Source organism: Amphiura filiformis, unplaced genomic scaffold, assembly GCF_039555335.1.
Source record: "Amphiura filiformis unplaced genomic scaffold, Afil_fr2py scaffold_183, whole genome shotgun sequence".
Classification (NCBI taxonomy): Eukaryota; Metazoa; Echinodermata; class Ophiuroidea; order Amphilepidida; family Amphiuridae; genus Amphiura; species Amphiura filiformis.
In genome coordinates this window covers 1-127146 of record NW_027305647.1, presented here as the reverse complement: position 1 = coordinate 127146, position 127146 = coordinate 1, and the positions used below count along the sequence as shown (strand labels likewise).

At 37.3% G+C, this 127146-nt stretch overlaps 9 protein-coding genes across 10 annotated transcripts; 5 read left to right on the top strand and 4 right to left on the bottom strand.

Annotated features, from left to right (window-relative positions):
- The first annotated feature begins 5344 nt into the window (after positions 1-5344).
- LOC140145250 (epoxide hydrolase 1-like) lies at positions 5345-9471 on the top strand. Its single transcript, XM_072167018.1, is given in 5 exon segments — positions 5345-5487; positions 6395-6497; positions 6499-6510; positions 7481-7671; positions 8250-9471. Coding segments are annotated over 5 exon segments (657 nt in total). The 3' UTR covers positions 8458-9471.
- Positions 9472-10961: 1490 nt separating this feature from the next.
- On the top strand, positions 10962-17696 carry LOC140145246 (uncharacterized). Its single transcript, XM_072167014.1, has 3 exons — positions 10962-11060; positions 12319-12451; positions 14003-17696. The coding sequence occupies exons 2-3, from the start codon at positions 12321-12323 to the stop codon at positions 15240-15242; spliced, it is 1371 nt and encodes a 456-aa protein (XP_072023115.1). The 5' UTR covers positions 10962-11060; positions 12319-12320; the 3' UTR covers positions 15243-17696.
- Positions 17697-17751: 55 nt separating this feature from the next.
- LOC140145249 (pyruvate dehydrogenase E1 component subunit alpha, mitochondrial-like) lies at positions 17752-40173 on the bottom strand. The gene is made up of 9 exons (XM_072167017.1): positions 40102-40173; positions 34257-34325; positions 32579-32752; positions 30389-30515; positions 27218-27315; positions 25119-25370; positions 24277-24348; positions 19224-19403; positions 17752-17913 (listed from the first exon to the last, which is right to left on the bottom strand). The coding sequence occupies exons 1-9, from the start codon at positions 40171-40173 to the stop codon at positions 17752-17754; spliced, it is 1206 nt and encodes a 401-aa protein (XP_072023118.1).
- A 4820-nt stretch (positions 40174-44993) lies between these two features.
- LOC140145248 (uncharacterized) lies at positions 44994-48688 on the bottom strand. Its single transcript, XM_072167016.1, has 6 exons — positions 48617-48688; positions 48067-48334; positions 47518-47732; positions 46813-46972; positions 46242-46348; positions 44994-45389 (listed from the first exon to the last, which is right to left on the bottom strand). Exons 1-6 carry the CDS (start codon positions 48686-48688, stop codon positions 45285-45287), a joined length of 927 nt encoding a protein of 308 aa, XP_072023117.1. The 3' UTR covers positions 44994-45284.
- A 12708-nt stretch (positions 48689-61396) lies between these two features.
- On the top strand, positions 61397-64802 carry LOC140145244 (uncharacterized). Its single transcript, XM_072167012.1, has 2 exons — positions 61397-61938; positions 62181-64802. The coding sequence occupies exons 1-2, from the start codon at positions 61450-61452 to the stop codon at positions 62442-62444; spliced, it is 753 nt and encodes a 250-aa protein (XP_072023113.1). The 5' UTR covers positions 61397-61449; the 3' UTR covers positions 62445-64802.
- A 12968-nt stretch (positions 64803-77770) lies between these two features.
- LOC140145245 (epoxide hydrolase 1-like) lies at positions 77771-89592 on the bottom strand (the record flags this gene model as incomplete). The annotated part of the gene is made up of 8 exons (XM_072167013.1): positions 77771-78424; positions 78958-79186; positions 80172-80371; positions 83188-83317; positions 84196-84310; positions 86649-86817; positions 87674-87849; positions 89479-89592. Coding segments are annotated over 8 exons (1347 nt in total), but the record flags the coding sequence as incomplete, so codon positions are not given.
- Positions 89593-93186: 3594 nt separating this feature from the next.
- On the bottom strand, positions 93187-105332 carry LOC140145251 (epoxide hydrolase 1-like). 2 transcript variants are annotated; one of them, XM_072167019.1, is made up of 9 exons: positions 105141-105332; positions 102650-102815; positions 101640-101815; positions 101059-101227; positions 99690-99804; positions 99300-99429; positions 97959-98155; positions 95892-96120; positions 93187-95221 (listed from the first exon to the last, which is right to left on the bottom strand). In XM_072167019.1, exons 1-9 carry the CDS (start codon positions 105152-105154, stop codon positions 95008-95010), a joined length of 1410 nt encoding a protein of 469 aa, XP_072023120.1. In that variant the 5' UTR covers positions 105155-105332; the 3' UTR covers positions 93187-95007. The 2 variants fall into 2 exon arrangements, with proteins under 2 accessions (XP_072023120.1, XP_072023121.1); XM_072167020.1 differs by lacking the exon at positions 105141-105332 and adding an exon at positions 103793-104082.
- On the top strand, positions 104135-110421 carry LOC140145252 (uncharacterized). The gene is made up of 3 exons (XM_072167021.1): positions 104135-104316; positions 106072-106198; positions 107833-110421. Exons 2-3 carry the CDS (start codon positions 106074-106076, stop codon positions 109094-109096), a joined length of 1389 nt encoding a protein of 462 aa, XP_072023122.1. The 5' UTR covers positions 104135-104316; positions 106072-106073; the 3' UTR covers positions 109097-110421.
- A 7895-nt stretch (positions 110422-118316) lies between these two features.
- LOC140145247 (uncharacterized) lies at positions 118317-124814 on the top strand. Its single transcript, XM_072167015.1, has 3 exons — positions 118317-118481; positions 122727-122868; positions 123884-124814. The coding sequence occupies exons 2-3, from the start codon at positions 122729-122731 to the stop codon at positions 124674-124676; spliced, it is 933 nt and encodes a 310-aa protein (XP_072023116.1). The 5' UTR covers positions 118317-118481; positions 122727-122728; the 3' UTR covers positions 124677-124814.
- The last annotated feature ends 2332 nt before the right edge of the window (positions 124815-127146 follow it).

The following is a 127146-nucleotide window of genomic DNA, read 5'->3' as shown; positions in this document are numbered from 1 at the left end:
AAATAGTCCAGGCAAAATAATAGTTGACCTCAAACAAATTGCAACAGAATTTTTTTTACCACAATGCATTTCTATAATGTCCCTAGAATGACATACTAAAAGTCCCTAAATATCCAAGTGGTGGAAATATGCATAATTTGCATAAATCCAAAATGGCCGCCAATTCACAGATTTTTCACTTTATTTTGAATTTACCACTCATCTTTTACAACTTTTAAGGTACTTAGATACCTAAAATGCTTATTCCAGAATGGATAATCAATACATGTTTCACAAGTTTGCCAAATGTCTCAATATGGGTGCCATAATTTGCATAAATCCAAAATGGCCGCCAATTTTGGGATATTTTATAATGATTCGGTCATCATTCCCAGTCTACACAACGTTTTTGGTAATTTAAATGTCTATAATGCACACTTTAGGATCGGTAATATCTATGTATGTTTCGCAAGTGTGCAACATGCCTTGATATATGTGCCCTGATTTGCATAAATCCAAAATGGCCGCCAATTTTGGGACATTTTATATTGATTTGGTCATCATTCCCAGTCTACACTACACAACGTTTGTGGTAATTTAAATACCTAAAATGCACATTTAGGATTGGTAATTTCTATGTATGATTCGCAAATGTGCAACGTGTCTTAATATATGTGCCCTAATTTGCATAAATCCAAAATGGCCGCCAATTTTGGGACATTTTTAGTCACACTACAATGTTTGTGGTAATTTAAATACCTAAAATGCACATTAGGATGGTAATTTCTATGTATGTTTCACAAGTGTGCAACGTGCTTTTATATGTAAGCCCTAATTTGCATAAATCCATAATTTTGGAACTCATTTTGTGTGTGTGTGTCTAAAATGCATGTTTCAGGATGGGTAATCTTAAGATATGTATCCCAAATGTTTCATATGCCATAATCTGTGTGCCTAATTACAAAGAGTGGCCAGTTACGGACTTTTCGTATTGATTATAAAAAGTATAATACAAAATATCACACAGAACCCTCAGCTTTCATCCAGATTGGAGTACAGTTTGCTTGCAATCCTCAATATTACAATCTTGTAATTATAAGCACTTATGTGGCAAAGTCATCTTCAGTAGCATCAATTTCAATGTATGGTGGTGGTGAGTTAGTACAAAAAAGTGCCACGGCACTCAGTGCAGACTGCTGAACAAGGGAGGCCATACTTTTGGCATGTTCAGTTTTTGTTTGCGCAATCTTTCTTACAGCCACATCTGATGACCTTAGATTGTGGTGTTGGTGGTTACTCGGTATGTAATGCAATATTTTTGCAATCAACAAGTTGCTAACCCCAATCTTCTGGAAGTTAATTGTTTGCCAAACCCTTCCACTCGAGTATTTGATAGTAGACACGTGGGAACTTCTTGAAATAGTCTATGCCAGGAACACCGTGGGTCACATGATGAGCGGTAAAGCAATCTGAGTGGCGAGTGGTCATCTTCTTGATGAATGCTGCACTGAATACCGTGCTGATAGCCGATTTGGTCAACTTTAATCTGCCAACCAATGAAAAACAGCCTCTTGAAGAACTCCCAACCTATGAAGAACATCCTCCTGAAGAACTGTCAGCCAATGCAGAACAGCCTCCGGAAGAACAACCAACCTATGAAGAACAGCCTCAAGTCAAGTCAAGTCAAGTTAAACTTTATTAATCCATTTCTGGAAATTAATACATGCACATGAGATCATAATAAAAATACATTAGAGAACAAGCATAATACAAAAACGACGGGCACGGTATTTGGAGTTATGATACAAAATAGCTTGAGGGACAAATGAGTTCAGGTATCTGTCTGTATTTGCACGCGGCAGTTGCATACGACCAGTTTTTGAGTTATGATGATATGACAAGCGATGGTGGAGTGGATGTTGGGGATCCTCCATCACATCGGTGAGCTTCTTCAACAAAAGATCAGTGTACATTGTCTGGAAATCCTGTCGTGGTAAGCCTATGATTCTACTAGCTTCTTTAATTACCCTTTCCACCCTCTGTCTGTCCCCTATGGTAATGTTCCTGAAGCAGTCCCAACCAATAAAGAATACAGATCATTGATCCGAGATCAAGGAGAAGCAAAATAACTGTATAGGCCTAATAGTCTTAATGTCTGGCACCGCATTGGTAGATGTGCTCATTAGATGTCATTGACCGGATTTTTAGTCATATGGAGGCCAAGAAACAACAGTCAATGTTAAAACCTACAAGATGCTCTTCACTCTGGTTACAGTACAATGACATGGTAGACATTTTACTCGTCAATTGGGGAACTGGAAACTACATCTTCAGGCTACCCATGATATGCTGCCCTATTTAATTTTGCTGCGTCTGGACACATACTTTATGCCAATTCTGCTTATATATTTGCAAATGATGCAAAATATTGCAAGATGTCGACAGAAGACTCCAAGATGGGAACTATATAGTGAGAAGAAGTGGTTGTTACTGGGCAGGGTTGTCCACAGATCTCATCATTGAGCAGGTCCTAAGACAAGTGGAGGGCTGAGCAGAGGAAATGGAAGAGCAAGACAGAGTAGGGATCTAAATGACACAATAGAGTTACAGGGCTACCTCAAAGAGCGGTATCCATGAAATCCATACCTTGCACAACATTGCTAATGGACTGACAGCAGACAGAACTGTTAATGGGGACCAAGGAACATAATTATTTTCGATCTATCATCAGTCTTCAGCTAGGAATTGTGCAGTTATCCCTGTTTGATTCATCAAGCTTCCTCCTGGAAGCGACTAAAGCAGCCCCAGCAGATGTCCTAATGAAGGTGTCAAAGCGTAATCAATCAGAGCCTGGTGAAAATGTGCACTACATTTTGGATGGTGGTGCACTAATGCACCGTCTTCCGTGGCCCCGTAGAACGACTTACATCAACATTTGCCAGCTCTATGTTGATTATAATGTTATTGGAAATCCAACCACAGTTTTTGATGGGTATAATGAAGATGGTCCCACAACCAAGGATGCCACAAATCTTAGATGAACAAGACCTTGTCACTGGATTTACTTAACAGGTGACATGGTTATCAATTCCAAGAATGAGGAACTCCTTGCATCGAAGTTAACAAGTAATATTTCATCCATAGGGGCGTAGCAAGAGCACCAGGGGCCCATGGACAAGGAGCAGTACAGGCCCTTTTAACCAGGGTAGATTTACCTAATGGGGCCCTAGGCCAGGCCAAATCTGGAGGCCCCGAACTTACGTGTCGAGGAAGGCATGTGCACTCAAGTCAGTGGCCAAGTTTTGGTTTACGTAAAATATAGAAGGGGCTAACATATTTTGTTCCGATGTTACTAGGACATTTTGTGCGCAAAGCACGCGAAAAAATTCTATTTCAGACTATTTTAGCCCCAGATCAATATGAATTTCGCAATCTGAATAAAAGAAAGATGCATAGCAATTTTGGGGCCCTGGACCAGGCCCATCTGGCCCAATGGTAAATCCGACCCTGCTCTCCATTATCAGCCCTTAATAATGCAAAACTGAACATGCCGAAAGTATGGCCACCCTTGTTCAACAGCATGTACTCTGTGGCGTGGAACTTGCTGTACCATACCAGCTTGCCACAACCAGACATTGAAATTGATGCTACTGAAGATGACTTTACCACATAAGTATTTATTCCAAGATTGTCATATTGAGGATTACAACAAAACTTTAAGCCAATCTGGATGATAGCGGGGATGATAGTCCGTGGTTTTGTGTGATATTTTGAATATACTTTTTATAATCAGGGTATTGTCAGTATGATACAATGTAAGTCCGTATGTGACCACCATTTGTAATAAAGGTACACATATTATGGTGTATGAAATGGCCATTATGGATTTATTCAAATTAGGGGACACATATTAAGGCACGTTGCACACTTACGACACATACATAGAAATTACCGATCCTAAAATTTAGGTATTTAAATTACCACAAGCGTTTTGTAAACTGGGAATGATGACCAAATCAATATAAAATGTCCCAAAATTGGCGGCCATTTTGGATTTATGCAAATTAAGGCACCCATATTAAGACGTTTGGTAAACTTGTGAAACATATATTGATTATCCATTCTGGAATAAGCATTTTAGGCATCAAAAATACCTGAAAAGTTATATAAAATGGGTGTTAAATTCAAAATAATGCGAAAAACCTGTGAATTGGCGGCCATTTTGGATTTATGCAAATTAAGGCACCCATATTGAGACGTTTGGCAAACTTGTGAAACATGTATTGATTAGCCATTCTGGAATAAGCATTTTAGGCATCAAAAATACCTGAAAAGTTATATAAAATGGGTGTTAAATTCAAAATAAGGTGAAAAACCTGTGAATTGGCGGCCATTTTGGATTTATGCAAATTAGGCATATTTCCACCACTTAGATATTTAGGGACTTTTAGTATGTCATTCTAGGGACATTATAGAAATGCATTGTGGTGAAAAAAATTCTGTTGCAATTTGTTTGACCTTTACCTAAAAAATCAATTAGTTTCAAATCAAAAAGTGTATGTAGGTGGGATAAAAAGCCGACGATCAATCGAAAATTTTGACCTTTTGTATTGAAGATATGCATTTTTTCCCCAAAACACCAAAAAAATTAGGTCTTTTGAGGACTCACGTCCATGATAGGAAATGGCAAAAGCTGTATACTGCTCGTAAGCAGGCCTGCTTGTCACATTGTGACGTAGGTCAGTGCCTTGTTTAGGTCAGGACAGGCCTCTCTCTATACATGCCTACCCGTTTCCAGAAACCGGATAGTGTATCCAACCGCCGTTCAATTTCAGTGTATGGCGGCACTATGTGCATTCTGACGTTGATGAACGATTCTCTGCCCTTCCATGACGATGTCATCGTAACTATTACTTACTTTTTTTAGATTTCATTTCTGATTGTTTACATTTGGGCCCACATGAGTCAAACAGAAACTTTCCTCCAATTGTGATGAAAATGGTCTCAAATTGATTTGTCTTGATACAGCTATACGAATTCTCCGGACGAATTCTCGCTAATAACTTCAGACTGACTCGTAAGTCGTAGATAGATGAGACTATATACTTTTTGAATCCTTAAGACCAGAGGAGTATTTTAGGGTTTAATTAATTTATATAAAACTAAATCAGCACAATCTTGAATTTTGACCACTGTGTAAACTTTGACTCTGGATATGCCCTAGAGCACCTGCTAGATTCTTATTCTTTACACCTCAGACATCAACATAAAAGTAAAAACAAATGTTTGTCATACCCACATTTACACTCAAAATCAATAATCTTCCTGACTAATCCATATTTCTTTTGTTTGTTTTTATGTCAAAATGTCATTTTTAGGAATGAATGCTCACGTCGTCGCCCGTATCTTCGGCAAATTGATGTCACGATTAGGGCATGACATATATTGTGTCCAAGGGGGCGACTGGTGTTCAACCATTACGACATTTATGGGATTGCTACTACCTGAGTAAGTGTAGTTCTGGTCTTGTTATTTTATAGTATTGATCCAAGGGAATTTAAATCTTAGAATAAAATGTAAACAAAATGTAGTGGAAAATCGTTCGCAATTAAACAATTTGTCACCACAATGCACCTCGGAAAAACGTATGAGGGAGGGGGTGGTCTTCGAAAAAAATTTGTTTAAAAATTTAATATCGCTGAAAAGATATTACAAAACCATGGTACATCCCCGTACCCTTCAATCAGGGAGAAACCCGCCGTGATTATGGTGCCACACAGTACGACTGAATAAGTCAGACATTGTGTTTCCTCTCACTCTTGATAAGGCCTACAAAATTGGCGTAACATTAAAAAATATAGGGTAGGTAGGTCGGGATTCTTTTTTACTTCTAAAGCTGTAAATCGCCTTGGAATATTTTCTTCCTTTTTAAAACTTAACTAATTAGTTATTATTTTTTTTTTGCCAAAAATATAAAACTTCAAGGTCGAGCTTAATTTAAGGGTCGGTCGGGTTACGCCAATCAAACAATTTTTTGTTTGAGGAATCGGAACCACCATAAGTCAGGGATTATTCAAATTGGTTTGGGTGGTGAATAGTGCCGATGAAAATCTAAAAGTGTACCCATCTCTATATCAATGTTTCACGTTAATATCGACCCGGCATCTAAATTTAACACAAATTGCTTTTTACTTTAATCAAAGTCTAGGTAAACTTTAAAAAACTTACCTAGAGTAAGGCAAAATTGGACTAATTTTTTAGAACGTTTTGAAAAAATAAATGACCCTTCCATATACTAAATTTAGCCTGGAAAAAAGAATTAATTGCTTAACCGAAAGGCGGGTCGGAAAATCAATGCTTGCAACACATTCCCACATGGCTATTTGTACTAAATCACAATGGTTTGTATTTGCAGACACGTCAAAGGATTACATATTAACATGGTCGTCGACGTAAACCCACCAATACAACTAATAATAGGGAGTTACTTCCCGTCACTGTTTCTACCAGCCAATCACAGATCATCACAGGGTTTGGCCCGTGATACCTAAGTTATTGGAGGTGCTAATGGAGAATGGATATCTCCATATACAAGCTACCAAACCAGATACGATATGTAACTAATGCTGGTTTCATACTTTCTGCCGCTTGCCGCTGAGCGTCATGACGCTTTATCATGCCGCTTGTACTTTTCTTCAAGCGGAGTGGCACACCGCTGAGCGGTAGCGGCATGACTCTGAAAGCCACTCTTGCCGCTCAGCATCGCTCCAAAATCGTATTTTGTTCTCAAACTTCAGAGCGGCACCGCTCCGAGTTGACTTGAATTCAACTCCCAGCGGTGCTGCCGCTGCGGCAAAGCGGTAGAGTGATCGATATATCGGCTTGCCGCTGGTCACCGCTACCGTTTCTGGTGCGACTGCGCAGTGAAGTAAAACCATCTTCAGAGCGTCAGGAAAGTATGAAACCAGCATTATAACATGTTGGTCATGTTGGTATAATTAGTGTTTTTTAATTTCAAAATGGAATTAACCATAACTGTCTCGAAAGTATTTGGTATGAAAGGAAATGAGTTGGTAATTAACTTATTTTGAAACTGCCGTTATCAAAAATATAAAGGCATTAATATCTCAAAATATCAAGAGCCACCTCAAGAGCCTCTGAACTAATACTAGGCTTTTTTGTACTTATTTTAATGCATTTGTCATGCTGATTCCAAATATGGAAAAAAACTTGTCGTCTGCAGTCGACACCCGCGTATAGAGAGAGAGAGAGAGAGAGAGAGAGAGAGAGAGAGAGAGAGAGAGAGAGAGAGAGAGAGAGAGAGAGAGAGAGAGAGAGAGAGAGAGAGAGGTGAGAGAGAGAGAGAGAGAGAGAGAGAGAGAGAGAGAGAGAGAGAGAGAGAGAGAGAGAGAGAGAGAGTGAGTGAGTTAAAACAGCTTTGCAACGTAAACGAGTGGATAACGTCGACTTTAAATTGTTTTTGTTTCTGTTTAAAATCCAGGTATCAGTATATAATTTAGAGAAATTTTCGAATGTAACTCGTCTTGACTCAGAAGATGGCGGATTAAATGATGAATGGCTGCTGGATGATCTACTGAATAACGTAATGGTGTACTGGATAAATGGAAATATGGCATCAGCGATGAGGTTTTATAAGGAAAATATGCCGCTGTCTGTTGACGATATTAACAAGTAAGATAATATTATAGTAATGTCAAACTATGTTAATATTTTAAAACCAATTAGAAACCTGAATAACAATATGATACACATTAACCCATGATGGGGAACTCAAATTTTATTTTGGAGGTATGTGCTTCAGATCTTCAGTTATGTACATTATATTTATTAATTGCAATTTATAAATTCGTGAGAGAGACCACTGGAAGCTGCCATTATCATGATTATGACTCGACACCAGTATTTTGTTTGGTGCCCCAACACAGTGGGTAGTCTTCCTGTACTTTTCAATGGCAAGACAGCTGCTGACCTCAGTAAGTGAATGCGCATCTCTATACTTTTGATCATTGGATGTTGTTGTGTAATCCTTGCGCCCATGTCATCATGGTGAATGTATTAAAAAACTCATGTGAACTTCCTTCCAACATTGTCATCAATTTGCCTGCTCCGGATGAGTTTGAGTCCGACAATCTGTTACTTAATATAAATTGCTGAATGACATGATCATAATGATGGATGCGATGGATTATTGTTTTATAGCGTGATAACGACACTGCGTCTTAACTGACACAAATATCCTGTCATTTCAGATGCCAAATTAAAGTGCCGTCTGGGATTGCTGACTTTCCCGGTGAGATGTTGAACCAGCCTGAGACGTGGGCCCGGTACAAGTACATCAACTTACTCCAGTACAACAGCATGCCACGAGGAGGACATTTTGCGGCTCTAGAGGAACCTCAACTATTGACTGAAGACATAAGAATATTTATTAGAAAAGTAGAGACACTTTATAAATAACAATACACATTTGACCTAGTTGTGGTCTAATATCACTAGTACAGCCGTGCTGTGATTCCTTAATGCTCTTTGATCCCAAATATGTGGCAGCAATGATTGTAACCAGACAGAACAAACAGATTTTGCAGAAAGAACAAACGCAAGCGTTCATTTTACGTGTATTGTAGTGGTGTGCTCTCGTCATCCGGGCTTCATGCAATTCGCAAATTGTTATTTGTTTCTTTAAAAAAAGTAGACGTAGCTAATTTGCTACATTTCCGAGCTAATATGTGTCTGGGATATGTTTTTTTCATGCCATATTGACATGTATAGGCAACCGATTTAAAGAATTTCGGAAGCACACCAACAAAACTGTTATTTTTATCATAAGAAATTTGCAGTATTTTGAAGGTTTTCTGTCAGACATCGAAGGTGCCTCCTATTTTAAAATGACCTTTGATCCCAATTCTAGGCACACACTATAGACATCGGGTAAAGACAATATACATTACGTGAAGATTGTCTTAAAATAAAAGTCGAAGCAGAAAGGCATGTGAAAAAAATCACAGGTCATTATACCCGTCATCCTAATTTTTCACATGTTTTAATCAGTCAATAGTTTTTATAGTCGTCAGCCCAATAGCACTTTAGCCCTAATGTCCAATTGACTGGTTAAAACAATAGAAAGATTAGAATGACAAATATGACCCGGGATGTTCACAGGTCTTTCTGTTCCGATTTTAAGGCACTGTCCACGTAATGTAACGATCACTTTGAAGTGAATACACATTTTTTGGCCTAATGACGTTTGAGTGACCTTTGACCTCAAGTTGGTCATGTGACAGTTGTGGTCATGGAGTATGATACCTGTGACCGACCAATTTATGACAGAATCGAGAAAAGTAAGCAGGAGTTAGCGCCAAAATGCGTGTATGTTGAAAGCAGTGACGTAGCCAGTTATTCGGAACGGAACGTGGAGAGGGGGGGGGGGGGACACACTTGTTATTTTACTGACTGAAATATTTTTCCGTACGAAAGTTGTAAACTGTTGACCCCAATGTTTTTTAATTTAAAAACATTTTTAACGCACGTTCATACTATCTACTTATGTAGCAATAAACCAACAGGTTAGAATTACATAGGGAGTAACATATATTTTTTTCTTCACATGATTTTATTGTGATTAAGTTTAAGCGAAATAAAATCCTTTGAAGAATTTATAGCTATATTGCCTCACTTGTGTACAATTAAGAATTTGGGATAATTGATATTTTGAAGCTGGTTACAACGTTTATTACTATGTTTAAAATGCACTTTAATGTTTATATAACGTCAAATGGGCAAATCTACCCCTTTTTGTAAAAGTGGTGCAAAATGGCCAAATTTGGCGTAGAACCCGAATCCATCGAAAAATTTGATCTCCGATGACACTTACTGATAAAAAAGTCGAAATGGCTGCCAAAATATAATAATTTTGCCTGTTAATGGCAATTTTAATAGATATAGGCTTCCAATGTGTCTTTTATTATGTTTTGGGTGTCAAAGCTCATTCGGTGTACATGAGTGGTGGGAAATCGACAATGGCTCATGAAAATCGTCAAATTCGTGTTGGTAAGTGTTATTTGCATCTATTCACCAATGTCTCCATCCAATGTTTTGTGTCTGTTGTTGGTTGGCCGTGATAAATCTACAGATACGCCATCTTCATTGGCTACTTATCCGTAAATATGTTGAATTCAAACTTTTGGTCATCACATACAAGCGCGTCAAATGGCACCCCCCGAATACCTGCTTCAACTCATTTTCTTCCGATTTTCTTTCACAAACCAAAGTACGTCACTCGTTCATCATTTGACACAGCACTTGTATTTTATTCCCAATCCACTGTTATTATTATCATCATCACAATATGTAATCTTGAGACATGGAAGACTTGACCCTACATGTAGCCTCCCACTAAGGAGGTCTAGATTTAAAACGGAGTCATGCACCCATTCAAATAATACATGTATAAACCCCATTTGAAATTCACATTCGCTGGAAAGATTAAGTTCATGTCTCCAACTGCAATAACCCATTGTTGGTAATTGCAATGTGTAGCTGCCTGCACAGGCTGTGCTGTATGTGTATTCCATAATGGGCTGTTCCAGTTGAAATCCACACTACCCCTGTGGAAAATTTTGGAAATATCTTCCACAGGAGGAATACGTTTTTAATGTAATTGGTCAGGGTTAATCATTTTGAAACCCATACTCCCCAACTGCAGAGAGTATTTCAAATGGAAGTTACCCAATTTGTCTATTCTAATCAAAACTAATACTCCCTCTGTGGACTTCCAGTAAAATCTTCCACACGGGTAGTGTGGATTTTAAATGGAATAGCCAAATATACCTAAACTTATTGGTTAATAGCCTTGAACTTTAACCCAAATTGATATGCTAAGGCTGTGCTGATTTTATTATTACGCAACCAAGTGTGTCGTTTGAGTGAAGCAATACACTTCACCCGGCACTGAATGAACAAATGCCACAAGTACATGTAACTATTTGTATATTAATTGTGTCGCCATTTTCTTATTGAAATAGTTTACGTTTTAGGTATACTTTAGCATCTATTTCTATCCAGTAAGTATTGAAATTTGATTCGCATATTGTCATCTTGCTGAACATTAATGATAAATACAGTATAAAACTTCAATAAATTTAATAAATTGCACGTACCTTGTTTAAAATTGATCAACTCCATAAACTTCATTAAAATTTATCAGCCTATTTATAGATATAGAGTATATATCCCTTGTCAAGCGATATTGTCAAGCGATACATGGGGCAGCTTTACAATATTGGTGTCTAAAAAGCCGCGGGAAATATACGTTTACAATGTGCACAATTTCTTCATATCATTAGATTTGCAAATCCCCAGTTTGGTAAATGGCAAGAAGATGGAGAGGGGTGGTTGTTGGAACATCCAAAAGGATATAATAAACATTATTTGTTAACACACTGAGGGAGGAAACATTTGCGGGTAAGACTTTCGGAGAAATTAATGAAAATATCAGTGAAATTTGAATCCAGGTTAACATAGGTTTAACATAACAGTTATTTTCAATCCTTATTCTGCTACACGTTCCGAAATCGAATCGGTTCTGGCCGTTCTCGTCAAATAATCCCCTTTGTGCCCCTGTTTCCCTTCCAACAAAGACAGGTTTCGTCTTAATCACAGCACAGGGCTTTAATTGTTGCACCTCTCGGAATGACCTATATGCTAACCTTTTTTTTTAAACAAAAACTATAATATGTTAAAAACGTTTATTCCTGGTTCTCCTGCATTATTTATACTGAAGAAATCGTGAAAATGGCGCAAATATGCATTGAATTTCATATTGTTAACATGCTATTGCAGTTCGTTGTCGTTATCATATTTTCATACACTCCTAGAAAGTGAGAACCAATCAGAGCAAGAGTTAGTAAAATACTAGGCGTGCATAAATGTTGTACAATTGCACGGGCGCGCACTCCGCGTAGTACGCGCAGTGCTTTCGGACGCGTTCATTTTTCTTGCTGGTTGATGCATTTATGTTTACTTGCATTTTCCAACATATTTAGAGACAATTTTGTTATACAGATAGCAAAAATCACGGGATTTTTTTGTCGTGTATGAAATAGGTTAATAAATGCCTATCCCTTATTGCTCAAGAAATTGTACAAAATAATGCACTTGTACTGAGATGTTGATGCGTCTAGTGCACTCCCCCTACGGGGCTCGTGCATTAGACGCATCAACATCTCAGTACGCGTGCGTTATTTTGTACAATTTTACTCCCAACAAGTGATACGCGTTTATAAACCTATAGGCTAAATAAATGACATCTCCTTTTTTCAGGAATGGGCAGTACCATATTGAAAAACATATTGCCAGTGGAGAAGGACGGTGGCCCTATTCATATGCTAAATATTGACACATTGTTGGTTATATTTAACTACTTATCACTATACGACAAATTAATGGCAATGAGGTAAGAATTAGTCATTAAAATTATTTCAACAGTAAGAAACTATACAAATTTGTAAAATAAATTGTCAAGATCTCAATATTCTCGATAAGGCTCTTTGACAATGGTGCGAGAGGTTCGAACCCATTAGTACGCTTTCGTTGAATCAAGAGCTTTAGGTAAACCTGTATTATCCGTCAATTTCTCCGAATTTTCTGAACAAAACTCATTAAAATTCTAATAAAAAATAAGATAATGGTGTCAAATGTGTATTTTGTCAATAAATTACTGTTATACCACGGTTTACCATCTCCCTCTGTCAGTAAAAATCGCCTATTTGCCCCCTCTTTCCTCGATCTTTACAATAAACAGAGGGCAGTTTATTATACTTAAATAATTAAATAAATACTGCCCTCTGTTGGCGACAATTTTACCCTGAGACATTAATAATGATGGGACGTCACTCTTCGATGCCAAATTGCGAACAAAAATTACTACCGAAGTAAGAGTTACAGTGCATGCGCAGTAGCTCAATCGCTATTTGAATATTGTATTATAATTAATCAGATGTAATTATTAGTATTTGGTTCTACAAATTGGAGAAAAATTAACGGACAATACAGGTTTTCCTATTGCTCATGGTTGAATGATTGAGTTAGCTTGAAATTCCCTTACTGTTAATTCGTCGGCTGTATTCCATAGTGGCGCATAGTGATTTTTGGTCATTTTTGTGAAAATTGGCACATATGTTTTTAATGATGTTCTCTTTCATTTTTCTAAGTCTCATCAGTCATAATTAGCTAATTAATTAGTAATTAATTAATTAAATGTGGCGTATAGTTACAAAGTGACATTTTTGTATTCCATAGTGGCGTATCGACCATACGCCACTTTTTATACACATTTTATAATTATGAAATATCGGCAAAATGAAAAACATCGTATGTCATAGTGGCGTACGCGTATCGGACCTATACGCCACTATGGAATACGAACGACGAAAAGTAACGCCATAGGGATTACACGGCGACCGAGGTGGCGTACGGTTAACGTATGGTTAGGGTATTGCGTTTTGTTCGTTTTCCATAGTGACGTATAGTTTTATTGTCAATTTGCCAGCAATAGTATGTATTTATTTCTTTTGAAAAATATATAACAATAAAATCTATTTAGTTTACTACAGAAATTTCACATCATTTACAAAATATAATGAATGTCTGATTTACACAACTCGATTTTAAATTGGCATTTCTTCAAACCCGATTTTCTCGAAAAGTTGTTTATTCGCGGCGCCCCACTATACGCCACTATGGAATACGGACGACGAATTGTCGTTGTTACCCGTATGAAACTCGGGGAAAGGATACTGGCGGCGAAGGTCAATTGTGGAATGTCTAGGGTGTGCGCTTCTAATGGTTTATATAATGTTGTATTGGTGCGCTGTACAGTTTGAGACTTGTGGATCAACATCTATGCGTTGTGCCCTAGCGTAGCGCACTATAAATCATATCGTGCTTTTAAAAAAAGTATAGTAATGTATGGACATGTATTCTTTTTGTGATTATGCTGTTATAGGGTAAACAAGAAATGGCACCATTTAATTCAAAACCATGCCTGGACTGTAATCGACTTCAGAGACAAAGGTCCGATCAGAGAGGTTCAAAATTCCGAAAGACAATATAGGCGGTTTGTATCAAAAAGTGACCCCGCCATTTTTGAGTACAGAGAGTGTGACAATGAATGGCAATTTCCAACGAACCAAGTATTGACATTCCTGGATCGTTATGCCGGTAAAAGTTTGAAAGCTATTTATCTAACTGTATACCTCAGTGATGAGATCGCGACTCTTCTACGCGTTAACTGTCCTAATATAAAGACATTGGGAATAATACATTCCGACAGAATACTGTATTTACCGAAACTGCAACGATTGGACCTGATTACAGACTCGGAGTTTTATGGCCATCCTTCTGATCAAATATTACCATGGTTAGAAAAGTGCTCTGGTTTGCAAAAAGTATCTCTTCGTGGTTTTACCCAAATATCTGTTGCAGTGATGAAGAAATTGTCAGAAATGACAAGTTTGCGTCAGCTAGAATTAATATCATGTTCGTTCCTAAAAAGCCAGACTGAGACTGCTGAAAAGATATTGTTCTCAACAATAGCGTCTTTGACATCAATATCATGCTTCAGTCTTATCGGTAGATGCCCATATTCAAGGTGTCTTCCAATTGGTCATATCAATATTGATTATTGTTTTCAATATATCGCTCAATGGACACATCTAAAAATATTGACATTGAAATCGGTGGTGTACACAGAGGAAGCATTTGAGACAATGATACCCGGACTACTAAATCTAGAAACACTTGCATTAACAGGACAATCCGTGACGTCATCAGTAGTGACCCTTATTGGGATTCATCTAAAGAAACTGAAATCATTGATATTGACATCATGTACATTTTGTTACGAGAGAGATCGCCAGCTGCGGGTGTGCTCACTGCCACGGTATTCATGTGAAAGTTTACAATCACTGTCTAACCATCCCATGCTTATAAACCTTGAGCTCCATCAATCATATAATGAAAAATATTGGGTTGAGAAAGTATATGACTTGCTAGCTACACTTCCTAGAATCAGAAATGTAAAAATGTCAGTAGTTGATATAAGCTTTTATTTCAGTCAAAAAGTGTACCCAGTCATAAAATCAGCAGAAATTGAAGTAACCGAAATAAACTTTCCGTTTATTTCTTCATCGGTTGCAGAAAACGAAACGAAACTGAGAAGAACACATGACGTTCAGATCTTATGAATATCTTATGAAGATACATGAAAAGAAAAAGAACAAAGTACATCAACTTGATGTGGGGACACTAGTCAAATACAGACTAGATAGTTCGCAGCAGGGGGACAAAAACAGCAAATTAATATAGGCATTAGAAGTAATAGGTAACCAGTCCAAATTAAATTCAGAATTGAACTTGAACTTGAAACTTTTAGGTTTTTGGATCAAACTTTCGTCAACAAGGTGTTTGACTTCAAGATTTGTGAACTTAGATTTGAATGTTGGTGTTTAACCCGGGGGGGGGGGGGGCACTCACTAAAAATGGGTGACGGGGATGTGCGGCCACATTGACCTCCATTTTTCAACTACCTCTCACCCAATGACCCCCTTTTTGTTTTACTGAACTCCTCTCACCCAATAACCATCTTGTTTGTTTTCCTGTAACCAAAAGACCCCCTTTTTTCATAAAATTTTGGAAAAAATGACCCTGTTTTTTGTGTCAACTTTTCATATTTTGATCCAAAAAATTTCCCAGTCTCACTGAATGACCCCCTTTTTTGGTAAGATTTTTCCCAATCTCACGGAAAGACACCTTTTTGGGGGCCTTTTCACTGAAAGACCCCCTCTTTCAGTGTCTAGGCTCTCACTGAAAGACCCTTAGTTTCGAACTGATGTTCTCACATCCCCGTCACTTCCAAAGTCGAGCCCCCACGGGTGTTTAACTTAGCTAAGGAGACCCAATACAGCTTATTTAATCAGAAACAATGTAAATTGTTGAAGTGGTGTATCATCTATAATCATGATAATTTGCATTGTACAAACATGACGTTGAAATAACATTTGCCTCCTGATTCAAGTTTCACAACTAATCTTATTGTTTGTAAATATTGCAGCAAATTGACATCTTAGTTTTATCTTTATCCATGTACAATTCTGTTTAAAAAAATCTGGCGGTCTTTTTTTCGCAATTTAACATTTGCCTAAGAAATTGAATGCATGCTGTACTGGACCGAGATGAGACTGATATGCACTATATATCTGAGATCAGAAAAGATAAACCAAAAATTTTATTTTTATTTTTATTTCTTTTCACTTACTTAATATAAATAATCAATTATAATATACTATTTTCTATCACTTCAAATGACCTATTGTATAAACTACCTGCAAGAGCCCACTGGTTCAATACTACACAGTAATTGTTTTAGGTTATTTCTTTCATGTAATCTTACACGAAATTAGGATTAGATTAGGGTTAGGATTAGGCTTAGGGTTGGGTTAGCTTACACCAAACAATTACATGAAGGATGGACTCACCTATTTATGGCATTGATTAGTTGTAAAAAGATACAAAAGTTAACCAAGTGATTTACTACAAGTTCACACTATTTACCATAATCTTTGCTTCCCGACCACCAAATTGATTGAAACAAAGTGACTCACCCATTTATGGCATTGATTAGTTGTAAAAAGATACACAAGTTACCCAAGTGATTTACTACAAGTTCACACTATTTACTATAATTTTTGCTTCCCGACCACCAAATTGATTGAAACAAAGTTTATTTAGTAGCATATGATTATGAATCAAGGTTAAAAATAGGTGGGCTACGGGCCTTGTTTCAGGTAAATGAACAACAATAAAATCACAACTTTGTCCTAAACTATAGCCGGTCACCGTATTCTATAGATCATTTAAGACACCCACGAAAACCCGGATGAAAAAAAAAATCCAAACCTAACGCTAAACATGGCGCCTCCGCCTAATGGCGAGGTCAGAATTTGTTGAGCCATTATTGTTGAAAGTAGACTGAATGGTGCCATTTGATATTAGACCAATTTGGTTTAAATTCTGACTGTTACTAAAACAAACGTGAGTTCTGTTCAGACCACAGAATTAGAGGAGAACCGGGACTCCCTATACCGCCACGTACAATCGCGCCGTCAGATATGGGGAGAAAATTGGGGGTATTCGGGTCCTTGCCGATGGTGCGCGGAGCCGGAGACGAACGAAAACAATTCTGCGTATCAACTGAAGCGTCTTGGTACTAGCGTGCAGGTCGCATCAAGTACGTCTTTCAAATACGCCCTTCATCCATGTTGCGCCTTGCATGTCAATGAATGCCTCGAGTGCGGGCTCAAGTGCATTCCGAGAGAAACCGAATACCCCCAATTTTTGCTCCATGCCTGCATCAATATGGTGATCAAGTCCCGATTCTCTTTCTTTAATTCTGTGGTTCAGACTAAAGTGAATCCTGGTCCAGACTAGATTCAGGGGAACCAGGACTTACTTTTATTCCAAACTGAGTCCTGTTAGAAAACCTCTTATTTTCACTAATGATACGAATTTACCTTACGGGTGAGTAAAAAACAGAACTAACAAGTGACAAAACTGGTAAATATTTTGTTTTCAGAATAATATTTTAGCCTGTACGGCCTTTGTGTTCACAAAATTTGAAATTAGAACTACGTAAATGATACACGGGGACAGTGATATTATAATAAAATATAATCTAATAATACAATAATCTATTTATCATTCATATGTGTAGTTTGTGAACACGTCACAGCCTCTGACAGTCATATTTTGTGCATTGTCGTAGATATTTGTGTACATTTCGTTCAATTCTGGCTCGGCATCGTGAGTTGCCCTGTATACACTCTTTGCAACATCGTCATCAATATTGTCGTCTATGATCTGGAGTTATATAGATGAAGAAAAAGCCAAATAAACAGTGGCGACGATCACATTTTGTGCTAGTTTTACTGGGACATGTTCGCGCAAAAATGTTTTCAATTTCAGAATATTTAGCTAGCTTCGACTACATTTATAAATACGTTATAAATACGCATGTGACCCATTGGCACGACATACCAAGACCAGCAAGCGTGACCAAATCCTCAAGCCATTGAAAAGGACAGGACATTTTTGGATTGATATCATCAAATTGTAAAAGTAACAATAAGTGAATAGCATAATTATTCCACATGGTGGTTCGGAATTTTCAATATGTTATCAAAAACAACATTTTGAAAGCATGTTTACTCCATTTACATTCCAAAGAACAGGAACCCCGTCGATATGTATACAAGCTTTTATGGCAGCGCGGATGTGGTCACGTGCGTATTTATAAATACACATTTATAAATATAGTCGAAGCATACTGCTATTTGACCCCAAAATCATACCACTAATCTCCAAGCGCTCTTTAAGAAAAGTAGTTGTTCATTGGATTAACAACCGTATGACAAAACAGGCGAACAAAGTAACTATTTGCCCATTGCAATTGAAAGAGAATTGCCCATTGCGAATTGAAATAAATCTTGTTTGTGGACAATATAAGTGTGCTTTTTCATTTCATGACATAACTTAAAAAATATTTTAAGGACCATTGGGGGTTTTGACCTTTAAAACCTAAAAAAAAGTGTGCGTGAATAGGCCGTTTTCAACAGATTTACAACTTTCCTCTTGCTATAAACATTGAATTGCGTCATCTGTTGACGTTATATAAAAAATGTGTTTTCAGCGGGAACTCTTCCGATTGGATGAAAGGGACATTCGGGGTTTTGACAAAAATAATCACAGATGCCGTATTTGTAAACACAGCCTGTGTAGGGACAAGGAATTGCTGGCCTAACTTTGGTTGGACATATTGTGTGCTAAGGTAAGTGCGCGCGTTTGCACTTTTACCATATTTATCGGGTTAAAAAAAGAAGACGCACACGGCAATCATTTTATTTTATTTTCTATTAGGATTTGAGAGACACATCCCCCGTCCAGTTAGAATGTTTATTATCTTTATTTGGTGTGTGGGGTGTGTGTGGGTGTGGGGGTGTGAGGGTGTGTGTGTGTGTGGGGAGGGGGGTGTATGTAGATAAGTATTGGAGTGGGGTGGCTCATTGCTTTTTAAAAGATACTCTTGTGTTGTATTATGTGTTATGTTGTTTATAATATGTATGTTAACACCTTAGGTGTATAATTATCATCAAGAGACCATAGAGTAATACCTGAAGATCTTCTGATGAAGAAAGTTCCGTGGTTAAAAGTTGATGCCTCAGAAGTGTTAGCGGGTCCCGTTCATATTCTGGAGATTTCTTTTTGTCCTCTTTATGGTCTCCAATTATTTTGTCCTTAACGATTAGATGTCCATGAAAGTAAGATGTGTCTAGTTCTATAATCAAAGGACCCTAGAAAATAATAGTAATAATAATAACACTAAAATGATAATAATAATTACATAATAATAATAATAATAATAATAATAATAATAATAATAATAATAATAATAATAATAATAATTAAAAAGAATGATAATAATGATTATAAATAATAATAATAATAATAATAATAATAATACTAATAATAATAATAATAATAATGATAATTAAAAAGAATGATAATAATGATTATAAATAATAATGATAATAATAAGAAGAATAAGCTATAAATAACACAGTTTTACGAATTTGTACCGCTAAAATATTTACGTTCTGCGTGAGTTATTTCGGGAAAAGGGTTTATGCAATGCGGAGAAAAAGTGGGGTTAGAAGCCTAAGCCTAATTAATCATAACTCTGGCCCTAACTCTAAGGCTAAGCCTAATTCTAACCCTATCGCTAACTCTGTGGCTGGTTCTTTAGCAGAGTGAGGCATGAACAACCTCTACCTCCCACAGATCATTTTGCTCTGTTATAGTTCTCATTTTTTCTCGACGCCCATTTGTCAGTTGTGACGTGTTCACAAATGATAAATAGATCTCCTGGTCTAATTATTGATCACCTTTCTCTATACCTCAACTAGGCGTAGCAAACCAATTAAAATTAATGGATAAAGCATATGAAAGTACCAAGGTTAAAGCCCCTGAGCTTTCATCATCCAGGCCATTCCGCCTGAGTCAGTATTTCATCCTCTCCTGGTGCTTTTCCCGAATATGTCGCATCTGCCTCGAACCCCATGAAGAGAGCAGCAGTTGAGGGGTCACCAGGAGGCAGACAATATGAAAAAAAAGTTAAATGTAAGCGCACCGTCTTGGTAAACTGAATTTAAGAACGCTCAACTGACCTCAAAGTATTGGTGGACGCGCAAATTTTAGCCTCCAAACTCAACATTGATATTATATGTATCCAGGAACGTCATTTCATCCATGACTCTATGTACGACATTAACAAAATATCGGATAACCATGCTCTTATGACATCCACAGGCACACAAACATTACATTCCCTGAGTCACTAATGTGATATTTAATCCGCACCAAATAGTCGTGCGATAGAGTTTATTCATGCTCATTCACTTGTGTACAAACGGCGTTGAGAACATGAAATAGGGACAGGTTTTGGCATAACAAAGAGTAAGCCCAGAAATCTCAGTGTAAAAGCTCCAGAGCGTAAACTGTCTCATTTGCATAACAGCTTCAGTAGGTGAAGTGGTCAATTTGAAAAACAAGCATGCATCAAAGTGTATGTCATCCATTGTTAATTAACAGGAGAAGGCAGGGGCTGTCTTTGTGATTTAACTGCTGCATATGACACCGCATGGCACAGAGGACTCACTGCAAATGGATCTGTACTGGCTCCTTTGCTATTCAACATCTACATTCATGACCTGCCTGAGACAACATCAAAGAAGTACGGCTACGCAGACGACATAACTATCCTAGCAACGTACAGGAAATGGTCAAACAGCGAGATGGTCCTCAGCAATGACATGGATACCCTATCAACATACCTGAGGAACTGGCGTCTGAAGCTCAGTGAAGGGAAAACAGTTTCAGCAGCTTTCCACCTGAACAACAAGGAAGCTAAGCGGGAGCTAAACATTATGGCCAATAAGAGTCGACTTGCTTTCCAAGCTACCCCTACCTACCTTGGAGTGAAACTTGACAGATCGCCTACCTACCGACAACACATGGCAGGCCTCCGCGACAAAGTCACAGCACGGAGCTCTTATTCTACGTCTCGCAGGAACAGACTGTGGAGCTAGCGTTTCCACTCTACGCACTGCAACCCTGGCTTTGGTTTACGCCCCTGCCGAATACTGTGCACCTGTATGGAGTAAGAGCGCCCACGCACAGCTAGTGGACACAAGCTTGAATAACTCTCTCCGCACCATAAGCGGTTGCCTTCGCCCGACCCCAGCAGCAGACACTAGTGGAAGTTTTGGATGAGAAAACGGACATTTTGATGAGAAACGGCCAAAATGGCTAGAATTTAATTTTCTCATTCTTTTGGATGAGAAAATAATAATGTTTATTTTGAGCTCAGCGGGGATTCGCAATTCTCACCAGACAATAATGATTGACGCACACACGAGGAAGTTTCTCATCCAAAAGAATGAGAAAATTTAAATTCTAGCCATTTTGGCCGTTTCTCATCAAAATGTCCGTTTTCTCATCCAAAACTTCCACTAGTGTAGGTGTTCGTGATCACAGTCTTTATTTAACACGCCACGCCGGTAGATGTCGTTGTTAAGCAGTGTTTGATTTGTTGGTGGTGGTGGGAGGAGGGGGTAAAGACAGTCGATAACCGACAATCAATGATTAATTAGTTGTCAATATTCAATTAGATTCTAAAACCTAACATGCAAATGATGATCACAGACTCTCATGTTCAATCGCAATCGCTAAGGATGATGGGGGGGGGGGGGTAATATGTGTGTAGTTGAGGGTGGTGGAGGAAAATCGATAATCGATTATCGAAATCGATAATCGATTATCGATTATCGATAATCAATCAATCATTTATCAATATTCAATGTTTAAAATGTATAGACCTAAGCAATCGACAAAACTAGATATCTGCAGTAATTTGAAAATATGCTATCTCTAAAGTGCTAATAAAACCAACATTTTTGATCATTTCTATGCATATCATATCTCATGCAACCTGAATGAACCAAATTTGTCTCCACTTGGGATTTCAACAGCTTGAAATTCAAATTTTTCGTAAAATACGGTTCAAATATTTTGTTCTGAATTGGAAAATCTCTCTTGGTATATAATGGCAATAAGAGGGATTTTTATCGTTAATTTCAAACTTTGTTATCTTAATCATCATGGCCGTGGACACATGATGCTCTATTTTGAAAGCCACCCGAGTTTCCATTTTGACAAACGAATCAAAACAAAAATATCTTTAACATTGTCGTCAATACAAGAAAAATCACAAAAGTGCCTTTTTCTCAAGAAAAAATTTAGCACCCGAAAATAAATTTTCTTAAAAATTGTTTTTTAAATTCTTTATATATGCTTAATAACTTAATAAAAAAAAAACCTTTACTAGAATATCGTACAGTAACACGTGCTAGTATGATAACCTCATTGTTGGGGATTTGTGACCATGGTCGTCAGACAAATCAAATTAAGACAAAACACGAGAAAAAAGATAGCCAGCAGTACATAGAGTATCATGATGCCTACACTAGTGGAAGTTTTGGATGAGAAAACGGACATTTTGATGAGAAACGGCCAAAATGGCTAGAATTTAATTTTCTCATTCTTTTGGATGAGAAAATAATAATGTTTATTTTGAGCTCAGCGGGGATTCGCAATTCTCACCAGACAATAATGATTGACGCACACACGAGGAAGTTTCTCATCCAAAAGAATGAGAAAATTTAAATTCTAGCCATTTTGGCCGTTTCTCATCAAAATGTCCGTTTTCTCATCCAAAACTTCCACTAGTGAGAACAGCTGCCAGTACTAGCAGGTATTCCACCGGCCGATCTGAGGAGGAAGTCGCAGACCATGGCCCTAACCCGGCGCGCTTTGAATCCAGGCCACCTTCTCCATGAAGTGGTCAACAGAGACATTCAGCAACCTCGTCTGAAGTCGCGGCACCCATTTACATCGGAGGCACTTGCTTTGATCCAAGGAGACATCGGCGCACTGGACTGGCAATGAATGGCAGCAGAGATGGCAGGTGTCATCTTTGCCCCTGAAGAGTTATATCCCAGACACGTCGACATCCAGCCCTGGCTCGGATTTGCCACGCCATGCATGGGTGAAACTCAACCGCCTGCGAACAGGAGTAGGTCGCTTTAGGGCCAGTATGCATAGATGGGGCCTCACCCAAAGCCCACTTTGTGAGTGCGGGATGGAAGAGCAGACGACATACTACATCATAAAAGCTTGTTACCTTCATCGACCCCCCAAATGGAGCCAAGGGACTTCCTGAAGTTGATGTTCCCGCACGAGACTGGCTGCTCAACAGCAAACTTGAGATCTGAATCTCCCTCGTTAGCAGCATACGAAAGAAGAAGTTGATTAAAATAAGCCCTAGGATCCTAGTGGCAAACTTTATTGGAAACCCAGCAACAAAAGTAGTTACCATTTACAGTCCTACCAATTGCTCAGATGAAAACGCAGTGATGTCCTTCTACAAGGATTTCTCAGATACCCTAGATGATATGCTTCTGCACAATGTAGTCTTGGTCTGCGGAGATTTCAACTCTAACTCTAGATGATATAAATTTTCTTTCCACGAACAGACAAACCTCAATGGATCACACCTCTGAAACTTAATGAACTTCCTCAACATGCTAGAAGGCTTTCTGAAGTGTTGCACGCTACCAAGTTGAACCTGAAGACCTGAGCGCAAGAAGACCGTAAGTTCACTTGGCCCCTCAACATGTATACACTTAAGTTACGTGTAGTTTCTTAGGGTTTTATAATGTTTAATACATGTTCCAGGGTGAAAACATCATGAAAGGTTGTGCAGCAATAACCCTAATCGTAATCCTAACCTTAACCCTAATATCCCTATTAAACCTGAACCCTAATCCTAACCCTATTAAAACCTAACCATATCCATAATCCTTACCCTATTAAACGCTAACCCTAACCCTTATCCTAACTTAACCATAATCCTAACCCAAACCATAACCATAATTTCGTGTAAAATTACATGAAGGAATCAAACTTGCCAACCATCAACTCTACGAATTTTTGAACCGCAAAAAGGGTAATCTAGTACTATTAATAAATAATAATAAAATACCGCTTTAAAAGGTTTTCTTACTAGAGTGCCGACAAGTCTGACCTGACTTGCAACCTAAATTATACCTTTCCCGATCTGATGTAGTCTGCGGCCCAATAGGTTGCCGTCTGTACTGCTAGGACGTCTATACCATCAACCTATTTCAAGTGAAAATCACAATGTTACATGCATTACATGGACAGCACGTGACCTCGTCGTCATCATGATGATCATTATTATCACACTTAGCACACAGATCCTGCTTAGCAGCAGAGGCAGAAGCAACATCATCATTATCATAATTATCGTCATCATCATCATTACCATCGTAATCATCATCGTCATTATCAAAATCATCATCATCGTCATCATCATCATCGTCATCATCAACATCATCATCATAATCATTGTCATTATCATAATCATATTTATCATCAGCAGTAGCAGAATCTTCATCATCATGATCATCTTGCTTATCATTCAACTTCAATATTACTCTTTCATACACTATATCAAAGCAGCCAAATCAGAAAAGCGGTTAGAAAAGTACGTGGAGTGCATTGATTGTGTATAATATGCACTCCATGTACTGCGCGCAGTGCTCTCGCACACGTTCGCGTCGCGTAGGATTGATTAATTTTTCGGGCGGATTTATGCATTTATATTTGGTTGTATCTTCCAACATTTTCAGTGATAATTTTGTTATAAAAGCAGCAAAAATCACGTATTGTTTTCTTCTTGTGTATGAAATAGGTTATTGAACGGATATTACTTTTTGCTCGAGAAAGAAGATAAAAAATAATGCCCTTGCGCTGATGTTAAAGTGTCTAATGCACTCCCCCGTCGGGACTCATGTATTAATAACGTGCAATATTTGTCTAATTTTTCTCCAAACAAGTAATACGCGTTCATTAACGTTACGTCTTACCCATATTCCAGGAATGTAATGTCCTCTTGTATACATATCATCGGAGCTTGTCAATCTTGAAGTATCCCCCTCCTGCCGGGATCTTTTATTGTTTTCACATACAAACAAAACAGGTAGATTCCAAAGTTTGGCGAGATTGAAAGCTTCAAATACTTGGCCTTGATTCGCAGCACCATCGCCATATACAGTGACACAGATTGCATCTGGTTTAGCAAACCTTCGTGCTAGTGCTATCCCTACTCCCACTGGAACCTTGAAGTACATGTGATATTCATTACAATGGCGACGAAAAAACCCCACCCTTTTCTACGGGCGGACGGACTTTTCAAGTAGGGTCTATCGGTCAGGCGGTTTTTTCTTCTTCTGAAGGCTAACATTTCATCAAAATCTCGCAAACATATTTTCTAAAAATGTTCAGTCTAATTTTGGCCGCAAAACGGCTTTTTTTATCTAATTTTAAATATAAAATTTAAAACAAAACAATTCTCTAAAATTCTGTGTCGGTCGGGCTCGTAGAACAGGTTGTTTTTTCGTCTATTCGTTGTATCTCTAAAAATATTTCAATAATCACATTTTGGCCGCAGCATAACAATATACAGTAAGCCAAAGAATTAAGGTACCAGTTATGTTTACCCCCTGTATATCCTAAACAAAGACAGCTATGTCATAATTGGAACCAGCAGCCAAAAGCTGCATCTTTTAGCTCGAATGTAAGACCTCATTTTGTTGAAATTCTTCTAGAAATAAAAACACGACGATCCAAAAAACCAAAGAAAGATGCCAATTTAATAGTTGCAGTCAAAACAAAACGTTTTCGACATCATTCGCAAAAGGTTATAAAATGTTGTCAGAAAACGTTTAAATTTCGGGTTATATAAATGGTATATTATAGCATTGTCGATCCCATGCCATGAAGAGATTTGTCTCAAATAAGAAACAAAAGCAAGAAACAAAAGCAAGAGGAACATAAAACCCAATATGTGGCATACGATCCAAAGTTGACAATAGATGAAGAAGAAGGGTGAAATAAGGCTCAGAAGGGGACTGCGCTGGTACTCTACCAATGAATTACTTCTGTAGCCAGAGGTTTCCAGTGGTATAAAAATCTCTACTTTGTTTTTGAAAATTGGTGGGATGAGACTGAGGATAAGGATCACGAAATGCCCCTTTAATGTAACCTTATTACCCATCTGAGTCATGACAACCAGTGTATGTAGTCATCTTAGTGAGAGATTTATAAGAGAAAAATAAGAACTTTCTTTACGACAGAGGTAGCGTAAAGCTGAACTTATATTCGATCGCTTTTGCAGAAAAGCGATTCTCACGCATGTTCAGTGTTTACTTCCGTTTTCAGAGCGTCAAGCCAATCAATCGATACAAATTGCTGGCACAAAAACGACGTCGCTTTTGCAAGTTGAAGAAATCCCAATTTCCGAGCGATGACGCTGACACGGGAATACATCCAATCATACCAACTAGGGCTGGCTTTACCATTGGCCAAACGGGCCCGGGCCCAGGACCCCCAAATTACCATGTGCATGTTCCTTTTTAGCTCGAAAACACCATGTATTGGAATAAAAAATGATAATTCACCTTAAGGGATCTGGAATGAGCGTTTTGATTTTTATTCGCGCTCTATACGCAAATGTCCTGGTAAAATCAGAATTATAATGCCTCGGTTGCAAATTCAAAACTTGAGTGCACATGCCTTCTTCACTATGAGTTTGGAGCCTCCAAATTTTGGCCTCGCCCAGGACCCCAAACATGCCAAAAGGTAAACCCGACCCTGTTTCCAACCAACTGGATCTATAATTTTTTACTAATTACCTTTCTCGATTATTAACTTTCGGTGATGAATTAATTCAAGGCAATAGTTACTAACAGCATTGGATGTTTAAAAAATGTATTTTCTGGCATTAAGAATATTTCAATCGTCGTCTGCAATCGCTATCGCCGTGATAAGTATAAATGTAAAAGCGACGAGCGATGCATCGCAAAATTCGGCGATTGTCCATAGCTTTCAAAAGCGGTGCATCGCAATCGCTCGGCGATCGAGTATTAATTCAACTTAATGATTACCATGTACCAAGACCCTTTACCTGAGCTCCAACTATTGCAAATCCGCCATAATAATGGGATGACTTGTTGTATATATGCATCGAACCTCCTTTGCCTTTCGACCCCCCGGTCTGTCGACCTGTAACAGTTTTAGATTCATACAGGATGTAAAAGAATATGTAATAGTTTACAAGGCTAATCATTGCACATTATTTTATTTTGAGATTTATTGAAGTGCTGATGCAACCGTCGGTTGCAGGAATTGATCAGTCAATTTGAAAAAAGTGCTTACGTTGGTTTCATACTTTCCTGCCACTTGCCGCTTTGCCGCTCTAACGACGATTTTGCTTCACTGCGCAGTCGCTCCAGAAACGCTAACGCCGGTGACCAGCAGCAAGCTGATATATTGATCACTCCACTGCTTTACACATACATAACTTGAACTTAAAAACTCAACTCCTCTAGGCGTACTTGCAGAGCAAAGATCTATGAATTCAGGTTTATTCCAGATAGTGACAGCAGGATTTTGTCGGGTTGTGCTGTTGGCGATGACTGGCATTATAATTATACGTACGCGATGTTTAAAATACAGTACATGGAGGCGGGACGGTCACACACATCAAAGGACCGTGCCGTAGCACGACCAACGGAGTGATACGTATTGGCGGTATCGGCTCTGGTAGTAAATCTTCTTTGTTTTACTAACTGTAGTTTTGTCATTTTGAATAAAGCGCAAGAACCGTCGTTTAATTATTACGATTATAATAATAATTATACGTACGCGACGTTTAAAATACAGTACATGGAGGCGGGACGGTCACACACATCAAAGGACCGTGCCGTAGCACGACCAACAGAGTGATGCGTATTGGCGGCATCGGCGCTGGTAGTAAATCTTCTTTGTTTTACTGACTGTAGTTTTGTCATTTTGAATAAAGGGCAAGAACCGTCGTTTAATTATTACGATTATAATAATAACTAGTGGCAAATGGTGGTCATAGACCACAAACCTAGCTGGGCGTGTTGGTGTTGTGGAGGTATCTGCCCCTACAAAATGTTCCAAAATGTTCCCTGGTCATGAGGTTTGTTGTCACCGTGTTTCAGTGTCGTACTCCTTACATATGTCCAGAAAATGCAATTTCAAGATTTGACCCCAGATGACCTTTGACCTGACCCCTGCAATATGTTGCAAAAATGTTCGCCTGGTCATCAAGTTTGTTGTCAACGAGTTTGAGCCCGTATCCCTTACAGATGTCCAGAAAATACGTTTCTAAGATTTGACCTCTGCATGACCTTTGACCTGACCCCTGCAAAATGCTCCCCTGGTCGTGAAATTTGTTGTCACTGATTTTGAGCCCCATACCCCTTACAGATATCCAGAAAATGAAATTATAAGATTTGACCCCAGATAACCTTTGACCTGACCCCTGCAAAGTGTTCCAAAATGTTTCCCACATCACTAAGTTTGTTGTCACCAAGTTTAAACTCTGTACTCCTTACAGATGTCCAGGAAATGCATTTCTAAAATTTGACCTCTGCATGACCTTTGACCTGACCCCTGCAAACTGTTCCCCTGGTCATGAGATTTGTTGTCACTGAGTTTAAGCCCCATACCCCTTACAGATGTCCAGATAATGCAATTGTAAGATTTTACCCCTTAATGACCTTTGACCCCAATTCTGTGTGCAAGTGATGGGCACTGGATAAAGCCGATGCACATGTGTAAGTGACATCATTGTGCTATGTAATATGTGGCAGAAGAAGCATTTTGAAGGTATACCAAAAATGCCCCTTTAATGACCTTTGATCCCAACTCTGTTTGCACCCTATAGGCACTGGATAAAGCCGATACATATGTGCAAGTTACGTAATTGTAGGGTGTAACATGTAGGTGGAGAAGCATTTTGAAGTTTGTTGCCAGAAAGAAGAAAGAAAGAACCAGATGACCTTTGACATGACCCTTGCACAGTGTTCCAAAATGTTCCCCAGGTCAGTAAGTTTGTTGTTGTGGAGTTTGAGCCCCGTACCCCTAACAGATGTCCAGAAAATGCATTTAGAAAATTTGACCTCTACATGACCTTTGACCTGACCCCTGCAAAATGTTCCCCTGGTCATGAGATTTGTTGTCACTGAGTTTGAGCCCCATACCCCTTGCAGATATCCAGAAAATGAAGATTTGACCCCAGATAACCGTTGACCTGACCCCTGCAAAGTGTTTCAACATGTTCCCCTGATCATTAAGTTTGTTGTCACCAAGTTTGAGCCCCGTACCCCTTACAGATGTCCAGGAAATGCGTTTCTAAAATTTGACCTCTGCATGACCTTTGACCTGACCCCCGCAAAATGTTCCCCTGGTCATGAGATTTATTGTATCGAGTTTGAGCCCCATACTCCTTACAGATGTCCAGATAATGCAATTGTAAGATTTTACCCCTTAATGACCTTTGACCCCAATTCTGTGTGCAAGGTATGGGCACTGGGTAAAGCCGATGTACATGTGTAAGTGACGTCATTGTGCTATGTAATATGTGGCAGAAGAAGCATTTTGAAGATATTTGGTTATATACCGAAAATGCCCCTTTAATGACCTTTGATCCCAATTTTGTTTGCACCATATGGGCACTGGATATAGGCGGTACATATGTGCAAGTTACGTAATTGTAGGGTGTAACATGTAGGAGGAGAAGCAATTTGAAGTTATTGCCAGAAAGAAGAAGAAGAAGCAGAAAGATCCGATAGCAAAACAGTACCTAGCTCGGGGGGTTGAAAACCCCCCAGCTAGGTAATTATTACGAACACGTACGCGATGTTTAAAATACAGTACATGGAGGGTGGCACAGTCACACACATCGAAGGACCGTGCCGTAGGACGACCAACGGAGTGATACGCATTGGCGGCATCGGCGCTGGTAGTAAATCTTCTTTGCTTTACCTCAGTTGTTTGGCTCAAAATTGAAAGGGTACATATCTGTCAGTAAAAGCTAACATTTGATCGAAAAGAAATACTGATTGATTTTTTTTATGGAAATGCTACAATATGGCTTTAAGACTAAATAATTGCAAAGATTACTCTATAAGGCTGATGTAGCCTGAGTCGTTAATCACTGACTAATGCTTGATTTGAAGAAGGGGAAAATGTTTATAGAGTCCTCAAAAAGGTGAGTTTTTTTAATGACCCAGAAAAACACACATCAATTTTTTTTATAGCACACCTAAAAGCTCTGCAAGTATACGATGTACTGATACTCCTTTCAAATAAGCGTAACCATGCAACCGGTAGGATGTTATTACGGCATCATATGGTCTGATAGCCTTCATTATGCCCACTGCACAAGCCTCCTGTAAGAAAAAAAAAAATTAACAAAAAGACACGTGATTTAGAGAGATTGCGATGTTCCATAAATAATGCGAAGACTGTGCGTTAAAACGGCGTTTAAAACGTGGGCACATATTGCTAGTCTCGCTTCCAAACTGGATTTTGCTCCTTCGCCAACAAGAAGAACAAGCCGTCTGGAACAAAGACTAACATCTGATCTGGTCTCTAGAGGGCGAAGCGCCTGAAATCTAATGGTCACCAAGAGTCATGTCTTCTTCAGTACAGCATGTTTGGTTAACATGCTGCTAAAAAATAATTGTATATCAGTGCTTCCCAAATATTATGGTTGCCAAAAAACAAATAGTTTGGTAGATTAAGGAGCACTATCATGACTTTACTTTCAAAATGAGACTTTTTCGTGGCGAAAATTAAGCGCATTGCATGAGCAGTCGTGACGCCGCACAGTGCCATCGCCCCGATATCTTCATGGTAGAAATCGCCATGGTAGGTTGAATCCACAGCCACCCATGCCCATTTTATTCGGACCTTATGAGATGCATAATTAGCGAAGTGACCTGACAAAGGCTACTGACAATAGACGGGGTAATTGATTTCTCGCTGTGTGAGTAAGCTTCTATACGACATTGCGGTCAATGGTTACTATACTGTCTCCACTTGAGTGAGTGCCGCTATAGCCTGCTGCGCGCTGTAGTCCATACAGGACCAACGCAATATAAAATTAGAGTTTTGGTCAAATTTTGAGTTCAAAGCGCACGGCCAATTTTCAAAGCGCACGCTAACGACTATCATATCTGTTCAACACGTATTTTAAGTGTATGAGACCACATCTGGTTTCTTGAGAAAAATTCATTTACGGGAGATATTCATCATTTTCTAACCCAGTATCCGAAGATTTTCGTCTGATATCAAAATCGTGCATAGCAATATTCACGTGTATCGATCCCGTGTATTCATTTTAATGTCTCTGCTGCACCAAATAATTATTAGCCAGGCGATGTCGGTGTGCGCCGTACAATGTCAATTTCAACGTATCAGAAAGGCAAATCGCAATATATTTTTTATACGGCCAATCTCACACGCATTTCAATGGACAATCTGTACTTATGAATGAAGTCAATTTTTTACAACTCTCTGTTGCTTTATTATAATGATTTCTTACAAACAAAAATGATCATATTATAGTTGGACTTTCCTTCGTATGTTCGTTATCCTTGACCGTCTTTTATATATCGTCAAATGGACAAATTTTGTGCCTTTTCAACGTTGTTTCAACGTTCATTTCGTACGTGAAAAATCTTTTAAAAATGACTTAAAATACCTCGATTCGATACAGGAAGTGATTTTGAATAGACAGAGGTGCGAACGACCACGATGTAGTGGTCCAGAATCGCCGCAAAGTATGCCAACATTATAAACGGACAATCAAATCGGATACAAACACTCTCGAATGACAATTGTAGGGGGTTCCGAGGCTGCAGAATTCAATGGTGCATTTGTAAATGTATGACGTCATCAAAAGGCTGAACGGCGATTGGTCGATTATTTTTACAAAAGTATTTCAAATGACATATATGTTAAATTTTAATTGAAAGAGCAAACTAGGTGTTCCAAGGGATGCGAAATTCAATGATGATATTTTGGAAAGCGTATGATGTCATTAATATGCTTAGTCAGCGATAATTTACAATTCTGGCATTTTTGAAGAGAAAAAAATGTCCATGAAGTATCGACGGTTGATCGGATAAATTTGGATGTGCTCACTTACCTGCAGTAGCGTAGCCAGCGGGGAGAGGGAGGGGGCAAGGGGAAAATGAAAGAAAGAAGTGTCCTCCAACAAAAAAAATGAAAGAGAAAATCAGGAGGGCAAAGGAAAAGAAAAGGGCAATGAGCCCTTTTCTGCAAAAAATTCAGCCCGATCATGGGCCAAATTAGTGTAAAATACACATTTTTGTAAAGAGAAAGCCCTTTAAATCATGATAATTGGCGAAAATAGTGTAAAATAACAAAATTTGTCAGCGCGACGCGCGCACATCGTCCCAAAAAAGCTGGCTACACCCCTGCTTACCTGTCCTGTATAAAGATGAGTAACAAAGTGTTGTTGATGACTCTTACTCATTCCGAAGGCAGCAGTCTCCATTGCTCGTATCGTCTTCATTTCACGGTATAAATTTTCGCCTTCGGATTTTGAGACATTCACGGTGGTAGAAGGCCCAGAGTCCAGTTTATAAAGCTTGAAATTCTGTTGAGAAGTTAATGCCAGTTTAGGTTATTTATTTGGTGTCATATATACTTTCAACTGTTGGCCTATATTCGTTATTCACTATGATGTTCTAAGTCATTTCTGTTTTCTTGGTTTTTCCTATAAAAAACCTTTGTTGACCAAAAACGTATCCACTATCAAATGTTAAACACAATCTTAACTGGGCCTTACATATGAATAAATGAAATTTTAGTGTATTTGGCAAATTATACGCGACTTGTAACTTACAAGTGCCGGATTCACTTGCTACTTAAGCCATAATGTATAAGATAATTGGTTAATTTTTTTTCAAACCTGATTTTTTGGCATTTGTAATGTTCACACATGTCTCAACGTTGTATTTACATGGAACCAGCCAAATTTGTTGTGTTTTTAAGTCAACAAAGCAAAGTACAACATTAGGCTTTATGTTCTCCCATAGAACTGTGGCCAAAATAACCAGTGGCGTTTCTTTCAGTTTACTTTGTTATTTGAGCTTAAAATGGACAGAAACCTTTCACGACAGTTATTACTATATATATATATAATATTCAGCAAATTACTTCAGCCTGACCATCTGCTCTGTCAGATTATCGCGTAAAAAGAACTAGGTCACGCGATACTACGCAGCTCAACCCAGTGCACCGACAAGAGGGGGTTAAAGGGGCGCGTTACCCCCGTGCCCGGGGTCCTAGTTGGCCCGTAAAAACTAAAGAAAGCATACCTTAATGAGCACATAAAAGCAAATGAAGGAGACCTATGGGTGCCTGTAAAAATGGCCCCCGTGCGTTCATTTTACCCCCGGGCCCGTAATACCTCTCGGCGGCACTGGCTCGACCTGCGAATGAGGTGCCGATCTGATGATGATGTGATTCAATTAGCCAATAAGAACCCCACTTTCGTATACGCCATAAACTGCGCCACGGCCGACTACTGATTGGAAGTACTGTGCTGAAAACTATAGTATTATCTCAGCATTTTGAGTACAGAATAACAAATTTATGGCTTTAATACAATAAATAGGCCTAATCATTAGCTCAAGGTCGGCTTGTACTAAACAATAAGGCACCGTATAGGCGTACTTCGCCGGGGCCTCATCGACGTCTTCTGCAGCGGAAGACGATGCGGAAAGTTTAGCCGTAGTGGACGCTGTGGAAAATACGCCCGCAGGACGTCGTATAGTATAGAATGTCTCGCAGCTCATTTGCTGTAAGATGTAATGTATATAGGCACAGGCCTTTATAGGTACATATTCTTGGGAGCGGAAGACACTAAACAGGTGTTTTAAGACCTTTGACATTCTTTTGTGGAGAGTGACATGGTCTTTCAATTCGCGACGATTATCCTTTTACAGACTTGACTATATGCTTTAGTGGTCATGAAAGAATTCAAAAGATAACCTCTGCCCCAATAATCCCAATCTTTGAATAACTGACTATCATTGAAGACTGAGTTCCGCAGTCTAGCCTAGGCATATGTAAATGTTATCATGTACAATACTTACTGTAGTTTTTAATGTTGCTGTGTTCTCGGCAGTCTGGGGCTTGACTCCGGATTTTAACTCAGCATACCCCTACACTCACACATAAAATAGAACAAATAAAACAAGTATGCATCAAAAAATTATGCATCCTTCATCAATTTATTTATTTAATCATCTTTATTAACCAAAAGAAGAAGAACATATAACCCAAAGATCAACTGAGATCCATGGCGATCTCAGGCAAGGGTAAACACAATTATTACAAGCAGCAAATAAACACATAATTAAATCAACAATGAGGACATACATCATGGCGGTGAGAAAACAGTTATATGACTTCTTGGACATTCCACTTTGGCTCATGTCTCGAGTTGAAGATTGAGTAAGATGACATGAGAACATACTTGGTAATTTGGTGTTTCAATAACTTGAACTTTTTTGGGGTGTTAAGTTGTTTTGACAAACGAGTCAGTCTATTTTTGTTGTCGGTGTCAATCAAGCCTCTAGAGCCGACTTCGATGGCAATTAAAGATCATACCCGGCGTCGGTAATGTCGGAAACAAGGGAAGCGTACCGATCATGTTTGATAGAGTTGGCTTTACCAATGTTCGGCTCAAATGGCACCGACAGTTCAAACAGAATGACTCGCTTCTCTGTAGGTCAAAATAAAACAATGCCGGGGTTTTTGGGATGTGGCAATTATGTTGGCATAGACTAAAGTGTGGCAATCTAGTCTATGGGGTTAATGTACATAGACCGCTCGATCACTTGTTCAAAAAAGTTTAAAAAAAGATAACTAAGTCGAAGCCAACCAATTTGCATGTACTATATGAACGATAATTGTACAAGGATTACTTGGCGACTTCAAAATTTGAAGAAAAAAATCGCCTTCGGCTTTAAAAACCGGTAAAACTTGAAAATTTATGAAAATTCAGCTCAAAATCCAAGATGGCGGCCGTAAAGTGAAAATTGTCAGAAGAAGAAAACTAAATCGAAGCCAAGCATGTCTCACATGATAAGTAATTGCATACAGATTAATTGGGGACTTTAAAAAATGAAGAAAAAATTGGTCTATGGTTTCAAAATGCACAAAATGGCAAAAATCCAAAATGGCGGATATACGAATAAATGATCAGGGCCAACACCAGATGCTGAATCGTTTAAAAACGCTTCAGCCTCTTTGAATGTGGATAGAAATATACGAATAACATTCTTATGTCTCCATAAGTATCGATCTAGCATATTTGGGCAAAAGTCTTTTGCCCCAGCGTTTTAAATTGGTAAGGGAAGGTAGGGTGTCTATGGAGGCGTTAATAGCGAATTTTAATTAGGCGTGTTTATAGTGAATATACCGAGTTTTGAGTATACCGTATGCGATAGTACCGAAACTCTTCCTATTTATAGTGAGACACAGTTACCGCACAAGTTATATACCAATTAACATTACCTTACATTTGCAATGACCCCGAGGTCACACGGGTAATGTGTATATATTGTGGCGCGAGCTATAAACAGCCCATTCAACAGTATGATCATGGCGGTAAACATGTAGCTTCTGTTTTGATAACTCCTGGGTGTGAAAGCGTTCCGAATGTCCTGCGCGCATTCTACGCATCATGAAGCTGCTGCTTCCAGTAATACAGTACGCAGTTTATCCTCGTGTGTTTATACAGTAGTGCAAAAATTTCACGCCAATATCCTTCGGTTGAGAAGGACATCGATGTGCGGTACATACAAATACGGCTAGTTTATAGTGAGCAAGTTTCCGGATAATTTCTGAGCGAATAGAAATTATACTGCAATGTTCCGCACATCTGCTTCCACTTTAATACGTAGTCCTGTCAGCAAGACTTCAGTCTTTATCATAAACATAATGACATCTACGGACCTGAAGTCTTGCAGCGGTACATAGGGATGCACTGTACGTTTAAGAAATCCAAACTTCAAGCATCAAGAAATATACCTTGTATTAGTCAGTTTTACCTCAGAGATGCTGTAGACCCTCTCTACACAGTGTAGAAACATAACAAGTAGAATGCTGCTCAACATGATAAATCCAAATCATGAAAATCAAGACATTTTGCAGAGCAATATTTTGACCACTTTTGCACTAAGTAAATTACTCCCATGAAGATTGCAGGTTTTACCAACTCAGGGAATTTTGAACCCACCCAAAAGATGAGATCAATGCAGATCAATTACCTCAACTTTGTGAGTATAGACTAGTACAGTGGGATTAAAATCATACACGCACGCCCAAACCCTGGTACAATGGGATTGAAATCATCAGTGCATGCCCAAACTGTCCTTGAGAGAGTTCCTCAGCTACATCCTTAGAGCCCAAAATGAGCCCACACATTGTGATGTTTCTTTTTTGTGGAATAGATATTATAGAGTGCACTGTAACTCTAGGTATGACGAGTTACAGTTACTGGAACTACTTTAATACGCTGATAGAGAGCTTGCGATTTCCAAACATACGTAACACAAGGCCGTGCATCTATTCAAAATCCCGTCACATGATAGTGATTTTGAATTGATGCACAGGCGTCATGATTCGTTCGTTGGGAAATCGCAAGCCGACAGCTTAGTGGGAGAAGATATGCGAAACATTGTGGTATAATTTCTATCCGGTCAGAAATCATACGGAAACTCACTATAAACACTACTCTCTTCAACAGGTACGATTCGCTAAACTTTTTGTTTTACGACACCTTTATGTGGTGACCTCAATAACATGAGCGAAGTAGTCATGGCATGTAGAAGGAGCATGGCTAGTGTGCAGGATTGTTGGGTGGGTGGAATGTGTATCACCTTTCCATACGTATAGACGAATCCAACGAGCCAAGTCATGGTCAGTATTTGGCCGGCCATTATAGGGTCCCCGCATGCACCAAACAGGTGTTGTGAGTGCCCAATTGGGTGGATTAAACCCGCTTAAAATTCGATGTTAGATTCTTTTGTGTTGTAAAATGTCATCATTCTTTCGTCTACGTGTAAAACTGATGATAGAATGCAGTTTAAAATACCCTTCAAGGCCGCATCATTTCACATTTTAGGTGAGATAGCTGGGTCCCCGTCGCGTCTATGGCTGCCATTGAGGTGTAGGAATGCGTGAAATTGGATTCGTCTATAAGCTGGTATACCGTAAAATTCCGTCTACAAGCATATATATGCCTCTAAACGAGTTTTTTTTGACACAAGAGACAAGAGGCAGACACTCTCAACAAAAACGTTATTTGGAGTTTGAACAACTGTATTACTGATAAAGGCGGCTGTACGAACATGTATATTTGTAAGACCAATATATTGCAATGTTTTTGAGAAGGGTATTGGCCTTTCATATCTTTCGTTAAAAAAAACCTCGTTTAGAGGCATATATGCTTCCAGACGGAATTCTACGGTATTTCGTATACCATATCGATATAGAAAATTAGTATTACGTTTAATGTATTACGTGCATAAACTTTAAGATTTACCTGACTTTGAAGTGCAGAGCTCCGAAATCTAGCTAATTGGTGGCGTGAAATTCTGCTGTGTGACCCTATCTGCGTATTAGGAATTATATTCAAATATTAGTGAATTATAGCAGACAGATGTGCAGCAAACCAGCATTTATCAGCATTTAAAACGGATGTTAATAAACGAAGATAAAAAAAATGTTTTTCACATGGGAGGACATGAATACAAACATAAAGGCGAACACTGCGAATTTTTTGACTTGTATTTCATACCTTACATCTGTTCAACATTTCCATCGCATTATTGATATCAATTCCTAATTACTATTATGACAGGTCCTTCCCTTCTCAAATTAGTAGACTCTCTGTAAAAAACAAATCACTGGTGCCTGAAGGGAAATACTAGTCTGCCATTACCGGCCTGAGAGGTCAGTGGAGGTCAGTGGTGTCAGCTCTTATAGCGGGCGTACTTTTAAGCTTATTACTCGCATTGAAAAGACAAAGTTCAACCGTTATGTTCAAGGGGTCGCATTATGTATTATTCATAACCGATCGATAACTGGCTTGATTTTCTAGCTAGCAAACCAGCGGGATTTTTCATTCGGTTTGCGCGCTTAGTAGAACAACCTTGAATTTAATGCCACCCTCTTGCTAATATGTTGTGCCACCGTGTACCACAGCTGCGCCGTGGGTACTGCACTGTTCTCGAGATTCTGAAGCTGATCTATTAAAGGCGTGTCGAAGTAGTCGTAGTCATTCAACTAAAAAAATTGAAATCAATTTTCAATGTCATGATTAGGAGATTAATGAAAAGTTACACATTGAAGATTTGAAAGGGTACGGAATGCAAAACATCAAAAATTGCTTAATATATTGTGGTTCTTGAGATATGTGTAGTTTTATGAAGATGTTTTGTGTTAGTGAAACTCTTTACATCATAACTCACAAAATTGGAACTGAGATATTTTAAATTCTTCGTCAAGTTCATTTCAAAATAAATTAAAAATTGTCGCCAGATGTCATTACTATTCACAGGATAACCCTTTATATAATTCAATTGAAGCTTGGTCGATCCACATTATTTATGGAATATTAATTAATTATTTTGTCAACTGTGCCGACATTCATCTCTGTATGTAGGCCTAATGAGTTGACCAAATGCAATTTTACCATTAATGCTGTGATGTGCTTTGAGTAATTTAATTTGATTATTTATCTTTGTTTACAATTAAAATCTATTCCATGAGACATTGCCTCAAATTGAGCAACAACCAATTGAATCATTTCTAGTTTTGGATAGTTGGGAATTCCCCTGAGATTGTAAAGTGAAAATGACATCACAACTGGAAAAAATCCACAGGAAGTGATGTAATGTGAAAGGTTAATGTTATAATTAAGAATTTCCCAGATTGTAGCATAGTGTGAAGGTAGTAATTGGCTATTAAGTGTTGGAGAAGATCTAGTTTACGTCACAGCGCGTACCTCTTCCAAGAAAGGAATATATATATATATATCCTTCTGTCGACTTGCTGAAGTCTGGTTTATGAAATAACACATCTGTCAATATAAGTGGAAACTGCAATGCAGTCCTGCTTCCTGAAAAAATTGTGTGAAAGGTGAAAATAGCACCATTTTGGAGATAGAGAACGTCGCATGGAGTTAAGTGTTTGGAGACTTGCGCAAGGAGTTAAGTGTGAGAAAGCAGCATCATTTCTGAGCAAGGATTTAAACGCAAATGATTTTACGCATAGGATTATAACTGCAAGTCTTCAGTGGACTTCGCTGAACAGTGATCTTCGCAGGACAAGTGAATCAGGATATACATCAAGAACATTGAGAACGACGAGAACTTTACCATCAACTACAAGATGCAGGCTGCCGGATAAGTAACTTTACTATATGAGTGTATCTGTATGATTGATTGTATGTTTTTATGCTGACTCACTAAAGTATTGTTAAACCATACGTTTCTTTTCATTAAAAGACTTAGATATTGTTAACTTAATTAATCAGTGTGTTTTGTTGTGCATTCTGAAGTGACTTTGGGAAAAGGTGTTTTGGCCTTTAGTCAATTTAAGCGACTCTAACAATGCTGTGCGTGCTAGCCATAAGCTTCAACATAAAATCCCAAGTTTTGAGATATTTCCTAAAAATATCAAGAGCTATCTCAAGAACCACTGAATCAATACTAGGCTTATTTGTGACAACTCATTTAATGCATTTTTATGCGGATTCCAAATGTATGGTCACTATAATTTACAATTCTGAAATTTTTGAATTGAAACTTGTTGTCTGCAGTCGATACCCACGTGGAGAGAATTTTAATCGATAATTTAGATAACCAGTGTCCATGAAGCATCAACGGTTGAATCCAAGATCGGATAACTTTGGATGTGCTCCCTTACCTGTCTTATATAAAGATGAGTAACAAAGTGTAGTTGACGATTCTTACTCATTCCGATGGCAGCCATCTCCATTGCTCGTATCATCTTCATTTCACGGTTTTAATTTTCGCCTTTGGATTTTGAGACATTCACGGTGGTAGAAGACCCGGAGTCCAGTTTATAAAGCTTGAAATCCTGTTGAGAAGTTAATTCCAGTTTAGTTTGCTTTATTTGGTGTCATAATACTTTAAACAGTATAGGCCTATATTCGTTATACAATATAATGTTTTATGTCATTTCTGTTTTCATGGTTTTTCTATGTTGACCAAAAAGGTATCCGCTATCAAATGTTAAACACATTCTAAACATGGGCCTTCCCAGCTAACCAAAAAACGTTTTCTGAACGTTGTGAGAACGTACCGTTGACGTTTTCTAGACGTTTTGATAAAACGTTTTTAAAACGTAATTTTGTGGAGGGTTTTGACGTTTTAAAACGTTATTAAAGACGTTCTAAAAACGTTTTCACAACGTAAAAGACGTTTTTAAGGCCTATCTTTCCGTTACCCAAGACGTATCCAGGACCTAGAGAAAACGTATTGGACGTTCTAGCACGCAACTAACGTACTAAGAACGTTGCAGAAACGTCCAAAACGTCCTGAAAACGTTATAGCAACGTAAAAAACGTATTGGAGGATGCATTACTCACCACCAGAAAACGTATGTTACGTTTCTACTACGTTTTAGAACGTTTTCTTGACGTTTTAGTGACGTTTAGAAAACGTGCTATGTTTTATTAGTTAAAAGTCCAAAACAAATATCAAATATTATCAAATTAGGCCAATACAAAATTCATGAAACAAATTAGTTTGGCAAATTAGTGATACTTACGACTTACACGACACATAATAAATCACACAAGACAATTAATGTTGATTTGATGTGTGATTCATTAAACTTTATTCCTGTGTATGAATATTATTCTTCATTCATTTTCGTTGAAAATACTGCTGAAACATAAATTAATTTTATACAAACATGCTATGCAAAATCACCCCATGGAACATGTGGAACTTGTGTTACCATGTATCGAGTCAACTATTGTCATGACCATTGATGACTGTTTATATACACTCTATTACTCGATTTATAATAATTATTGTTTAATACATATGCATGGATGGAATACTCATGAAACCCGATTATTGTACATTTATAGGATATTTTAAAACATGATTTATATACATGAAAACCCTCAAATATATATAAGTTACTATTTATAATTGAAGACAGAATAATATTCAAAAGACTAGTTTGCGTATAATGTCCTGTCAACCAGACCAAAAATGCCGTTCTGCGCAGGTCAGCAACCAATCACACCGCGCCTTTGCCCTGACGTCAGACGCAAACTAATGTTTTCAATTCGGTCTTCAGTTAAATTCGACAAACTTAATTGATTACTCTCACGTACAAAGCGCAGTTAACACTCCAAGAAATAAAGGTTCTAAAAAGATTCTAAAGTTGTCTTCTCAGGAGAACCCTTAGACGTTTTCTTAAGAACCAAATATGGTTCCAAGACCATCGAAAATGGCCCCAAGAGGTTCAAGATCTAAGAGGTCGGGTTCTCCTGAGATGACAATTATTTCTTAGTGAGTTGATGATGACTAGACTTGAAAGTGCTCGTAACTTTTGCCAACACTTTGCTAAAATTAAGTCATAATTATTGTTCATGGTTTACTTTAATTTTGTAGAATTTTGCCATAGGCCTACTGTGTTCGTAATGAGTTATAATGTCTAGCCGCTCTCTAATTTAATTAGCATTTATGCAAAGTAACGTGGTCCGGTTTGACACTATGACAAGAACGTATTTGCGCGATGTTGACAAGTCACAACTCACAACGAATATATGGCGACGGAATTAACAACACGTATTTTGATTGACCAAGTTTTAAGGCAGAATTCTGTGAAATAAAAGTACCATGAACATTTATGCATTTATTTTAGGCATAATATTGGCAAATGTACAGTTCATGAGCCTTTTCACGGCTCATTACCTAAATTGATTAAATGTAGGCCTATAAAGGTGATAAGTCTGCATTTCCCTTATGGAACCAGCCCTGTTCTCAAACCGCGACGCCTCTCGAACAGCGAGCGGAGCGAGCAGCGAGCGCAGTGGAAAATCATCATACAGGTATCAGAGTACAGAGTGCTAGGAACTACCGGTACCCAAAGCATTAACGAGCAAATTATTCCTATAAACGAAACTACTTTCGTTTTCGGCCATCATCTCCCTCCCTGCCAGAAACGTAAATCCACAAATGTTGAAAATTATCTTCTTAAAAGAAATATTTTTACAAACGTCATTGAGATTAGAAACCCACTCCCAAAAACGTCGATCTTTTTGGTTGTTCCTTTAAGGATGGGGTATGAACGTTTGGACAAAATTTATTGTGGGACATATGAGAGCACATCAGACATATCGAATTGCATTCTGAATACGAAGAATGTCCTTCTGATATCAAATAATTTTGATTTTTTTTAAAATTCGCAATGTAATACACATTTTATGTGAAATGATTAAAAATTGAAATTTTTGAAATTAACAGTACTTGCAGTTAACTTTATAAATTTTATGTTTTATACTTAAAGTGTATTTATTTAGGATAAAAAGCCGACGATCAATTTAGACAATTTTGACCTTTCGTATTGGAGATATGGATTTTTTCTCCCAAACACACAAAAAAATAGGTCTTTTTGGGAAAAATTCCATATCTTCAATATGGAAAGTCAAAATATTCAATTGATCGTCGGCTTTTCCTCCCAGCTACATACACTTTAAGAATATATCATTAGATTTATAACATTTACTTCGAGGACTGTTGATATCAAAATGTGAAAAATATCAAATTTTAATAATTTGTCATAAAATTTGTATTATACTGTTAATTTAAAAAATGAAAATTATTTGATATCAGAAAGACATTCTTCGTATTCAGAATGCAATTCGATATGTCTGATGTGCTCTCATTCCCAAAAAAATACTGTCGAAACGCTCATTCCAGATCCCTTAATGTCATTAAACACATCAAATAATTTGAATACGCACAGTCTAGTCTCAAAGATAAAATAAAGTTCAATTGAAGTGTTGTGTGAAAACTCCTCAAATTGAATTATTACCTCTTTACTAGTGTCCCCAAATACTACGTAAAAACCACTAATTTACATTGTTTACGCAACATACAAATAATATCATCACTTCCGTTGCTGATGGGCAGAGCGATTAACTGTAAACCGTTGACAAGAGCGTACTTGCGCGATGTTGACAAGGCGCAACTTGCGAGTATGGCGACAGAAATAACAACACATACGGCGCACAGTGTCTTCGACCCTATATCTTCATGGCAGGAATCGCCATGGTAGGTTAAATCCACAGCCACGATTAGCCATTTGGTTCAAACCTTTAAAGCTCTTTTAAACTAATAATTAGTCGAGGGACATAACTAAGGCTACTCACAATAGCCGGGTAATCGATCTTGGTTGTGCGTGATTAAGCTTGTATACCCCATTGAGGTCAATGGTCATCGACTTTATACTGCCTACAGTGAGTGCAGCTGTACTACGCTGCACGCTGTAGTCCATAACAGGACCAACGCAATATAAAATGGTCAAATTTTGAGTTCAAAGCGCACGGCCAATTGGCTTCAGAAGCGCATTCTAGCGACTATCATATCTGTTCAACACGTATTTCCAAGTTTATGAGACCAAATCTGGTTTCTTGAGAAAAAAAACATGACGGGAGATATTCATCATTTTCTAACCCGGTATCAGAAGATTTTCGTCTGATATCAAAATCGTGCATAGCAATTCACGTGTATCGATCCCGTGTATTCATTTTAGTGTCCCTTCTGCACCAAATAATTATTAGCCAGGCGGTGTCGGTGTGCGGCGTGTAAAACACACATAGTAGGCCTACGCTTCGGATCGGAGGCGCATTGTGAACATCGCGGAAGTATGCTCTCGTCAAAAGTTTTATACAGCAAATTAAAATCACGGTAGTTACTATAATCGATAAGTCGCTATAATCTGAGGCAGAATTTAAAGTCCGAGTACCGGTACGACATTTTCGGTCTGGTTGGCAGGATGTCAGACGCAAATTAGTCTTTTTAATTCGGGCTCAGAATATAGCATGCCCTCGAGCGTCAAGTCGCAAGCATATGGCCTTTAATGCAACTTTGACCAAAGGGCCGTTCATATTACGCCGCAATTGCGGTGCGGTGCCGCACTCCAGAATACTTACGATATTGCAATGAAGTTCAATATATTTTAACTTGGAAATGCGACGAGTAGCGTTGAGTTGAGGCAAAAAGTAATCGATATATCGGTACCGCATCGCACTGCATTGCGGCGTAGTTTGAACGGACGTCGACGCTGCAACAATAAGGCTTTTTGAAGTATGACGGGCACAAATGGAGATGGTGTACTTTTATTTGGGTGGCCTAATCTTGTGTATGCTTTCTTTCAGCATGTACAAAAGATTACCCAAATCAAAGTAGGCCTACTCCCTCTTTTGTGCCCGCCATACTTCAAAAAGGCTTAATAATCAGCGATTGTGGAAACGCACTCAGCGAATACTAGTGTGATTATACATGTACACTGGTGAAGTGACGTAGTTAATCGAATTAACTACCATAGCAATAGATGAATAAAATGTTGACTGTATCCCCCGTAGTAGGCCTACAACGTCCATGCGGTACCGATGCATTGAACCATATATGTCAAAGAAATGCTAATCACTTGCACCTGTAAGATTAGTCTGTTAAAAAGAGCGGTATTGTATTCAATCTATTATATGATTGAAGACAGGTGATGAGTGCAACCTGCTGTAGTGCAGAGCGATCTATTCACAAATTGTATTAATCTATTGCTATGGTAGTTAATCCGATTAGGACGTCACTTCGCCAGCGTATATCGGATAGGAAAAGTTAAAAGCTATAAGTACAGAAACAAAAACATCTTAACATGCTTAAGACATGAGAAATGTTTTAAAATAAAAGTCTGATATATAATCACAGTTATTTTAAACTTAAACCTTATATTTATGGAATATATATACTTCAATAGACAGTGAGCACCTTGTCCGACAATGTTGTATAAAACTAGCATGTTTACCAGTACAGTGTCTGTGGTCTTCAGTTTCAATGTGTCCCCTAGTCTTGTTCTTCCTCTTCCTGTTGGGGGACACGTTCATTTTCGCCGCGCTCATCATCCTCCAATTCCCCTACAGGTACCGCTACATCCACATTCCCAGCTTTCTATAGATGATAAAATGGAAAACAATCTATTTATAAGCATGATCATCATTTTGGGAAACATCATTTTAAAATTGAACTGAAACCCGATTCCCTTAAATATATCAGCTCACTAAAATAGCAGCCCTGACAAAATATATATAAATAGGCATAAGAAATTCTATGAATAAAAAATTCTATCAGGTTATGGTCACCCTTAGATATCCAGACAACTTATTTATATTATCAGTATCATTAATTCTGAGTAATTTTCAAGTTCTGTATAAACCATAACGAAAACATAATGCGTGTGTGTGGGGAGGGGGAAAAGTGCCCCTAAAAACCTAAGAGAAGTGAAAATAAACAAAAATGCCCCATAGAGAAAGAAACATCACGTAGGTATGTGAAATGTAAGGCCAAAAAGTATGTCTCAGATACATTTGGTAAAATAGCTTTGTGCTATGCTTTATTATTTTTTAAACATTATTTTAAGAAAATGAGCTGTGCGATATGCGATATTTTTTCATTTTACATTCAACGAACAATATTTATGCACTTTTTTATATTCAGATACAGAAACATATAGTAATACACTGCAAAAACAGTGTCTAGAGATTGAACACTTTTTTTGTCCTCAATTTGTAAATACCTTTAAAACCTAAACACCAATGTCAAATTTCAAAACATCATATGTTTAATATCTAAACACAAGACATATTTAATTCATAAACATGTTTAGCATTTAAACGTGTTTACAAATAGAGGACAAGGTGGTGTCTAGAATGAGTGCTTATATTATAACCCCTAGACATTGTTTTAGGCCTACATGAATTAAATAAATGAATTTGGCATTTCAGCAATGATATTTGAACTTACTTTATACTTTCTTCCACCTGGAAGATTTGGTGTTCTTTTCAGATAATCTCCAAGTCCCTTCTCTATCCCAACCTCCTTAGCTTGAGGATGATTCTTCATGCAAGCTTCTATAGAAAGGTGGAAATGATATGAGTTCAGTATTAAATTAAACTCCTTTATCAAAATAAACGGTCTGTATCTCAATATTAGGATTTCCCAAAAGCCTACATGTCGACGTGTTACCATACGTGCGGCCTGTGGTCTTAGGGAAATATTTTTTATTTGATAAGTTTATGAATAAAGTATACAATATAATCTAAAATAACAAAAAACTAATTGGAAACAGACGTCCGATTTAGGGGTCCGATTTAAATATCCATATTTTAATTTTACACCCACTATGATTGGTTCAGACAGCATGACAAATTATATGCATTCTGTTTTAGGCTTAGCCGATCTTAGCTCTATGGAAGCTTATGGATCTGTTTTCTCACCCAATGTTTGGAAACATACTGTGAAATAAAAGGGAAGGCCTACATGATTTGACATATTATGTTAATCATAGATTATATCTTGGGCTTATGAAACTTACTGACGATAACTTTGTAGAAAGGGCTATCTTTAATGCTCAGCTTGCCCTTTCTCCCTAATACACTGTAGGAGGACCACAAATTGTTCGTTCCCAGCTTCCTCATCACCCTCCTGATGGTTTCGTTGAGATCATGTCCTCCAACAAGACTGAGGTGTCGTATCTGGAATAAAGACATGTGAATCAAAGCTAAATATTTTTAATGCATTATCGCATGGAATTTGGAAGTCAATATCGTTTATGATGTTGCCGTTGTTGATGGTTCAGTATCTTGTGATACTTTGGCACACAACTGAATAAAGTTACTGTGATTTTCATTGCAAGTGCAATATGTCAAACATATTTTGAATTATGGCCTATTTATAAATGATCATGATTATAATTATTGTCTCATTTTGGAAATATAATGTAAAATTTATGTATGTAGCTCTATTTTGTGTTACTTGCAGCAATATTGGCCTGTTCATCCGCGACAAATGGCGGATACATGTTAGATTGTGCACTTTCATACTTCTAAAGCAATATTTAAGTACAGCAGGCTAACTTCCACTTGCAATTAATAATACTCTATATAAATATAGGAAAGATAATAAATTTACATTATATGGAAAATAGCATAACATTCATTTCCTGAATATTATACATATTTATAACGTGAAAAGTATTGGCCTGAACGACAACTATATACTTTTTTCACAACGAACTTACCATTTTCTTCCGGAATAGTTGTGTCTCAAGTCTTTCGGAAACATCCTTAAACTCCTCTACCGTTTGCAACGGTTTTTCAAGAGGATCTTCCTCTGCCTCGTGTGCCTCACCTCTCTCTGGCTGCCTGTTAATAAGGGTGCTCAACAATGTAAGTTGTTCGTCCTGTGCTTCCTCAAGTTTCTGTAGTTTCAGAAGCACACTGACTTGGAAACTAGCTGCAAAAATATAATGCAACAAAATATAACAATATTAACATAAAAATATTAACATTAAATTAATTAAAATTAATATATGCCCCTATATAGCTAGAATAGGAGGAAAACTACGAAGAGGAAGAATAATGAGAATTGTGTATATAACACTATATAATAATTATGTTCTGTTTTTTACAGAAGTATCGATCAAATCTACTTCGTGAGGCCTGTTATCATGCTATTATTTTCACTTTTAATGGCTAGCTCATTGAAGCAATATGAGTAGCTCAAAAAAGCAATGAGGGAGGGGTTATTTTGATGGAGAAAACTTAAAATAAATGTAAAATAGACTTACACTCTGAAGTAGTCACTCTCCGAAAACCTGGAGTGGTTGGTGTTGATCTCATAGTGCTTGTTGAAGCCAGCTGAGGATCGTGGTGACGAGGAGTTGTTGGCAGGTTGGAGGATTTGGAGACTGGTTTGGGGGATGGAGTTGGATCCCTGGATCGTGGTAGACCTACATGTACTTGAGGGGGTTTGGGTAGGCTCACTTTCTGCATGGACTGTTTTCTTGGACTACGACGTAGTTTTTGCTTGGTGGTATCTGGCTCAGGAGTCACTATCTATATATAAAAAACATGAACATATTTACAATGGTGATTATATCAGATACTCGGATATACCGTGCGGTTAGCTTTTCCTTCTTCAATGATCTGGAAATTGCAAACATGTTATAAGAAGCATTCACGTTACAAATATGTTATAATAAGAGTCTGGGCCCCGGCCTGGCCCATGCCATAATTTTCAAAGAAACAGCCCTAGCTGATCCTTTCCAAATATACAAATTTATGATTCGTTACTATTAGATTTGCTTTCAATGTCTTCACTATGATCAGTTTCCTCACCATCAGCGCCAGCATCACTGCCTGAATCAAGTTTGGCAGGACGGCGTTTTTTTCGTTGCATCGTGCCTTCATCGTCTGTTTCCAGATTTGAAGTTTCCTCCGCCTTCCTCGCACAATTCTTTTGCTTTCATATAATCTTCTGTGTATGAAAAAGATCATCACATACAAGACAGCATAGGACAATAGGACCACTCGTACTTTTTTCATATATGTATAATATTAAGGCCTAAAAGGCGTAAAAGTATTGAACAAATAATGTTGAGCAAAATATAGTGCAATTTGTTCTGATTTCAGGTTTCAGGTTAGATTTAAGACCTTTTTGAACTTCGGACTTACGATTAATTTGTCTACGGCAGAAAGACATGCTTGCTATATATAAGACGTCGGAAAATAATACCAATTTAATAATTTAATTTAATTTAATTTAATAATACAAGTGGTATATCATATTAAAAAGTAGAGATTCTTTCACGATCTATCGATGTTTAACTTACTGGTCAGTTTAATCACCCTGATCTTCCATCTGCCCCACCGCTCCTCATCAGGAATGTCGTGCTTTCTTGCCTTGTAAGCTGGGTTGTGGGTTGGCCAGTAGCAATAATTCTCCTGTATATAATAAAAATAATAAGAAAAAATTAGAGAAATTTGTACAAGGGTCTACGGCACTATATTTTATCTGTTTCCTTTCTCTTTGTCGTTATCAGCTCAACGATATTTGACCGGTTTGAAGAATCCGCATTGAAAATGTCGCTGAAATTATAAATCCGTATTATCGCAAATTATTGTTATAATTAACTTGCCTCTCCTTCTTCATGTCTTCCTCCTCCTTCAATCCACGATGAAGATATCACATCAACGGTAGATTCGTCCACGAAAATAACCACCGCGTACTCTCCCATCTGTAATAACAACAAAAGCATAATAAATGATTTCATAAACATACACCTAGAATATAGCCGTGTAGGCCTACATAACAAGATGGGCCAAGTGCGCGAAATATTACACATTTTTAGATTTAATCATGCTGATTTGATAAGTGAATCATGTTAACCTGGTTAAGAGGTTTCTTCGATATCGGTATTCCGTGGCCGGTTTCATCCAACAACAAAAAATAGATTTACTAATTATTATAGTGGTCATATTTAATTTATGGGCATGTGCGTGTAAAAAATCTCCAATAATTTCCAAAACATGGCAGTCATTCTCATAATAATAATATAAATTACATTAAGAGATCGGGACAACATTTGCACAGTATTTTTGTGGGACATCAAATTGCAATATGAATACGAGGAATGGCCTTCTATGATATCAAATAATTTTGATTTTGTTTTGTTGTTGTTGCAATTTCGATATAATACAAATTTTATGACAAATTATTAAAATTTAACAGTCCTCGAAGTAAGTTTTATAAATTTAATGATAATACTTGAAGTGTATGTAGCTGATGGGAGGAAAAGTCGTCCATCATTTGAAAAAAAGTCTTTTCTTTTGGAGGAAATAATCTGTCTTCAATACGAAATGTCAAAATTTGATGGACGGTTTTACCTCCCAGCTATATACTTTAAGCATTGGTAAGTAGGGCCTACATATCATTAGATTTACTTCGAGGACTGTTAAATATCAAAACACATCTTTTAATAAAATTATTTGATATAGGCTAGGGAAATTCCTCGTATTTAAAATCAGAATGCAATTTGGTGTATGATGTGCTCTCAGGTCCCACAAAACATGCAGAATGTTGCTTTTGAATACTTTAAAATTAAAACAAAACTTCATTTTTACCATAACTAAAGGCAATGTAGCAAAGTCATGAAGATAGACATGTGTCTGTCATCTGTGTCGAATTTCATCGCTTAAGAAGAACAACAACACATACAAAATCTAAATGTTTCCTATCTTCTCTTCAAGTGTCAAACCGCAAACGGATACGTTTTGCTCTTAGTTTTTTCAAGTTCCATACGTGGAACTTTCTCTGATGAATACTCATGGATTTCTATTTTAAGGGTGATACACCCTTCTCTCTCTCCCTGTGAGCCATCGGTATACACCTTGACGTCCTGCCATCCCCCTCTCTCCCACCTATTTTAATCTAATACTAATGGCCATTCGTTTTCCCAGTCGCCACCCAAACAGGGTGGTGGGGTTATGTATTTTTAAATTGTGATCATATTTGATAAAATGTCATATTTTGTTTTGGTCACATTTGAAAGCTAAAACACCACTAACAACCCTGTAAATATGAACAATATACTAGTAGCTTTTCAACTACTGGAGATGTGTGGTTGATCGAAAGTTGTGAGGGAAGGATAGGGAAGAGGAGCACATATAAAGTCTATGGGAACAGGGCGTTTCGCATGTGTAACTTGAATAAATTAATGACTACAGGGAGTACATGAACTTGATTTTGGTCTTAATTTACAGCTAAAAAATTCTACTAGTTGTTTTTAATCATTTTGAACTCATATGCATGCATACATAGGCCTACAGAATCGTCCTGGTCATCGACCTCTTTGATTTTTTTCAGACAGAAGCGCAATTCAGACGTCCCATTTTAATTCAGTGCTTTCAGGCAACACAAACCTAATTTTAAACTAAAAATAAAAACAGATGTGGTCCACTTCCAAGCAATCAATATACATCATTATTCATTTGCAATCATTTCATAAATATTGCAACATTCCATTGTTTAGGGCTAAAATTAGCGTACTTGAACTTCTCTGGGTAATATATGATTTATGAGGTCATACCATCTGTTGTCTTTAACCATGGACTTGGAGTTTGTGACTAACCCAGAACATAGGTCAAGACTGAGGTGGTACAGGTGAAGTTCTGGGTGCACAAAATACACCTCTGGGTGCAATTACCGGCAATACGATAATCATTTCAATGGATTTCCAGTAAACCCTTCTGGTTGACTTTAAAGCAATTATTCAAATTGTGAAGTTTTGGGCGCTAAATACTCCCTTAATCACATGTTGCTTACATATTGGGCAACAACGGCCACTCTTTTTGCACTTGTAATTATTAATGTTACTTCTCACGTGTTCTATTTTTATACTTGATGACTTCTCTTACTACTTTCAGGAATTTGTCTGTGTAAATATATATGATATAGCTGAGAATAATAATATTACTTGTAATTAAATCGTTTATACTAAGTTGTCCGACGATCTGATGATCGAGTGTCGATGAGTGTCATGCTAATCTAATACTCATCTAACACATTATGTCAGATAGATCAGACTTATGAAATAGGTATAATAATTTGACAAACATGACAAAACTCAAGTCAATAAACCACCTTGAATTTCAATCAAATAATTAATTGTAGGCACGGCCTTTCAATTCTGACAACATCGCCGATCTTTTTCAATTTTGAGGTTGCAATTATAAAGCGCTCAATCACGACGAATAGGCCAGCTATACGAATGCATCACGAACATACTTAGTATTTTATTTAGTAGTACGGAATACGGAATTAAACCATGAATATCATCAAATCTTACAACATACTTTTAAGTCAAGAATGGTAAATAATTAGAAACACAATATCCTATTAAAACATCTTATTAAGTTTAACTCCTCAGCATTTAAAGACTTTCCTCGAATTCAAATTACATCAACCGTCATTGTGGATGCCATATGTCATGTATGTAATTACTCATTGTACTTCACTGATTAAAAAAAAAAAAAACATACACGCTTTATCATGTTTAATGCAAATATAGTAACAATAAAATACAATCTTACCTTTGTTTGGTAGAACTGAACGAAACAGATGCAAATAATTCCTTTTGATGAGCAACTTGATGTATATATTCCTTAGAACAGCATGCCAGCATAAACGATCATGTACATGTGAAAACGTATAATTTTTCACATTCCAGGTTTGAATTTTGGGTTGCCAGACGATTCACAAAACCATAAAACTTTTATATAGGTCACACTTAAAGATCTCAAGCAAGTCAAACACCCGGGTCATACATCACAATCTCTAAGACACAGTTCCTCATTAACCAGCAGCTTATGCTAGGCTTAGGCTGACTTTAAAATGTTGGGTGCAAAAGCTTAACTCTACAAATTGAGATCAACGTCCGAGAAGTGATGTTGTCGAATGCATATAATTGAACCGTGCTGTGATGATGAGATTGTTATAATAAAAAGGACTGCGTGAAACACTTGCCAAATTAGGTGCATGTTTCCTGATTGATGCACATATATAAAGAATTAAACAGTTAAACTTGTATTCATCAACAATATACAGACATCATTGGCTTCACAATTGCTGGGATTTATGCGCGCACAGCAGGCGAACATTTTAGTTTCATATTTTGAAGTGAAAGTTGATACACATTTGGGTTCATTTCCCACGAAGTGCGCAAAATATGCAATTTTACACTATTTTATACCAAATCAATGCGTTTAGGGCAATCTATAAAGAACAAGGAATTTTTCTTTCACTTTTTTTCTTTTTGTTGTCGGGGGGGTGATTGTCATAAGAATTCAAGGAATTATTTAATCCCTGTTGATTTAATTAATATTAAGTCGGCTTTGTCATGTGTATCTTGTCTTTTTTTACTTTCTTCAATCCTTTCCGTCCTTTTCCTCAGTCTCCTGACATGATAGCCCCTCTTTTTCCTTTCTGTTAATTGCTGACGTACCAGATATCCGGGGTAAGACATACACAAATTGCTTTTACCTGGTGGAGCGCCAGAAAACTTTTCAATTCTAAACTATTTCATCCAAAAATCAAGGTATAATACCGAATAGGCCTTTTGCCTGTATTTTTAGAGTAAATATACTATAGACCATGCAGGAAGTGTTTGCCGAAAACGAGTACGTGTTAAAACATTTTGATAATATGAAATAATAATTAAACGCTTTAGAAAGACATTTAATTGAGGTTATACAAAACGTTCGGAAAACGTTCTGGAAATAACGTATTATGAACGTGGCAAAATAACGTAAAAAATCGAAATATTTTGTCACGTTTTAAAAACGTTTTCTGAACGTCATGGTAAAACGAACATTATTTTAACAAAGTCAAAACGTTTTTAAAACGTTTTTAAAACGTTTTGGAAGACGAAGACGTAAAAGACCAAACTAGAACTTAGAGAAAACGTTTTCTAAACGTTTTGTGTTTGCTGGGTTACATGCGAATAAATTAAATTTTAAGTGTATTTGGCACATTATATGCGACTTGTAATTCACAAGTGCCGGATTCAGGCATAATCATTAGCTCAAGCTCCATAATGAAACAAGAAGAGTTCCGCTGGTGGCCTACTGGTATTAATAAAGAAATAAATCTGCCCTTCCTTGACTCATGACAGTGAAACTTTCAATCATTTTGTATTGTGATATGCATTACTCCAGTGCTGCGCCAGGTCCTATGCACTAGCACTGTGTCAGGGGTCAGTCTTTACACTTTTCTGTTATGTATACATCAGATGATGTAAATGTGAAGGCTTACAGCTGCTTATCATATTTTCATACTGATTTTCATTCACCGTTAATACGAGGAACTTGGTATTTAACATTTATAAATGTTACTTTTACTAAGCTTCGGATAAATTTAAACCAAAGTAACATTTGTGATGACAGTCAATATTATACGCAGTATAATATAATGTAGACTAATTAGGGAGGTTGATTTTCAACTTTTTTTGATTTTGATATTTGATTTGAAACAAATGGAGATATCTGTGACTTGCCATAACATTAACTACCATGCAAAGAAAAAAATTCTACCATCAAGCACTTTTTGAGGAAATCCATTTTAATTTTCAAAAATAAGCCCGTCGAATTCGGCAGCTTTGCACCACATTTACTATGGGAAGTTTGTATGTGATATTAAGTTCCTACGTTTTTGCAACTTTTTTTGGTATCAATATTTTACATGTGAAAACTGTTTCATTCCATTGATGTGAAAAATAACCATTATGTATCAGATGCCAGAAAATCATTTTCAAATATTATTTAACCCCTTATCACACCTGGGATTGCTATATTTTTGTAGTCTTCAACCCCAAAATGTGCCACTTTCTTGCTCATTATGTTTAACTTAAAAAATGTTCCGATGTTATCCATACAAGATATAGGAGTCATTCTAATATCAACAATAACATATTATATAGTTCTCAATTTCAATGACCCCACCAATTTCAATGACCCCACATCATTTTAACTTCTGCTTAGATTCCAAGGTCATCATAATGTTGAGTGTAAGATCCCTTAGCCTAGGAAGGTCTCATCTGACGACTCATGGTTTTGGCTATAATGTGATTCTGCCTTGCTTTAAGACCATACACAGTGTGGGCAGCTTCAGATGTCAGCTTCACAGCTCTTTCAACAGGCAGGTCAGGCAGCTCTACCTTGGAACCTTTCAGCAATGCTTCTTGAAGCACCTGGTAAGGAATGTTTTGTCAGAGCTGGTTCACAGTAGTGGTGGGGTAAGGAATCCTGATGTTCAAATTTGCAGTATGATCTCCTGAGCATTTTGACACCATTTTCATCCAAATCGGCCAAAAAATGAGTTGGTGCTGGCCAAATCAAGTATTTGGACAGGGGGGGTCTGTGGGGGGGGTCTGAAAATCAATATTTTTGACAATAATCATTATTATATGCCTAATTATGTTAAAGTTGCTGCTGATTTGTATGTTTATAATTCCTATAATATAAGTACTTATAAATCAGCCCATAATCTCCCATAGTATAACACTGTGCAAGGTTGCCGAATTCGACAGGTTTATTTTCCAAAATATATTTGGATTTCCTCAAAAATTACAGTAATTTCCACAAAAATGACTTGTTGCAATGATGTTTCTACATGCATTCACAGATATCTCCACTTGTTTCAGACCCCAGTTCCAAAATCAACCTCCCTTAATGTAGACCTACTGTAAGAATCCAGGTGGATCTAGGGCAGGTACGTGGCTCTGGGTCAAAGTATTCTGAGCAAAGTCAGACTATAAATCATAGATAGTTTATAAATTCAGCCGAATCTCTGCGAGGCAAAGTTACAAAATTTGCATTGGAAAAAATGTTTGTTGTCTTTGGGTATTGAGAGTGTTGTAATACTGTCATTAGTTTTGGGTCACATCCATTATGATCCAATAACATTAACACAGAAAAGGGTCAATGAACTGAGAACTTGGCCATAGTGATCCCATACAGCAGGACCAATGAGATATCTTGTTACATACTAATTAATTAAAACTAATTAAATAAAATTTATTAATTCAATATTGATCTGAATATGCTTTTCAGGCTACCTGCTGGAAATCTTGTTTTATTATTTAATGAATTAATGGTCCAGCCGAATTTCATCAATGGTCCAGCCGAATATAAAATAGGGCATGTATGATGTTAATTGCGAACATGTTAAGTTTCTGCAACAGTGAGGGATGATTTTTTTATTTTGAAATATTTTATTCAATATTTTTGGCTAATATTATAAAACAGCACATTTATTTTGCTTGTTACATCCAAACTATATGAAAAGATTAACTTCGAAACAATGGAACATTTATACACGAAAATATTATTTAAAAAATGACGGCGTCTACAAGCAACAATGCTTGTTAAGTCATACTGTATTTAAAAAAAAAAAGGAAATACTTATTTACTTGGGAAGGAAAGATGGTATTCAAAAACTCAGTTTTCATTTTATCGATAAAACCAGTCGGAAATAAGAAGCAAAATTCATATTTTTAATGAAAATATAATGTGTAATGCTCGGCATAATGCTAAGAATGAAAAAGTAATTGCGCATACCTCACGGAGCTTCGCCTAATTTCGCGCATCAAAAACCGTTAGACCATCACCGTGACCACTTATGGACCTACATTACACTCTTTGCCGCTGCAAAGTTAAACCAGCCCTCTCTACGCTGCATATGGACCGTCCCACTCGATTTGTGAGAAGGTCGTGAACCCTTTTGGTGGACCAAAGTTACTGGCTAAAATGAGGCAAAATTGAAAAGGGCCTTCAAATTAAGCTCTGGAACTGGAAAAGTATCAATCACGTTGTGTTAAAGAGTGTGCCGACATTTTTCTTTGATGCCAATAACAACAAAAAACACACACCTAGCCCAAGTTAGTTGATTGCAGTTTCTTTTTCAACATGGATCCTTCTGGTTTGATCAAACCCTATTGTTTCTGGTTAATGTGCGTTATAACCTTAATGCGCTGTAACCCTAATGCCATCCTTGGTTAAATTGAGTGGTGTCCTATAATCGGCACACGTCTATTCACTGAAGGCAAGGCGCCATGGTCATTATGTCTAAGGTGGATTGAGGGGTACATTTATTTTATATTATACACTTACCTTTTAATCGACTGGTACAGGTTCGAACTTGAAATGCTTATGCCGGTACTTTTCCTGTTATTCAGAGAATAAGTGGTTTTAATACAGAAGTCAAATGATAATTACATATACGCACTGTTTCGAAATCCAAGCAAGATGTGATTTTAACGCCCTGTCATCGGCTTGCATGCAGCTGTCTTGCTATATCGTGGTGTATGCATTATGCTTTGCATGGTCACTGAACTGGTCAATTTGGGGCGATCTCCCATTTTGGACCTAGTTTTGATTTTTAAGTGCTCATCTGACCGTAACAATCAATTGCTTTTCATATTTGGTGGTTGGTGATCGGGTCATTTATTTTGCTTAGTTACTAGAGGTTAAAATATGACTGGATATGATTTTGTTGACGTGCAAATGAAAAAACAAAAAAAACAAAAAAAAACAAAACAAATGCACGCGCCCTTAACATTTTTCACCTGAAAAATGCACCTGAAAAGTGGAGGACTATAATATTCTGTCTAGAAGGACTTATTGTGATGGGAAAAATTAAAGGACAGGGGCATTGATTTTTATCATATGCACGTCAACAAAGTAATATAAGTCATTAACCTCGTTCATAAACATCGTAAAACCATCGTTGTTGTAAACGTATTTGTCATTAAGGTATTAAAAAATTACCCAAAACAAAAAGCAATGTTATACAAATATTGACTGCTATGAGGGACATGGTTAAAATTATAGCCCCAAGATGATTTCACCATGCTAAGGCCCGAGACACAGCCGAGCAGTCAATATTTGTTTTATATACCGAATGGATGTACGTTGCGATTCCACATGCGTAAACTCAAACTGGTCCATAGTTCAGCTCCAAGGATCCGTCCATAATTCATTTTGAGGCCATAGCTAATTCAATAACCACACTTTTAACCAATCAGACGGGGATCTCAATAATTATGAGGTATATAAAAGAATATATAAATTAGAAGCCCAGAAAGGACAAAAGTTTATGGATATTAATACCGCAGAGAAAGAGGGGGTAAAATACTTTGGAATAATCTAGCTTCCAACAGCAACACTACTTCGAAGATCTGCTGTGATTGATGGAGTATACCATTGTTAGTAATAGGATGGTTTCAAATCAGGCATTTAATGGGCTATTCCATTTAAAATCCACACTACCACTGTGGAAGATTTTGGAAATATCTTCCACAGGGGGAGTATGTTTTTCAAATGTAATTGGTCAGGGTTAATCATTAGTGTGGATTGTAAATGGAATAGGCCACTGTGATCTGTAAAATTGTCATCTGGTAGTATCTGTTCCGTGAAATTTGTCTTCCATGGCTGATCAATCTGTCATGAGAGTGTGATCTGTATAATTGTTCTCAATTTGATAGCATTGGCAAAATAGGCTACAGTGTTTTATTCTTGTTGTTGGTTTGACCCTAACCTTACTAAACATCAAAAAACCTCAATTCAGAAAGCGTAGGCACAAGCAGGTATCCCACGTGATACTATTGCGTCATCATGCGAACAGTCATATGGGGACGGAAAGCTTGGCCGGGCAAGCTACTCCCCCGTGGCAAGGTAGGCCAGTGCATGGGCGTGGCACCCGAACGGTCACATACGGGGGCCTGACTGGACCTCTAAACCATTTGAATTAAAAAAGGCGACATTTCAGGGAGATCCATTGTCTCCTGTAATCATTCTTATGTGTTTCAATCCTCTTCTCGAATATCTTGAGGGCATTCGTGGAAAAAGTGGGTTTAGTTTAGATGAAACCAAAATCATCACTACCCCTTATGCTGACGATTTTAATTTAATCACCAACAACAAGATTCAGCACCAAAAAATAATCAATGAACTCCATAGGAGAGCAATCAGCATGGGGCTTACTCTGAAACCCTCCAAATGCCGTTCTCTCTCTCTCTATGTGGTGGTAAACCAACTTTGGTTGATTTTTATATTTATCATTGTGCCTCATACAGTAGATCAAGATGCAAAGCTGATCAAGTAACAAACCTAGCTCTGGACCTTAAGCTCCAACGTGAATCTTCCTGGGTTCGTAAAACTTCCATCACTAAAGAATGCGAAAACATCCATTCCCTGGCTATCAGAAACCCCGAAAATACCATATGGGGTAAAATCAAACCACAGGTTAAACAAAATCTGAAGGTTGAAACTTGGAAATCTGTTGTTGAGCCCCTCTTGAGGCAGGGGGATATCCCTAAGTTGTTGGAAAATGTAAAACCGATTTAAACTGGAAATCTTTGATATATTCTTTACCCAAAGATGTGTTCAAATTCGCTATTAACGCCTCCATAGATACCCTTCCTTTACAAATTTAAAACACTGGGGCAAAAGACTTTTTGACACTTGTCCTCTTTTTAAGGGTAAAGGTACCTTACTGCACATACTCAATAATTGCCAAAATATGCTAGATCGATACTTATGGAGACATAATAATGTTATTCGTATATTTCTATCCACATACAAAGAGGCTGAATCGTTTAAGTATGGCATTCTACAAGTATAGTCCGACTCGAGTCTGTACTAAGGTCTTATTTTTGTTGGATCCTGATTCGACTCAGATTTGGCACCCAAGACTTAAATTCAAATCCAGATCCGAACTTGGCTCAGATAGATACACAGTCTCCCCCAATTGTTATAAATCATATGAATTTACAAATTAACAGTTATATCATAGATCTGATTTCAACTTACTTGATTGATTGATGAATTAAGGTGTTTTTTGTATACACCCATTTCTTCAAGTTGAGCCAATTTCAGATTAACTCATTATGTGGTCAGAAGGATGGCGGTTGTTTGTCTCCTTGAACCCTTCTGATCACCAGTCTCACACTTCCTAATTTCTCCTCAACATTTTCCCCTGTAAATGAAAAAAAAACACAACAATTACATGTATGTATGCCATTTATTCTTGGAAAGAAACAGACTTAAGAACACCTTAATTTTCCCCCTGTACACAAAAATGCATGTGTATATTACAGTACTAAACATCAAAAAGCCACACTTCACAAACCACATGGACCGGCAGGTATCCCATGTGATGCAATTGCAAACAGTCAAATGGTCACGGAAAGCTTTGCCGGCAAAGCTACACCCTCGTGGCAAGGTAGGCCTGTGCACGTGTCTGGCACCCGAGGGGTCGGTGGTTCGAAACCGCACCCGAGAAAAAAAGTTTTCTCTTCTTCTTCTTTCTTTCTTCCTTCCTTTTGCCTTCCCTGCACCCGAGAAAAAGTTAAGGTTAGACACTATTTTAAACTGTTGCGATTTGGTAGTTCACAAAATCTTGCGAATGGTAGTGAGCTTTGGCAAAAATTGCATTGATCATTTCATACCGAGTGTGTAGAAGAATTTAAATATCACATACAGGGTGTCCCAGAAAAAAAATACAGGGCGAATGAATTTGGACGTGTAGCCCCTTTTATTCTGCATCTTCTACGCTAATTGTACTGGAATCGGTTGACTGATTGCGAAGAAATGAGCGATTACATAAACGCATGCGTCAATTCACTTAATTCCAAGTTTTAAAGAAAGATCATTCAACACAATGCGCACTAGTGGTTAACTGTCACCATTTACTAATATCACTGTACTTGTTGATTCGTTAAAAAACATCTTCCGACCATAACAGAAAGAAGTACTTTCTAAGATTGTCTTTCTTATATTTTGCAGAATATGAACTTTTATTTTTGATTTATTAAAATGACATTAATTGAAATCGATATTAATTTTAAATGAAATTAATTAATACCCTTTTTAGTACTATACATTTAAATACACGACCCAAAATTTTCAACATTTCAAGATTACGTTTCTGGCAGGGAGGAGGGGGTCGGCCAAGAAACGAAACCAGTTACGTTTATAGGACGTCATCGATCTTTTGGTTTGTTCTCTAACATTAAGCAGCCCTTTTGGACTTCAGCCCTTTTGGACTTGTTTGATGGCATGTAAAACTGAGTCATTTTAAAGAAAAGTTGAACAATTATGGCGCTATTTATCTAAGATCCTGTTTGCATCTTTACCGGGGGTAGTCACTTGTAAAGTGGTATTAGAACATCAGCAAACAGACTAATAAATGACAAGGGAATTTTCAAAAAACTTTTTATCATGAAATGTAAAGTATAACTCATATTATTTGGCTAATTTAAATTTAAAATATACGTAAATAGCGCCCTCAGTCCTAAATTTATAGAATTAAAATTATCACAAAAACGCAGAAAAAGATGAATAATTTGATATAGAAACGAAAATCTATGCTAAAGATTGCTACAAAATATGTGTATATACAGTTTTTAGTGTGATAGCTGTTGGTATTATTCAGGTCTATAATAATGTTTTGTTAGAAAAATTAATAAATGATCACATCAAACAACCATGGGCCAAGTTTTATATATTCGGGCATTGATCATGATTCACTTGGTCCCTTCAATGAAAATATACCTCAGAACTTTCTGTTAATATTTGTCTCATATTCCTTCCCTAAATTATTGCTGTACTACAGTATGGCGGAATTCGAAGAAATAGCGGAAATTATTGAGGAAGCAGACGAAGGATTTGAAGATGCGGGCGAAGAAGTTGAAGACATGTCTGACGAAGAAAGACAAGAATTCAAAGAAGAGGTTACAGAGGCAAAAGAAAATGAGGAAGAATTATCTCGAGATGCAACTGAATTCAAAAAGTTTTCAAAAGTCAAGGCCATAAAGAAAGTTGCAGTTTTTGTTGGTAAGAATCTGCCAATTGGAGTCATATTTTGGGGCGTGAATTTAGCCTTGACAAAGCTGATTAAAATAGGAAGTGGAGACCAACAGCAATCCAACAAAAACAAGCTGGCTGTTATCAAGGCGATTATTGCGCTCATCAAAGCTGAAACAGTTGACAGTAAGAAACTCCTAGACTGGATGAAGCTGCACACAGATGACACTATCATTTTAGAGGGAATTGAAGTACCGCTAGAAGCAATCTTCCACAAATATCTGATACCAATTTCTGATGTAAGTTTAATTAGATAGGCGGCAATATCATCCAAACAGATAGTATGTACATTGTACTGAACTGAGATAAACATTATGCATCAGTTACTGAAATTCACATTCGTTAATATAAGATAGCTCGTTTACATTTCATAAATTATAGGCCTACTGCAATTTCTTTGTTATTGTAATTGCTAAAAGACAATTAATAGCTCTAAATCCTATTTTCTCTGAAATTTAAATTTTGTATTTATATATTGTAGGCTGTGGATCAAGCCTCCAGTGCAGCTAAACCATTGCAGAAAAAGATCGAGGGAAAAGTTTCCTGGGACGTCCCGAATGCCGACGATATCGCGCATTTGCTGAATGCTTCTGCAGCCTTCCTAACTGCATTTGACGACTTCCGAAAGTTTGCTATTTCACATTCTTCTGAATTTCCAATCCTGCAGAGCCTGCCGCTGACACAAGCAGACATTGATGATTTAAGCACCAAACTAGACACCGTCAAGAAAATGCCCTTTTATTAAGAGCAAGGGCATAGATAGTATAATTAAAGACAGAGATAAAAAGAATTTATCGCGTCTGACGTCATCTGTCAATCAAACTCGAACACGGTTTGTTTACAAGTGTCGTGATGATGACTTACTGAACGCGGCGGTATAACCTTATTGTTCATAAGAATGCACCATGTCAACAATGCCTAGAAAAGCTGCTTTTTGCCTTGTATAAGTACGTAATTTTTCGCCATTTGCTGCTATACCTTTTCTCCAAATAGCACGAGATAGATCGGTCTTCTTTTTACGCATGCACTATTAACCTGTGTTAACCAATCAAGGATCGTAATTGACAGTGACATCAGACGCGATAAATTCTTTTTATCTTTGTCTTTAATTATATATAGATTGCTGGTATGTTTAAAAAAAAATAGTGCATTTAACATTGCTTTCTGCTTATCAAAAATATGATTGATTAATTGTAGGTTACTATTGAATTTTATAAATTTACTATATCAATTAGGTAAATAGTTAATACCCAGTACGTAAGCTAGCTCAATAGATAAGGCGTTCGGCTATGATGCGAGAGGTCGTGGGTTCGAACCCTGGCTGCAGGCCCGTAAGCAGGGTGGGGGGGGGTCTAGGGGCGGACGAAAATCGGGAAGCCGATCCTGACTGCAAAGGTCATTGTAGAATGCCTAGGGTGTGCGCTCCTACGCTGCAATGTCCATGAGTTGTTGTTATTATGGTAACACATAGGGCCGCAGTGGCCAGAGACAACTTGTTAGGTGTGCTGAGGCTTGTGGATCAACGTCTCCACCTCCACCTGGGGCGTTGTTCTTGTGCGTATAGCGCACTATAAATCACTGCGCTTGTTTAGACCTATCCTGACGAGTGACGACTCGGGTATGTACTGCAAAGATACACGGCAAAGATTGATGTTGTTCTGCAGACACAATCACACATATGCAACGTAGCTCAAAGTTAACAACCATTAGGCGGAGGCGCCGTATTTAGCGTAACTTTGTATATTTAATTATTTTCTTTATTTTACCCGGATTACCCGGGTGAATAATTAAATGTCCAAAGCTAACGTTAAATAGGGCGCCTCCGCCTGATGCTAATTTATAATGTTGATAAAACACAAGCAGTGGTCATTGATACTATTAATCTAGATAAAGTTAGAAATATTATTTTTTATACTGTTATTGAGAATATTAATAACAGACTTGATATTTAGTATGGTCTATAAGGGGTCTGCTTAAACAGCACGGGCTAAATATCAATTGGGGCGTGTCGGAAGATGGTGTAAAATGCTTTTCATGAGTTTACATTATGGTGTTCATAATGTAGTGAATTTACCTAAAATGGATTTAGGGAGGCTGAATTTGAGCTTACAATTTCAAACTTTATGCAACATTGTTCTGTTATTATCAAATTTATTGGAGTTTGAGGTGATCCGAAACTTCGTCAGCAATTGGCATTCGTCACAGCTGAAATACACTTTCAATATACCAACAACTTTTAGAAAATGGGATGAGGTTTAAAATATGGCTCTTAAACGTGATACTTACTCAGAAAGTTTGAAGGCCCCACTGGGGTCAAATGTTATGAATTTACGGTAAAAAACATCTGCTCAGATTCCTGGTTGTCCAATGAAATCACGCTGTTTCTCTGTGTACAGTAAGTTTATAACATTTGGCCCCAGGGAGCCATTCAAACTTTCTGAGTGCGTACCACCTTTCAGAGACTTATTTTTAAAGCTCCCCGCTTTCAAAACTGGTAGATTACAAGTGCATTTCAGTTCTGACGAACACTTATTGGTATTAAAATTCAGTAAATATCACCTCAAACCTCAATAAATTTGATAATATCACAATAATCTTGCTAAAATTCGGAAAATTTACCCTCACAAAACTTAAATTCAGTCTCCTTAAAAACGTCATTTTAAGCTAATTCACTACATTATCAACGCCATAATGTTTACTCATGGAAAGCACATTTTCTATCAAACAATTATGTTACACCATCTCCCGACATACTCTAGTACCTTGAACAATGTTGGAGTTAAACTTAATTTTATATTACTTATATAAGAATTTGTCAATTGTATTATTATTCCTGCTATAAAACAATTTCTTCCTCATCACAAACTTCTTGTGTTATCATCGTGTAATAATCCAATTTGATTATGCTATCCAGCAAATACACAACGTTTTACCGAAAACGTTTAAATGTCGGGTTATAGAAACATGATAAACGGCATAAAACATTTAATAACATTAAAAAAACATGATGCAAAACATTCTGAACATAATGTTATTTAGGTGTTGACACAATTTTTTGTTAAAACATTTTGAATAAACGTTTTTATGTTTGCTTGGTAGTTCTCTATGGTACCATACTGCAGTTACTGTCCGTTTTCCTATACACAATACACAGTGCTCTCACCATTGACGCGTGACCCTACAAATGATGTATGTTGGGAGAATGGACACTTGCCTAGTTAACATCACTGTGTGAAAAATAACCAGCCAATATTTTATTTATTCTCCAAAACTTCTAGCAAATATATTTCTCTAACATGACCTAAAATTACAGCTAGGTTAGATGTTCAGAAATGGTCGTACTTTTGTAAAAATATGAGTGAGGGCAAGGCATAGCTAGCCAACTCCCCGTGTTATTTGAATGGAGATTTGACCGAAAATATTGGTATCGGACCGCTCACTTCTGAAGGATGCCACAAAAAAACCGGTAAAAGCTACATTTAAATTATTCTAAATAGGTTCTAGAAAATAAAGTTTTGTAACATGTCCTAAATTTTTAGCTAATTTAGGTGTTTGGAGAGGGTCGTACTTTTGTGTTTTAGGAAGGACATGTAAACGACAGATAACACCAAAAATATGAAGAAATTATTTCTAAACCGTGTTAAGTCAAAAATCATTATGTTGCTCATTTTCAAGAATGCTGGTTTACAAAAAGCACGACATTGTCTGATTTCGTGAACAAAGCCACACATAACATTGTTTCCTTTCGTTTCCTTTATAATCGGTTACCCAACTGAAGCTATGAATACCAGCTTTATTCAGCATCGAAGTGGTTACGTAATTCTCTTGGTTACCGGATCACGCTACTTTGGTATGCCTTCGAGTGCCATATACTTTATGTGGTGATCATTTCGATCGTGGTTCATTACTCTAGCGCGTGATCCCGTTGACATAGTAACATTACGTAACTTCGATACTGAATTGCGATATCGCACACCGTCGACGTCCTATACGATAAATATAAATTTAATACTCCGTTGGTGAGCGACGGGCGAGTGGTAGTGAGCGACAGGCGAGTGGTATTTCACTGAACGCAAGAAAAGGAGTTCTATCTGATTGGCTAGCAATCGATCGCTTAGGTCGCTCAGTAGTCAACTACAAACTCATGCATTCAATTCGATTGAAATCGATTATTCTATTATTGACGAAGATAAAGAGCGTGATAGTGTGTCAATAATGTACATTGTATTGCACCTGGCTTTACCAGCATTCCTTTATAAAATAATTTTCTCAAAGAGTTGAATATTATCAAAATTTTTACCCAGGATTTCAAATTTTTTACCCGCAAATTGCAGTTAAACATATCCACAGCAAAATACCGGTCCTCACTAATTAGTACATTTAATTTCCAGTTAGTACATTTAAACGAAACCTGTGATTTACGTGACAACAAATAAAATTTTCTTACAATAGAAATATCATATGGGATACTGATATGGTAGGCCGCAACCGCCACAACGTGGAGCTGCTACGCGTAGCTGACTTTTTGTTCCGTGGAGCCAAATTGACCAATCATGTTAGAGTTTTTTATTACTCGGAGGTAAAACTGACCAATCAAGTACGACTTACTCATTACGTGAAGCGAATTTAGTCATTAAGAATTTGCCAGACGAGCTTCACGTAGTTGCAAGATATCCTCGGTCACGATAGTTATGATTCAAAAAGTAATTTATGAAAAGTACGAACCGACTTATTATTAAGATGGACATGCACTCACAAGAAACTCATACAGTATTGTACACAACTATATAGCTAGGCAGAGTGGTGGTAAACCATGCACACAATTCAGGCTGATTTGTACATCTTGCGCGGCGTGGCCTGCGGAATTCGACCTTCAGCAAACCAGTTCGGATTTACTTTATATACTAGTAGTAGGCCATACATACTGTAGTTACGATACTGCCCGTTTTCCTATACACAATACTCAGTGCGCTCACCATTGACGCGTGACCTAGTGTATGTTAGAAGTATTATGCCATTGCCTATATGACGTCACTGTGTAAAAAATAACCAGTCAATATTTAAAGTATTCTCTGAAATTCTAGAAAATATAGTTTTGTAACATTTCCTAAATTTTTAGCTAATTTAGGTGTTTGGAAATATTGGTACTTTTGTGTTTTAGGAAGGATATGTAAACGACAGATAACACCAAAAATATGAACAAATTATTTCTAAACCGTGTTAAGTCTGCAAACCATTATGCTTCTCATTTTCAAGAACGCTGGTTAACAATAAGCAGACTATTGTCTCATTTCGTAAACAAAAGCCCAGACAGTATTGTTACCTTGCGTTTGCTTTATAATCATTCACCCAACTGAAACTATAATACCAGCTCATTGTTCATTGCACAGGTAAAACAGACACAAGTGCAGTGTGTATTTAACCAGAGAAGATCTGATGTAACATAGTTGAGCTGTTTTCATTGAGTGTTATCTTGGTTTAATAGCTTTTAATGGGGTTTAAGTCCTTCAAAGGTCGTGGTGAATTCTACTGTAGACATGACTGCATCATGATTATTTTAAAGTCAACAACATTCAACAATATGATCACCGTGATAGTATGACAGTATCAGTACCGTGGGTGTCAGTGATCCTGGCCTGACACAGTAGACAAACAAACAAACACGCCACACACATGGCACATGCATGCAAGGTAACATTGACTATACACTAATCAAACAATGGTATTGATCCTGTACAACTGTTTGTGGTTTATTTACATTCGATTCATTTAAAATCCACATAGTAAACATTAATTTTGGCAAGAGTTTTCTCTCTCTGGAACGATGATGCATCAACTGGCTCCGCGTAATGAAAAGATCTAACATGATTGGTCAATTTAGCTCCGCGAAGCGAAAAGTAAGCTACGCGTAGCAGCTCCACGTTGTGGCGGTTACGGCCAGCCATATACTGATCATGCGAAAATCGTAAAACATAGAATAGAAACAGTGTGGCCGGCTCTCAAAATCTCAAATTGTATGCATAGCCTGAGTCGCACGGCCTATCTCAAACAAAATAGCTCAAAATCACCATGCGTAGTTGTTGAAAAACGTGAGGATTTATCGTACTACCACGGCAATTTTTAACACGAAGATATAGGGATGTCGACGGTGTGTATCGCACATGAAAACAGTCACTTGTGCACAACCAGAGAAGATCCGATTTAATCAGTTGAGCTGTTTCAATGAGTGTTATCTTGGTTTAATAGCTTTTAATGGGGTTAAGTCCTGCAAAGGTCGAGATGAATTCTACTGTAGACATGACTGCATCATGCATCGTTTTTGTTGAATATCAGAAAAGGCTCCACGTTTTACATACAAATTTAGCTACAGCTATTCTCTCTGCATATATTTTAGAACACCAGTAATATATACGTTGATCTTACTTCAGTGGATCTTGCTTCAGTGGATCATAAATGACATGTTTATATTCATTTTAAAGAAATTTTGGTTCTACACATTTATCACGTTTTTTATACGTTTTGAATTTGTTCATAATAATCGTGCTCAGAAATCACTTTTCTAATACGTTGATTGTGCACGAATTCAACGCTAACGACAATAAGAAACTGGCTAGACGACCACAAGGACGACACGGTAAAACTGGAAGGTATCGACGTCCCAGTGGATTCAGGGGTTCTGTCCAAATTCATGACGCCACTCTCTGCTGTAAGTAACAGGGTTATAATTTAGTTCGATCCGTGAGTGAATAACACATATAAGCACTTGTTATAATGTATTAGGCGACTTTTAAGTCGACTGATAGCTTTCAAATTTTGTTCTTCTTCCGATTCTTTCGTCAAAATGGTAAATATGTTATTAGTAACAGACGCTTATGCCAATGTTGACCACACTTCACCAGCGGAAGTTTTTGACCAATTTATTTCTCAAATGGGACCCATGTTTGATCTTTTCCCTAAAAAACGGCTGATTGACAGTTTTGACCAATTTTTCCTCAAATCGGGACCCATGTTTAGGGGTTTTTCTTCTCAAATCGGGACCCATGTTTAGGGATTTCTTGCAAAAAAAGCGATCCATTAGAGCGGCACATCCCCGTATACTTTATATACGTGTGCACCCCTATTTTTGCATTAATAATAATAATAATAATGTATTTGTAATTTTTTTTATGTCACAGGGAGCGGGAGTGCTGCAGAAACTCGCCAACCAGGTTAGTCAACAAAACGATAAGAAACAAGCGATTACAGATGTGCAAATATCATCTCTCAGCCGAAGTCTTCTGAATGTTGCTAACACATTCGAGTCACTGGCAACATTCATGGCGGGAAAGGGTACAAAAGTGCCCGTCCTGTCATCATTCCCTATCAGCTTGGATGAGGTGCATGCCTGGAAGGCTGTTATTGGCTAAACAATATTAATTTTAATGCAAACAAGACCGCTAAACTTATTTAGAGCAAAACAAGTTGTTATTGTTTGTATATCCATCTCTAAGGCTAAGTTGATAGAAATTAATCTTATACATATACCGAACCGGAAACATACACTTTTTATCTTTTCAGTTTCCGTAAGTCTATTGTCCAGATACGAAAACGCAGGGGATTCAGTAAGTTTACTGTAATCTGACTTCATTGTTAACTTTGAAGTACCAATCAGGTTATTTCAATAGAGGGGATGCCTATGTCAATAAAAGCGGGAGAGACAAGGTTATGAAACGCCGGTGTTAAGACCGGTGTTTTTAATGGTCTAGCGCCCTCTCGTCTGACATTTTTAAATTGATCTACATTAATTTGACTAAATGCATGCCAATCCGAATGACAAAGTCCACGTTTTTCTATAAACACGTTGAAAATAAGCCCTTAAATCACAAAAGGTCCGATTATGAGCCTGTCGCACCCCAATGCACTTGTGCAGGGCTACAGTGTCGCCCTTCCCTCGTATCAATGTCCGTCTCCCTATTTTGCTTCCTCCTGCACCCCCCCCCCCATGATCAGTCTCCCCACTCCCTCTCCGGTCCCTACTCTTTCCTCTCGAGTTTTTCTCTTTCTAGACTTTCCGTCTCTCCCTCTCTCTCCTCTCTTTCTTCCTCACCCCCTCCCACTCTCACTTGTTCAGTCTGAAGTATCTCCCTCCCACCCCCTCCCTTGCAAAATTTATCAGTATGATCCATGACTGAAAATAAGCTCTGTAAAAATAAACATTTAAAATAAACCCGAGTCTTGCATATAGGCCCAACCAATTATCAGATTAGCTTGCTATTGGTACGAATGAATAGAATACATTATCTTTGCTCCAATGCAATTCTTTTGTATTGCATTTCAATATAAAACGTGATTACCAAATCACCACTTGTACGCACCTCATTGGGAGATATTTGACTATTTTAGACGCTCGTTACATCGCCAATATAAAAGACTTTTGCTTATAACTTGGCAACATGGTTAGTATATATTTCAATGCAAGACTATTTTTACGAGTTACTTACGTCTAGGCGTAAGTGCATATACACCAAACACAAGTCAATTGAAGCCGTACAATTTAGACTCTTCTTTTGTCTAGATTAGTACCCAACCGCACATCTCAAGGTTTTATGTCAAAAATCAATATAACTTACCAAAACGAAAACTGAAATTCACGAGCTTCAAATTTTCAGTAACTAACAAAAGGCTAGAATAAAAGATTGGTCAAACCTGGGAGACTACCACTTCAGAATAACAATGACTTACAAAAACGGATACGGATACGGAAACAGAAACTGAAAAGATAAAACGACGGCAAATGTGAGTCTCCGGCAATCACAACATTATGCCTTATGTTAGAAAAAAAATTATCAAGCACGAATCACATGGTTCTATTTAAATTATCTAAGTGCAATGGCGTAATGGTTATTTGTGCTCAATTGTCGTCAGCCTTCATTGTATTACTGGGACGTCATTGCACTCGACAATTCCGGCGCCCGGGAATTTTGAATATAGCGTGTTGAGAGACGGATGTTTTATTCGCTTTTATGGTCACTATAATTATGAGTTTGTTTAAATAAAATCACGTGATTCGTGCTTGATAATTATTTTTTTACATATAAGGCATAATGTGGTGATTGCCGGAGACACGTTTATAAAACTTGGGCTATTTTGTAAAATTTGTATAACATTGTCTTAGCTATTTCTACAGTATAGTCTGCAACAATTGAGTAAAGTTATCAATAACAATAAAATGTGTCTGTGGGTGCAAAGTGAGCGCAATAAAAATAGATACACAAATGCATTTTAAGTAAACGCGTGTAGGTAAATTATATATAAAAGTATATTTTTGTAGGAGACTCGAATCTACATTTCCTTGCATATATAGCATTTTCAAATCAAGTAAATAGTACCACGGACGCTGCTATGGGCGATGTGATGCACCTATTAATTGACTTGACATAAAATGAAAAACAAAAAGACTAGTTCGCGTCTGACGTCAGGGCAAACGCGCGGCGTGATTGGTTGCCGACCTGTGCAGTACGGCATTTTCTGCCTAGTTGTCAGAATTTCAGATTCGTACTAGTCTTTTTGTCTCTGTCTTTCATTATAGCACCACATATCCGGGAAGAAATAACTCGTTCTGTGAGTGCAAGACAGTCGTATGCACAATGGCAGCCTCGTGTCATATTTGAGATTGCATTTGCAAAGGAATCCAAAAACTTTTATCTCAAGAGGCATTGGATTTTGTGGTTATTCAACGGGCGATTAAAGTTGCTCATGGAAGTATTTCAAGTCCAACTACCCACAGACTTTACATCTTAATAGTACTTAAGATTTTAAATGACTAAGTATGTACGGACGAAAGTCCAAGTTATTTTAAAACTAGCACTTTTTGCATGTAGGTAAAATTATGTACGAAAAAAATATTACCTTTTGAAATTCCGCACCCCCGCAAAAAACAAAAACACAAACAAACACACCCCGCCACACCTCACAAAAAAAACAAAAAAAAAAAACAAACAAACAAAACAACAACAACAACAACACATACACACCCCTACACACAAAAGCTCACAAGGACTACGCCTTTGCATAAAACCCTGAAACCAGTATATTCATACACTATACAGAAAAATTATATTTAAAAAGACAATGCGGGCCTATTAAGAAAGATGTTGATGTAAACATGTAGATATTGAGTTTCGTTAAGAAAACTTCGGTGAAAGCCTTATGCAATTAATGTTGCGAATTTGGCTTTCTAATTGGTATAATTTGGTAATATTTTTTATTTTAGTATGTTCAGTTACTATTTTATAAAGATAAGCACGTTATGATATGCTTTTACTCTAATAACTGTATTTAAGACTAAAGATATTCCAAACACATTGAGGGTATTTTAAATGGTTAAATATGTACAACTATTGGGCTACAGGGAATCAAGATATATATATAGAAATATGGCAGACAGTTAACAATATGAGCACTTATGATTATTATGTATTTGCAGATTTCCTTTTACAAATTAAGCGTACTGCTAACCATCCAGCGCGTATTATTTTGCACAAAGTCATATGCACACGCTTAATCTCGCGCGCGTATACGCGAGGGCTAACCCTTGGGGGCTAACCCTTAAAAGATAACTATAGGGAAAATAACAAATTCTCGATCATGAGAGGATGTACCTTCTGCGTCAGCGTACTTTGCATAGAATAACACGATCGCGCGACCTGCATGACCGAACATTGACCTTGCCTAGCAACGACCGTGTGATTGGCCAATTCTCAAAAGCTGTGTTTGCGCCGTAAGCGCCGGTCTTTGCGTAGTACACTCGACGCAAATGACTGTGCGTACCCAAGTTGGCTCTCATGATCGAGAATTAAATATTTTGGCTATAGTATGGAAGATCACTGGTACAATACAAGTATAACTAGTGGCAAATGGTGGTCATAGACCACAAACCTAGCTGGGGCATCCCAGCTAACCAAATAACGTTCTCTGAACGTTCTGAGAACATATCGTTGACGTTTTCTAGACGTTTCGATAAAACGTTTTTAAAACGTAATTTTGTTGAAGGTTTTGACGTTCTAAAAACGTTATTAAGAGACGTTCTTAAAACGTTTTCACAACGTAAAAACGTTTTAAAAACCTTTCTTTCTGTCACTCAGGACGTATCCAGGACCTACAGAAAACGTATCGGACGTTGTAGTACGCAACGGACGTACTACAAACGTTGTAGAAACGTCCAAAACGTCCTGAAAACGTTATAGGAACGTAAAAACATATTGCATATTTTGTTTTTTATTGCAGGACGCTCTTGTCACCATCAGAAAACGTATGTTACGTTTCTACAACATTTTTAGAACATTTTAATGACGTATAGACAACTTTTACTAGTACACTTTACAAAAGTACCAAATATATTATACATAATACAAAAGATAGGTCCGGCTTCTGGAAAAAAAAACACGCGGTCCATGGCAGTTTTACAGTGACCAATTGACAAAAACTCCGGACGAAAACTCTGTAGTATAAACACGAGAACCATGTGTAGTGATACGTCTACCATGATGAAAGTAATAATGTTTCACACCAAGGTAATACGTATGACCTCAACAGTTCCATGTTCGACAGCAGCAGCAGCAGCTTCTGTATTTTGCCGGCAGGAATATCCGCATGATCCCGGGTAAAATATACACGATAAGCAGAAACACACCATTGTATGCCTATACCTGTTTGGGATAAGGGGTGGTGCAATAATTATGTGTACCCCCGGGGTGGTGAATTCTCAAAATGGTCTGCCAAAAATCGCTTGCCCCCCCCCCCTCCTTTGGCCGTGCCAAAAATCCTTTGCCCCCCCCTTTTGACGTGCCAAAAAACCTTTGCCCCCCTTTTGACGTACCAAAAATCATTGCCCCCTTACACATGCAAGATTTTGGGGAACCCGAATTTAAAACCTTAAATTGTCTTATCATATAATGCAAGCGCAGCGAGCATGACATTTTGCATATTTGAACGAGTTCCTAATGTTTTCCTACGCCTTTTTAGGGCGTAATATAAAATAGGTACCCATAAATATCTGTGTCAAAATTGCTTCCCCCCCTTTGACCTGCCAAAAATCGCTTGTCTCCCCTTTTGACTTGCCAAAAATGCTTGCCCCCCCGCCCCTATTGGCCTGCCAAAAATCTTTTGCCCCCTGTAATTCACCGCTCCGGGTATACACATAATTCAGTATTGCACCACCCCTAGTACCTTGAAATTACATGTAGGGCCTATCTACCTCCAATACATGTACCAACAAGACACTCGCATCACAAAGACTACATCACGCTTTCCGTTTTCACAGTGAAGTGGTTAGTCGGTAACACAAATCAAGGAAAAAACTTCACTATAGGCCTACCTGAAAATGTCACTCCTTGGAAAATGTTGATGTTATGATAATATAGCATATATAGAGGAATTATTCCCGGAGCCATATGTGTCACCGCGAGAGTCCGACATAATAGCACAGTTTATACGATACATACATGTAGGCCTACACGTTGTACTGTACACATTACTTTGCTTTGATAAGTAACGGTTAAGGTCAAGTTCAACCTGTGACATTCCATTCCAATGCGTGGGCGCTATTATAGTCTTGAGGTCAAGACACACAGTGAGAGTGTGCGTATATAGGCACATCATCGTTTTCCCGGGACCATTTTAAATCTTTGATCGAGGCTAACTTCCCTATCAGTATTTGAAATGTTTGGCATGTAGGCATAGAATTTTTATGCAAGAGTATATAAAATACATGACTAAAACAAAATCGCAATAATTATTATTTATATTGACTCCATAGGCCTATGCAAAATGCAAATAAACGCGGCATCTTCATGTACATGTTTATTTATGAATAAATTAAAATCAAGTTTCTACTTGTAGAAGTTAAAATTCTTCTTTAAGGCCTACATTCAATTGTAAATTTCCAATATTCTATTGATAAAACTTACGAAACGTTTAACAGACGTCGGCGCAAAATGTTTGGAGAACATTGCAGACGAATGTTTTATAAACGTCATGAAAGAACTTAACAATATATAACGTTCACAATACGTACTGTGAACGTCCTAATAATCTGAAATTAAAGCTTCAACATTATAACCAAATCACGATGTTTTAAAAACGTTTTAAAAACGTTTTGGGAAGACGAAGACGTAAAAGACCTAAGCAGAACCTATTAAAAACGTTTTGAAAACGTTTTGTGTTTGCTGGGATGTTGGTGTTTTGGAGGAATCTGACCTCTGCAAAATGTTCCAAAAATGTTCCCTTGGTCATGAGGTTTGTTGTCACCGAGTTTGAGTCCCACACTCCTTACAGATGCCCAGAAAATTAAATTCTACAATTTGACCCAGATAACCTTTGACCTGACCCCTGCACAGCGTTCCAAAGTGTTCCCATGGTCAGTAAGTTTGTTGTCAAAGAGTTTGAGCCCCGTACCCCTTACAGATGTCCAGTGCAGTTTGAAATTTTGACCTCTGCATGACCTTTGACCTGACCCCTGCAAACTGTTCCCCTGTTCATGAGATTTGTTCACTGAGTTTGAGCCCCATACCCCAATGAAATTATATGATTTGACTCCAGTTAACCTTTGACATGAGTTTGAGTCATGTACCACTTACAGATGTCCAGAAAATGTATTTATGAAATTTGACCTCTGCATAACTTTTGACCTGACCCCTGTAAAATGTTCCACTGGTCATGAGATGTGTTGTCACTGAGTTTGAGCCCCATACCCCTTACAGATGTCGAGATAAAGCAATTGTAAGATTTTACCCCCTTAATGACCTTTGACCCCAATTCTGTGTGCAAGGTATGGGCACTGGGTAAAGCCGATGCACATGTATAAGTGACGTCATTGTGCTATGTAATATGTGGCAGAAGAAGCATTTTGAAGGTATTTGGTTATATACCGGTAATTCTCTCTTAATGACCTTTGACCCCAATTCTGTTTAATAATAATAATAATAATAATAATGACGATTTAATATAGCGCCGGTATCCGCCTTTCGACGCTCAATGGCGCTCGACACACCAAGTTTGCACCCTATGGGCACTGGGTATAGCCGATACGTATGTGCAACTTATGTAATTGTAGGATGTTATATGTAGGAGAAGAAGAATTTTTAGTTGAAATCACTTTTTTGGCCTACTTGACCCCTCTGTGACCTTTGACAACTTAAGTGTCATGTGACATATATGGTCATGGTCTATGATGGTTGTGACCAAGTTAGGTCATTATTATGTTTTGATGGATCCAAGTTGTGATAATATTGGATCCAAAACATAATAATGATAAAATTGGATGTTTTACGCCCAATATTTATTGGTCTCGCTATGAGTTGTAAAATATTGAAAATTGCCAGAAAGAAAGAAGAAAGAACGGATAGCAAAACAGGACCTGGCTTGGGGGTTGTAACCCCCCCCCCCCAGCTAGGTAATTATGTAGTTATCACGGCAATTTTGTTAAATACAGCAATAAAGTTACCAAGCACACGGCACTGAGTGTCACTGTAATCGATAACAATTTCCTGATTTGTGTGTGAGGGGATGGGGTGTGTGGGGGTGTGTGTGTGGGGGGTTGTAGGGGTGTGCGTGGTTTGGTTAGTATTGTAGGTAGGCCTAAGGTTCACCAATTATTATAATTGAAGACCAAATTAAAAAGACTAGTTTGCGTATGACGTCCTGTCAACTCGACCAGAAATGCCGTACTACGCAGGTCAGCAACCAATCACGTCGCGCCTTTGTTCTGACGTCAGACGCAAACTAATCTTTCAAACTCGGTCTTCAATTATATGGTATGTGTTTTATAAATCTACTGACTTTCCATTTTAATAGACGGTTTCATTAGAATCCAACAATTAGTTGACCTCAGATGACCCCAGATGACCTTGAAATGTCCAGGAAATTTTTTGTCTGTGAACACTTGTCATTTAGATGGTCTCAATGAAATCCAACAATCTTGAAATATTTGACCGCAGATGAACCCCGATGACATTGGAATGACCTTCTAAAATGTCACCTTTCCATTTCCACCAAGTTTCAATAAAATCCAATAAACTTTAGTTATTGATCTCCAGATGAATTCTAGTAACCTTGTAAACAACATGTACCCTTAAAACCTTAGGTACCCTTTCCTTAAACCTAAACACGTACCCTTAAAACATGTATTACTAATCTTTTTATCATTTGAACTATCACTTGATTTTCACAATACTTACAGAAATTAACAAGTTCTGTCAAAACTTCCATTATCGATATCATGCTTATTGTTGCTTTTCTGGTATAAAGCAAAAGCTCTCAAAACGGATCAAAATAAGTAAATTAGGTACTGTATTCAGTAGAAACTATCAGGAATCTTGTTCACTCTGGTTTGGTGAGTGGCAGTGTTTCTAGATATTATCGGCAATATTTGTGACTGATCTTGATGACGTTTTTTGATTTGATTTGATTTGTTCGGGTTTTGACAACCCTGGATAACCCAAGAAAGCCTCTATTGAAGCTTATTTCCATTGGGGTCCATTTGAACACCGGGACGGGTTGGGAACAGTCAGGGGTTAATACCCTACTCTTTTTCGAAACTGACTGCGAGATTCATGTACAGGTATGGCTCTCTGCACACGGGACAGACGGCTTAACTTCACCTCCGAAGGACGGAGTACTTTCATGATTCATTTACCCACTTCTAAATGAACCACGTGGAGAGCGGAAGTCTGAATTTAATCTACAGAGGCTACCAATTAATTTCAGACTTTTTTTTTCCAAGTCAATATCCCAGCAAATCGTCACCGCCGGGAATCGAACCCGGGACCTCATGCACTAAAGGCAAGTACCCTAACCATTGCGCCACGCTCTCCACATGCAGCCCACTCACTACGTAGCTGTTATGTAAAACAAACAATTCGATAAAAGATGGTATGTACCATTCAGCTTGATTCGTTGAATGCAAAATTCCACCTTTCACCTCAAGAAACTATACTTACCATTTATCACTCATAATCAGTGCTCATAATCCATAAACATTCTAAAAAGGTTCAAAATCAACACGATTCAAACGAATCTGATTTCTTTACCTTAATTAATTAATTATTTTTTTTAAATTCAATTCACAGGATTCCCCGACACTTAAAAACAAGACGACATGAAATAAAGAAACCTAACTAAAATACTTACACTGAAAGTTTTCAACCTTTTTCAATCTTCTGGTGAACCCAATAACTTATAGGTATTTAGGTAAAATATTAATATCTTGTGGTTTTAAATAGTGATTCAGAATTGAAAATGTTCAGGCGACAAAAAAAAGTTTTACAGGTCGGTCGCAAATGACTCTAAATATCATTAAGATCTGTATATTTTGCAAATAATAATAATAAACACTTATTGTTATATGTGTCCTCTTGACTCACATTTTATCCTATGCCTACATCATACCCGTCAGAGTACGGGGCTTTGGCGTCAATCATTCAATTTAATACATGCGAAATGTGATTTACAAGAATTCTTTTTTTAAGTTATTATTATTTATGAAGTGTCTCTACTTTTCTAACAAATAGTCTGATATCCTCAGCCAATAATTGAGGTTCCTCTAGAGCCGCAAAATGTCCTCCTCGTGGCATGGTGCTGTACTGAAGTAAGTTGATGTACTTGTATCGGACCCACGTCTCAGGTTTTCTTAAAGTGGCAACCTCATTGGGAAAATCAGCAACCCCAGACGGCACTTTGATTTGGCATCTGAAATGACAGGATATTTGTGTCAAGGCACAGTGTCATTATCATCCTATAACAAAATAAACCATCGCATCCATCATCATGATCATGTCTTTCAGCAATTTCAATAAAAATGGTGGTGACCAATAGTAGTGACCATGGTTGTGACCAATAAACGACTGACCGGACCAGACAAAGTTAAGAACAAAATCAGCTATGTACATGCACACTACATTTATAAATTTTATTATAATTATAATTTTATAATGGGTTTTATTCGGCAAAACACCAAACTTTGACGGTAAATTGCTGAAGTCAATTAGCTATTTGGTCATTGAAAAGTTCCAGAAGACCATCCACTGTGCTAGGGTATCTCTCACGAATTTATAAGTTTATATTTTATATTACCAGCTAACTAAAAATGTGAGCGGCATGCACATAGCTTCTAATAAACATTGAATGCCCCATTATGAGTTGTTTGTGTGTATAAATTCTCCGGTTTCCTGATTGGTTAAAACAATTTACCATAGATTGAAATTACTATAATATTATCTTACTTGTTAATATCGCCAAGTAACAGTGGCACATTTTCCTTATAAAACCTCATCGCTGAAGCCATATTCCCATTCATCCAGTACACCATGATGTTATTGAGGAGGTCATCCATCTGCCATCCATCATTTAATCCACCATCTTCTAAGTCAAGCCAGGCCATATTAGTAATGGAAGAAAATTTTTCTAAAATATAAGCTGCCAGACCAACTGGTGAATCCGTTAGAGAATGGCCTAGATTGTGAAGAAAAAGCAAATTTTCAAATATATTTCTTAGTCAGTCTAGTCCGTAGATACATAATCTAATATTGGACAATCGCAGATTTCAGGTGTAGCAATTTAGTACCAATAAGATCAGGATGGAGCTATGTTTTATTTGACGAAATAGGATAAGATTGTTTGAACCTCAAAAATTGGTATTGTATTTTTCTGGAATCGGGAGTAGAAACCCCGACAACACTATAAAGGGTAAATCTGATCTGAGTAAACTTAAGGGGTGGGGTTTGAACGTTTGGACAGTATTTATTGTGGGAAATTAGAGTACATCAGACATATCGAATTGCATTCTGAATACGAAGAATGTCCTTCAGATATCAAGTAATTTTGATTTTTTGAAATTTGCAATGTAATACACATTTTATGGCAACTCATGAAAAATTGATATTTTTGATATTTAACAGTACTCGAAGTAAACTTTATAAATTTGATGATTTATACTTAAGGTGTATGTAGGTGGGATGAAAAGCCGACGATCAATTGAACATTTTGACCTTTCGTATTGAAAATATGGATTTAAAAAATCCATATCTTCAATATGAAAGATCAAAATTTTCAATTGATCGTCGGCTTCCCAGCTACATACACTTTAAGAATATGTCTTTAGATTTATAAAATTTACTTCGAGGACTGTTATATATCAAAAATGTGAAAAATATCACATTTTAATAATTTGTCATAAAATTTGTATTATATCGTGAATTTCAAAAAATGAAAATTATTTGCTATCAGAAAGACATTCTTTGTATTCAGAATGCAATTCTATATGTCTGATGTGCTCTCATGTCCCACAAAAAAATACTGTCGAAACGCTCATAACGCTCATTCCAGATCCCTAAACCAAATCCTTTCTTTTCATACCAGCTCATTGCCAGACATTAATGGTTAATTCCATTTTGAAATTAAAAAATCACTAATTTTACCAACATATTTTGTAAGTCACCTATCGTGTCTGGTTTCGTAGCTTGTATATGTAAATAGCCAGTCTCCCTTAGCATGCCAAAAAACATTGGTATCGCGGGCCAGACCTTGTGATGGTCTTCGGCTGGTAGAATCAGTGACGGGAAGTAGCTCCCTATTACTAGTTGTAGTATTGGTGGGTCTACGGCGTCCATCATGTTAATGTGTAACCCTTTGATATGTCTGAAAATGGCCAGAATGGGAATGAAAGCTAATGAGCATGAATTATTCCATTTCATAATAACAATTTTTGTCTTTTTCACAAAAACGATTATAAATTCCTTTTTGAATCAACTATTCTCCTACCATCAGATCATGCAACCCAATCTCTCTACTAAAGTGCTAATATTAAGTACTGTACAACAGTCTTAAATTGCTAACATTGAGCACATTAGTGCACTGATAGCGTCATCTGTAGTTATTTATTTTATTCTGAATAGCGCCATATGTTGTTTTTCATTATATTTAAGGTCACGCAAGGTTTAAAAAAAACACACTCAAAAAAGCCACCAAAACACGACATTGTTAAGATTACGCAAGGTGATGAAATGGGTGACGGGCATTCCTATACAGCCCGTCACCCCCCGTTCATACAGACTTGGCATTAAGTATGGAATAAAAATGATTCCTCTTATTTATTTGGGTGTATCGAGAGATGGTGTCAAATAATTTCTGATAGAAAGTGTGCTTTCCATGAGTTTACATCGTGGTACTCATATAAAGTAATGAATTAGCATAAAATGGCGGATTTAAATAGACTGAATTTGAGTTTTGTGAGGATAAAATTTCTGAATTTCTGAACATTGTTCTGATATTATCAAATTTATCGAAGTTTGAGGTGATATGCACTGAACCAAAATACCAAGTGTTCATCAGAACTGAAATGTATTGTAACGAACCAGTTTTGAATGTGGGAGGAGCTTTAGAAAAATGGCTCTTAAACGTGATACGTACTCAGAAAGTTTGAATTGCCCCTCGGGCCAAGTGTTATAAACTTACTGTACAGTATAAATAAACAACGTGAGTCCATTGGATAACCAGGAATCTGCGCAGTTGTTTTTTGACGGTAAGTTTATAACATTTGACTCCCAGTGGGGATATTCAAACTTTCTGAGTACGTACCACTTTTAAGAGCCATATTTTAAGCTCTCACAGGGATGTAAAAAACATGTTAACTAGATTTGCCCACCCAGTAAATAATTTTGCCCACCCAGTAAATTCAACTTGCCCATTGCCCAAAAGTGCCCACCCAGTAAATTGTTTTGCCCACAAAAAATCGGGCACCATAAATAATTACCATCTAATTTTACTGCTTTTTTCCCTACGTAGGAGTAATGGTGAGTGATAATTAGTAGGGTATAAGATTACTAAATACCCAAAGTGAAATATAATTATGGTATACAATTTTTCTTGAAAGTTGCTACATGAATATGCTAATAGTTGGCAGAAGATGCATTTAGGGGGAGGGTAATGTTCACTTTTTACATCAGAGCCAAATTGTACGCAAAAACAGGTCTACATTTGAACATTTCCGAAAATCCAAACGCCTGAATGCCATTAATTATCGCTGCCCACCCAGTAAATTATTTTCCATTATTTGAGGGCAAAAATAAATTAAATTGCCCACCCAGTAAATTATCCTTATTTACCTCCCTGAGCTCTCCCATTAAAAAAAAATGGTACATTGCAAGTGCATTTCAGGTTATTGCTTAATGCTAATGACGAAGGTTAGGAAATATCACCTTAAACCCCAATAAATTTGATAACAATAGAACAATGTTCCATAAAGTCCGAAATTGTGTTACCAACAAACCTCAAATTCAGCCACCTTAAATCCGCCATTTTAGGCAAATGCATTTCATTATGAGCACCATGATGTAAACTCATGGAAAGCACATTTTCTCTCAAACAATTATTCTACACCATCTCCCAACACACCCCAGTTAATATTTAGCCCGTGCGGTTTATGCACAACCCTTCCATGCCAGTCAAGCATTCATGAAGAAATATTCCATACTTCATGTCAAGTCTGTACTCTGTCGGGGTACGCATTGTCGACTCTTTTGTGTATCAAATTAAATGACCCCTTTTCTAGGTCAATTTTGGTATATGAATGGGTCATTTTTTCAAAGTGCTATAAATCCCCCCGGATATGTCCCAATTAACCCTTTTACTCTATAGTAGTCATTTTGACTTTTTGTATATAGATGGGTTTCTCATATTCTAAGCGGCACCTCACGTATGGTGTTTCGCTAATTCCTCCCTTGAACATATAATCATTTGTCTCCGGGGATAGAATCTCCCCAGATCTGAAACTTTGTCCTTCTTGACCCGAAAAGTTTCCGATTTATACAATTCAAGGGTCGGTGAAAAGATTTGACAAGTGAGGAATGTTTCTGCAGTGAGGGATCTCTGAATGTCGCTAAAATGGGCTATTCCATTTAAAATCCACAATACCCCTGTGGAAGATTTTTGAAATATCTTTCACAGGGGGAGTATGGATTTCAAATGGAATTAAGACATTAGAAGCTCCATTTGAAACTCATTCTACCTCAGTGGAAGAATCAGATTAAATCTTTCTCAGAGGGTGTATAACATTCAAATGGAGCTACCTAATGTGCTCATTTTATTTGAAATTCATACTCCCTCTATGAAAGATATTTCCAAAATCTTCCACAGGGGTAATGTGGATTTTACATGGAATACATTCGTGGAACCAATATTTTTTCCTGGGATTGGGGTGCAAACAAATTTGGAGGGGTTGGGTCGAAAAATGTCAACATTTTGTCAAAAACGTGAGATTATCGATGATTTTGCCCAAGTCACTGGGCGAATGGGGGTGGGAGTGCAAAGTCCAAGTTGTTTGACTTTTTACAGCTTCTTTTTTTTTTTATCAAAAAGGCAATCTATTTTGACAGATAGCATGCGTGTTACATTCTTAATAATAAATTATTTCATACACATACATTTTGTTATATTTTAAGACCAGAAACACTTACTCAGGTAGTAGCAATCCCATAATTTTCGTAATGAGTGATCCCCAGTCGCCTCCTTGGACATAATATTTATCGTGCCCTAATCGTGACATCAGCTTGCCGAAGATACGGGCGACGGCGTGAGCATTCATTCCTAGAAATTGAACATAAAACCAAAAGAAAGGCGGATAGTGGGTGTCATGTGTAGGTTTGGATGTTTGAGATACCTTCAACATTCAGTGCTCCTGGAGCATAGCAAGTTTGCGAATTTCTATTCATTTTATTTATTCCACAAAGCTCACGGAGCATTAAAGTTGAAGGAATCTTCCGGTAATTTTACGGAAATTTCCGCCAAGAAAGTTACATGAATTGATGCGAAAAAATCTTTTCTGTAAAACTACGTAAAATTCCGTAAAAATTCTCACAAAAGCTGTTACCAGAAAATTTAACAGAACATTTCGGGCAACTATGGCACGTATCTTCAAATCTCTCCATGACGATAACCTGAAAGGGTGGGAAATCGTTCATCAACACCAAAAGCCTTGTAGCAACCGTATCAGAAGCATACTGCAATTGAACAGCGATTGGCTACGCTACCCAGAATAATATGTTCTGTATCTGGAAAGGGCAGAGACGCATGTTGTGACCGCAAAATACGCTTTCTATATACGCAGGCCTGCCTACGAGCAACAGTTTTTGGCATTTCCATAAATGGAAGTAAGTCATTGGCATCAATTGGCAAAGCATTAACTGGAAGCATGTGGAAGGGCGTCAATTCATTCGAAATGTTGATAGAAGGACTTACAACTGGGTGTTGGAACAGGACAGCATTAAAAAGCAGACCATCCAAGGAGTAGTGGAACTGCAGAGGAAGAGTACGCCTACCAACATTGATATTATACAGGACCACGTCAACGCCTATATTATCTGTTACAGTTGATTATTATTGTGTTCGTTTTATATGAAAATACTCAATATGTATAACATTTTTGGAATAGAACCTTCTATTAACATTCACAATAATCTCAGTACCTGTTTTGTGAGACGCCTCGGAATACCCAAATCCAGGTATCGACGGACAAATAACTTCAAATATGTCTTCCGCGGTGCCTCCATTGTTTACAGGGTCAGTTAATAACGGAAGTATCTGGCATAAAATAGAGTTCAAATAATCAATTATAGAATCGTCTTGAGAGAGATACTAAATTATAGATTAATTTTGCTGATTTTGAAAAAAGAGAAAACAATGAACCAAATGCCATGTAGGCTTTCTTTGTTGTGGTTAAACAAGAGCATAATATATAGTTTTCATTTTTTCCAGTCAGACCATAAAAAGAGTGACGACTCTTTAGAACTGAAACTTCAAACAAATAGGAAAAACAAAACAAAACAAAACAAAACCAAAAAACAACAAAAAAACAAACAAACAACAAAACAAAAAAAACCCCAAAAAACACTGATTTGTTCTTTACCCGGTTTCTCGAAATCTCAAGAAAAACCCGTTTTTCCACTTTAAGGGATCGGATCATATCAGACACACCAAATTGCATTCTGAATACGAGGAATGACCGTCTGATATCAAATTATTTTGATTTTTGTGTCAGTTCCTGAAGAACTGACACCTTCTCCTACAGGTTTGACGATCACGTGACAAATCGAATCTGTGACGACGTCAATATTAATATCGATATCAATTTAAGGCTGTTCTAGTTAAATTACATACCCATTGGCATTTTGGCTGTTACATTTAATTTACATACTCCCTCTGAAATAATGGCCCCAAAATAGCTGTTCCATTTAATTTACATACTCCCTCTGAAAAAAAATGGCTGTTCCATCCGCTAAGAAAATCAACATTTCCCTCTACCTGTGCACTTAGTCCATGAATTGATCCTGATTTGCATTGTCGTATAGAGTTATTTTTTGTACACAACATGGATGTTACTATTGTTTAACTAAATGAAGCATAATTTTGCTTTTATCTCTCTTTTATCCTTTATTAATTATAAATTAGGTGATTTAATTAATATAATTCTTTGTTTCAGCGACCCTGGGGTAAACAGACAAACAAAAACATGGGTCAAAATCCTTCAATTTCTGTGAAAATTGAACAAAAAGTACCCAAATCCCTACATTTTATATCTCCCTGTGTTATAGACAAATTTTATACGTCACATTTAAAATCTTTTAAAACGACTTATAAATTGCCTTATGCTATAATGGGGTCTTATACATTTGTATTGTGTGAACTTTGTTTTTAAATGCCTTTGGCTTCCATGTTAGTTTCTCGGAGCTGGTGAGGTGTATTGGGGTGTTACTTGGTAGGGTGGTGGCAAGTGGCTGCCCTAAGATTTGATGCAATTTTTGGCGCAAAATATGCAAATTAGGTAGCTAATTTGCATATTTAACTTTAAAATAGTTTGCCATTTCGAAGAACTGGTGAGGGGTATAGGGATGTAACTTGATGAGGTTGTGGTAAGCGGAAGTTGTAAGATCAGATGCGATTTGTGTCGCAAGATATGCAAATTAGTCACCACATTTGCCTATTTTTTTATTTGTCGAAATGCTTTTGGCCATTTTTTGGAACTGGTGAGGCATATAGAAATGTAATTTGGTGGGGTGATGGTTAAGAGCAGTCTTAAGATCAGATGCTATTTTTGTCACAAAATATGCAAATCAGCCACCTCATTTCCTTTTTTCCATTTTTCGGAACTGGTAGGGGTTATATAGATGTAACTTGGTAGGGTGGTGGTAAAGGGGCAGTCTTAAGATCCCACGTAATTTTTGTCGCAAAATATTCAAATTAGCTACTTCATTTGCATATTTGTTTATTTTTAAAAAGGCTTTTTGCCATTTTTTGGAACTGGTGAGGCGTATAGAGATTTAACTTGGTGGGATGGTGGTAAGGGGCAGTCTTAAGATAGCTACCTCATTTGCATATTTTTTATTTTTAAAAACGTTTTTAGCTAGAATAGAAGGCTGACGCTGCGCCAAAACACGTATGTAAGTGTATAATTATTTAATGATAAATGAACTACCACTAAATGTTCCTGTCAGTGCTGCAGTGCAAAACTTCTTATGCAATTCCATCTTTAACATTACATTCAAATAATAATTACATTGTAAATTGGAACTGACACCAATTTTTTCAGGAATTCTTGTTTGACATTCTATTAGGTCTTTAGGGAAAAAATGCATATCTTAAATACGAAAGGTCAAACTTTTCATGTTTAATGTCAAAAATATCAATTTTGAATAATTTGCTTTATATCGCAAATTTAAAAAAAAAGAATCTAAATTATTTGATAACAGAAGGGCAATGAAATTTGGTGTGTCTGCTGTGCTCTCAGGTCCCACCAAATACTGTGCAAATGTCGCTATCTGATGCCTTAACTAAAAATTCTAGGAATATATTACGTTTTATTTCCCTTATACGAATATATAGTTTTTACCGTTTTGACGTCACTGATCTACTGATCACTTACCTTATAACATTCATAAAATGACCCAGGCCAACCATGACTAATAAGCAGAGGTTTGGATTTCTGTCCTGGCTTCAATGTCGGTTTCACATGTACAAAATGTATATCAAGTCCTTCTATGTTAGTACGGTAATGATTGTACTTGTTGAAATACTTCTCTTGAGCTTTGAAGCTGAATAAATATGTAAAGAGTATAAAAACACAGCAACATCAATAACGTTCACATCAAACGTTTTTACTTTTGAGGGCAAGTTATCAATAGAATATTCATTACAGCATGCTAAAGAGGCAAAATGAACATTTTAAACGTTTTTAGGAGATATCAATTTGTATTTTCGATTTTTTATTACCTCAAACGTCCAATTGTGCTAATTATGTTTAGCACGATTTAGACCATGCCATAGTCGATATTTGATAAATAAAAATGTGTTTTTAATCATGACGGACGAATTCCGTTGAACTTTACCCCGGGACTTTGTCCATGACACACACTCTCAATCATACTTGATTATCAATCCAATTTAACCGCAAGCACAAAGCATGGAAGTACAGGACGCGCTAAACGTACGTCCATGCACCAAGTGAGAGTTTAACTTTCGCGCCTGCACAAAGCGCCGCACATTCCACAGATTATTGTGTATGATGTAGTTAGTGGTAATATCATTTCCTCCATAACATGTTGTAAACTTTGGGGATTGAAAAACACATTTCACCAGGACCCTGACAGTGAGTTCAGAAGTATGTTACTGCGTGGAAGCGGCCATTGACGCTGTCATATCAGGAACTACCAGTCGCGTACGGCGCACTTGAATGCGCCCTATACGCGTTATTGATCGCGTAGGACGCTTGTGCTGGCGACGCGTTCGTTAGCACCCCAGCGACCCCCGCGTTGCCGTTAGCACCCGTTAGCTCCCCATGGCAGCGCCCACACATGTGTCAATTTGTGGTTCGCGGGATCTTTTTCAGGCTCTGTAGCGTGCAAATTTGGCTGGTGCGATTTTTACAGTGGGGGACCTGATTTCACTTACTCGTATTTGTTCAACCAATATTTGACAACAGTTTGCATGTACTCCGGTCTGACACCATAGTGAAACTTCGTTCCTTCAAGTCCTTCAAAATGTCTGGTATTCCGTAGTCTCGTTTTCAGATCATTGATGGTGTCGTTGCTGATGCTGATGGAGAACTGTCGAATCGATTCATCCACCTATATGCGAGTAATACCACAACATAATACAGTGTGATAAATTTAATGTTACTCTTGAATACAGCGGCATGCATTTGTTTTTGATATGGTGGGGTGGAGTTTCGTGTAAAATACGTGAAGCAGAGAGTCATAATGCGCCTTTTGCTCTCAAAATAAATTACCTTTCCATTAATAAATGTGAGTATTTTTTGTAACATTAGCCCGAAGGGTCATTAATCTTATTCCAAATGAACTTACATAGAAAAGCGTGTTTAGATAAACGACTCTTCGGAATCAAAACATTTCGGAACAGATATACGAATTGGAATACCTCCCTTATTGAGCACTGTACGCAATTAATTGGAATACCTCCCTTATTGAGCACTGTACGCAATTAATTGGAATACCTCCCTCATTGAGCACTGTACGCAATTAATTGGAATACCTCCCTTATTGAGCACGGTACGCAATTAATTGGAATACCTCCCTCATTGAGCACTGTACGCAATTAATTGGAATACCTCCCTTATTGAGCACGGTACGCAATTAATTGGAATACCTCCCTCATTGAGCACTGTACGCAATTAATTGGAATACCTCCCTTATTGAGCACGGTACGCAATTAATTGGAATACCTCCTCATTGCAACGCAATTAATTGGAATACCTCCCTTATTGAGCACGGTACGCAATTAATTGGAATACCTCCCTCATTGAGCACTGTACGCAATTAATTGGAATACCTCCCTTATTGAGCACGGTACGCAATTAATTGGAATACCTCCCTTATTGAGCACGGTACGCAATTAATTGGAATACCTCCCTCATTGAGCACTGTACGCAATTAATTGGAATACCTCCCTTATTGAGCACGGTACGCAATTAATTGGAATACCTCCCTCATTGAGCACTGTACGCAATTAATTGGAATACCTCCCTCATTGAGCACTGTACGCAATTAATTGGAATACCTCCCTCATTGAGCACTGTACGCAATTAATTGGAATACCTCCCTTATTGAGCACGGTACGCAATTAATTGGAATACCTCCCTCATTGAGCACTGTACGCAATTAATTGGAATACCTCCCTCATTGAGCACTGTACGCAATTAATTGGAATACCTCCCTTATTGAGCACGGTACGCAATTAATTGGAATACCTCCCTCATTGAGCACTGTACGCAATTAATTGGAATACCTCCCTTATTGAGCACGGTACGCAATTAATTGGAATACCTCCCTCATTGAGCACTGTACGCAATTAATTGGAATACCTCCCTTATTGAGCACGGTACGCAATTAATTGGAATACCTCCCTCATTGAGCACTGTACGCAATTTAATGTCCGAATCGACTAAATGTTTTGAAACAAGCTTTTTTACGGGAAATCTATTGAAGCACCCCTAAAATGAGGATACTAAAATAAAAAAAGAAAAAAGAAAATCCCCTTTAACTTATGATACGATTTTATTTTGTGATAAATGCCTTGGCGAATCAATCTTTTACAACCACAGAAATTCGGCAAATAACCTGGGTATTTACACAGAAGAGTAGTACCTCCCTGGTAAACGTACATGATAATAGCCCAAAGAGAACCACTCCCAACATAAATTTAAACCCCATGCACCCGCCACCTTAAATTCTACTTACTTTAGGCGCCTTCTCTCGGTCCCCTCTCCCCCACCAACCATCACCCAAGGGTGGTGGGGTAGGCGGCTCTGAGAATGTGCCAGATAAATATAAACCTGCAACCACTGCCAGATGAAAGATGAAAATGAAAGATATAAGAATTTCAACAGTGTTTAGAAGTAAAATGTTTCGCAATTAAACACAAAAATATTTAGATCCTAATCACATTTCATATGACTGTGTGTTTAGATGCCTAGGATCTAATCATTAATTTGTTTGAATGGTAAACTTTTAACTTTCGAAACACCGATCTGTGCCCGATTTCTAAACATTGTTTTGGCAGTGTATAGCGCGGGAACCGCTCACATATATAAAAGTTGTACGCATGCGTGTGAACAAATACGAGGGTGGTTTTGATAATGAAAATGCGGAAACAATTTTTTGTTGAGTACCGAGGTGGCAATGAATGGCTATTTCCACTAAATATATTATACGTTCATGATTTTTTATTGTAACCCACCACTTGAACATGATTTAGCAAAAGAAAACAAAGACTAGAGCTATTTAATGATTCTATAGAAATAGGTAGAAGATTATTATCCTCTTCAGCAATAGGATTATTGATTCGTTTAAACGCTATCAAATGATAACTTGTCGCGCCGAATTGAGATACGACCTTCACGCACATTTTACACTGTATCTCAGAATACAATTTGCCGAGTTCACGGCTCATTCGTCGTGTACGCTGACATTTTATTTATAAAGCATTCCTAAGAGTACACAGCCGTATGTGCCACAATTCCCCCTTGGCTTGCCAAACAAAGTCCCCCTTATTGTACAAACCATAAACAACTAAGATCAGTTTACGTTTAGTTGTATAATCACTTCCAGTCATGACGTGTGACAACTTGACTTGAGCTAAAATTAAAATTACTTGGAAAATTAATTAACTCTATTTGAATATACATGTATATTCAATGACCTGATGTTTATTATACGCCCACTGGTATATCACTATGCACTATAATAGACGAATCCAATTTCACGCATTCCTACACCTCAATGGCCGGCAAAGCTGGGTCCCCGTCGGCTCCATCTCACCTAAAAATGTGAAATGATGCGGCCTTGGAGGGTTCTATCACCCGTGTTACACGTAGACAAAAGAATGATGACAGTTTACAACACAAAAGAATCTAACATCGAATTTATTTTAAGGTAATACACTATTTTAAAGTGTTGCGATTTGGTAGTTCACAACATCTTGCGAATGGTAATGAGCTTTGGCAAAAATTACATTGCTCATTTCCTTGCGAGCGTGTAGAAGAATTCAAATATCACATAAATAATTTTGTAGGTCCTGTGGTTCTTGAGTTATGTTGTAAAGAGGGCTGAAACAACAACACTTTTGTAAAATGTACATAACTCATTAACAACAACAAATTAAGCAAGTTTTCAAATTATATAGTTTGTAGAATGAACTTTTGCAAAACATCAATGTGTTATTTGCCAATAATTTATTGATCTAGAGACTGAAAATCGATTTTTATGGTTGCTTCGACCAACAACACCTCGTCTACCCTTAAGCGGCTTTAATCCACCCAATTGGGCAGTCACAACACCCGTTTGGTGCTGCGGGGACCCAATATAATGGCCGACCAAATCCTGACCATGACTTGGCTCGTTGGATTCGTCTATAGTGTAAAGGAGACTATCCATATGTACCCCACTCCCGAGATATGTACGTGTGTGCAGTATATTCAAATCCTGATAAAACTTACCTGGTCACCTTCAGTTTGCAGTTGCAAAGGCCAACAGCAACTTCCCGGAACTATATTGAACAAGATGTATACTATTAAGCTTATTAAGGTTTTTATAGGCCTACACGTAGGTTTATGTGAATGACAGTGATTGACCTAAGCTTTGCTGTAACTTTATGCAGTTGTATGTACAGCGACACAGTTTGCCTGGACAGTTCGAAGGTTGTATACTTACAGTTATCAGCTGAGTTATACAAGTTTCCAGACAGGAACGGACAATCCAGCTACCCATGCAAACACAAAATAGAGAGATTGCGATTTCCAAACACCGTGGCGCGTGATCGGACGGAAGTCGATCTATTCAAAACCACATTCATGTATCGAATTTTAGCTAGTTTTGAAGATTTTGAACGTGCGAAATTAACATAGATACATCGTTAATTTATGCACAGAATTTGTCAATTTCCTATTATGTTTCAAGTCAAGGAAAATGAACATAAAAGGAACGTCTAACTATTATCATGATCCTTTTTGTTTGTAAGAAATAGCCTAATTATAATAAAGCTACAGCGATGTGTAAAAATTTGACTTAATTCAAACACGAGGTTAATACGTAGATTTTCCATTGAAATATGTGTGATACTTGCCGTATAAAAATGACATTGCGATTTCACATTTTGGACTCCAATGTCGCATAAAACGCACGGGCCACGTGATGATATGCTAATTTTTACCGCATGTTGAGGTTCATGCAACGCGCCTATAATTGTCACCACAAAAAGTACGATTTTTAAAGTCATGAAAAAAAAAAAATTATATGCATGTATAAGTGGTCCTTAATTTATAAAAAAATATTAGGTTTTTTGTAATAATAATATTCGGGAAGCACTGACAATTTTAAGGAGCATGTTCCCGCGGACATGTTAATCATGTTAATCATGTTCCAAAATCAAATGAACCCATCAAAAATGAGACCTTTGCGGTAGTCACCGGGTAGACACCGGGAAAATTCACATGCAAATTAGCTGGTGACTACCCGATAATTTTTTGGGAAATCATAGTGGATACCTTTCAGGTAATAGGTACCGGATGACCAGCCGATGACTTTTTGGGGAAAGAGCGGATAACTACCCGATAACTTTTCGGGGACCTAGCGGATAACTTTTGGTGACGATATACCTGGTGACCTCTTTGGAGACTTCCTGTTGACCTTTTGGGGAATGCAGAAATACATTCATGAGTATGCACACATTTATTATGCAATTTAGGATAATCATTTCACATTTTACATGGATTCAATTGGACTGGACTCGGCTTCGAGTCCGAGTCGTTTTGTGTCCGAGTCCGAGCCAAGTCCGAGTCCAACAAAAATTGGATTCGAGTCTGGACTCGAACGATACATGACTGTTGTACATTTTACAATCAGAAAAATGATAAGAAAAACTGGACTGGTAGATTGTTTAAATTTATAATTGTATGAAGAATAGTCGGGTAACGTGTCTACCAATCATTTCAAGGAATATTTTCTATTAACTAGCTTGGGAAAACTCAAACAGCAGGCTGAGTGGCATTCCAAGTTCTGCACTGCACTCCATCAGGACTCTTCCAGGGATCTCATCAGGACCAGTAGCTTAATCTGGTTGCAGATTCTTGAGAAGTTTCCAAACATCTTTGACATTGAAGGCTATCTTTTCCATTGAGCACGTTGCTGAATGCTGGTCTTCAGGAGCAGCTTCTTCTGCACTGCATGGCCAGCTGACATTTAGTGGCAAAGGTCTGGCAAAACTGTTCAGCTTTTGTTATTGCTTTTTTAGGCCATTACACCATTACATCATTACACCATGTATTTTGTGTTGTGATTGTTGTTTTTGTTTGGTTTGAGTGTGTTTTTGTGTCCCCTGTTTTGTCTTGTTTGTGTTGGGGGGGGTCGGGGGGGTCGGGGGGGTTTGTCTCCTTCCTGATATTAGATATTTCACTTCTTTTTTTACAACTACTGTGTACAATTACATGTTGTTTTCTTATGAATAATGAATCCTTCATGTTTTTGTTGTTTATTATGTCGTGCAATTATTGGGTTGATCTGTTTCTGTCATTTCCCCGCTCTTTGGCTGCCCGTGCTTCTTGCCTTGTGCATTCTCTTTCTACTGGACACAGATCATCTCCATGGATTTTATTTCTAAATAACTTCCATGATGTGTGATTTGATTATATGAACAGTAGTTGATTAAGAGCAGGGGGCTGGTGGTTATTATCTTTGTACCAGAGATGTAAGTTTTCGGGAAGTCTCCTGGGTTTGTTTTGGCTTGGTTCTTTCTCGGGCATTTTCATGCTTTTCACAGGAGTTTTTTCGTGGCTTATATCTTTGTAGTGTGCCTTTCCCCCCACCAGTCCCAAGTTCGGGGAATAAAAAAAAAAAGTTCAGCTTTTGTAGACTTGTCGCCCATCCTTCTGCACTGGTTCAGAACAGTGTTCCACCACTTCCTGACTAGACTGTGGTCTGAAGTACCTATTTTGCATATACTGTGCAGGTGGCATCAACATCAGTGAGGACCAAGTCAAGAATCTGGTATTCCCGGGTTGGTTCTTGACAAATTGTGTTAGACCAAGAGCATTACACATCTCTAGTGCGCGACGTCCAACAGCATTTATTGTACAGCTGCCAAGCCATTCCTTGTTGTGAACATTGAAATCGCCAACAAAAACTACTGATGATATCACTGTTACCACTAAATGGTCTACAGACTGCTGCAAAGAGTTTTTTCTATGACATCATTGTTTCTGAGAACCACATCAGCTTCATGTCCTCTTGATCAACAGCACTGTCATGATACATGGCGATACCCTCCAGGCAATAGATGGCGATTCCTCCTTTGTTGAATGTAGGTTTGTCTCTACGACAGCTGAGGGAGTATTCTGGTATAGTTATGCAGTCAGGACCATCATTCTCAGCAGCATCCACGAAGATTCCACGATGTCAATAATGGATGGCTTTAGTTTATGGCACATTGGACAGATCCCCGATGTTTGTACGTAGTCCTCTGATTTTATTTTCTAGTAAAGTGAGGTCCGTTTCACGTCGTCGTTGGACAGGCATGGGTCGTTTCCGTCTTGATCCGTCCATTCGAGGCTTCTTTAACTTACTTGTATAATTGTAGCGAGAGAAGTTGAAGAGGGGGATGCTGACCCCTAACCCAAGATACAGACCTAAGCGGTGCGATGGGGGTGTGTACTTTACATGACCTAAACGGAAAGCATCCTGATATTCAGAACAGTCAGTTCGGACATCCAGACGGCAGACTATAACTCTATGTGGGCAATTGTAATAGACCTTACATTATTATTATAAATTATATTCCGTGTATACTCTTAATCATCTGAAAATTTGTTTAAATTATGAGTTAACTCATTCTAGTCAACAATGGCTATTCAAACTTGAATTCAATTGACCTTTCGGTAAATCTCATAATTCCTTGCGGTTAGACACGAGATGCCATCATTTGACGTCACGCCGACTTGCATGTGCAGTAAAGATATTCGCTAAACGATGTGCGCATCGGCGTGACGTCAAATTACGACATCTGGGGTCCAACCGCAAGGAATTATGGGTATTACCGAAAGGTCAATTGTCGACGTTGTGACCATACACCATCAGCTCGAGTTCGCCAAAACACAATTCCCAGAAATCTACGCGACCACAAAATATCGCAATGTGCCTGCTCGGATTTCATATTTCGTACTAATAGATTGACAGATTGACAGAGGTTAATGGTTCGTATATTTTCCTAGACTACTATTACTGATGAAGTGTCTCTACTTTTCTAACAAATAGTCTAATGTCTTCAGCCAATAGTTGAGGTTCCTCGAGAGCCGCAAAATGTCCTCCTCTCGGCATGCTGGTGTACTGGAGTAAATTGACGTACTTGTATCGGACCCACTTCTCAGGTTTTCTGAAAATGGAAACCTCATTGGGAAAGTCAGCAACCCCCGACGGCACCTTGATTAGGCATCTGAAATGACAAATTATTTGTGTCAAGACGCAGTGTCGTTTTCACACTATAACAAAATAAACCATCGCATCCAACATCATGATCATGTCTTTCAATAAGTTAGTCACTGATTATCGGACTCAGACCCAAGATTGAAAATGGTAGTGACCAATACATGATAGACTGGACCAAGTAAACTTGAGTTTAAAATAGTTTACATTTAAAAATCAGATATGTACCCTATATTTATAAATTCAAATTTATAAATTGGCCACAGGGACATGGGCGCAGCCATTATACAACATCCTATCATTGGGCGATTTTGTCACTTGTTCTGTCAAAGTAATTTTAGATAAGTGTTATCAAAAGCAAATAAAAAATATCGAAAGCTGTGAATTTTATGTTTTTTATTTGGCAACACACCAATCTTAGAGCGGCAACTTGCTGAGGTCAAGCTGTCTGGCTGTTGAAAATGACATTTCTGGTATATGTATGGGCATTTATAAATTCGAATTTTATAAAAAGAGTGTATATTACCAGATAACTGAAATAAATATGAACGGCATGCACATTTCTTTAAAATAAAACTTGAATGCCCCAATCATTTGATATTTGAGAGTATAAGTTCTTCAGTCTCCTGATTGGTTTTAAAATATCACCAAAGTTTAAAATTACTATAATTTTATCTTACTTGTTAATATCGCCAAATAACAGTGGCACATTTTCCTTATAAAACCTCATTGCTGAGGCCATATTCCCATTCATCCAGTATACCATGATGTTATTGAGTGGATCATCCATCTGCCATCCATCATTTAGTCCTCCATCTTCTAAGTCACGCCAAGCCATATTGGTCGCGGAAGAAAATTTCTCTAAAATATATGCTGCTAAACCAACAGGTGAATCCGTTAGAGAATGGCCTGGGTGGTAAAAAAATAAATTAATACGTATTATTTATAACTCATCGTGAGCGATGAATCGCCGAAACTATGAACTGGCCATAATATAAATTTGTTTATAGGAATACAACCTTAGGCCTGCCCAAATGAGAGTCCCCAACCCAGGAACCGTCTTTGAACTTGGCCCATCCTGCTGGATCAACGCACCAGTTAGATCGTGGTCATCGTATTTTGAGCAATCTTCTATTAAAAGCAGTACTCTATATCCAGGTCTCATCAATCTAGAGGAACTTTAACTATCGCTGGCCAAATACGTGTGATTGGCTGCTTGGGCTTGGCTAAAGTAAATCTTGGCTGTGATTGGCTAAGCACTCCTTGCTCCTACCATGAAGGATGCTTGGTCCTACCATGAAGGATGCTTGCTCCTACCTTGAAGGATGGTTGGTCCAAGCGTGAAGACTGCTTGGTCCAAGTGTGAAGGCACATCCTTCATGGTAGCGTCAAGCACTACGCTGAAGCGTGTGATTGGCTGCTTGGGCTTGGCTGAAGTAAATTTTGAATGTGATTGGCTAAGCACTCCTTGCTCCTACCTTGAAGGATACTTGGTCCTACCATGAATGATGCTTGCTCCTACCATGAAGGCTTCATGCTTGGACCAAGGGATTTGTCGTAAGACAATGCGAGATACAATTAATTTCTGAGAGGACCATAAAAAGAATGATGCAAGCCGAAGAAATTGTGATTTTGATTCCTTTATAAGGCGCTCGGGCAAACTGACACAAAAATGACAGCAACCGCTGTTTTAGAATTTCCTGGCCCAGCTGCTGAGAATCTTCCTTAAACCTGAAATGCTAAGAATTTAATTGGTTCCATTTTTTCTCTGACCCCAGTTGTTTCCACGAGGGGTCGAAGGTCACATGGGGAAAACTTAAACATTGTTCCATCATATTGTAATGTATCTTAAATGTTCCTCTCATCACAGGGAAGAAAAAGGTCAATTGTCATATTTTTCTACGTGCTTAGTTCAGGAATTAAAGGTTCGAATAGGTCAAAAGTCAAAAATTTAAAACATACACAGGTCAAAAAAATTGTCCGATTTCATCAAAACTGGTCTCATATTACTCCCCTTAACATAAGAAATCTCAAACATAATAGTATACTTTTAAATCACAATTTAAGTGCATTTTTGTATTTACATGTCCACCTTCAGAGTTTATGCAGGCAAAGTCCAATAGAAATGTGTCCAAGCATAACATTTCATCAGATTCTGAGGTTAGAAATTTCTCAAATAAATTATTTTCTTATTTGGTTTGCCGAGAGGAGTAATTTAAGACTTTGACAATTTGGCTTCTGTGCATAAGGTTTTTGACATTTGACCTTATTTACTCTATAACTCCTTAACTAAGCATCATAGTGCAAAATGACAATCGACTTTTTTATTCCTTGAGGTACTAGTATATTACAGCATCATAGAACAATATATCATTGCGTTCGGTCACAATATAGTTCATTAGGCCTATGTAAAAAAGAGGCCGCTTTAAATGTTGAACTGGAAATGCCCTGTCCAACCAACTAGTAACGTTACAAAATAAACTGCTCGATGTTGTCTTTGATCACAGTAGGGTGAGTGAATTATCGTCATCTTCTATATTTGGAAGAGCGGTGAGAACCATATCTTAGTATATCGTTGGGGCACTTCCTACAATGTACGATTTAGAAACTCCGTCAACACTTTGCAGTGTAAATCTAATTTGAGTACACTTTAAGCAACACGTTTCTTTCATTCCAACTCCTTTTGCTTAATTCCATCTTAAAATGAAAAAAAATCACTAATCATACCAATATAATTGACAAGTCACCTATTGTGTCTGGTTTAGTAGCTTGTATATGAAAATAGCCACTCTCCATTAGGACGTCAAAAAACAACGGTGTCACGGGCCACACTTTGTGATGGTCTTCGGCCGGTAGAATCAGTGACGGGAAGTAGCTTCCTATAATTAGTTGTAGTAGTGGTGGGTCTACGGAGACCAAGTTAATGTGTAACCCTTTGACATGTCTGAAAATGCAAACCATTGTGATTCAATCATAGACCGGAATTGGTGTAAAAGCTAGTGCCCAAAAAATATTCCTTTCACAATAACGTTTTAAGCTTTTTCACAAAGACGTCAATTAATTATTTTTAAGTACCCATCATCAGATCATGATAGCGCCGTCGCTCTTATGGCCGGGGTGCAATTTTATTATATAATTAATGACATCTATTTCAAGGACATTTCTGGTATATGTATGGTACATTTTTCAAAATATTTTCATTTTTTCCGGAAAATAGTCCAAATTGTAGCCACACTTTTTGACATTTAATAAAACTGTGGGGGAGGGTGTAAGCGCAATTTGTGTTCAATATACCCAAACAGTTTGACTTTTGGTATTTAGATATTTCTTGAAAAATCGATATAGTGATGAGTCCAGTTTCAGGTTCTTAGCGGAACTTAACTACCCAAATCAAAACTGAATACATCCCCGAACGGTTCCTGAATTTCTTTCTTGAGCGGAATTATTTGTGTCCGGAAATAAAAAGTTACCTAGATCTGATACTTGTTTATCTTGACACGAAAACAGAGTTTCTGATTTACTCATTTCAGGGGTCAGTTACAGCATTTAATAATTGGGAATGTTTGGTTCAGCAGTGACGGACCTCTGAATGTCACTTTAAAACACAGTGGTGCATTGGGGTGCATTGGGGCGACAAAAATAATTAGAAGGGTGGAAGGATCCAACCTAGTCACCTCACTAAAATGATCATATGAATCATTCTAAAACTGGTTTTAAAATGATCGCAATGGTGTTAAATATAGCTTCAAAACTTTTATATACGGCATAAACTTAATAACAGCAGATTGTTTTAATAGAGGTTGGATTGAACAATTTTGTCTAATACGTAACAAATTTTGGCCCAAATATAGAGTGATTATCGATTTCCCTCAAGTCACTGGGCAAATGGGGAGGGGCAAAGTCCAAGTTGTTTGGATATTGAAAGCTTCTTTTTAAAAAAAAATCAAAATGCAATCTATTTTCAAAGATCGCATGCATGTTAAGAACCACTAACAATACATAACTTCATACACGTACATTTTGCTTACATTTTGTTTGAGGATCAAAGTTCCCTTAGATCAATAAATTGAAAGACCAGAAACACTTACTCAGGTAGAAGCAATCCCATAATAGACGTAATGAATGATCCCCAATCGCCTCCTTGGACATAATATCTATCATGTCCTAATCGTGACATTAGCTTGCCGAAGATACGGGCGACGACGTGAGCATTCATTCCTAGAAATTTTTTTAACATAAAATCAAATGGATAGTGGCTGTCAATGTGTACATTTGAATGTTTGAGATACCTTTAACATTCAGTGCTCCTGGATCATAGCTTGTTTGTGAACTTCTAAGTGGTGTATTCATTCGAAATGTGGTGCTATAGGTGTTTTCTTACAATGGATCAGATCTGATATTGAAGAGTACCATTTGAATCTCAAAAAGCTTTGCTACTAACACACATTCACGATATACATTTACGACAATCCCAATACCTGATTTGTGAGACGCTTCGGAGTACCCAAATCCAGGTATCGATGGGCAAATAACTTCAAATATATCTTCCGCGGTGCCTCCATTGTTTAAAGGGTCGGTTAATAACGGAATTATCTGGCATAAAGGAGAGTTCAAATAATCAATTATACAATCATCTTGAAAGAGGAAAAGAAATAGATTTGAAAGAAAGTCCTCTTATTAAATTATAGACTAATTTTGCGGATTTTGAAAAATAATAAAAAACAACATCAAAAACATCAACAACTAAACATTTAACCAAATGACATTTACATTGTAACGTTGTGGCTAAAAGAAAACATGAAATTGTCGTCATTTAATTTCAATCCGACCTCGAGAAGAGGACAAAGAGACAAAGGAAGCGTTATGGACTCGCAATGTAGGGGGCAACACCATGAATAGTGTTGAGGCACGTTCTTTCTAAGTCTTTGATCCTCTAATCAACCCCAACGCTGGAGACAGGAGTACCACTTTCGGGAAAATCAAAACATCCGGTTAAGGCTCCCGCTCCAAGCAGATGGATCAATAACATCGTCAACACTTTCAGAAAGCCAGAAGGTTTAAGGCGAAACTGTCGGCAGAAAAACGACAGTTTTTCATTTCGTTTTGACAAATGCACTCATAATAGCTACCACCGTGCACTGTGTACGTGAGACACTAGCGGCGGACTGCACCAATCAGCGATATAGAATAAAAACTAGATTAACTAAAGGACCAATCACAGGACGAGGTAGCTGGAGGAATGGCGACCATTCTGCTAATTAGGAGATTGTTGTTTATGTCCGTGACGTCATTTTTTGCCAAAATTTTTTGTGCCGAAAAATGACGAACAATTTCAGTTTTCTTTCCATTACTGTTATATTGTGAAACACCATATAGCTGTGGAGTTAGTCCAATATGTTAGGAAAATATTCAAACTGATGACCCCATGTTGACACTGGCTAAATAAGCTGTATTTTCACTCGTAAGGGTGACAGTCACTGTTACAATTTCGTCATTTTATTTTTCACAGACGAAATAAGAAGATTTGAACTTTTTAGGTCATATATAGTAGATCTGTTTACCAGTCGTTTTGATTTTCGTAACAACAGTTCGCCCTTTGAAAAGTGAACTTCGACGTACGTGGTGCGAAACTTTCTTGCCACCACTTGCCAAGTTTTCTTACGGTGCTTCCCGATTCTTTTTATCGTATGGTTGATCAGTGCATGAGCGGTAATGACACACGGCACCAGGGCATTCGCTTAACTGCCTTGGCACCAATAGGAAGAGAAAGAAAATACTTATGTTACGCTACACTTCTCTTACGTCGATACAGCATTTTCACCGATTTAATGTCACTGATCAGCTTACCTTGTAAAATTCATAGAATGACCCAGGCCAACCATGACTAATAAGCAGAGGTTTGGATTTCTGTCCTGGTTTCAATGTCGGTTTCACATGTACAAAATGTATATCAAGTCCTTCTATGTTAGTACGGTAATGGTTGTACTTGTTGAAATACTTCTCTTGAGCTTTGAAGCTGAAAAGAAATATATATGAAGGGTATAGCAAACCATAGATTGAGCAAACACAACAAAACTCAACTTAACGGGCATATGAAACATGTTACTTGTGAGGGTCGATTATCAATAGAATATCCATTCATGCGAGGAGTCTCGGGTTCGAATCCCACCCGGAGCAAACAACTTCTTTCTTTCTTTTATCTCTTTATTCCTTCCTTCTTTCCCTTCCCGTCGCGAAAAAGCCCTGTGGGGATTAGGGTTAGGAGACAAAATGGGAATATTTTTAAAGTTTGGAAATATCAGTTAGTATTTTCCCCTTTTTTATTTCCTCAAACTTCCAATTGTTCATAATGTGTTTGGCAAGATTGTAAATTTGAGGCAATAAAAAATTGCAATTATTTTGGGGATTGAAAAACATATCTCACTTACTCATATTTGTTCAACCAATACTTGACAACAGTTTGCATGTATTCCGGTCTGACGCCATAGTGAAACTTCGTTCCTTCAAGTCCTTCAAAATGTCTGGTATTACGTAGTCTCGTCTTCAGATCATTGATGGTGTCGTTGCTGATGCTGATGGAGAATTTTCGAATCGATTCATCTTCCTATATGTGAATAAACACCACAACATAATACAGTGTAATAAATTATTAAACTTTACACATAAACACTGGCATGCATTTCTTTTCGATATGGTGGGGGCGGAGTTTCGTGCAAAATCCGTCAAGCAAAATCATAGGTGCGCCTTTTGCTCTCAAAATAACCTTCCATTGATAAATGCGCAATTTGCAATTTTAAATTTAAAAATGATTAGATATGACATTAAACTGGAAACACTGCGCGAGAAGCGCGTTAAAATTTCAAAAGCCAAACTCGTCAAATATTATAAGGTTGTCAAATATTATAAGGTTAATTTGGATAAAAACACATGCATTTGCGTGGCATTTGGGGGATGGTTTTATGAACCAGATGCCCCTTGTCGAACATTGACCTCCCGAATATTGTAACCATTAGACCGAGAGGTCTTTGTTCCGAAGGGTCAATAATCTTTCCCCGAATGAACTGATAGAAAAGCGTGTTTAGACAAACGACTCTTCGGAATCGAAATATTTCGGAATATATAGGAATTGAAATTCCCTCCTCATTGGGTACTGTAATACATGAAAATAGATGTCCCAATCAACTGAAAGTTTTGGAATAATCTTTGTAACACAGACCTACCCGAAAAGAAGGATACTAAAATTAAAAAAAATCCCCTTTAACTTATATACTTTTATGTGTTGTGATAACTGCCTTGACGAATCACTCTTTTACAACAAGATATACGGGTATCCCTGGTAACTTACATTACTAATAACCTAAACTGAGGCTATCAGGTACCTATCCACCCGAGCCTAAATATAAGATCGCCCCGAAACACCACCTAGAATTCTACTCACCTTAGACGCCTTCTCTCGTCCCCCTCTCCCCCACCAACCATCACCCAAGGGTGGTGGGGTAGGCGGCTCTGAGAATATGCCAGATAAATATAAACCTGCAACCACTGCCAGGACTGAAATAATAAGCGGCCATCTCCAACCCATGATAAACGACTGGTAAATACGTCTAAATAATTAAAGATGAATTGTTTTCTCATAGATACTATATCACATTCACAGCAAAAACAGTTTTTCGACGGAGCTCTTTCTAATGCTCTCAAGTTCCCAATGAGTGATTCGTTTCATAGATAGTACCCCAACTCGGGGAGGTTTTGCAAATTTGGTTTTTTGGCAGAACACTGTAATTTGGGAGGAAATCGTATATTAAGGTTTTAAGTGATTTCACAGAGAGATACAGTGTTTTGCTACAAAACTATTTATTCTTTAAGAACAGCTATCTATGAGATACATAAGCACCGATATAAGCATTTTACTAATTACAATAATGTGACATTATAGTACATTTAATGGAAAATAGGTGAAAATTAAATGTCTAGATAATCAAAAGTAAATTATAGTGTTAAAAAGCCAGACCTTGTATCAGTTACAGTGTTTTGGAAAAAAGTACCCAAATTTAAATTTTTTTGGCAAACACTGTAACTCGACATATTTGCTTACTCGAAATAATCATATAATATGACCCTATAATTAATTTGTAGAAAAATACAAAAGTACCCCACATATTAATATTTTACTTGCAAGTAACTATTTAATAAAATACAAAAACATGCATCCATTGAACTTTAAAGATACATTTCTCAAAATAATTTTTTTAAAGTTATGCTTAGGATCTAATTAAATTGTTTGAATGCTAAATATTTAACTTTCTAAACACTTATCTGTCCCCAATTTCTAAACACTGTTTTGCCAGTGTATAGTCGTGTTCACACAGTCGGATATAAGTGTGTTATTACCGGTAATAAGCGACTTATAACCGGTATTAGTGACTTATTACCGGTATTAAGTGACTTAAATCCGACTGTGTGGACACGACTAATATGTCCCGGGAATCACTCACGCGGATTATATCCCCCTGAGATCATACGTGTATAAGCTGATACCCTTTGCATATTATAATGTAAGGTATTTAAACCAAAAACTCACCTGGTCACCTAAACTTTGCAGTTGCAACAGGCAACTTGCCGGAACTACATATATATTAAACAAGCTGTGTTACTATTTAGGCTTATTTTTAGTATATAGTTTTATACTCGTCGGCCTATGTGAATTCTTCAACGGCAGTGATTGACCTTCGCTGTAAGCTTACACAGTTGTATGTACACAGTTCGAAGGTTATATTTATTAAAGCTACTGCTGCATGCTGTCATATCAAAGCATGTCGACCGTGCACTACTAAGCACGAACTTGGTGAGTAATATACGACCGACATAAGAATAATAAATTATAGTCAGCAGGGCTAGGGTTATCGTCTAGATGTTCAGTGTGCATAATATGCGACGGGCTGGTAAAGCTGCTGCAGTGTACATTCACTACAGACCGATTTTGAGAAAATCTGGTGCGTCAAATGTCATCATTTCGCGATGTTATCTATCACTCTGTAGTCATCTTCATCCACGCCTGTATTGCTGAAGAGAATTATACATGATGAGGACAAACCGGAATATATAGTAAGCTTTAAAGTAGCATATTGTTATTTTATTATTATCAATCACGATTTAGTGATATTAATATTTACAGCGTATTTTGGTAACATTATTATTTATATATTATTATTAAAATTATATTATTACTACATGTAGTATATTATTATCATTATCATTATTATCATTATCAGTATTATTATTATTATTATTATCATTATTATTATTATTATTATTATTATTATTATTATTATCATTATCATTATCATTATTATTATTATTATTATTATTATTATTATTATTATTATTATTATTATTATTATCCAAATTCTAATATTTACACGACTGTAGTAACATACCCCGGTAAGGGGTGGTGCAATAATTATGTGTAGTACCCCGGGGTGAATTATAGGGGGGCAAAGATTTTTGGCAGGCCAAAAGGGGGGGGGGCAAGCATTTTTGGCAGGTCAAAGGGGGATCAAGCGATTTTGGCAGGTCGAAAGGGGGGGGCAAGCAATTTTTGGCAAGATATTTTGGGCACCATATTTAAGGCGTAGGAAAACGTTAGGAACACGTTCAAATATGCAAAATTTCCTGCTCGCTACGCTCGCACTGTATGATAAGACAATTTAAGGTTTTCAATTCGGGTTCCCCAAAATCTTGCATGTGTAAGGGGGCGGGGCAAAGATTTTTTTGCACATCAAAAGGGGGGGGCAAAGGTTTTTGGCACGTCGAAAGGGGGGGCAAAGATTTTTGGCACGGCCAGAGGGGGGGGCAAGCGATTTTTGGCAGTCCATTTTGAGAATTCACCCCCGGGGGTACACATAATTATTGCACCACCCCTAACATACCTCGTAAAAATCATCGGGCTCTGATGTGGTGTAGATGTGTCAAAACCATCGCCATGTATACAGTATTAGCTGATCTGTATCCGGTGGTAATGAATGGAATTAGATAAAAGTAACGGTCTGGTGTAATCTTACTCAGAACATGCCTGTGTTACAAACGAGATGTAACGTTACACTGTCACGCAGTGCCGCCGACAAGGGGGTTAAGGGGGTGCGTTACCCCCGGGCCCGGGCCCGGGGGCACTCATGTAAAAGTTGTAAGCATCCGTGTGAATTGACTTTCAAAAATTACCCTAAGTTAGGATGTCGAAAATGTGTCAAACCCTAAACGAGGATTTTACTCAAACAATAACACCCTAAGCGAGGAATTTGTCCCTTAACAAGAACAGACATTATAAAAACACCCTAAGCGAGGAATTGGTTTGAAATGTGCCCCTAACCAAGGATAGACATTGTATGTGCCAGTATGAGTGTCATTCATCGGCAAGCTTAAAATTAAAATGACTGCACATGTAAACCAGGCCACATACTCGGAAACCACTCTTTTATCCAGAATAACGTCATAAATATGTCCCCATGGCCGAGCTTCTTCTAGTAAAATGAGTGTTTTGAGACCCTAATCGCGGATCCTCGTTTTGCTTTTCAAAACCACCCTAATTCCGCATTTTCTTTCACTCGGATGCTTACAAGTATTATTCTGAGTGGCCCCCGGGGGCACGGGGTTCTAGGGGGCCCGTAAAAACAAATAAAACACACCTAAATGGGCCCATAAAAACATAGAAAAGAGATATCTCGGGGGGGGGGGGGGCGTTAAAAATGGGGCCCTGACGTTAATTTTACCCCGGGCCCGTAATGGCTCTCGGCGGCACTGCTGGCGCGTCACACTGTGTGGGTGTAGCAGTAACTATTGTTTATTTCATTTGTTTTACTATAGGGATGGATGCGATATTATTGGAATACGAACCATCGCCAGATGAGGGCGCTATCCATAAGCTCGATATCGATACATTGTTGGTTATTTTCAACTGCCTGTCTCTATACCACAAATTGACAGCAGTGAGGTAAGCTTGATATCGAGGTAAGGCGTGCACCGTCAGCTAATATCGCTAATATTGATTTTGAGTTGTTGGCAAACAGTTGCTCAAAATCTTTTTGGTCACTATGCAGCCTTTCCGCCCAAGTCAGAACTGCCGGGGCCTGCATGAGCTGCTTTATGTGAATATGGCAATAGGGTGTCAAGGATATCACCTACCTAGTTAGAAACCTTTGTATACCATAACATTCTTAAAGAGCCGTAATAGGTGACCAGGCCATCCAAGCACCAACATATGGATATATGGTATAATATCTGTCACCAATAGCACCCATCAAATTTGACCTTATTGACCGTTTTTCTATTTTTAAGATTCAAACCTGTTGACAAGTTGTCAAATACCTTATACTAGATCGTAAAACATGTCATTATACAATTATGAACACCTCCCTGGTGTATGTAGCTGGGGCGGTCAATACGGCCCTATAAGTTATTGGGTGGAGTCAAGGATTTATATAGAGTATTGAATATGTAAATCTAACTAAAAATTTGGGGGTATATTGATATACTTGCTTCTTTTAATTGGTTTTATGTTGTAAAGACTTACGAACAATTATTTAGAAACTACAAAAAAAGCTCTGTCTTTAACTTTGAAGGGGTGGGTGCAATATAGTCCTAACCCTCACCCTTTTTACGGTGCACTTGTTACTGGTTTCAAATCAATTGCAGTTAAAGCATATAGATTGGACAACTACTTAATCCATTTTTATAAAAAGTAATCATTATATTGTACTTTTTGCACCAATATAAACTTATTGGCATGATTACAGCTGTGTTATTTTCCCTGTTTTTCGTCAAAAAAGAAATGTGGGTTAGCACTATATATAATTATTATAGCTACCGACTTTAAACCTGGGGTCCTAGATTATCTAAATTGGCCTCAAAAAGAAACTTATAATTTTTCACAAGGTCATATCTTAAAATCCTGTCTATAAAAATGAACAAAATTACACACAGGATTACTTCAATACTCTACTCTAAACACATGTCAGTAACCAAGCAGTTGTCCAACTGACACAACAGCAAAATGTACTGACATGGAACACCTTCCTGGACCACATTCAACCGATGGCGCTATTTATCTTAAATCGTGTTTTCATCTTTACAAGGGGGTAAACACTGGTATAATGGCATTAAAACATCAGAAAAAGAGTAACAAATAGAAGGAAATTTTAAGAAAACTTTTTATCATAAAATGTAAGGAATAACTTAAAAGTTTGGCTAAATTAATTTATATGTCAATAACGCCCTCAATTTGCACACAAACATACAGTTTATAGAATTAAAAAAAATACCACAAAAAGCAGAAAAAGATGAATAAAGTGATAAAGAAATGAAAATTTAATGTTTAGAATGGCTAAAAATATGTCTAGATTACTGTGTGATATCAGTTGGTATTGTGCAGGTCTAGAATTGAACATAAAATAATTTTTTGTTAGAAAATGTGATAAATGACCACATCAAATAACCGTAAGTATTGATGACGACGGGGAAGATATCTTATCAAACACACATTTATTAAGTCATTTAAGTATGGAAATATTTCTTTCTAACTTTAGTCCATATCTGTAATATTGATTTATTTGTGATTATGATTTACAGGGTATGCAAGAAATGGCATCATATAATCAAAAACCACGCCTGGTCTGTCATCGACTTCAGAGACAGAGGTCCAACCAAAATGGTAGCAGAGGTTAATAGACTGCACAGACGGTTTGTATCCAAAACTGACCCAAACATATTTAAGTACGAAGAGTGTGGCAATGAATGGATTTTCCCAATAAACGATACTGATCAGTTAAAGTTCCTGGGCCTTTACGCTGGCGCAGGTTTGCAAGAGATTTATCTAACTGCATTGAGCCGTGAAATCGTGCTCTATTTGCATGAGAACTGCCCTAATATACACACACTTTACCTTAGATTGGATATGAAGGACAAAATACTTCATTTCCCGCCGAAACTGCAACGACTGGAGCTGAAATACTGGCCATCGTCTGAATTGAAAGATTTTGAACGATTTATACCATGGATAGACAGATGTCCTCATCTGCGAAAAATAACCCTTCGTGAATTCCATCTATCTTTGCCATGGATGAAGAAGTTGTCTGAAATAACAGATTTACGTGAGATAGATGTTTTTGGGGAGTTTTATGAGCCCGAGACAGCTGATGAGGATTTGTCTTCAACAATTGGGACTATGACAACGTTGACATGCTTAAAATTAAGCATTCGGTGTCTAAAAACACCTTGTGTTTATATTGATAATCTTTTACGATCCATCGCTCACTGGACCAATCTAAAAGTATTGACGTTGCGAGGCGTGATATTCACAGATGAGGCATTCGATGGTGCGCTACCAGGAATACTCAATCTAGAAACACTTGAATTAGCAGGAACATCCGTGACGTCATTGGTGGTTAATCATATTGGAATTCATCTTAGGAAACTAAAATCATTGACACTGACATCACGCACATACTATTACTGGGCCAAACCGGACGACTCACTGCCACGGTATTCATGTGAAAGTTTACAAGCATTATCATACCATCCCCAGCTTGAATACTTTGAGGTACATCAACCAATCAATACAGAAGAGAAAGTTGAGAGAGAACGTTGGGTTAGGCAGGTATATGACGTATTAGTCACACTTCCTAGGATAAGAAAGGTAAAAATGTTGGGATTCGATATACTTTTTTGTTTTAGGAAAGAAACATATCCAGTCATTAATGATGCGGAAATTGAAATTGTCGATCAGAAGTCATACTACACGTATCTTGACGACATCGACATTGAATCGGAATGGAGAGTAGGACAAGAGGAAAAAAGAAATATATTTTCGAAGATTTTTAACAGATTCTTCTAAACGGATCCATAGTTATAAAACGTTTAATATCCGGTTATTAAAAGATTTTGCTTAACAAAATACAAAACGTAAACTATTAAGAACTAGGCACATTGTTAAAGAGGAAGCGCCGGTAGTATAGAGCAGTTCTTCTGGGGTGAACCAAACCTGCCTGCTTATCAAATGAATCTGACAAGGATATCTCTGAATTTGATAGGTGCTAATTGATGTTTTATTGTTATTGAATCAATTAGCGCCTATCAAATTCACAAATAATATTCCTATCACTGATTAATTTGATAACCAGGCAGATTTGGTTCACCCAGAAGAACTGCTCTGGCGGGGCTTCCTGTTTAATGAACCAAACATCTATAGTATTTAAAATTAACCTCGGCTGCAGACGACAAATTTGAAATTTTCTTCAAAAATTCTTGAGATAGTTCTTGATATTTTGAGCACTATAGATATCTAGTTCATATATAGCGTGTTTAAACTAAAAAGCAAACATGTAAACCGTATGTCTAATATCTAAATCCTTATATTATGTGTTTGTCAATTAGTATTTAGGCAAGTGGATGTGTTCATTTAGCAAATTAGTGTTAATTCGTATACTTTAGCTATGTAAACACTAAACTGCCTTTAAAAGAATCGCAAGTACATATTGCAGTGTTTATATAAGCGTTTAAAACACAATGCACATTACATTATTGTGGAGACTATACCCCTGCATCCCCTATGGCTAAAAAGCTAACAAATACAATGTTTATCCGGGACCATACACACAGCAGGGGTAGGGTCATGTCCCCGAATGGTTGGATATTTTATCAAAAAATGTTTTTTTTGAATCGGCCATTTTCTGATGAGTTGCAGTTAACATGATTTCTATTGGTATGGTTGTAGTGGTAATGATGATGATGATGATGATGTTGATGATGATAATGTTGATGATGTTAATGATTTTAATGATGTTAATGATGTTAATGATGATGATGATGATGATGATGATGATGTTAATGATGATGATGATTATGATGATGATGATGATGATGATGATGATGATGATGTTAATGATGGTGAAGAGGCCTCCATTCAACAAGAAAGGTAATCTGAAGTTGTGGAGTATGATGTGTTTATACACAATACGCTCAGACGTCGTCATCATCATCATCATCATTACCTGATTACTAGCCACACCACCACACCAACAAAAATATATCAGATCAATCGATTTGCTGCAAGTCCTCAGAGAAAATTAATATACAAATATTTTAAATCATGTTTTATTACAGTGTATCTAATTGCAATTACAAACGCAATATTTACCCCAGCACCTTATCGGGGGTAGGACCGACCATCAAAGATGATCATAGGGGGGGGGGGGGGGGGGGAGGGCTGGTGACAGCTATGGCATGATTTAGGGAGTAATATCAATGTGAGGATTTTGCACCGCACTCACATTACCGCCCTCTACAGTCTATTTCTTTTTAAACTTATTTGTTTTACACATGAATGTATAGCATCACACATCATTGCGTTCGGTCACAACAGAGGCCGTTTTAAAAGTTGGACCTACTCAACTAATAACGTTACAAAATAAACTGTTTGATGTTGCCTTTGATCACAGTGGGATGAAACAAGTGATTTATCGCTATCCTAAAAATCTTAAAATGAAGAATCACTAATCATACCAATATAATAATATTGACAAGTCACCTATCGTGTCTGGCTTAGTAGCTTATATATGAAAATAGCCACTCTCCACTAGGAAGTCAAAAAACATTGGTATCACGGGCCAAACCTTGTGATGGTCTTCGGCTGGTAGAAACAGTGACGGAAAGTAGCTACCTATAATTCAGTATCGAAGTTACGTAATGTTACTATGTCAACGGGATCACGCGCTTGAGTTATGAACCACGATCGAAACAATCACCACACAAAGTATATGGCACTTGAAGGCATATCAAAATAGCGTGATCCGGTAACCAAGAGAATTACGTAACCACTTCGATGCTGAATTACTAGAAGTATTGGTGGGTTTAAGAAGACCAGGTTAATGTGTAATCCTTTGACATGTCTTAAAATAAAAACCATTGTGATTCAGTGGGAGGCCGGAATTGGTGTGAAAGCTAGTGAGCATAAATTTGTTCCTTTCACAATAACTATTTAAAAAAAATACATATAGATATTGTGAAAGGAATAATTTATCATGAAAAATTTTCTATTTTTCCCGGAAAATAGCCCAATTTTGTAGCAATTTTTTTAAAAATTTCACAAAATATTTCGGGAAAAGTTGTACTTGTCTATCGTGACACGAAAACGGGGTTCCGATTCATTTCAGGGATCATTTCATAATGCAGTCATGTCTACAGTAGAATTCACCACGACCTTTGCAGGACTTACACCTCATTAAAAGATATTAAACCAAGATAACACTCATTGAAAACAGCTCAACTATGTTAAATCAGATCTTCTCTGGTTAAATCCACACTACACATGTTTTCGTTTTACCTGTGCGGTATTGCAGTGAGCTGGTATTATAGTTTCAGTTGGGTATTAACCGATTATAAAGCAAATGCAAGGTAAGAATACTCTGTGGGCCTTTGTTTACGAACTGAGACAATAGTCTGCATATTGTTAACCAGCATTCTTGAAAATGAGAAACATAATGGTTGTAGACTTAACACGGTTTGGAAATAATTTCTTCATATTTTTTGGTGTTATCTGTCGTTTGCATATCCTTCCTAAAACACCAAAGTGCGAATATTTCCAAACACCTAAATTAGCTAAAAATTTAGGACATGTCACAAAACTAGAATTTTAGAGAGAACTTTAAATATTGGCCGGTTATTTTTCACACAGTGACGTTAACTAGGCAATGTCCTATTGCCTATAACATAGGCTAAAACACCAAAGTGCGAATATTTCCAAACATCTAAATTAGCTAAAAATTTAGGACATGTTACAAAACTATATTTTCTAGAATTTCAGAGAGTACTTTAAATATTGGCTGGTTATTTTTCACACAGTGACGTTAACTAGGCAATGGCCTATCCTTCTAACATACACTATTTGTAGAGGTCACGCGTCAATGGTGAGAGCACTGTGTATTGTGTATAGGACAACGGACAGTAACTGCAGTATGTGCTGCATTAAGTAAACGTTGTATACGTGCAAACATTTGTGAGAGATGTTTGGTTCAGCAGTGACGGACCGCTGAATGTCGCTTAAAAACACATTGGTGGATTCATAATTTTTCTCGGGGTGCGTTGGGTTGACAAATATAATTGGAGGGTTGGAAAAATCCAAACTAGTCACCTGACTAAAATGATCATATGAATCACTCTACTAGTGGTCTAAAAATGATCATATCAATCATTTTATCATTTGAGTGCAGTGAAAGCGCCATCTGTTATAATGAAGTTTATGCCGTATATAAAACATTTCGAAGCTATATTTAACACCATAGAATATAAAAACATTGATAAGTAAGAATGTCGATAAGTAAGGTTATGCAAAGTATTTTGAATTATAACCAAATTTTTGTTTTAAAAACAAGCAAAAAAAAAGAAGACATCAGTGACAGTTAAGGTTACCCATTTAAGCATTTGAAAATTAAGGTTATGCATAGTTAAGGTTAAGGTTAAGGTTACGCATAGTTAAGGTAAAGGTTTTTAAGATATGACGGGCTGGGTGCCCAGTATCAACAAAAAACATCAAGGCCGCAAGCCCGGCAGGGCTGAGGCTGGAAACATCCATAATGAGGACTTGCAACTATTGGAGTTCCAATATATAATGGCCCCACAGGGCAGGAAAGCAAGGTGTAACCTTAAGTTATCGATTTTTTATTATTTATTATTTTTTATTGTTACCCCTTAATTTCCCACATTCTTCAGGCCCTGCCCTCTATCGGGGGCTAAGTTTAAGCTTGATCGCTATTTTTGGAGCAATATTGTTTCTTTGTAACCATGCGGGGCAACCTTGGACAATATGGCTTTGAGTGCTTTTATTTTTTAAGTCGATACCTCCCCAACCTTCCCCATACCTCATTGAGGAATTCAACAATAATAACAACAGATGGCGCTATCACTGCACTAAAGTGATTGATGTAATCATTTTAAGACCAGATGTAGAATGATTAATATGATTGATTTAATAGGGAAACAGGGTTGACAAATCATTTTGTCTATGGCCAAATAGTGTGATTAACGATGTATTTGCCCAAGTCACTGGACAAATAGGGGATGGGACAAAGTCCAAGTTGTTTGGATTTTGAAAGCTTCTTTTTATCAAAAAGGAAACCTATTTTCACTTTCACATATCGCATGCGTGTTACGTACCACTAACAATACACAATTTCGTACATTTCGTTTACATTTTGTTTAAGGATCTAAGTTCCATTGGATCAATAAAATTGATCAAAAGGGGTCATCAGGGGTCAAATAACATCGCTATCCGTTACTCTCACAGCTACGGGTGAACTAGTAGGTTAAATAATTTTCTCTTCCAAACGTCAAGCTTGGTATATACTTTTGTGTGTGATCATGACGTACAAAGTTCAGTTTGCGAAAAAAGTTTTTTAATAACTTCAAAGGCAAGGGGATTAAATTCGGTCTGTTTTTACTGGAGCGAGCAGTGTACCATACTGCTGGAAGAGTAGAGTAGGTGCATATATTTTCAAATAGAACATGTCATCGGTTGCATGGTAACAAATGGGGTAGGGAGGAGGAGAGGGAGGGCATTCGAAGTTGACAGGGGGTGCAGTGGCGGTGGCCAAGGGATAAAGACAGCTCCTCCATGGGACATCTTGCCCTCATACTTGATCCTCCCCCTGTTGGATGCTGGCAAGTTTAAGTTTTAGGCTTTTTTGTCCATTTTTGTCAATAATGTTTCCCTTTGAAAGTTGCCCTCCCAAAAGAAAAAAATATAGAGATGGGGAGGGTGAGATTGAGGAAGGGGGGAGAACAAATAACTCACTTGACCATACAAAAGGGAGAAAGTTTGATGCAGTCGCTTACACATGCCCTTCTTCTGATCGCCAATTGATACACATGTACCGTGTTTAAGCGACAAGACGCTGTTGGTGCAGTAACCAATCAGACGTTCGCATTGAAGTGAAGTTAATCTAAGCAAGAAATCTAATCAATATATTTAAAGTTGCCGTGGAAGTTAAAGTAAATTTCGCATTTTAATAAGGCCACTAGCACTGACTCGTCTCGAGCGATAGTCAGCGACCCAGTGACGTAACCTGACTTGAGCTAGAATTTAAGCTAAACTTACTCGATTCTATTTGAATTTTTAATGTCCTGATTATAATACGGACATATCATGAGTAGGTCTAACCCTTTGATTTCGACTAGTCTAGCAACACACATAATGCATTGTAGTACAGTGTAAACCAGTTAGGTAGACTAAGATGTAACCCTGAGATAATTATGATATTTAAATAATAATATGATAATAATTATAATTATAATTGTGTATATATGTAACGTAATCAAGCCAGGTAGATACTCACCTGGTCACCCAAAGTTTGCAGTTGCAACAGGCAAACAACAACTTGCTATATCAAACAAGCTGGCTTATTGCGGGTTTTATACATGTATGTGAATTCTTCAACGCCAGTGATTTACATGTTTAGTTTATCATGTGACTTGGGCTGTATTAAGCTTACAAAGTTGTATGCACAGTGTCACAGTTCGAAGGTTACATACTTACAACATGGCACATGCACATTTCCAGACAGGATCGGACAATCCAGCTACCTATGTCTATGTTAAGGTTGGTCTGAACCCGGGAATTATGAAAACTTTCGGGCCTCATAACTGCTAAATTATTAGTCTAAAGAATATAAAAGTATACATTTTTAGAATGGAAATGACTTGATGAATTCATCTGTTAGGTCCAATTTGGGCCAAAATGCTCATTTTTTAGAGAAAATCCCAAAAAACGGGGTTTTTGGCCCAAATTTGTTCGTGCAACGTAACAAAAAAATTGTTTGGCCAAATTTTTTTAAAATTAATTTTTAAAAACTAGATAAAAATATCTAGGGACAGTTTTTTCATTTTTTTGAATTTTGACCAACTTCACCAAAAATATTTGAAATTTGGGCAAAAATCAGGCTTTTTTATGATTTTTTTGAAAAATTTGCATTTTTTGACCATTTTTGGTTCAAATTTCTCAAAGTTGGTCAAAATTCAAAAAAAAAAAAAAAAAAATCCCTAGATATTTTATCTACCCGTTTTTTGGGATTTTCTCCAAAATGAGCATTTTGGCCCAAATTGGACCTCACAGATGAATTCAGCAAGTCATTTCCAGTCTAAAATGTATACTTTTATATTCTTTAGACTAATAATTTAGCAGTTATGAAGCCCGTAAGTTTCCATAATTCCAGGGTTAAGACCACCCTTAAGGGAAGGTGTATGAACGTTTGGACAGTATTTATTGTGGGACATTAGAGCACATCAGACATATCGAATTGCATTCTGAATACGAAGAATGTCATTCTGATATCAAATAATTTTGATTTTTTGAAATTCGCAATGTAATACACATTTTGACCTTTCGTATTGAAGATATGGATTTTTTTCCCAAAACACCAAAAAAAAAAAGGTCTTTTTGGGAAAAAAATCCATATCTTCAATATAAAAGCTCAAAATTTTCAATTGATCGTCGGCTTTTCCTCCCAGCTACATACACTTTAAGAATATATCATTAGATTTATAAAATTTATTTCGAGGACTGTTATATATCAAAAATTTGAAAAATATCAAATTTTAATGATTTGTCATAAAATTTGTATTATATTGTGAATTTCAAAAAATGAAAATTATTTGACATCAGAAAGACATGCTTCGTATTCAGAATGCAATTCGATACGTCTGAGGTGCTCTCATGTCCCACAAAAAATACTGTCGAAACGCCATAAACGCTCATTCTAGATCCCTTAACCCAGCAAACACAAAATGTTTGATAGAAAACTATACCCCGGAAGCGGGGGGGGGCGGGGACACATCATCGTCTAAATATTGGCATGGGGGATGTCCCCCCTAAAAATTTAGAAGAAATAGGCAATAATTTCCCTGTTTATTTTATTAGCACCAAAAAACACTCTGTTTTGGCCCCAAATAGGGGTACAATTGCAATTGTCCCATCAAATAGCAGAAAACCCCTTAATTTGTGGCTAAAATAGTCTGAAATTGAAATTTTAGGCGCGAAAAAAATCCCTGTAAAACAATATATGAGGCTTAAATTGTAAAAAACTAGGAAAATTCAAAGATAATGCTGTTTCCATGACAATGGCCATTTATACTAATTTTTAAACATGTTGACCAAAATAGGTATAATTGGGTATTGCCATGGAAACTGCCATACCTTTATTAAAAAGGAGACTGTTAAAATGTTTATTTCAAGGCAAAATCATAGTATTGGATTTGTTGCCTCGTCACTTTTAAATCCTGTCTTCGCCCTTGCTCAAACCCGGAACCATGCCAGCCTTCTATCTACAAAAATCATTGCCCGCATACATAAAATATTTAAAAGAATAGTGTTTTAAAATCAGCAATTTACACCATTTCCATCAGTTTAATTCTCAATGAAAAAAGAGAGTTCCAAAAAAATTTAAAAAGCAGGTAAAGCAGGTAAGTCAATACTTCAGCACAATTTAAACACTTTCCCTTTCCAGTTATTCCAGTTATATATAAAAGATATAACTGGTCTTTAAAGGAGGATTTCGTGATCCCAGCATCCTCTTTTTATGACATTTTTCAGTAGATATCCACGAAAAAAGCTTATTCCAAAATTTCAGTTGATTCCGATTTCGCGTTTGCGAGTTATGCATGATTATGTGTATTACACTGTTTCATAGACAATGCGTTGTAATTTCGTTCTGGTGCACCAGAACGAAATTCAAATTTGGCGATATTTTTGCTAAACGAATTAATCTGCAAGAAATATTTGGTACATAAACATTATGTAGCCAGAGGTATCCAGTGGTGTAAAAATCTCAACTTTTTTTTTGTTTTTTTGAGGTATGAGGCGGTGGATCACTAAACGCCCCTTTAAATATCACAGCATAATCTGTTTGATTTTGCTACTTCCAAATCGCAACAATTTGCCTCTAATTGTTAATATCAGGAAGGTTTCAAATTTGTCTGTACGTTCATTATAAATGTTTAGTAGTTAGATGTACCGAAACTATATATATTAAAATATAACCATGAGTGTGGATTTCCTTGTGCGTTGTGTTTTATGTGCATCCTTGCCTAATGTTTTGTTTTGCTAGAAAATGTTGAAACAATTTGCTTGCTTACCTTTCTGTTGTGTCGGCACAATTTTGCCTTGAACTTCAACCCATTATTGATATGCAAAGCTGTGTATTATTGTATTATTACTCTGTCAGGTGTTACATTCAAGCAATTGGCACATTAAGGCGGGCTCACACTCTGACGAACAGGGTTGAACGGCAACGTTAAGCTGCGAATTACAGTTGTGAATTTACCGTTAATTATTGTGTGCTGCCGTTAGTTGTCGCTGACGAATCCGTTAGCGACCGCACACGGCAGAAATTATCCGTCGCGTCCGTCGGCAAATTTTCAACATGTTGAAAAAATTGTGGCGGCAAAAAAAGTAGTTGTGATACCGTTCAGATCTCGTTGGAGACCGCAACCCTCATTTCGTTGACATTTCCATACCGTGCGAGGCCGTTTTTAGTCTCTTAGAGGTCGTCACAATTTCGTTGGTAGTCGTTGTTAATGACCATTGACGAAAAAACAACGGCAAGTTACATCTCAATCCCTGACGACACATTGTGGCAAGTAACGAAATTGCAACGATGTAGGTGCGACAATGGCTCGCGAGTTTTGTCCGGAGGGTAACGGACGTTGACGGCGGATCGTTTGCGAGTACCTGCGGCATTGCAACGGTGGTCTGCGATGGGTTACGATTTTTAAACGATGGTCCCCGATTTAAACTTTTTGTGCGATTTTTGACATTTTTTGACGTCAGTTCGATTTCAATAGACTGTCCGGCACGATACAATATTGAAGTTCATATAAAACGAAATATCAATAATAATCAAAAATATTACTATTTTTGATTATTATTGATATTGATATTGATATTGATGTTAACATTTGATTATTATTGATATTGATATTTTATTATTATTTTTCGTCCCTTGCCGTCGTGTTGTCGCTAAAGGTCGTCCCCACTCGTCGGCGGATCTTGCTTTTCCTCTTTTTGTGATTTTCACGTTCGTCACCTTTCGTTGGTTTTCTGCCGTCATAGTATGAGCCAGCCTTTACGCAGCACCTCCCACGTGACCTGACACAAAAGAATTTTTTATTATTGCGTTTTCTGCGACCATGCTGTTGAGGAAATAGTCTTAATTTATGATCTATTCTGCCAAGTAAGTGTTTGATTCTGTGACTTAAATATAATTATCTTTTTTAGGTTCCTGACCAACCAGCTAATACACTATTCACACGGGACTTTATTAACGCTAAACCACGGTTGTTTATAATCCACCGTGTTACGAGTCGTACTTGACTCAAGGCCAATATCACATTTTACCCGAACTCACACGAATGCACAACACAAATACACTGTTTGATTAAGCTAACAAAATTGAAAGCAAGTTATGATTGGTACAACAAATGCATATACACAATAATCAAATATAATCACTCTTTAATTATTTAGTACTTAGCCAGCATTCTTCTTCTTGGTGATCATAAAGAGTTCTTGCAATGTTCTGGACGACTGATGTATATCCTTATTCTCTTGCCCTGCGAAAATCAGCGAATTCCTTTGTACACTTGCATTGATAAATATCTTTGCGAATAAAATTCTCAGACAAAAATGGCGTTGCTATCTCCAAACCGTTATCTCCTTGCGCTGCTTTCTCCAAACTTCTCCTTGCGCTGCTTTCTCCAAAATAGGTGTTATTTCCACCTTTCACACAATATCTTCAGGACGCAGGACTGCGATGCAGTTGTCCCCACTTATATTGACAGTTGTGTTGCTCCATTAACTAGACTTCAGCAAATCGGCAGAAGAATATATATATTCCTTTCTTGGAAGAAGTATTCTAGATCTTCTCCGACAACACTGGCAGGCAGTAGTGCATTGACTACGTAAAATATTTCTGGTTAGCAATTTTCTTTCTTTGAAGGAATTGGACTGTAAGCATATTAGTAGGCATATCACCTCAAAAATAATCGCAGCAGAAACACGTTATTTAATGTTCCTACATTATTAAGCTTTATTAAAGCATCAAAAATCAAAAAACAGAATTGAAATCGGTCAATGCATTGTGATGTAGTGTCAATTTAAAGATGCTCGTAGATGGAATGAAATCCTGCCACAAATGGCTGTAATGACAAAATTGGCACATTTCGAGATTTTGAAGGTATATTTGGACGCTTGCTTGAAAAAGCAGCGTTAATTTAAATATCACATGTTAAATGCCTATCTTTCCTGACTTCGTTACAGAAAACAAAATTAAAAAATCTATCATTGAATAATCATAATAAATTAACCAAATATACTATTTTAGCAATTTCGGCCAATCTGCAGACAAATTAAATCTCAAAAAATGACTAAGTTCAGCTAATTAATATGCAAAATTGATACCAATCGAAAACCGTACATGATATAAAGGTGCGGTTTTTTTTGCACACATATGTATACAACGTTCTTTCAATTGATAACAAAAATACACAAAAAGTAATTAATTATGCAAATTAGGTAATTACAGCTAATTATGTATTTATGCTATTATTATGCAAATTAGGCATGAGTAATTTTAGGTTTTTTCAATATTTAATGAACGTCTGTTCATTCATCATACTTTTTTTAAAGTATGATCCTGTTATGAGGTTGAATAAATGAACTGCAGTTAATTATTTAAAAACAATAAAAAAATATAAAAAGTTTGACATTTTGACGGTGTCTAGAATATAATTTTCATTTTTACTGTAAACATGGTATGTGTCACCATTACTCAAAGCCAAGTCCGAAAAGCAAAAATTAAAATTGCAATGAGACTTTAAATTAACATTTTGTCATCTGGATTAACATGGGAGGACAATCGGTAAAGTGAACAGCAATTTTAGGTTTTAGGGAAGTGTTTCATTTGTTGTCGACGGAATTAATTTACATGCTAAGAAAGAATAGTATTGCAGCTAAATGGTGGTAGTTCCTTTACTTCAATAGGCCTATATTTACTGATTTATGAGCGATCTTCAAAAATCCATAAAAACAGGCAGTAGCTCTTAAACAAAACAATTTTTAATTTTTGAGGACCCGATGTTAGCCTCGGAAAGGCTTCACACATCATATATTAAAAATTTAAACAATTTGGATAAATGAAGCATATAAAGAAATTCATTTATTGACATGGATGTTTTCTAAAATTGGCCAAATTTGAAGCGCGCCCTTTTCAATTCACTGTTATGCTTGCATGCACCGTGTAGCAGAATTATTGTGCAGCCACTGTGACATACCTAATATTAGCTAGCTAGCCCAGATCAACACTATAAACTGTGAAGAATTATGTTTACATTTTCTTATATACCAAGCACTGAAAAAAAACCCATTCTATTAATAGCCAATTACTACCTTCACACTATTCTTCCTGAGGGGAATCCCCTGACATCACTTCCTGAGGGGAATCCCGTGACATCATCTTCACTTTACAATCTCAGGGGAATTCCCAAATATTCCAAATTAGATATGATTCAATTTGTTTTGCTCAATTGGAGAGGGGAATTCCCCCAAAATGTCATCACTCATGTAATTTTGTAAACAAAGATAAATCATCAAATTAAATTACTCAGGGCACACCACAGCCGGGATAGTAACAAGAAATCGCACTCTTGTTTGCATAATTTACATTACCACCGTTTGGCAGAATCTTCTATATGATGCAGCATTTGATACATATCAAAATCTGTGATATATACTTTAAAAAAAAAGCTGAGTACCATAAAATATAGAGGTTGAGTGGACTGAACTTGTGTAGATTGAAGTAGACTAGGTATGGGCACTCTAAAGAAGTTGGCTAAGGTTGAGTATACAGAAATAGTTAAGTGACAGTTGAGTTGAGGAAATATGTTGGTCTTTAATACTATAAGATCCCAGCACCTGGGCCTCATGGAAGAACAGATGATACCTTAAAACATCCAGTGAATGAGTAACCCAGACAAAAGAAGAAATAAAACAAACAAACAAACTTGGTGGCGTGCCTTTCAGTCTTAAGCTCGTGGAATGATTTGGTGAAGTAGGGGGAACTTGACACATTGGTTGTTCACTTACGATCAACCTATCCCCCCAAAAGAGCATAGGGTGAAGCATTGGCGGATTCGGGTTTTTGACGGGGAGAGTTTAGAGGGGACGGGTCCCTCCCCGGAATCCGCCCTTGACTGCCTAGCAGCAGGGCGGTCGTGTAGTCGCCCACTTGTATCTACAATTAGTCAGTACTCGTGATCTCTCTCATATCTCTCTGTTCTGCCTATAGGGGGCCTCGGTGATGTCAATAACTAGGGAAAGAAGTGTTTACAACGAAATATTTGCTATAAACAACAGAAATCGTGAGAGAGAGTGAGTTCAATTACACAGATGTTATGAATGGAAAATCTGGAAGATTCTTGCACCAACCATCTTCAGAAGTTTCGGCTCTTTAAACTCAATACTCTATCTAGGTGGTTGGCGACTACACGACCGTCCTGTTGCTGGGCATCAATTGTTAAAACCGCAGTAGTTGAAATGGATTGGACAAAAAAAAAAGCAAAATATTTACCAACATCAGAAAACTGAAGCTTACAAAGAATCTTATTGCTGTAGTGTGATCATGGAAACTTCAGTGAAATAATGTCGCTAGTTAAAAATCCAAAATATACCTCAACATTGAAAATATATTAAGCATTTTAACCAATCCGTTTTTTGATAGGTGTGGAGCACCGAAAATCAAGTCATCACTTTATCAAGTCATAAAAGAAATCAGGACCCACATTACCATTTTACACATTAACATTATTTTTAATGTGTTACAAACGTATATCCAAAATCCACTTCCAAAATTGAATGAATGTTTCAAAATGCATGGTGCTTTAATGCAGTGAAAACTTCCAACACTAGAAGCAATGATTTCCCTTTGGCTCAGAAAAAAGCGATAAAGTAAACGATAAAACTAGAATAAAAATCCCTAGACCTTTAAGATCCGCTGTGAATTTTCTTCCAACGATATTTATTTTCAGAAAAAACTTGAATGAGGCTATACATCAAATTTGAGGACAGATTTTGTAAAAATGTTGCGCAGCTTTATGAGTATACGATGTATTGTTAATCGAAGCAGCAAAAATGTAGTTCACAGCATCTTGCGAATGGTAGTGAGCTTTGAAAAATTGCATTGCTCAATTCATAGCGAGCGTGTAGAATAATTCAAATATCACAGATATACTTTTGTAGGTCCTGTGGTTCGTGAGTTATGTTGTAAAGAGGGCTGAAACAACAACACTTTTGTAAAAGGTACATAACTCATTAACAACAATTATAAATCAAGCAAGTTTTTCAAAGTATATGATTTGTAGAATGAACTGTTACAAAACACCAAAGTGGTACTTTTAAATTTGATATCTTATTATTATTACAGAGATGGATGCTACATGTACGTTATTGAATAGCAAGGTGCCTGTTGATATAATCGATGAGGGACCTATTCATATGCTCAATATCGATACATTGTTGATAATATTCAATTACTTGTCTCTATACGACAAATTAATGATAATGAGGTAAGATACTAATGGGCCCCGAGGGTTCAGGGGCCCGATACAAAGGCGAAAATGACATAAGTGCGGATGAAGGAGACGTTAAATAGCCCAGCAACACTACTTGTCCATGGCCCCCGAGGCTCTTGCTACGTCCCTGAGGTTTATATAAAGAACTGAACGCACGAAGCCGTAAGTCCACTTGGCCCATCAATATGTATACACTAAAGCTGCGTTCAGTTTGATAATGTTTAATACATGTTTAATATAGGGGCTAAAACAGATCTTTCACAACCTTTCATGAGGTTTTGACCCTGGAACATGTATTACACATTATCAAACCCTAGAAACTATACGTAACTTTAGTGTATACATGTTGAGGGGCCAAGTGGACTTACGGTCTTCTTGCGCTCAGGTCTTCATAATATTTGCTCTTGTTCTTACATGAAAACCCTATGTATCGTAATACTAATTTCATGATTAATGGTAGAATTAAATGAATAACAAGTAGGACTAAAATAGCACTGATGCTATATTATCTTGTTGAAAACTTGTATTTTATTGATATTGATAATGTTTATTGATGTTGATTTATATTGCACTGCGAAATTTCTTTTGTATAATTTGATCAAGGTAACTTCTAACCTGATTTTCTGTGGTCGCACAGTTATATAACAAACTCAATTGAAAACTGAAATGGCTTGCTACAAATTATAAGTTTCTAATAAATGGTACAAAACACACAATAGCTTAGACAGGATAATAGGAAACCACGTGACCAAAACCAAAACCAAAATTAAAACTCAATATTTGAAATAACCTAATGTCTTAGAAAGTATTGTAAAATCACTCCATACATTTCCCCTCTGCATAGATATTTGAAACGCATCCTTATTTCTGGTTTATAATTATGATTTTCCCGATTGTTAAAATATCAGTTAAAGAGAGTGGTAACATACCGTGTTTATATTCTTTCACTAGCTATCTTTTATTTCTATAAATTATGATGTATTTGTTTTTGATGATGAACTTTATACAGGGTAAGCAAGAAATGGCATCATATAATCAAAAACCACGCCTGGTCTGTCATTGACTTCAGAGACAAAGGTCCGATCAGAAAGGTTACAGATTCTGAGAGCAGATACAGGCAGTTTAAATCAATAAATGGTCAAAACCGAGGGCCTGGAAAGGAATGGCAATTTCCAAAGAACGAGAAAGACGTGTTAAAGTTTTTGGCTTTTTATGCTGGTACAGGATTGCAAGAGGTTTATCTAACTCTTGTCAACGATGGAATTATGAGCTATCTGCGAGTGAACTGTCCTTATATACACACACTTGGATTGATTGTCGACAAAACGATGCCCGAACAGGAATATCATAAATACTATGGAAGACTGCCCCGAAAACTGCAACGATTGGACCTAAATTTAAATGGCATTGGCTTTCATGATTTTAAACTAATTATACCATGGTTAGAAAAGAGCTCGCATTTGCGACAGGTAATCATTTCTGACTTCAACCTTTGTTTTGCAACAATGTCGAAGTTGTTAGAACTGACAGGTTTACGCGGGTATGGTGAGATACATGTTGACGTGTTTTATGAATTTAATGAGCCCAAGACAGCTGACAAGATTTTGACTTCAACAGTCGGGTCTCTGACATCATTAACATGCTTCAAACTAACGATCTTGTGTTGTTATCAAAAAGCCTTTGCCCATTTTATTTCTAAGCGCCGTATCGATATTGATCATCTATTACGATCCATCGCTCAATGGACACATCTGAAAGTATTGTTGCGAGACGTGTCACAATATCGACACCCTGTATTATAAGTATTTCCCCCTGCAACTTAATACTCCATTGATGAGCGACGGGCGATTGGTATTACACCGAACACAAGAAAAGGAGTCCTATCTGATTGGCTAGGAATCGATCGCTAGATCGCTCAGTCATGAAGTACAAACTCAAAATGTAGAGATGTATTCAATTATATTGAAATCAATATTCTATTATTGACACAGATAAAGAAAGTTGCATATTGTATCGATATAGTGCATTGTATTATAGACTTTGAATATATCACATTTTTAATGTACGGTTTAAAATCGTTATGTATAAAATGCAGTAAAATATATGCGTATAAAGACAACAGCAATCGCCGCTGAGTGTATTAGATTTCCAGTTAGTGTATTGAAAACAAAACCTAGGTTTTACCTGACAACAAATCGAATTTTCTTGTAATTGCAACATCATATGGGGTCATGAGCATGCGTAAAAACGTGTAGAATAGAAACTCTGTGGTATCTCATATCGTGTAAATGGTATGCTTAGCCTGAGTCGCTCAGCCTATCTCGAACAAAATCGCCATGCTTAGCTTTTGAAAAACGAGAGGATTCGCTGTACAATCACGGCAAATTTTGACACGAAGATATAGGGATGATGACCCTGTGCGTGGTATTCACAAACGAAGTAAAATTTAAGGGGAAATGAGCTTGATCACAGAATGTAATCACCTTTGACTAAAAATGTTTTTACGCCCATTGTGGTCAAAATAATGGTTGTATTGTAATGGTATATCCCAGCAAACTCAAAACGTTTTCGACATCATTCGCAAAAGGTTATAAAAGGTTGTCAAAAAACGTTTAAATGTCGGGTTATGTAAAGGGTATGTTAAGAGTATAAAACGTTTTCATAACCTTAAAAATCATTTTTGATAATCTACTGCTCAGCAAACAAAAATGTTTTACAGGAAACGTTTAAATGTCGGGTTATATAAAGGGTATAAAAACGTTTTAATAACATTCCAAAAACATTCTTGAAAACTTGATACAAAACATTCTAAACAGAATGTTATTTTGGGGTTGAAAACGTATTTTGTGAAAAATGTTTGCCCAAAATATTTTTAATAACGTTTTAAAAACGTTTTCATGACCTTTATATAACCCGACATTTAAATGTTATTAAAAGGTTTTTGAAAAAAAAACATTTAAAGAACATTTCTAAGCTATGGGAGTAGCGCTGTGAGGCTGCACCCCTTGGTGCTCTGCAAACCAACATCAATTTTGCTGGCACCAAGCACTTTTACCAAATAAAACTGCTACCATTCTACTTGGCTAACATCAGGGAGTTTTATGATTCATCTTATTTTCAAAAGACTCTTGAAATGCCATTTGTTTAACGTTGCCTATGGACTGTAATTTTATTTGGTTTAAGTGTTTATCAGCGCCTTAGTACAATTGTTTGGTTTTAGGCGCTATATAAATTTCAGTTGTATTGTATTGTATTGTATTTCTGTGTTTGCTGGGTTCAAATATTTCAACATAATGTTATTTAACTACTGACACAATATTTGGCAAAAATGTTTGCAAAAATAGTTTACAATAACATTTTTTGAAAACATTTAAAAATATTGTTGTAGTGTGTTTTCATACAAAACGTTTTAAAACGTTATCATGACCTTTATCATGCGCGGTTTTTTTTTTTGGGGGGGCTTTGAGGGCGCCAGCCCCCCGGGGTAAAAGCAGGGGCGGCCAAAATGAAGGGGCGGCGGAAGAAGAAGGGGCGGCAAAAACAGGGGCGGCAAAAACGAAGTGGGCGGCAAAATGAATTAGTAATACAAAAGGGCGGAAAAATTTGATAAAGCATAAAAAATTGTGAAAAAATGGTACTAGCGCCTGAAACCCTTCAAGTCCCACCGTGCACACTGGTTGGTTGCCTTTTTGTAACAAGTGAGATATGTATCGCAAAGGACATTTTCTGATTAGGCGACGAGAAAGATAAAACATTTTCTACGGGCAACGGACCTTTCAAGTAGGGTTGGTCAGTCGGGCTTTTTAAATTTTTTTTTTTGAAAATGACTTCAAAAAACACCAACATATATAAATATTTTGCAGTTTGGCGAAATACAAAAAAAATTGTTCCTGATATTTTCGAAATTCATTTGTACAGGAAACATTATTTTCCCAATTATAGTAACATCTGGGTCGGTCGGGCACGTAGAACAGGTTTTTCTTTTTTCGCTGCCAGATTTTGCCTGGTTTACTGTTTAATTATTTTGACCATAACTCAATTACGAACTAACAGACCTATCAATTTTGTTTTATTATTATTATCATTCGAACATCAAGGGCTCTGTATTTACTAATTTCACACACGACAAAGAATTTCTGTGGTATCTGTATAACAGAGTACTAAAATGTCAGAAACTTTGACCAATGTCAATGCACACCATTAAGTAGAAAGAATCAATACTGCAAGACGCGATACCCAAAACACATAGCCTACACGTATTCGCGAAATTGC

Excerpts from the sequence above, each read along its gene's own strand:
- LOC140145244 (XM_072167012.1), top strand. The coding sequence starts at position 61,450 with ATGGCGGAATTCGAAGAAATAGCGGAAATTATTGAGGAAGCAGACGAA. Across the intron at positions 61,939-62,180 it reads ATCTGATACCAATTTCTGAT|GCTGTGGATCAAGCCTCCAG; the intron begins GTAAGTTTAATT and ends TATATATTGTAG.
- LOC140145246 (XM_072167014.1), top strand. The coding sequence starts at position 12,321 with ATGGGCAGTACCATATTGAAAAACATATTGCCAGTGGAGAAGGACGGT. Across the intron at positions 12,452-14,002 it reads GACAAATTAATGGCAATGAG|GGTAAACAAGAAATGGCACC; the intron begins GTAAGAATTAGT and ends ATGCTGTTATAG.
- LOC140145251 (XM_072167019.1), bottom strand. Across the intron at positions 99,430-99,689 it reads CGAAGCGTCTCACAAATCAG|GAATGAATGCTCACGTCGTC; the intron begins GTATTGGGATTG and ends AAAAATTTCTAG. Across the intron at positions 98,156-99,299 it reads ATGGGATTGCTTCTACCTGA|ACATGTCAAAGGGTTACACA; the intron begins GTAAGTGTTTCT and ends TTGCATTTTCAG.
- LOC140145248 (XM_072167016.1), bottom strand. The coding sequence starts at position 48,688 with ATGAAGGCACGATGCAACGAAAAAAACGCCGTCCTGCCAAACTTGATT. Across the intron at positions 47,733-48,066 it reads GAGAGTGACTACTTCAGAGT|CTAGTTTCCAAGTCAGTGTG; the intron begins GTAAGTCTATTT and ends ATATTTTTGCAG. Across the intron at positions 46,349-46,812 it reads TTTCTACAAAGTTATCGTCA|AAGCTTGCATGAAGAATCAT; the intron begins GTAAGTTTCATA and ends ACCTTTCTATAG.
- LOC140145249 (XM_072167017.1), bottom strand. The coding sequence starts at position 40,173 with ATGGAGATGGCTGCCATCGGAATGAGTAAGAATCGTCAACTACACTTT. Across the intron at positions 34,326-40,101 it reads CTCATCTTTATATAAGACAG|GGGTATGCTGAGTTAAAATC; the intron begins GTAAGGGAGCAC and ends GTGTGAGTGTAG. Across the intron at positions 25,371-27,217 it reads TTGCAATAGTTGGAGCTCAG|GTTCCAGTGGGAGTAGGGAT; the intron begins GTAAAGGGTCTT and ends ATGTACTTCAAG.
- LOC140145252 (XM_072167021.1), top strand. The coding sequence starts at position 106,074 with ATGGATGCGATATTATTGGAATACGAACCATCGCCAGATGAGGGCGCT. Across the intron at positions 106,199-107,832 it reads CACAAATTGACAGCAGTGAG|GGTATGCAAGAAATGGCATC; the intron begins GTAAGCTTGATA and ends TATGATTTACAG.
- LOC140145247 (XM_072167015.1), top strand. The coding sequence starts at position 122,729 with ATGGATGCTACATGTACGTTATTGAATAGCAAGGTGCCTGTTGATATA. Across the intron at positions 122,869-123,883 it reads GACAAATTAATGATAATGAG|GGTAAGCAAGAAATGGCATC; the intron begins GTAAGATACTAA and ends AACTTTATACAG.